Source organism: Ammodytes marinus, assembly GCF_949987685.1.
Source record: "Ammodytes marinus genome assembly, chromosome: 17".
NCBI classification, from domain to species: domain Eukaryota; kingdom Metazoa; phylum Chordata; class Actinopteri; order Uranoscopiformes; family Ammodytidae; genus Ammodytes; species Ammodytes marinus.
This window is the reverse complement of record NC_137221.1, coordinates 12,705,231-12,827,126: the sequence shown is the minus strand read 5'-3', so window position 1 is coordinate 12,827,126 and position 121,896 is coordinate 12,705,231. Positions and strand designations below refer to the sequence as shown.

Below are 121,896 nucleotides of genomic sequence, written 5' to 3'. Positions count from 1 at the left end.
TAATAATTATTTATTATTATCTATTAATAAGGTTGATTGGTTTGCCAACATGTCCATCACAAGTCCAAGGTGATGTCTTCAAATTACTTATTTTAGACTAAAATCTAAAACCATCAAATATTAGCAAATATTAAATTGAATTTTAAAACAACTTTTTAAAATTACTTTATATGAATCAATTGTTAGAATATTTTTTTGATGCCGCTAGAGGTAAGAAATTATTAAACTGTGAAAATCTATTTTCATTTTACACAATGAGACTCGAGTCGGGTGGAAGAAAAAATGACAGTGAATCGTCGGTAAGTTTTTATTAAACCTTAGGTACAAACTGCAAAAGTAAAAAACTGTCAATATAACCAACATGAGACTCTCTTTCCGAGTGGAGGGAAAGGCCGAGATGCGGCACTAATAAATTAAGTCACCAGAGACCCCACTGTGAGCAAGTAGTTTATACTGTAGAAAAATGGAAGAAACAAAAACTGAAACTGAAAAACAGACAAAAAAAATCCCATCAGAATAAAATATATTGTAAGGCCATAAAAACTTGACAACCACTTTTTTTTTTTAATGTTGAAAACACCCGACTTGGCATTTCATTAAATAGTCCTAAAACAGTTCAGTCTTCTGCGAGGGACGACAACCAACAAACTGGATTATAGGATTTTTTCCTTGACAGTCACCACTGGCAAGCTCAGTGCAACATGAGTAGCTACTACATTTGTTGAATTTTCAGTAATGAAAATGTAAAAACCCATTTTTTTTTGTGAACATATCTTTTTTTTCCCTTTTCTTTAAAAAAGTAAAGCTAGACAAACAAAACTAGGTTGGGGGGGGCAGTCATTGGCTACTCAATATCTTCTTTCTTAGTGATATAAGCAGCACTTAAAATTTTTATACACGTTTACCAGAGCAACCCTGTAAGCGTCAAACTCACATGGATGAAGAAAGGGAAAATGTAAGGCTTTTTCTTCATCAAGCACTTTCCTCTGGAACTTGTTTCTCTCTTCTCTAGGCTACTCCTTCCTTGCGTTTCTTTCTTCCTTAACCCCCAGAAAAAGGCTCAAGTATTTAAGAAATTTACAGGATTATGTACAAAAAAAAGGTGATGTTTTGTTTGTGTTGGACTTTTTTCCTCTCGAAAAATCACTCATAATATATCAGGAAAAGGGGAAAAAATGCAAAAAGCCAAAAAACATGAGAGGACAACTAAGAAAAACAAAAAAACAAAACTTGGATTTGATATTTCACATTTTACACTCTTTGACTAGTGGCTCTACTTGAGACAACACATCAGATCAACAAAAGTTTAAAAAAAAAAAGAAAAGAACACAAAATAATAATAATATAATATAATAATTAATGTTTACTGGTACAGATGAAACAAGAGGACTGGAAGAATGGAATGTTAACACGATTGCACATCTAGAACCAGAAAAGCCTGAAGACCTTTCTGCCCTGTGGGGGTGGGGGTGCGGGAGCTAACCGTTAGCTGTTAGCAAGCGCTAACCCCCGGGATTTAAATCTTTTTTGTGTTGTTATACAGTAATTATAACCAACAGCACCAATAAAATCGGTCTCCTCGCCTCAGGCACGGTTTTCACTCTAGCTAGCGAAGGAGGAATCCCTCCATACTACCAGGAAGTGAGGTGAGCAGTGAGCCAAGCAGCTGTAGCTCTGACTGCTCTGCCTCCTCTCACATCCACCAACGGACAGAAACGTCCACAATGACAACAAAATAAAAATAAAATACACAAAAGACTTCTTGCAACAACAAAACACTAGCAAAAAACAAAGCTAAAATTCAAAATAGAACTTGAAAAAAAAACATAGCGAACCAACAATAAACCAACATCGTCAGTCTTTCAAGTTTTTACCTTGCGTCGCCCGCGTCGCCACCCAACCCCCCCATATTTTAACAATGCAAGAGTTGCATCAAGGAAGAATAAAATCAATTTTAAAAAGGGCTACTCTTCCTCAAACCAAGGACAGAGAGAAACTTTGGGTAACTACTTGATGTCATTTTCATTTCAGAAAAATACGGGGGGGAGAAAAACAAAAGGCCGCCTTTTTTCAATTGTCCCATGTTCACAGTGGAGTGACGAGTGATGAAAACGACTGGGGGCCCTATAGTCTCAGTGGGCATGAGGCGGGCAGGAGAGAGTGACGCAAGAAGGAGGTAACATATGTAACCCATTTCAGTGGCGGGACGACGGGCGGTGGAGGTAAAGGGTAGTTTGTTACACTTAATGCTCGTAATGTTGTAAAGGACGACTTTAAGGAGGGACGCTGGGGGAGGGGGGATTTCTAAAATCATCCAGAATAAAAACTAATTCTTCTTTCACACTAGTGCAAAAAAGACATCTTGCTTTTTCTTTTTTTTCTTTTTATCATAAAAACAAGCCTGTCATTCTAAGGGGGGAAGGTGAATATTCATTTTTGGAAGGTGAGGGTATTTTTCAAAGCTCAAAAACAAATCAATATTTATTATTGGGTGATGGACGAGGGGATTGATAGTGATCCTGCTCGATGTTAATAAAAAAAGAGGGATGGATTTTATGGGTGGGACATGGGCACAGCACGCTAGGCTGTGATTGGGCAGCGGTCCCCCTCAGGACACAGCAGCAGCCTTGGGTATGTGGCTGGAGGACAGACGGGCCAGGGACACCTCCACAGTGGCACGCTTTCTGGGGCCTCGCTTAGCCGGCGATGCTTTGACAGGGCTCAAGCCGTTACACAGGTCCTCTCCTCCTCCACTGACCACAGTGACAACTGCTCCACCAACACCACCGCCGCCTCCGTTCTTTAGCATGGCCCGGCCGCATACCTGGTTCACCAAAGTGTTGATTTGCTCCTGAGGGGATAGACAGAAAAGAAAACGGAATTAGAAGTTGATCCATGGGATAGACAGAAAAGAAAACGGAATTAGAAGTTGCTAGCTACAGTGGGCCCCCTTTGTTTACGTACCAGTTTACAGAGCCTAGGCTCAGTTTTTTTCATTGCACACATACTACAGAAAAGGTAGCAGATTGTGAGGAGATATTCATCGATTTTGACAACAAGCGTTCTCCATAGAAGCTGAATACACCTTTAAATCTTTCTGTTCTCATCTATTAATTATCCGGACACAGAGGGGAATTGACAGAAGAAAATACAGTAAAGAAACAGCATGACGCTGAATAATATGCTTCCTGGAGCAGTGTTAAAAGCCTCGCTGATGTCGCCCCCATCTGGACAGAGGGAGAACTGAACTACAGCACATCACACACAGCTCACCTCGTCGTATCGGTACATCATCTTAAGGCCTCTGGGGGAGTGCTTCTCCACATAGCGCAGGGCACACTCCAGACAGAACACCACGTTGTCATTCTCCTGAACCACCTGCACAACACGCACACACAAGACGGACGTTACCGTAGGAACTAGACACTCAATTCTGAATAAACTAATTAAGAGAGAAACATGATGAATCAGCTTCAGTTCCTACTTTATTATGCCACTGGCAAGGCTAGTAGGATTGCATTATATTATTGCATTTATTTCGGTAACATTGTTAAAAGACTGCATCAAATTTCATCATCATGGCTTACAGATGCTCTTAACATATTGACCCATAGAAAGCACAGTCGCTGCCAGTGTCCAAATGAATAACTTGCAATTATGTATAGCACATAGTAACTAATTAGTGCATGGTATACAAGTATAGGTTTTGCAGGTCATTCGGACGTCTTGAAGGACGTCCGTGGTGGGCAAAATTGGACCAAAATGTCCAAATTGAATGTGAAATTAAGATGCCAAAATGGTTCATTGTAAGCAGTCCTAAACCACTGTCTGTGCTGCTCACCATGGACAGGTAGCAGAGATGCTGACAGATCTGGCAGCGTCTCTCAGAGGACTCCAGTGCCGTCCATTTCCCGCGGGGTTTCTTGCGTCCCTCGCCGGGCGTCAGGCTGCTGTCGTGCGTGCCGTAGCGGGCAGAGAGGCGCAAACCCGCCTTGAAAAGTTCCTGCCGTTGGTGAATCTCTATGTTCCTACATTGGAGGAGAAATGTAATATAAGTCGGCAGTTTTTGTGTTGCATGAGGTTTATACAGAAGGTGCGATATCTGATAATAAAACGCAACAATACTTGCTGATGATAGCAGTAACTAAGGTCAAATAACACACAAGGGATAGAAAAGACAGTATTAAATACAGCCTAGACGGAACATTTGATTGACAAGTTTTCACTTGCAAATAAACTTCTACATTTTCAGAATAGGCATGGGCCGGTATCCAGTTTATTTATTTTTTTTTAAATTTTAAGATATTTTTTGGGCATTTTTATGCTTTATTTGATAGTGCAGAGAGACAGAGGTGAAATGGGGCAGAGAGGGGAGCGACATGCAGAGAACGACCGCGGGTGGGAATCGAACCCGGGTCCGCTGCTGGGCCCGGCCCGGGAGGGGGACGCCTTACCAACTGAGCTAAAGGCGCGCCCCGGTATCCAGTTTCAAGGAAAACCAATATGATGTTTAAATAAAAATAAAAATATTGTGTTCAGCCAGGAAAAAAAGGTGTTTACCCGGAAACGTCAAAACAACACTTTTGAGAGTTGTAATCACAATGCGTAAACTGTGGTATTTTTTGCTTAAGGTTAGTCATACCATCAGAATATCATACCGGCCCATGGATATTTAAGATTAGTAATAGAATTATGCTTCGCTGGCGTTATCATCTACAGTACCTGAGGTCTTCGAGTAGGGCGGAGATTGTGGTGAGGAGAAGGCCATTGTCCCTCTTGGATTCAGCGGTGGCGATCTGGTACAGTAGCCTCTCCATGGAGAAGGGTTTGGCTATACGACGACACTTCAGGTCCTGCACACAAATCACAACAGAATACAATTTAATGCATTACATTGAGACAGTAAAGGAATGATAGTTTTGTGTCATTTGTATGTCGTAAGACAGCACTGTTTCCCCTCCATCATCAGTCATTTATTCAACCTTGTTTCCATTTTTCAGTTATTTTCACACATCCACATACAGGTATTTTAACTATGTGATTTAAGAGTTGACTGATAGTGTCCACCAGTGTTTATATGACATTTGTTTGCAGTGTAATCACACACTGTTTCTTTTCCTCATTCCTAAAAAAAATCCCGGCCACTGCACCACAATACAGCGCGCTGCTGTATGAATGTCACATTACCCTTGAGAGCAATCATGGCCGTGGCTATGAATACAACGGCGCTGCTGAAGGTATATGCCCTTCCATCACCATAATGCCCTCAAATGACAGTAACTAGCATTTTTCTCTTCCATTACTGCTATAACGACGGCCAATGGTCCAAAAGGCTCGCTCGTGATCACAAATAAAATATCTTAATACGCCCCCCGGGGAGACGTACAGCTACAATTACTCCTTAAAGTTCAGCACGCAAAGCTGATTAGAGAATCAAGCTCTAGGTTCTGAGTTCATTTATCCATTTCAGTTTTAATCAACTCTACATCAATCAGAGCTTTAATGGCCACTGTCCACAGGGGGCCAGTGTTGTTAGGAATAACAAAGCAGGAGTGGAGTAACACAAAACGCATGTCACATTACATCTGTAACACACAGGCAAAATACTCAGAAAACAGAGAGGCATTCTGATTTGACATTACATATTTATAGAAATCATTTTCATCCCTCATTGCACACTTTGTTTTCCTCACACTCTTATGAGCACTGTATTTATCTAACATACTGACCTTTGCGGCCTGGTAGCCCAGGTTCATCCAGTGCGGCGTGGCAAAGTGCACGGTCTCTGACACGCTGTAGCCACAGCACACTTTAGAGACGAAGGCTCCGGGGTAGCAGACCACAAACTGACCGCTCCGCTGCACCGTACGGTGAACCTTCACGCCTTCTCGGCACAGCAACTCCGGAGAGATCTGGAAGATGAGAAAAAGAATATCATATTATCACAGATGAAAAACTCAATGTTAAAATGTGATCAGAAGGATGGTTCTTGGATAGATTTGGAGAAGAAAAACAAAATCACAGAAAACACTTACCATGATGTTCTTCTCCAACATTTCGAGTCCTGGGGTGCCATTGGCCTGGAGCAGTGTATGGACCACCTTGTCCAGCTTAGCCTTCTCCTCAGCAGGGACAGAATACCTGTTTTAAAGGAACACACACATAGACTTCAACTCACAGGAACTGACTCATTCTGAGCAAGCTTCATGTAACGCGTCAGTGGACTTCACCCTACTGGCAAATCACTAATTTTACATGTTTAAAAATGTACATTTACAGTTTACAGTGGGATCATTTACACATGATAGCAGTGATGATGCACATACTTACCAAATGCAATCAGCACCAGTGTGTAAGTAATCAATAAATGGAAGGCGATTTTGGTCTCGAGACCAGCATGAGGTAGAAAAGACCATGCCAATGTTAAGCCAGGGAATGGTCACCCCTGGGAAGACACAGAGAGTTACAGAGAGAGAAACAAGAGCATGGGTTATTACGGACTGAAAAATTACAAAGCTTAAAAGAATATATGTGCACTTTATTTCTGGAGCGATTTTCAGATAAATGTGTATTTCTTTTGACTTTGGTAACAAGCAGCTACAGGCTTTATGCTGCCTTTACAATGTCCTTACCAGGCACAGCACCCAGATGTCTTAGAATGGATCCAGAGTTATTAGGGAGGACAGTGAGGTTCCATCCATGTCTGAGGAAAAGATAGGTCAGATAATGGTCAACTCCATGTTCACTCTTGGTTTGGACATATCAGAGTCATACCAGTAGCCGTACGGTTAACACGGCAAGACTACAGTCCTTAAACACACAGGCTTGTCCAGACTTGTGAATGAATGAGTGATGGTATTACTCACTTTGAAAATGGCTCTGACTTTCCTGTGGGGAAACCACTGCCATGCGTACTGGTGTCCACCTTCCCACAATGCACCGCCACGTGGCTGTCTCTCTGCTCCACAATCCTCCAGTACTCTTGCTGTAAGAACAACAAAAAAAATAGCAAAAGGCAAGGGAGGAATGCATGAAACAGGATGCAGGTTTCAGGTGGGCCTGATACCGAATGATGTCAGCGCTCTGAACTAACGCTGTCGGTATTTGTTATCGTTTTGTTTTGATCCCACATTCATGCAAATATGTTATACGGCCTTGAATTTTATCTTTTGTTTTAATTGTTGTTTGTTGCTTGTGCATCTAGCTTTGATGCTGTTGATAGCACTTTGGTCAATTCTGGTTGTTTTAAAAATGTGCTATTTAAATAATTGATTTTAGAAATTAATTGTTTTTCTATACGAGACGCTGCTGTAGACAATGCATGTTTACATTCAGTACAAGTCGTTTAAATCAAGACGTAAGCGTGCTAACCTCAACCTCAGCAGCCCCTGGTTCCTTGGTAAAGCACATGGTCATGGTGTTCCGGGCTATCCTGAAGAAGTTAGTCAAAGACACCGATTTCCCCTGCAACATAAGAGGCATTAAACGTTATGAGTTACAGCAAGAAAAAAAACACACTCCACATATTTATGGACCAAACGATGGGTAATGTTTTTATCATGGCCAAAACATGAGCAAAAAGAAAATACTGCTGAATGGTCAATGTAGTACATGGTTATCCTCTTTCCCCACCACACGACTTTGCATGAGTTCAAAGATCAGAGGGGGAAAAGGTTTATGTTGAAAAAGAATGCTAGTGCTGTATGTGCAATGTATTAGTACAGTACATGTGGATGCATTTGTCTCTATAAGGCTTCACCTCTGTGTGCCTCCCAGATACATTTCCCCTGGACTTGACCCCATTCTCTCTCTCTCTCTCTCTCTCTCTCTCTCTCTCCACGGACACACTGCTGCTACAGAGAAGCTTTGAAGGTTACCATAAATCTGCCAAACTCCCAGACCCTGGAGACATACGCACCCTGCTGAAAGATGACCTTGCGGATTCCTTATCCTTTACGGTGACTATTTGTCTTTCTTTTTTTTCTTCTTTCTTAGGATGTCCAGATGTTGACCTTAATTCAGTTACTGTTTTTACATTATAGCTACAGGGCTGTGTGAAATAACGCAGTATGATGGCGCGGTGGACCTAGCAAGCGCTGACAAGACGTTCTTTTGGGGCGGTGTCAGAAGCAGCACTTATCCGAGCCTTTTCCTGGTGTAATTAGGGTAAATTATACCCCTTGACATGCACTTTGTTCTGTGTTCTGTTGAAAAAAAGTGAAACTTAACCTCCTCTCGGGGGCACTCGCGATGAAAAGTGCATACAAATCGGAGCTACAGAGAATTAAGTGACGGCTCATATTTAGACAGGCGGCGTCAGGATGGTGACACAGCCATTCACATGTCACCGCGTTGAACCATACTTAGAATGTAGAAGGCTATGGACTGCACTGGAGTCAGGTCTGTCAAGGGAAACTGAGTTTTTAAGAAGGGGAGGGGTGGGGGGTCCTATAGAGGGATTTAGTTACCAAAGGGGAGGCTGAAAGAAAATTAAATGAGATCCACATTTGAGATGGGTGGAGTACTGACTGTGCAGTGTGAGAGTAAGTCAGAGAGAGAGAGAGAGAGAGAGAGCGAGCGAGAAAGAGAGACAGCGTCAACCGTGACCAAAGTTATCTTAATTACAGAAATAATTACTGCCTCACCCCCTTCAATGACAAGAAATGTGCACCTAAACCCTTTGTAAATAAATATTGCAGATCAACAATAAGTGCACAGGTTTTTTATTTATTTTTTATTAGTTTGGCATGTGTGTTGTTTTTGCACATGTGGATTTCTAAACATAAAAACTGCAAGCCTTTGCATTGTACGTGTTGGGGGTAGTGCTTAGCTTGGCAGAGATATTGGCAGGAGAACCGGGCATGATAGAGAGGGGTTGGCGAGGGGACCGGAGATATGAGGAAATAGCTAACAGTAAGGGCATGGGGGCTGAACTAGAAGCCATGGTGGGGAAAGGGCTGGATTAAAAGGAGCTGGAGGGTTGGAGAAGGTGGGGTTTTAAAAGGAGGGGGAGGGGCGAGGGGAAGGGGGCTGACTTCTCTCTGACCTACATTTAAAGCCAGCCAGAATCAACACAGCTGCCAGCAGGCTGGGGAGGTGGGAATACAGCTAATGTGTGAGTGCACACACACACACACACACCCACACACACACGGCTACTGACCAACCTTACCACACACAGCTGCACAGAAATATTTCACAAAACCACCAGAGGATGTGCGAGGTACAAACACCAACGCTGGTCCTTTCGCTCTCACACGGTAAAAACCAGGCCTTCACAATGCGGCGACATGACACATTTACACACGTACTGCCGCATGTAAACAGGTGTGCAAAACATCTTTCACAACCCATACACTATGAGAGCTTGATAAAGTTACCAAGGAGACTGATTAATAGTTACGCTAGGCATTTACACCTTTGCTGTTCACACCACACAGTAACATTCCCACAGTCTTTGTGTATTGTGACGATTTTTAGAACAACTTTGCTAAAAAAAGGTGCATATTTTGTCACTTAGGATGGATAGTGGCAGTGGGATGGCAAACATCTGGCTCAGAACTAATGAGGACTTTGAAGACACTGTCAACATTCTACAAAATATGCTGGCATCTTCCTTATGATCAACATAACATGTCATTTTATGATTTTAGTTAAGGCTTGTCATTAGCAGCTCGTTTGACTGAAGCACTATAGCAAAGCTGATAATGGATGCCAACATGCTAATGGATTAAAATATGGCGCTGACCTTTTATATTGTACATAATGTGACTTAAAATGTTCCGTCTTATATTTTGCATGAAGTAAGATGAAGGAAATTTGTAGGTGACTTTGTGATGAGAAGTCTTTTGCAGGGACAAAAATGAAAGTGCCAAGAGATGTATCTATGCCTTAGTGCTACTGCTGATGCAAAGATGGCTAACTGTGTGAACCTCAGAGCAAACCATGTAATGAAAAAACAGTAGTCAATACAAAGTAAAGGTGGAGTCAGCGATTCTGGAGAATACTTGTTGACAGCGTGCCGAACACACACACACACACACAGAGGACAGGTAGCGGATTGTGAAGAGACATACACTGATTTTGACAACAAGCATTCTCCGGAAATTGCTGACTCCACCTTTTCACAGTTGTTAACAGCAACTTTTTCAGCCAGACAGGAAAACAAACAGAAACAAAAACATTAAAAGATACACATCAAATGTCTCTTAATCAATTCTCACCTTGCTAATACATTTGTGCTGGTCACTGAGAACTCCCCTGCCCTCCTCCTCCTCCTCCTCCTCCTCCTCTTCCTCCATCTCCTCCTCCTCCTCCTCATGCTCCTCCTCTCCCTCCACCACACGCTGTCTGTCCTCTTTGCCTTGTTGTTGTTTTTCCTGAGCGAAGAGCCGGCGCCGGCCCGCTTTGACCTGAGCCTCCAGCTCCTTCAGACGGTGATACACTCCATTGGTGCGTGGCTGCCCCGCCCCTCCCCCTCCCCCCACTGTCCCTCCCCCCACTAGCCCGTTCTTGGGCTCGTATCGCGGCAGCACCATAGAGCCGGGTGCGGTGGAGTCTGCCAGGCCCTCCAGAGGCCCCCGGCGCGTCTCCAGGCTCCTCTTCTCCTGCAGTACCAGGGCCTGCAGGCGGAGGCGCTCCGTGGAGCCCAGCGAGTCGTAGGAGAGGATGTACTGCAGGTAGGCCTCCTGCAGCTTGGCCAGACGGTCCTGCGCAGACTTGGGGATGCGCAGCAGGTCGGCCAGCTTGGTCCACTTCTTCAGGTCCATCACCTGCTGCATGCCGCCCATGTCGTTGATGAGCTGGAAAAAACGTGACAGGTCCACTTCACAGCCGCCTTCACAGCATGCACCAGGAGGGGGACAAAGAGTAAAAAAGGTTAGGAGTGAGCTTAAAAGGTTCACTTTGTCACTGTGTGAGGGGAGGGGCATTTTTTAAAAGGTATATTCTTATGTCTGATAAACAAACTATGAAATTTGAAGTTAGAAAAAAACCTGAAAAGTTCCCTGTTTACAGAAGCAGGGCCCACTTCTTTGTTTAGAAAACATATTCTAGTCTTACTTTTGGTTCCAGGTGCCTTAAAAAATGTTTTGTTTTGAATTATGATAATATAATTATTCAATACTAAGAATTGCATGTAGAGTAAATCTGTTTTAAACTGCAGGCTCTGCGAATGTAAACACACCCCCTCCCCTGAAACTGTATACTGTACCTCTAATGTATTTAAATTGTTCCAACGTGTCTCGTAAATCTAGAAATTAAAACCAATCAAAGCTGAAATTGCATCTTCCACAACAGACATTTTGTAGGCATAGAGGATTTACCCCGATTTCACTTGTCCAAACTCGGGTTTAAAAAAAAAAAAATCAAATCAAGATGTCTGCCATCTTGGAGCATCTGCTCCTTTGGCTAAAGATGCCATTTCCTCCAGCCCAGTTCATTTAATTTGAAATGGCCAATTGAGCTATCACTTCTCAAAATGATCTGGACCATTATTGTGCCAAATAGAGATACAAATTCAGTTAATGTAGAACCGATCTGCTGGGCACAGTAAATGCAGTCATTTGGATGTATGCTATGCTGGCTGGCACAGGCCACTCCACTGCAGCTCACTGGCTGCCAGGCCTCGATGGCTAACAGCCTCAAACTGGAATCAAAATGGGCTAATCTGATTACAGCTGTATGCAGTTCAACAACCACATATATGCATAGGGGTGTATACACACTTTCTTTCTAAACTGGGGCTCTTTTAAAGGGTCATAAAATTCTGACGTCATGGTGAAAAATGTCGGATGACAGGACAATCTGGGGGAAATATTGTTTTTCTGGCCCGTCAGACCCCTAAAGTTGTTCAACAAGGTTATCGTCATCTATAAAAGGGGAAGATAAATCGTGCAGAATGCCTATGAAGCTTTCAGAGCATCACTGATACAAATGGAAAAGGCTGTATTTGTAATGCTTCCCTTAATGGCGGTGTTTGTCATGTTCATAGAGCAGCCGAGCACAAGTGGCAAAACAATTCCAAAAGCACTTTTTTTGTGCATATCATACATTATCTTCCTTTGATGCACTGTATATCTAGTTCATCACTTTCTCATCTTTGAATCCGAAAAACAGCTGTGACGAAAAAACAAGTGTAGACAGACAGGGCTAAGAGGAGGCATCAGTTTGCAATGAGCTGCTGATTGTATTCAGTTCCGTTTAAATGGATAGTTCTGGACCTCTATGACAGTCTGCAGGAAGAAACCTGTGGCTTATTGTTTACTTTAATTCAATCCATTCAGGAAGGAGTTTTTTGTAAATGTATGACTTAATTGCATTGTGTACATTCACATTGCACATACTGTATGTCAGTCTAGCTCTCTTACCAATGACCGGCGGCTCGTCCATGGTAATGCCCTGAGATTTGAGGTGCTTGCGGATGCAGGCCAGCCGCTGCACGTTGGGGCCCCAGCGCCGGCCCAGCATGTGGGTTCTCTGCACCTGTGTGACGAAGCGCATCTCCTCGCTCAGCTTGCACTCGGGCCTCCAGTCCTGTGGCGGCACCACGCGACACATACCGGCCTCCTCCGCCCGCTCCCTGACCGCGTCCAGGTACACCAGAGGGTCCAGGAACTCACGGGGCGCCGGGCGGAAGGCGGGGGCTTCTCCCAGCGCCGTCCAGCCCTCCGGTCTGCTGCGCTGCCTGTCACACTCCTTCTCCTGCTCGCGCTCCTTCTGTCGGGCCAGCTCTTTCTCCTGCTCCCACTCCCTGTCTCGGTCGGCAGCGCGCAACACTGCTGCTGCTGGTCTGAGCTGTCCCGGTCCAGGGTGGTTGGAGGAAGGGAGCGGAGAGCAGGAGATGGAGGAGGGCATGGAGATCTGTTGGGGGTCTGAGGTAGTGCTGGCACCACTGGGGTTCTGTGGCTGACTGTGTCCCGATGACGAGGGTGAGGAAGAGGAGGAGGAGGAAGAGGAGGAGGAGGAGGAGCTCCGGCCGTGGGAGCGGCTCTGCTGCTGTGCTTGTCGAATCAGCATCAGCTTCCCGGCCGACGCCCTCTTGGGCCGCTGGTTCAGCGGCTCCAGGTTGGCTGCTGCTGGTGTAGAGGGAGGCGGGGTCTGTTGGGGAGTCAGTGGTGGAAGAAGTGGGGTAACAGGCTGAGTTTGTTTGGGAGAGGGGGCGCTTTCTGAATGGTGTCCGTTAGAAATTGGAGTGGTTGGGGTGGTGGTTTGCGTTGTGGCAGCTTTCTCTTGATTGGCCACCTTCTTGCTACGTGTCTCCAGAGGCGGGGCGGGTTGAGGCGTGGATGTGATCTTGGCCTTCTTGGCCTCGTAGCCAGTGGTTTTGGCTTTCTGCTCAACAAGCAGCCCCGTCCCCATGGGGCTGAGCACCACCTCCAGGCGGCGCTTGGAGTTGCGCAGGCCCTCTCTCCCCAGGCACTCTGCAGCCTGGCCCTGCTGCTGGCGCTGCCTGTGTGTGTCCTCTTTCACCAGGGGGTTGTGCCGCTGCCCGTTTAGCCTGCCGTTGAGGCGGGCGCCGGCATTGTGCAGCCCGTTGGATAGTAGCACCTGTTTGCGGGTTTTTGCATTGCTGTGGTGGGCTGCTGCTTTTCCTGAGTGGGCCAGCCCGTTGCTGGCTGAGGGCTGGCTGTGCTGATTGTGATTGTTCGCTGACGACGGTGCCGAGGCGGCGCTATTGTGTTTGTTGCTGCTGAGTTTGGTTTTCTTGCCCAGTTCTTTCTGTTTGGCTTTGGTGTAGGTGACGTGGCCCTTGGACACGGTGGCTGTGTACTTCTTCACAGTTTTGGACGGCAGTCGGAAGTCGCGGCTCTTTTTGGCACCACTGACAGCGTGTGCCGAGCCCGCCCGCGTCAGCCCGTTCACTTTAGAGACCTGAGATCAACAGAGGGAAGAGATGGTAAACATTAGCTTCATATGAAAAGTAATTCTACCAGAATGCTGTGTAACAATCATGTATATATAAATATATATTGTCTTCTGTATCCTGTTTGATAGGATCTCTGAATGTTGTATGCATTAATGAACACATGTGAAAGTAAAAAAAAAAAATTGCAAATGTAGACCCACACAGATACAATCCTATAAATCAGAGAAGTAGAGCAAGACCCATGCAGGGCCATGTGTGCACCCACACTCCACAATGAGGACACCAGACCTTCAGATGCTCGCACTGCAGTAAAACATTTGGCCTGCGAGACCAGAGCTATTTGTGGAAACCTTTGCTATTCATTAGACAACCGATCGACTGCCCTGATTACTATTCTTTGGAATGGAGTACATTTTTTGCAAACTGCAAACTGAAAATGTTTTTGACTCAAAGACAAAGACAAAGAGATTTAGACGAGGATATGCGCAAACCAAAACCGCAACAACCAGAGATGAACAACAGTGGAGAACAGGTCGAGAAAAAAAGCAGAGATGGCTCCATGGTTTCTGCTAGCAGATGGCTGGACAGTATGAGGTAGGAGGTTGGGTCATTGGAAAGGCTTTAAAATTCCATCCAAACCCATAAAAACAGGCTTTTATTTGCAACTGGCTTCTTTAAATGCTATACTTCATTTTTTGTGCTATGAATAAAGGTCCTGTGTCTGTGTGTGTGTGTGTGTGTGTGTGTGTGTGAGAGAGAGAGAAAGAGAGTCTTTGAGGCCCCCAGCTGTAGATCATAGGTTTTGGTTCCATGACTGGCTACAGCTGTAGAAAGAGACACGGCCCCATTTATTATCTGTGCAAAAGCTTTACAGCTTGGTCAGATGTTAAAAACCCCATTGTGTAAAATGCTATTGTGTATAGGACTCTTGTCTAGTTGTTTCTGCCTTTTAATCTATCACTTCATTCAATGCATCTCCACTCTCTTCTCTCCTATGTGTGCATTTCTAAGAATATCCCATTTTCTCTGTACCTCTCTCCCTTCTCATCTCCATGTTATTTTCATGCCTGAATTGAAGTGCTGGAAAACTTCTTATTCCCTTCACTCCCTGTGTCTGCGTGTGCGTGCATGTGTGCAAAAAAGGGCCCCACAGTGTTAAGAGATCTTGAAAAAGTTTAAGATCGATATTTGTTTGCAGAGATTTGCTGGATGTCATCTTTCTGGCATTGTATTAACATGACTTTGGGTCACCTTTTATTTTCCAAAACAAACAAATGTGTTTTTCTATATTCCAATATATCTATACAAAAAGTAGGTTTACACCCACTTGTCCATGAGCCATCGCGGAGCCTCCATTGTCATTACAAAACACATACAGTAAATCTGACATCATGTTCCACTGCCATCTATCGACAGACAGTATCTGTTTCTCTGTCTGTCCCGACCAGCTGGAAGTCAACCACAGTAGAGAGAGAGGAGGAGGGATGGGGAGAGATAGAGTTATCAATCACAGTCGGGGCGCCACAGGAGGGAGGTGACAGCCGGCCCATTGACAGGTTTGCCTTTGAAGGGCTCTCGTGTCACACCAGTGTGTGTGTGTGTGTGTGTGTGTGTGTGTGTGTGTATTGTGTTTGTCTCAGGTGGCGGGGGGGCCGACACAAAGACCAGGCCATTAAAAGATAAGGGGGGGACTGAAACCTAACCCTGCCACCGTCAATCATTCCCCCAACACACACACACACACACACACACTGCACCTCACAATGGAAAAACACATGGTGACAAGGAGAAAGGGTGTTCAGAAGGAGTGGAGGAGAGGAAAGGAGGAGAAAATGAAGCAACATTGAGTGGATAGAGAAAATCTAAAGCACATTACTGTGTTTCACAACGTGATACATATTTTGTGTCACTGTGCGTACTCCTTGTCCATGCTATATCCCGGAAATAATGTCACCAAGTTTGAAATAGAGTCTGAAATAGTAACTATAGCGCGAGAGCAGCAGTTGTCCACATAGGAGCTATATTTGTCTAGCCACAGTTTGCTGACAAAGCTTTGAATAGGAGAGACACAGTGTCATGACCGCTTCCTGCCACAGGAGGGCTCAGAGGACCAGCTTCTCTGCATGGGGGGCTTGGCAAGGCTCCCCCTCACTTCTCTGTCTTAAATTATTTGGTCTAGTGGGAAAGGAGGACGGCTAAGAGAGCGGTGATGATGAGGAGAGAATGTAAGGCAAGGGGTAAAGAGCCAGGAGCTACACACAGACTTTGATGAAGAAAGGAAGGAGGGAGGAGAGAAAGAAAGAAAGAAAGAAAGAAAGAAAGAAAGAAAGAAAGAAAGAAAGAAAGAAAGAAAGAAAGAAAGAAAGAAAGAAAGAAAGAAAGAAAGAAAGAAAGAAAGAAAGAAAAAAGAAAGAAAGAAAGAAAGAAAGAAAGAAAGAAAGAAAGAAAGAAAGAAAGAATGTGAACAAAAATGAGAAGGACGATAAACATAACAAGAGGGACACTGAAGCCAAAAGGAAAAAATAGACACACAGACACTCGCACACACACACGCCGAGTCTGTTCTGAAGTGGATTTCAGTCGCATGTGAGTGGGGAAGGGGCGGGAGGATAGGAGGGAAAGGGAGGTGGGACTAGATGACATCATGTGTTGCTATAGCCCAGCTGAGGCCTGGCAGGAAGATTTTTAACAGGCAACATCTGCAGGAGACGGCCCCGAGAAGAAGAAGAAGAAGAAGAAGAAGAGGAGAGGAGGGGGGAGAGAGAGAGAGAGAAGGCCAGAGACAGAGAGAGAGAAAGTTTAACCCTTGCAAAGCCTAACAGACAAAAGAAGGGAGATGCAGCATCCAGCATTATCCGTTTTCTCTGACATGTTTTAGACGCCGGTGGAGATGGTTGAAGTGAAGACAAATATGGTGCTATTGGAAGAAATGTTCAGTAATGTTTTTTTTCTTTTGTGATGCTTCACCATAATTGTCTGTGTCTGTAACATAATGAAATAAAGTGAACAGTTATTTTTGGGTGTAGGATTAATGTATGACGCAGCTCGATAGCGCACGATGACAATCAACGGGTTAAATCCTATGCTGAACCATAAATCAATATGCCGAAGTCATTTACGTTGAGGCTTAAGCCTTCTTTCACCTCCGCTGTCCTATTAAGGTTCGTTGGGTGATGCGGCCCTGGGCAGGTTGACTTTTAAGCAGCTAGAGAAAGGTCACCAAAGCATGGCACTAATAACACACACACACACAGTATAACCCCTTTTTTTAAATTATAAAGTAACAGGGAGTGATCTACATATAGAAGTTGTGCATTCCCTGGCCAAATAGGCGTGTTCCAAAAATAAAGAGAAACCTATTAGTAGTAATCTAAAAGTTACCTATTAATTCCTATGGCTTCTTTTGTCATGTAGCTTTTTACATTATCTAGGTGTATGAAGGAGGTTAATGGCTGAGGACAAACAACAGCTAAAATAGGAAAGACATTTTTCAAATGATGCCGAGTCGGCTAAACGGTTCGGGCCCTGCACGCCCCACCACCTGCGCTCGCTGCCGTGTGCCACCGCTTTGCTGACATCCCCGCTTTCTCTTATTTAATTAAAACGGATGCAATCATATTGTTTTATAAAAAGGTCCTGTTACGGAGCGTGTGTTTTATTGATACAAGTCACTATTAAATTTAGGAGAGACTGAATCACGGCAAATTGAATTATGAAAATGCCTTTACCCTCAGGTCTCACACACAGACATGCACACACGCGCGCGCACACACACACACACACACGTTTTACGGCTACATAATCACTTAACCTTTTATGTGGCTTAGCCTGTATTTTCACAGTTGGTCGTGTGTATTAAATTGTGTGTGTGTCTTGAACACACATAGTTAACACACATACTGTTCATGCTAATTGAAGGGAGAGCGAGGAAGCGAAAGGAAAAAAAGGCACTAATCCTTCCAAATGACTGGAGCCATGTTGTCAAGGGCAAGATCCATCTGTTTGACACAGGAGCAAGGAAACAGAGACAGACAGGGAGAGAGGGGGATGAAGAGAGAGAGAGAGAGCGAGAGGGAGAGAGAGCGTGAGGGAAAATTTGTGAAAGAGACGGAGAGGCCGAGTTATAACCAGAGAAAGGTGGTAGAATTCAAGCGCAGTCGAAAGAATCGTACCTGGTGCCAACAGCAGTGCATTGAAAAAGAGAGTGTTTTTAAAGGACAGTCATAGAGCAAAGACTGGTGAGTAAGTGAGGCTGAAGCTGGTCTTGGCACACAGTCGCTCTCATTGAGATGTTGCACCTTAATGGACAATTCGAGCCACTTTAAAAAACCCAAGCATAAGCCTGAGTATGCATCAAGCAGCTGCAGATTACTACAACAACAACACTGGATAGATGTTTGTGTTCGACAGGAAGGAGAGGGCAAGGGAGGAAATGGAAAAGGAGACAGAGAGGAAGCACACATGGATTATGACAGAAAAGACAGAGGAAAATGTAGCGCCTCGGCAGACAATCCCATCTGACTAGCTGATGTGATCATTCAGTTTCCCCTGACGAAAGCCTATCCCCCCTTCTTTTCCTTCTCCCACTCTTCTTTCACTTTCCTTGAAATCTGCTTAGGAGAGAAGGGCAGGCTTTCACGGCCCCCCTAGCCAGCACTAACTAAATCTAGCTAGAGATAGGAGCTGCAAAAAAGGGACCACGGAGTAGGCAGGAAATCAGCAATAAAAACCAAAGTATAGGAGGGAGCCAACAAAGGGCACAGGAGTGGTTAGGAGAAATCATTGAGGAGGAGGAGATAAAAAGAAAGAGGTAGTGGCAGATGGGTAAATGAAAAGGAAAGAGTCAAAAAGCAAGGGGAGGATTTCCAACAGGGCACAATAGGCAAACAAAGCACTCTGCACCTCGATGCCTGTTCACACAGAATAGTCCATTGTATCCCTGGTTATAACGCAGCTAATGCAAAACCATTCACCTGCCACGTTGCCCTATAATGGGAGAATACTTTCTCTGCCGTCACATTTTTCAACCTCTCCAGGGGAAGCTACAGCAATCCTTTTCTCCTTTTCCCTCTCTATGTAATATTAAAAGGTGCTATAAGGAACTTTTAAATACTTCTGAAACAGTCTAATTTTTTCCTCTGATGATCATAAATCACATGTAACAGCAAACAACTGCCATCAGTGCAAAGAACGATATTTTTATTTAGTTTTTGTTGATGCCTTTGTCATGGGTACCCTCACTCAGGAACAATAACTGGCTTGGTAAAAACACTAGCGCTTTTGTCCAAAAGGGGGTGCAAGAATTAACATAAAAACTGAAAGTTCCTCAGAGCACCTTTAAAGTCACGTTATGGCTTTAGTAACGCCACACACACACACATACACACACACACACACACACACTGACATATACCTGTTTGCGTAGCTCTTCAGCAGCTCTCCTTGATGATATCCCATTGGCCAGTGCTTGCTGCTTCCTGACGTGCTCTCGGGCCTCGGCGCGCTCCCTGCGTTCCCTCAGGAGGGGCGGGGGTGGAGGTGGAGGAGGGGGCAGCGACGGGGCGGGCGCATCCCTGCCGTGAGATCCCCATTTGGGCCTGGGACTCTCCCTGGTCCCTGCTTTGCCGTGACTGTTGAACACTGGAGAGGGGGAAGAGAGACATAGGGGGATTAGGTTGTGCTGTTTGTTTGTGATTCTTAATTGATATGGGAGAACAGGGACATTTTAAAGGAACAGTTAAAAGTGGAGTCAGCGATTCAGGAAAACGCTTGTCGTCAAAATGAATGAAAAAAGAAATCTGTGAATATCTCCTCACGATCCGCTACCTGTACGTGCTGTGTGTGCGCTGGATTAAGAAAATCAGGTGTTAATTCACAGTCTATGCTCTGTGAATTGGTATGTAGACAAAGAGGGCCTACTTTAGCTAGCAACAGGGCTGGTTCACAGATTCTATAGGCTATGATTTTTTTTTTTAAACACACACACACACACACACACGCACACACGCACACACACACACAGCGGAATGTGAGGAAATATTCAATGATTTTGACAAAAGGTTTGTTTGACAACAAGCATTCTCCAGAATAGCTGACTCCACCTTTAAGGGAATATCTCCTAAAGCTTGAATTGGGTGTTCACATATAAATGTATTCGTACAAAGTCTATACTATTTGTTGACCAGTGATCATTAATGAAGCAAACTGGGGTAAGTTAAACAAGCTTTTATATGAAAGCCCATCGAGCTTCCTTTAAGTACCAAGGCTCTGCAGCAACAGGACCAACTCACACAGTAAAGCTTTGCATGATCCACTGTTGAGATTTAGGAATATATATAGAATAATAAATATGTACATGTTCTATACATTTATAGAAGTTCTGCAACCGATCATAAATTCCTTTATGTGTAAAAGTCAGACGTAAAAAAAACTAATTAAGCCACTGCAAAGACAACAAGGCAGTGGGGAAAGTTACCATTAGGTAGCGAGGCAAAAAATAGCTAGCATTAATTGGACGTACACCATGTTTTTTCAGGCTACCGTCTACCTATGCCAACTCCAATGTGTGTGGACATAAGTCTCAACATCCCCCCCCCCCCCCCGTAGTGCAGAATGGCTTATAAAACACCCTGGCACCAAACCACATAGAACGAGTGGAAAGTCCGGCAAACACATTTGAGTGGCAACATTTAGCCCTCAATCAGTAAAATATGCATGATTCAAAGTGTGCATGAACACGTCTTTATGCTAGACGTCAATGAACCTGTTCAAAATGGACGTGGGCTACTTTAAGCTACCTCTGGGGGACGACACTAAGCGAGTCTTACAGGAGCGAGGCAATTAACATACACATTTTAAAGCTCTCTCTTTCTCTCTCTCTCTCTCTGTAGCCTTCATGAGGCTCAATTTAAACTTTCATGGCATCTTTACGTCAACAGGAAACAGGCTGTGTGGACAGAATGACCGAGAGGCCACAGCACAAACACACAAGACAAGCATTTACAGGGCACATGCAAAGCACACAATATATAGTATATACCCTGAAAACCAAGGCATGTGTTACTAGAAGACGTGTGTGAGTATCAGCGCAAGTTTCTGTCTGTCAAAGGTTGTGTGTGTGCATCGCCTTATAACCAACAGTGAGTTTCTCTGGCCCCTGACTCAGTGAAAGGAGGAGAGAAATCCTGACATTTTGAGGAGTGAGCTAAGCAAGAAAACCGAGCCCAATAAAAGCTGTTTAATTTAGCTATGTCAACATGGCACATGGCCGAGTGAGACAGGGAGACGGAGCGCTGATGAATGGCCTACAATGTCTGTCCTTCGCTGCCTCTACATTACCCCCCAGTATAAAATGTGTCTCTCTCCCTTTCACTAATTCTATTTTCCTTTTTTTTTTACTCCATAAGAGCCTGTATAACCCTGCCCCTGCTGGAGAGTGGCCCATGCTACGTATTAAAATGTCATGTTTGACACCAGTGTGAATACCACAAAATGTATTGCGTGTGTGTGCCTGATAGCCAACACAGCATAAAACTCTACACTGGAGCAATGACCCAGTCTCGACCACAGTCTGTGCACACCTACATGTATGTGAGCATCCGTCTTCTGTGTCCTTAACCCCCATCATCTCTGCTGTCCCCCTACACACAGTATATCTGCCTATTTCCCTCTTATCTATTTATGTAGTATATCACAGCCAAAGGCGCCAAGCTGCTTTGCAAACAGCGTTGGTATACGAGATAAGGAAGGGAGACTAAAGCTTTCCACATGCACACAAACAAGCCTGGATTTGTTCAAACAACTTTGCACTATCCGACCTTATTCAGATACGCGCATTGCGTTTCAAGCCGCAGCTACGGAGACGATAGTATGAATCGATGTGAGCACACTGTCAGTGAACTATATAAAAAAAACATTTTAAAAGAGGAAGTGCACAGTTCTCCCAGAGTTCAGTGCAGTCAAATGTGTGGACCTAGCTCGCCCCGTTCTCTCTTAATCCCACCAGTCTCTCTCCTCCTCCACATTCCACTCCAGAGGATGACAGCGGAAAGAGCTGAGCAAAGCGTTCACCTTTTGAACCTTTCTGGCGGCAAATCTAACTGACTAAAGGAAAGAGGGCGAGAGGCCAGCCCCTTGTTTCATGGGAAAACGCCTGACCGGGAGCATTGTAAGTCTAAATACTTTATTTATGGGTTTATTTTAGAGACAACATACACGTCTAACCAAGTCTGCCAAGGAGTTTGGAAATGCTTTCACTATTGCTCTGTTAAAAAAACACTAGGTTAAAAAGTAGGAAGATGGATATAACTGACTCAAGATGTTACACTGTATATACATTTTTAAAAAGGGTCACCGGGGAAGTTTTTTGGATACTGTGAGATGAGCACATATTTTACAAACAAATGTTCCCATTTCCTCAATTTGTATTCTATGATTGAGCCCAATCATTGAGCCTGTGCAGTGAGATTATTTGTTTCAAGCATGTTCTGGATAATAAGAAAAAAAATCACTTGATACAAATGTATATTTTTTATACGGTACATGTTTTTAACGTCAACAGTGTCGGTATTGTGAGGTAGGCTGTTCTCATGGGCTCAGTCTCTGCATGCATGCAATTCCCTAAATGTTGTGCATAAGTGTATGTATGTGCATTCAACCAAATTTCTATTTGCCTCAAGGGGGTGTACGTATGCTGTAACTGCTGTGTGTGTGTGTGTGTGTGTCGAGGGCCCCGGCCAGCTGTTGCACTGTGTGCATAAACACCTTGTTAGGGCTTAGCAAGCTAAGTGTTAATTGGGTCGGAAAGAGTTGATGTGCTGCTCTGCCATCCCATGTGACTTACCCGACCTCCACGGTGGTAAACAGGAGTGAAATCTCAGAAAATTGCTCACACACACACACACACACACACACACACACACAAGAGGAGCAATACCCTGTCTACTGTCTCATTATGCGCTACTCCTGTTTGGCCCAAGGTTTTCTCCTCTGCTGTTGAATTTCTCAATCCTTCACTCTCTCCCAATCTTTGTCCCAAATAGATATTGCCATTAGTCTCTAGTTATGTAGAAGAGATTGTGTCTCTCTAGTTATGTAGAAGAGATTGTGTCTCTCTAGTTATGTAGAAGAGATTGTGTCTCTCTTTGCAAAACTGCTCCTATTCATGAATGGCTGATTTTCCGACCAAGCTCTGGTGATATGTAATAAAGTAGTTAAAAGCCTTCACTTGACTTAAACTGTGAGTCCAGTTTGTGAAGGGACAAAAGAAGTGTATTATTTATTTAAATTATTATTATTTTTGTTGTCCAGGTCCTTACCATGGCCGTTGAGGGGCTGCCTGCCAGGGAGCTTGCCCTTGCGGGGAGTGGAGTGGCAGGAGGAGGAGGCTGAGGCCAGGCTGTGAGTGTGGATCCCTCCATTCCTGAGCTCCTCCTCTTCCTCCTCTTCATCCTCCTCTTCCAGGTCCTCCTCCTCCTGGGAGCTGCCAAAGTAGGCCATGTTGCTGGGCAGGGCCGATGAACCTGAGTGGAAACAAAAGACAGGGCACTGTTTACTGCATTGCTCTAAGGCAAATCTCTGTCAAAGATATTATCCTATTTAAAGCACTTTACACCCTTCCCCAGCTGCCCATGATGTATGGATGAAATGTCTAATTCTTTATTCTAAATCACTGAAATTGCAGGATAAGTCACCATCAATATGTGGTGAAATATTAATGTAAAAACAGAAGTTACTGAAGCATTTTGTGGATAATAGTGATTGTGCACCGCTGTGTGTTTTTTTTTCATCCCCTATTATCCCAGTTGGTGGCCTATTGATGCTTGCTTTGTAAACTGCTCGGCACATAGCAGCTCCATTGTTACTTTCACAAAAACACACACACACACACACACACACACACACACACACACACACACACACACACACACACACACACACACACACACACACACACACACACACACACACACACACACACACACACACACACACACACACACACACACACACACACACACACACACACACACACACACACACACACAATGTTCAAATGATTTTTTCAAAGTGATGACAGTTTTGCTTTAAGAGCATTTATTTGTGTCTGAGTGAGGCTGAATAAAGCGCTTTTTAAAAACTGACATTTTGCATCCGTGAATTTACCTCACTTATACACCGTCCCTGACCTTTATTTCTGGTGTTTGTCCTGTTAATGTTCCCGTTACATTTTGCAGATGCAACTTCAAGGCTTTAGCAGTAGTTGTGGTGGTGGTGGTTTTAGCTACATTAGTCATACCACTATATACAGAGGGGAAGGGAAAGGGAGGGGAGGCAACATATTCTATAACTAAAGCCAGAGCGCCTGTAGGCCCTATATGTAACAGGATGCCTTTCCACATAGAGTGCCCGATGCTGACAGTTTTATTGAGACGTATATACACCGTACATGTGCTCAAATATCCAACTCCGTAAAACACTTCAGAATCCATAGAGTTTGCTGCTGAGCTCATCCCAAATGGACTGCTTTCACTCCCTGAGCGTCCAAACAGGATTACTGTCAATCTCCCTCTCCTATTGTGGAGGAAAACTAACTGACGTTCTCTCTCTCTCCTTCCCTTTTCTGTCACACTCGATCACTTTCATTGTCATCTTGGAGAAATCTAGCTCAATACGTATACTGGGAGGAGGAAAATGGTGTTTGGCAGTGGATATAGGCAATAATGTTACCTCAGCTCAAGCTGAACCTAGACACACACACACACACACACACATTCATACACATAAGGTCATAAAGCCCAAAGCTATGTTATTAAATCTCATAATGTTGCACTCGTAAATCAGTGTGCAAACAGCTGGTTCAGTCTTACAGATAGGCAGAGAAAAATAAGCTTAAGCAGGTTTGAGGAATCTAGGAGTAGTGACTGGCGATATATGTATGGACAGAAATAAAATAAAATATGTATACACAGGCATTTAAAAAAATATTTTTCCCCCCTACTTTGCTGCATCATGCCTCAGTGTGCGCCCAGAAACATGCGACAAATCTATTGTGCAACATGCTAAACATTGCCACAAATGAAACAATAGGCCTGTATGTATTCTCTTTTACTCATGAGGACTGACGTTGAGTATGATGAGCCGTTGGTAAGTGAATACACATTTGTTTGCAAGTTGTGCAAAGTTAAGGCTTCAAGTTCAGTTATATTGAAAAAATCAGGGATGGAGGATGTGTACTACAGCTTGAATTGATTACTGAAACCAGAAACCTTCCATATATACATCAAGTTTGTAATTGTTAGCCTTGTGCTGCTGAGAGATAAATGAAGGAAACGGACCAATCCCTCAGCTCAGGCCATATAAAGATGACTAGAAGTCAGCAAAATCCTCAATAAAATCATTTTCAATTGGTACGATTAGGCTTAGTGATGATATAACTGTTTGTAATCATTGATTTATAGCTAACTGAAATGGTGTGGTTATGCGACCCCCTCGTAGATTTGATTAAAAGGCTGTTTATGAGCACGAAACACAAGGTTTTTTTTATGATTTTTTATGAAGAGTCCTCTTTAAATCGATTGCATAGCATGAGAAGCTACTGTGGGTTTTATTACCCTGTTAAGGGGGTGACAGTGTTTTAAAAGGGCCATAATGGGAGGAAATGCACGATTATGTGTCAATTAAAATAATGTTAAGCTTCTAGAAAAAAAATAGGCTGGATTTCATTAGGCAGCATTAAGCCGTACAGGCTACTTAATATGACACAGAGTGAATTAAGAATTAGCCAGGGCCAATTATTGAATTACCACACTTGTTTTGGGCAGTGGCGAATACTTATCTTAGATTTGACACATTCGATATATTTTATTAAGTGGCTTAATACTAGTATAGAGATAACACAAGTATGAGGACTGAAAAAATTATATTTCTTATTGACCTACCAAATATGACACACAGAAACACATTTACATTATAAGGGGACCAATGGATGGCTTGACAACAATAATCCTTTGTGTGTATCTGTGTGTTACACTTGGGGGACTGAAGCCTGGGCTTCCCTAATGACAAAAGGAGAAGGCAAGGCTTAGATGGTGCACATTAGTACCATGCAGACCAGAGCACTATTGAATGCTGAAGGACTCCCTTTGAAAACAGCCTACACCACAGAATAAAATAAGATAATAAGAATAGAAATGAAGAGGCCTTGAGGGAACACTGGAGCGCTTTAACTAGCAACAAATTGCCATAAATCAACTTCTTAAATTACTGTTCATTTGATTGATTTCCCCGTGCTTCTGTGATGACAACATAATATAAGCGGCATATTGAAGTCGTTATTTCCCACATTCTTTCCTGAAGCATAAACCTTGGTCTTTGAAACGCAGATTCATTTTCATTTAGAAAGTGTACTAACAACTATCATTGGCCAGCCGGGGGACTGTGGTTACCACATGTCACATCCTATTTATTAACAACACTTTACTTTGAATTTTACAATCCAATCAAAGCTTTTACACACACACACACACACACACACACACACACACACACACACACACACACACACACAGAGAGCCTGGTAATAATAAATCTTGTTGTGCCTTGGATCCCACTTTTCACACAGCATCTCTGCCAGTTTCTAATTCTGTCCTCAGAGAGTTTGAGAGAAACAACAATCTGTAGTGGAAGCAGATTCCAAGAGCAGATAATACTGGAGTTTTTACCTGCTCTCTTTAACTTCCAAAGAAGGTATGTAGGGCCCAAAAAATAGCTGAAACAAAAACAGGGAAATACTGCTTTTTTGTAATCCATAATGACCCACGTTGTAAAACCCGTTTGCTTTGCATTGCAGGGTTAGAATATCAAAGTTAACATGTTCTGGCTTTGAACCAGTGGACCAGGTACCTCGAAAGTTAGGGCAGCCCTCCCCACCCCACACACACTGACAGATACAAAATAGCCACATGCATGCACCTAAAGACACACACACACACACACGCACACACATGCACACCGCAGAGACATCTTGTTTATCCAGGTGACATAGAAAACGCTCCGCTCTTAAGACCAAACAAACACACATAAGCGACACGCATACACACACCGGCCCAATCAACTTCTAATGACTTGCTTCATTAGCTAAATGGCTGTAATTTACTGCCCTGGACAGGGGTCACAGGGCCAATGGAAAACAGACCACAGGGGCACCCGGGAATAGAAAACAAAGGGAGGGAGGATGGAGTGTGTGTGTGTGTGTGTGTTTGTTTGGTGGAGCAGGGAAGAGGAGTAAAACATGGGGTAACATTTGACGTTGAAAAAAAACAAAAAAAAGGCAAGAAATGTTTCTAAAAGCTAAGGGAAGAAGCACAATGGTGGAAAACAAGGACCTGATATCAGACAAGCCTTTACAACAGCACGGTAACCGTATCCTCAAGTGTATTCAATATTCCCAAAATAACACCATATAGGATTCTCATTCTACTCTCCCTTCTCTCCACACACACACACACACACACTGCCAGCCAGCAGAACAGATCCAGCAGGTAACATACTGACCACTGGCATCCTGACTACAAGTGGAGTGGCAACAATATACAGAGACCGCCAATCCATCAGCAACATACACGGTGAAATAACACAACTCAGTTTTTTTCTTCCAAGAGACGGACGACAAGGGGTTTGAGCCCAAATCCCCAATCACATCAGCTTTTCCTCCACCTCATTCCAAACCCGCAGACAAATCATAATTAGGTCTGAAAGAGTCTTATTAGGATTGTCATTTTTAAACTGGGCTGCCCCCAGCATTATAATTACAACCCCTCCCTTCTATTGCTAGTACCGTTCTTTTGTCCCCTTAACTGGAACTGAAACAATGAGGACAATTTGAAATAGTCAATCAGGAGGGTTTAGCTGCCTGTAGGGACATGTGAAAACCATGCTGCTGACTTGGGACAGTGTGGAAGTATATGACATACCAAGGTTCTTTTGCACCGAGATGAAAAGTTATCTCTCACAGCTGAACTGAACTCTGCCAAAAGTCTTTCTCAGTCACTGGGGAAGAAACCGAGAGAGAGACAGAGATGGGATTACATCTCCAATTGACATTCCTTGATGTCAGCAGAACCATTAACCCCCACAAACAGTGGCTCTGCTCTTGGAGGAGAGAATGCAGCATCTGTCTGTGTCGTGCTACCGACTTCCTGCACAGCACCGGCGCAAGTGACGAGAAAAAGTCACCACTCCACCGAAACACTTTAATCAAATATATGAGAGAGAGAGAGAGAGAGAGAGAGAACCCAAGAGGGAAATTCAGTTATTTCAGAGGAGCAAAGGCACTTGAAGAAACAAGATGAGTATAGCTGTGTCGGGCTTGAAATCATTTTCCCACAGGAAAGAAAAAGTGTGGGATTCTCAGACAATAAAAATGCACTCAAACAAAATCCAATCCAGCAAAGATAAGAGGTCCAACGCACAATTCCTCACATTGGCTATCTATCTATTCTTAAAAAGACACATGTGATAAGTCCACATTTGTCTCACATGTGTAAAAGCGTATTACTGGGAATCTGAAGGTTTTTGGTTCACTAAGTCATGGCCAGGAGGTTATGTAAGCAGAGCAAAGAGAAACTGGCCTCGCTGAACCCGAGAGAGAGAGAGAGAGAGAGAGAGAGAGAGAGAGAGAGAGAGAGAGAGAGAGAGAGAGAGAGAAGAGAGAGAGAGGAGAGAGAGAGAGAGAGAGAGAGAGAGAGAGAGAGAGAGAGAGAGAGAGAGAGAGAGAGAGAGAGAGAGAGAGAGAGAGAGAGAGAGAGAGAGAGAGAGAGAGAGAGAGAGAGAGAGAGAGAGAGAGAGAGAGAGAGAGAGAGAGAGAGAGAGAGAGAGAGAGAGAGAGAGAGAGAGAGAGAGAGAGAGAGAGTGAGAGAGAGAGAGAGAGAGAGAGAGAGAGAGAGAGAGAAGCCAGCCTTGCTTGGGGCTGGCAGGCATGGAAGAGGAGGGCCCAGGGGTAAAAGAGGTAAACAAAGCCGTGGTGTGAATAAACACTGGCCACATAAGCACATCATCACACTCACTGGAAATAAAAGTCTTACGTAAGAGACTGACTTCCAGGAGTGTGAGTGTGTGTGTGTGTGTGTGTGTGTGTGTGTGTGTGTGTGTGTGTGTGTGTGTGTGTGTGTGTGTGTGTGTGTGTGTGTGTGTGTGTGTGTACAGACAAGTTATTCATTTGCTCTATTCTTATCTCATCTATGTCAATGTGTGTACTCTGCGTGCGTGGCGTGGGAGTGTCTGCGTGTATTTTCATTTTGCCTCAATGAGAACAAAATTCGGGGAACTAACCTTTCCTTCCAAAATGCTCACAATTTTGTACAGCGGTGGGTACCTCGTTATGAAGCGAAACCCTTCAGATGATTTGGAAAACTTGGAGCAGGCCTGTTAGAGCACGAAATGTAACAACGACGCGAAATGTAACAAATGTAATAAAAAAGAATCTAATAAAACCTAAAATGTATTAACTGGTCGATAATGTATCAAAATTCTGAGCCCAAAACAAAATAACTTTTTGCTCATAATCTAACAACTTATTACATTTTGGATGTATAACAACATTATATATAAATGATATTTTCTCCTAATAGTGTAATATATTTTATTACATAATAGAGTCAGTCATTTTTTTTACCCATTATACCACCTCATACGCTCCACTCAGTGCTGCCCCCACCCTGCCAAGCGAAACACTACACCCACTAGGTTTTACCAGAGGCAGACAGAGCCAGAGGCAGACTGTCTGGCTGCCACCCAAAAGGCTTTCTCCATGGATATAAACAGCCCAACTACAGGGTCGGGACCACACATAAACACCATTCTGAGAACACAGGCAAGGACTGAACACTTTATGTGTGTGCGTGTGTGTGCGTGTGTGTGTGTGTCTGTGTGTGTGTGCGTGCGTGCATGTGTGTGTGTGTGTGTGCGTGCATGTGTGTGTGTGCGTGCATGTGTGTGTGTGTGCGTGTGCATGTGTGTTAGCAGGAGAAAGATGAACAGTGAGATAAATACAGAATATAGGTCCTAGACAGTGTGGGTGGTGTGAGCTTCTCTCTATATACAGTAGACAGAAATCTTGTTTTTCAATTGTCTTTCAGGTTACTCTCACGTTGCATCAGAATCACCACCACTGGAGGAGTTTAAAAAAATAACCTATCCCTGGGTACAATAACATCACCACCATCAGCAGTAGCCAATAGCCATCCCATTAATTATAATTGAGGGAAAAACAATCCACTTAGGATAAGATGTGGACAACTACAAACTGTAGACTGGATGCAAAAGAACAGGAGTAAGTTGATGTAAAACTTAGCTGTGCTTTCACAATATGGTGTGACAAGAGTCCTCTCTCCACAACAAGAGTTTATTTTGCTTTTATTTGTTGAGTACTTTACCGCTTTAAATCTGCCATGTTTTAACTGCTTTTATGTAGCTGTCAACATGAGTGATGGATAGAAGCCTTTGTGGTGCATGTGTAATGTTTGCCAGATAAGAAAAGCAAACACTGCACTGGGTGTGTGGGGGGCTAAAGGGCTGTGAACGTTTGACCTGGGACGAATCCCAGAAATTAAGAGCGGATAGGGTTTGAAAAAGATAAAAATTTGGCAAAATGCCCCCTTTTAACTTTAAAAAAAAATCAAATCAAAAGAAAATAAATTGGGTGCAATCATGGATTGGAGATTTCAAAAAATATATATAGGTTCTGTCAGAGGCCTTTAGTTAGCAGACATGAAGCAGCCTAACGTGTGTGTGTGTGTGTGTGTGTGTGTGTGTGTGTGTGTGTGTGTGTGTGTGTGTGTGTGTGTGGTGGTCTGGTCAGTAGAGAGACATGTATCACAATCTGAAAGGGGATTGACGAAATCAAAGACATCAGTCCCTTTGAAAAGATTAACCAGCAGGCTAACACTTCTGTCCGCTTGGGCTGTGTCTCGTCATATACCCTGGATGCTGCATCACACACACACACACACACACACACACACACACACACACACACAGGAGATAAGCAGAGCAGGCAACATCAGGGGTGAGCATGGATTTGCACTCGCGCACACGCTTGAACACACACAAACGGACCCAACAACCTCAAGGGATGTGCGCTGACATTCTCCCATGTCCCTGTCTTGGTAAGGTTCCCTGCAAATGGGTCATATGGGAAGCCAAGGGGAAAACAGCACAAGAAGCCCTGCACAGGAAAATGTCATCCTCTCAGCATAGTAGACACAAACACACACACACACCTAAACTGAGTCTATAAATACAGCGGTAAAGTAGGGAGCGGCATAGTGGAAAAATCCCAGTGGAAAACCATTGAATCGTTAGCTTAGCGGCCTAACTCTAAAATTAGCCTTAGTAACGTAGTAGAGTAAAGTGGACTGTGCACACACACACACACACACACACACACACACACACACACACACACACACACACACACACACACACACACACACACACACACACACACACACACACACACACACACACACACACACACACACACACACACACACACAGTTTGCATAGCATCATCCCTAACCTTAATTATAAAGAGAGAAAGCAGCAAAACCGAGTCAGGACCATCATTAGTCTTCCACTCTACAAGTAAGGGTTGGGGTAAGCTAAGCACCTAGCGCTCAGAATAGTCTCAACTTCTCAACAAAGTATATTGGACATTATATCATCACCCTAAATGTAACATTCATATATGCAAATCAAAGCCCCTCTCATAGAAAAAAAAGACTTCAGATCTGATTTTCAGCAACCCTCCAATTAAATGCTTCTTGAATGAGCCCTGTGAGGTTAATATGACATTCCATAATGGGAATATATTCCCGTCAGCAACGTCAACGTATAGCCATCACGTCCCGGCAGACTCCAATCTAAATGTGCCTTCCCCCGATGTCTTTAGCCTACTTTGCGAGATGGGCAGAGGTTAATAATGATAGCAGTAAATTAATCTGCAGCGAGCGGGGGCTTTAGTCATGTTGAAGAAGAAAAGGTGAGTGGGGTAATTCAACAGAGGGATGAAATTAAGACATAGCAAAGAGGAGTCACGGCACAAGGTTGTTTGAGAAAAAAATGCTCCTTAGCTCTTTCATTATTCAGGCGTCAAACGTGTCAATCCCTCTCCCTTTAATATTTCTGAAGAGAATGGGATTCTTCAAGGCAGGATTGAATGGAAGGTAAAGCTCAAGATGTATTCAAGTGTAGGCCTATCAAATAAAATAACTAAAAAATGTAAAAGCAGAACTCTAAAGTGGTAGCAGAACAGAAACTTTTTGCGGTGTCGTGGCAGTGCAGGAAAATCCTCCTCTGTTTGCTTGCCAGCTGAGTATAGATCATAGGCAACACAAATCCTTCTTTAACTCCGGACGAAAATAGAGAGCAGGGCTTGCTTTGTTAATGAGTAAGTGTCGAGAGGTGTCTTACTTAATTTGACTTAATGTATTCCAACAGTTTATAAATGTATTAGTGCCTGCATTTATCTCAAATAGTTTCCCCTGCTTAGACAGTCCTAATATAAAGACGCTGTTGTGTGTGGCACAGACGCACACACACACGCGAGTACACACATTTTAACTATGCCTCTAATTACTCCGCCGTGGCTTTTTACAGTTCATTTAACATTGGAGGTGATACATCGTGTCGACGAACCTGTGTTTGTAGTGTCAGCTGTGTGACTGTGTGAGAACTGTACACACAAACAGCTGCCATTGGTGGAGGGTGATGGGCAGGGTGTTAAGGAGACACATAGTTGTTGAAAAGTAGGAGGGGGAGATGTGTAAGCTGATGAAACGCAGGATAATCTTACCCGGGGGCAAGTACACACAGTCATTTGTAGTGTGTGTGTGTGTGTGTGTGTGTGTGTGTGTGTGTGTGTGTGTGTGTGTGTGTGTGTGTGTGTGTGTGTGTGTGTGTGTGTGTGCGCGGCTTTGCGCTTGTATATACAGTATGGGTGGAGAGTGATCAAAGCCCTGACATAACAAAACGTACTATATGTGCCCTTGAAATGCTTATGAGTCAGTATATTTTAAGTGCACGTCGTGTTGTGTCTAAAATAAAGAGCCGAGCATAGTGTTTAACCACAGTTCGGGTTTCCCTGTAGACCTTTCTATAAAGACGATCCATCTCGGTCTGACAATACAAGCACTGAGCAGCAGCAAATACTGTATAATATGTCTTGGCAAAGCTTGATCCTGATATTTGGCAGTTATTGGATTGTGTTCATAAGCTTTGCTATTAGGAGCTTACATAGTGCAGGCCTATCGCAAAGACAGCCAAACGGTAGCAAAATGCTGTGCGGCCTCAGGGGTAACATGGTCTCTGTCTCTGTGAGTCTGTGTGTGTGTGTATTTGCGCGTGTACTTGCATGTGTTTGTGTGTGTGTTTGTGTGTGCGTTTGCGCGTATTTGCATATATGTTTGAATGTGTGTTTGCATGTGTGCATGGGAATGTGATTGCATGTGTGTTTGTGCTTGTGCGTGTGCTTGTGCGTGTGCCCTGCACCCCTGAATAAAAATGTCTAATATAAGAACTTGTTCAACATTATCCCTCCACATCATCTACCACTGGGCAGAGGGTGAGTAAATAAATTATGTTCGCCATCTGCTGCTTGACTCCGGCTGTGTGTGTGTGTGTGTGTGTGTGTGCGCGTCTGCGTGTGTGTCTTACCGCGGAGGCAGAGGAAGGTGAGGAAGTCCTCTGTCTTGGGCTTGCGTCTGGACAGGTCCTGTATGGACGAGGACAGGGAGGAGGAGGATGAGACCAGAGATGACAGGGAGGCGGTGGGCACGTTGGGCAGGCTGCTGTTCAGGCTGCTAGTAGTGCTGCTGCTGCTGCTGCTGCTGCCGCCGCTGTCGTTTCCCTGCTGCTCCGCCACTTTGACCGGTGTAGTGCTGGGAGAGTTGGGCTGCGACTGGGCAAACTTCCTCTGGGCCTGGAGCCGAGGTCTACAAAAATACAGAGAGAGGACAAAGGAGGAAAAGGTTTAAGTTAAAGGTGCATTATGTAACTTTGGGTGTGTCAGAGAAGGGAACATTTTCAAAAGGTACACTCATTAGTGAATAAACAAAACTTTCTTCCGAGGAAAACTGGATCCCCCGGACTACTGTTTGAAGTTAGAAAGCTTCATGAAAAGTTACTGTAGTAGTCACTGTATTATTTTACAGCAGCAGGGCCCACAATTTGTGATTCCCACAATTTTTGTTGGTTCCGGGTTCCTCAAAATAATTTAGTTTTGATTTATGATGATAGAATTATTCAATACAAAGAATGATATAATACAAAGTATAGTGGGCAGCTGATTAAAATTCAACTGTTGCAGTTTACACACACACACATAGGGCCCTATGATTTCCGCGATAACGAAAACACGGACGGAATCACGGAATTGGGCAATAAAAACGGAATCTACTATTTAACACGGAATGTCACGGAATTCACCATTATTTTGGTGAAATTCAATTTCCAAGGCAAAGGGAAACAACACGGTTGAAATTAAAGCAGTACTAGGGAGGAATTTTGGTTTGGCGACATCTAAAGACCAAACTACTGCCGTGAAAAGTAGAGCCTGGCTGCAGGATCGCTAATGTAACGCACAGCGCCAAACCCCCTTCACAAATCTGTCTATTCAATGTTTACTTATGAATGTATCCATGTACGTAACTCTGACATGTACATAACTTAATTTATTGTTAATAATATGGTCTGTTTATAAATTCGGCATATGATTAAAGCATCTAGCAGCACGTAATCATGTTAAACGTTTACTGTTTTTAAGTTATTAATGCCACTCGCTCCCGCAGATACACAGCACAGGGAGGTCTTATATTCAGCCATTGCTAAAGGGAGTGTTGTATTATGGAACGGCCGCTGTGGTACGAAATTCCAGTCTCAACAATGTTTCCTACACGCAATTATAACTCTAGCGTCTAGAGCCCGTTGTTTTCATGTAGTGTGACTTGTGTAATGTGTTACATTATTCAGCTGTTGCCGTGATGTCGGCTAACGCTGATGCTAATGATAACTAGCTCTCCGTCACACAATAGACTGTAGGTTGGTGTTGCAGCCAGCTGTTAGGTGAAGCGCTGTCCCACAGGTAAAAGCCATGGACCTATAAAGCCTGTCCAATATTCACTCTAGTCCAGCTTCTTGAAAAGTTTATAAGGACTTTATTATTTATGTAAAAATAATATTTATTGTTTCACTTGAAGCACAGAATGTATGGCTTTATTTTCTGTTATAGCCTATACCCAACAAATTTGTTTTTTAGTTTTTTTTAAGCACAAAAAACAGTGCAATGTTGTGATTTTTAGCCTTATATCTGATTAAATTGTTAGAATATTATTTGTTCGCAATAATTAGACACTCGTTCTGATGACGAAATGAGTGTTAATTGTAAAAAAACGGAAGTCATGAGATTAAAACGGAAAAAACGGAATTTGTGAAAAAATAAAACGGAATTTGGAAAAAAATAAAACGGATTTCATAGGGCCCTACACACACTTTCTTTACATTGGCCCTTTCACTATTGTATTACTGCAGACTAGATTACAGAATGTATCACCTTTCTCTGTGTGTGTGTGTGTGTGTGTGTGTGTGTGTGTGTGTGTGTGTGTGTGTGTGTGTGTGTGTGTGTGTGTGTGTGTGTGTGTGTGTGTGTGTGTGTGTGTGTGTGTGTGTGTGTGAACATGCACGTTTTCTCAATGAATTGGTTTGAGCCGATCATGATCACATGAATGTGTCAGCTGCTCCCCAACACTCGCTGGCTGACATGATCACTAAGTGAGTGTTTGGAATGCATTTGCAAGTAAATGTGTGAATTGTGTAAATACAATATAGAGACAGTCTACACATGTGCATTACCACAGATACACACCTATTAGTTCCTATTGAGCAACTAGTCTTATCTAGTTTAGCTAATCCATCTTTAAAGGCAGAACCAATGTTGTTGGAGGTGATGGTGTTTTCTACATTCTCTACCTTTCTATTTGACGACGTGCAAGACCTTTGAGAAATGTCTCTCATTTTTCTCTCTGCTGACTCTTTTCTCTCTTTATTTCACAGTGTGTGTCACTGGTGGCGAGGGAAGGAGGAGAATATTAAAGAGGTCGATGTCTGAGAGAAAGCAATGGTGTGCACAGTCACTCTCAAACACAATTAATTCACACACAAACAAGAAAAAGTCCTAGATTGTCAGGGTCCACAAGCAGCAGCAAGTGGCCTCAATCGATTAGTACTGCTGTGTTTGTGGGCGCACGTGTGTCATAGCTACACTAGAAATGTTGAGGAATAGTGATAGAAGCAATGTGATATCCTGGCATTATTTGTCAATTCGCCCCGGCCATGGATTGAAGGAAGGGTGAGATAGGATCATGTCTGGAGAACACCCACAATGCATTTGGCGCACCGAGAGCCACACGGTTCCGATTACACTTCAATCAGGTAACAGCGTGGTGTCAAGACGTGTCAATTTCCCGCCGCGACATGGTTGTAAAGCTTGATATGTGAGAAATTGAGAGATGATTGCACGCACATTGCTGTGAACGCAAGGTGTGAGAAAACCGCACAGGCGACTGGTTGCACACGCCCAGTTTATTTACAGTCTCACCACTGTCGACTTGACATTTTACAAGCTGGAATTCTCTTTAGTCCCCAGGGGTGCATTCTGCATTCACAATGCCTTTTGTCGTTTCCCCACTGGAGGGACTTGGAGATGTGTGCTCAGACCCAAACAAATGCATACACACTTTCTTATACACTTACAAATTGCCCCTCGACTTCCAAGTTTGTCTCGTCATGAAACATTTACTTTTATCAGTCTGCTGCACACACACACCACCATAAAAAAAAGTTTGGGTTGTGACCACTGGGGATAGAATGGAGAAGGCTAACCGACACACACAGAGAGAGAGACAGAGAGAGAGAGAGAGAGAGAGAGAGATAGAGACAGAGACAGACAGAGAGAGAGAGAGAGAAGAATGGGAACGGATGAGGCCTGAGCCATAAAGAGAGATGAAGGGATAGAGAAAAGGCCCCTAGGGTGGGGAGGGGTGCAGAGTGAGGTTTGCACGACTGCAAGACTGGGTAAGATAGTGTATGTGAGATGAAGATAAGTTCAAAGAGAGGGGAAGGAAATGCAAACAGGGGGAGAGAGAGACACACATTTAATCATAGGCAGGTTACATATGCTATCTTTCACACAATCAGACACTTAACAATGTTGTGTTGACCTAATATCTTAAAAATAAGAAAAATCCAAGTGCAGGAAATTCATACAGTTGTTACCAAACGAGTTTCACTGGGATTAGAGTTGACCAAGGTCAAATCAAGCTTGTTTTAATTAACTCTGTAGTCAAGGTATGTACAGAACAGTTTTTCTTTTTCAGACACCGCAGAGGCCAAAAGTGTTTCCGTCTATTTATTCTAGGTATTCATCTAGGTATTTTACACCAATCCAAAATCCTTTACGGAGATGGTTCTAAAAGCATGTATCCCTTTCACTCGCTCCCTCGCCATCCAGCCAGACTCTCTTTTGATTTTTCAAGTGCATTCCTCGCTGTGCATGCATTTCTTTTCCAATACCCGTCTTATTAACCTATCATCCTTCATTCTTTCACCCTGCTATTTTTGCTTCCGTCACCCGACCTTCTCCTCTAATAAAAAAAAAGATTTGACTGAAGATTGGCTAGCTGGCAGTGTCAAGTGTTCCAGTGCTGTGTGTGTGTGTGTGTGTGTGTGTGTGTGTGTGTGTGTGTGTGTGTGTGTGTGTGTGTGTGTGTGTGTGTGTGTGTGTGTGTGTGTGTGTGTGTGTGTGTGTGTGTGTGTGTGTGTGTGTGTGTGTGTGTGTGTGTGTGTGTGTGTGGACTTTTGTGGACCGTGAAGGGACAACCTTTTACGATTCACACAAAACCCCCACACCACGCTCTCTTTTATCCCTACTACTCCTTTGTATCAATAGTGATCGTGCACGGCAATGCTTTCATTTAGACACGACCGTGGCCTTGTGTGAACACCTGTATGTTTGAATGACTGTGTGTGGCGCTTGTTGCTACGCTAATGCACGGTTCAAATGTGCAGCCACCCAAAACTGTCCCGACCGTCTTACAAATTCAATCAACTGCAATCTAATATGGCAGGAGGAGGGGAGCGACACGCACACACACACACAACACAATCTGTGCAATGAACACTTTGTAAACAGTAAGCCGAGGAGAGACGGTGCTCTCCATAAAAAAAAGCCTCTTTGCTAAGCTAAACAGTGGGTGGTTTTTATTGCTCCAGCCCTTAAGATGAATAGGATCCAATTTAAGGGAGGAGTGGAACTGACACACACACACACACACACAAAGAAAAAAGAAAAACAGGCAGTATGACAACAGAACTAAAGCATTAGCAACTGTGTTAGGACAGAGACAGATGAGCTAATAAAGCTATGTGCTTACTACATCCTGTCTAGACGGACGACAAGAGCCTCTTTTAGACGAGCCGGAGGTTTTTCCACTGTTATCTGTTACCCATTAACTAACATGGGGGAGATATGCTGCAAATGTGAAGACACATTTGTGGTCACAGGTATCTAGATCTCTAGTAATTGGACTAAAATTCTCTTGATGTACACTTGTGTCTACGGCATTATCAGTTGTAATCTTTTCTCTTTTGGTATGCTGAACGAAAAAAAGGCCCAGCTAATAAAATAAGGTAATAAAAACAGATCCGCTACACTGATGATGTGATAGTGCATGGTCTGGCAGCACATTTTACAGGCAGTGGCATGAATCAATAAAACCATATTACCTTACATTGCATAGAAAAAAATAATAATTATTATTTCAAAAGATAATTTTTTGGAAATAGTGCTTATGTAGCCAAACATAATTACTGTTATTATAACTATTAACTACTAAGGGTAATTAGAGCATTAAATTACTAACATTGTATGCCAAAGTTTTGCCAATATTTGAATGCTGAGCCACATCTCTTTAGTTATACCATATGAGAAAACAAATAAGTAAGCAGAAGAAAACACACACACACACACGATGAAGACAATATTGAGAAAGAAGCATGGGAACAATTTGCAATGACATGACTGTTTTTGTAAGCGCTGCCACTGCACTAAGGCCTGAGTGCTAATATGAGCCTCAGATTTAGCCCTATGTATGGCTGCGTGTGTACGTGCGTGTGTGTGTGAATGTACGTGTGTGTCTCAGGGTACACTATGTTCCAGTGTGTTGGGACACTATAGAATACTCCTTGGTACACTGCCACCGCTCAAGGTAAGTGGGGCTTGCGTGAGTTAAAATTAGACTGATTGCGCTGATTGGAGGAGAATGGAGAGGAGAGCCGCAGAGACGAAGGAAGGGGGAAAAAAGAAGAGGAAACACAGATCCAATAGCAGTCGAAAAAAGCAAAAGAGATTACAGCAGGATGTCCCCATTCATCCCTTTCTAATCCACCTTTCATCCATCCCTTCCTCCCTCCCTCCATCCATCCATCCCTTCTTCCTGCCAGCCCCTGCCTCCCCCTAGCCATCTACCCTTCAAAGGGCCGCTCTAATGTGTAACATTACACATGCCACCGAAGCTGCTAGAGCATCCACTATCTCCCAGAGAGACGGAGTGAGACAAATTTGACGGGGGAAGGAGACCAAACGGATGAAGAAGAAAGGACAAAAGATAAAGGGCCATTTCCGACACATTACAGGGATGAAAAGCAGGAAGTGGGAGGTGACGATGAATGAAGACCCAGGATACAGCGTTAAATGTGTTTCCTTATTAAGCCAGTAGCCGTGGTGGACAACTTGACATGGACCCTCCCACACACGTGCACACTAACCCCTTGTCAATCAAAAGCCTTGTGTGACTTCTTCTAGCTCTGTCTTCTTCCAGAGACAGTGGTTTCCATGGGAACTGCAGTGTGATGGCAAGACTTCTCAATGTAATGTGGTCACCTCGACTTACTACTACGAGGATGTTGGCTAGTAACACACCCACCCGCCCAGCAGCCCACCTGCCCACCCTGCTGAAGTGTCAGTGAGGGAGACACTGGGCGACACTAACCAGCTCCAGTGTTCCAGACCCTGAGTTTCCTCTCTGATCTCTGCCAGTGGAGGGAGGGAAGGAAGCAACAACAAAAAAAACTGGCTCCTTCTGCTGGTTAGTTTACTGTCAGCCACAGCACATCGGCAGGGTGCAGACTAGTGCAAGAGAGGAGATGACTAAGCAAATATCAAACCGTATTTTAACATGAAACAGATGCAAAGGAAAGTACTTTAAATGTCAAATAGACAGGAATGATTGTCGAAAAAAGAAGCATCCTCCAATGCATGTTTAATATAGTGATGGCTCAGCGTATCGACATGTTTCAATTTGTTAATTGTATCGATGATTGGAGTCTAACATGTACATAGTATACACATTTTAGACAAAAGCAGAGGGGATGAAAAGGTTTAATGGGTAGCTGTTTAATTGATTATATGGACATTAATAGTGAGAATCTTATAAATCAAGCAGGGGAGTTTTTAGATTTTTCACCAAGAATATGCTTTGAATTATTTATTTTAAATTTTTTTGTAAGATTATTTTTTGGGCATTTTCAAGCTTTATTTGACAGTACAGAGTTGAAATGGTTGAGACAGAGAGACAGTAAAGGTCCACGGGTCAGATTCGAACCCGCGACCACTGCAACGAGGCCCGCGCCAACACAGCATGCGCTCCATACACCACCGGAGTGCCCAATATTCTTTGAATAATTGCATGATTATTTCAATAAGTTTCAGTAATCAGAATTGTTTCAGTAGAAACATCCTTAGCAATTGTCAAGCAATGTCAGACTCAGACACTCGAAATCTGGCTACAATTTCTCAAGCCCTTGCACATACTGTACGGCACCTCAGAATCAAGCAACGTCTTACGCTTGTGTCCGAGCTTTGATAGATGTTGGCGTGAGGCTGGCCTCGAGTCAGGCTTTGTGTCGCCTCCCATGGTAAAGGTTATTGTGTGAGGAGAAGAGCACTGATCCAGAGTCTGTACCTTAGGGGCTGTATTAATTGGCTCCAGATGGCCCACATGGTCCTGATAAAAGACTACCTCGCTGCAGCTGGCTCTAGGAGAGAGTGCGCCTGGGAGAGAGTGTGCCTCTGTGTGTGTGTGTGTGTGTGTGTGTGTGTGTGTGTGTGTGTGTGTGTGTGTGTGTGTGTGTGTGTGTGTGTGTGTGTGTGTGTGTGTGTGTGTGTGTGTGTGTGTGTGTGTGTGTGTGTGTGTGTCTCTGTGTGTGTGCCTGTGTGTGTGTACGCAAGCAAACATGTGTTCATATGCTTGAGTCCATTTTGTCCTGATCAGAGCAACATAACATGATTATGCACATAAGAGTGAAACGTGTACGGATTGTTTATATGCGGGGATTAAGCTGCACAAAATGTCGAGGTGTTTAATCAGCGTCTTTGCCTAATCTATCCGTCTATATTTACTTATCTGTGTGCGTTATCTGGCAGTCTGCTCAGATCTAATCCATCCATAAATGAGTGAAGAGAAATTGTGTGTATGCACAGTGATCACACCGTAATTGACACCATGCTGTATGTGTGACTGTGAGCAGTGAGTATGAAAGAGACCATGCACCACGGCTACTATACGTTAGCCTTATATGGTTTTTTTTGATGGCATTAAACATGCACCTCAACAGTTATTTTGCTGCAAACCTTTTAAGCTTACAAGAGCTCTAAGCCTTGTGTATCAAAGTAGGGAACTGAATCAGCCTCTACAGATGTTCCTCCTCAGCCTGTAGGGCGGCAACTGCAGGGGTTGAAAGTTCAAAATAATAACTTGAGTTTGCAGGACCCCTATTCCCCAACACAAACCTGAAATGGATGATGTGTGGTCAGCATAAACAACCCCTAACCAAAGCACTAAGCCCCACTCAGTGCGTTTATCGCCTTTCTGTCTCCACGCATTTAGGGAAGGGGAAGGGATGGCGCTGCGGCCCGACCCACCCACTGACCTGGTGACCTTCACATATGCAAACAGCCTCCAGTCGCATTAACACTGACTGAGCATGTGCACACCAAACGCAAATAAATACCATCATTAGTCAACCAGCCAAGGCTGCTGAGCAGACAAATATGCAGAGGAAGTCAACCTATTACTCACTTTATTGGAACGAAAAAGGTACACACTGACACCGTACTGGGAAGGGATTTCAGAGCCATGATGGTGAAGTATATATGCAACAGTATTTCTTTATATCTTGGTAGTGTATGGTTTGTCAGAGATAAATGTGAGTGTGTGATCCAGTGGTGTGATAAAGCATGTGTGTGTGTGTGTGTGTGTGTGTGTGTGTGTGTGTGTGTGTGTGTGTGTGTGTGTGTGTGTGTGTGTGTGTGTGTGTGTGTGTGTGTGTGTGTGTGTGTGTGTGTGTGTGTGTGTGAGTGAGCGTGTGTGTGTGTGTCCCAGTTCAGCTGTGACAGCTATATGCTTCAAGCAGTCACAATGAGGCCTTGTATACATTTGAGATGAAAGATATAGCGGGAAGCCTATGTGAATATTTAAATATAACCTTGGCTTATCCCTCAGCAAACCCTTCTTATTTTGCCTTTTTTTTGTTGTTGAATGAAACAATGTAGAGGGGAGATGTCCTGATAGGCAGATGTGTAGAGAAAAGACATCTTGACAATAGGTCAAGCTTAGCTGTATCTCTGTGAATATATAAATGCTATAGTAGGTCAGATGGAAGTCAGCCATTGTCCCCCTTTGTCACCTCAAAAATGCTAACATAACTAAAGTGCTACCACACCGAAGATACCTAGAGTAACTTGGACCACCGATAGGGCTTTACCCAGGTGCCGCCTAAAAATAAATAAATAAATAGGTGAAACCTTTTTTTTCTTTTCTTTTTTAATGACTGCACTTAAATGTAGGCTTTGTTAGCTGTCAAGGTCCCCTACTCAGTGACATTCGACCCCCCCCAGTCACAACACAGGGTGAACTCAAACCCTGTGCCCTCTGACCTCGCAGGCCTTCTTAAATCACCCCCCTTCATAGTGGCTGACCACCAGGTTAGGTCAATAAACATCAGAGACGGTTCTGTGCATGCTTAGCAATCAGTCTAATTAAGCACCGAGTCGCGTATGTAGACCTTCACAGACCTTGAGTGGACTGGTGGCCTCGGGGCAGGAGACACAGGAGGAGGCTGGGGCTCAAACAAAGAGATCAATACCAATATAAACAAGAGTAGTAGAACTAGAACATTCATTTTCTTTTCTTTTCCCCCTACTATTTGAAATGCAGACGTTATTGTTGCTTTCAAGACTTTACGTTTTAAGTACCTCAGTGTCCGATGGTGCAGCTATTAGAACTATTCAGCAGACAGATGTGAAAGAAATGGAGGTACACATACAGACGAGAAGAGCAAAAACAACTGATCTATCTCTCACCAGTGCGTTTCCAATTTACAGAAGACTCCCAGGTTGAGATGGTTCACTGCACCACTTGCTACACTTTGCTACATTTTCTCATCTACACACACACACACACACACACACACACACACACACACACACACACACACACACACACACACACACACACACACACACACACACACACACACACACACACACACACACACACACACACACACACACACACACACACACACACACACACACACACACACACACACACACACACACACACACACACACACACACACACACACACCTCTGGCTTTAGAAGCAGCAAGGTGTAATGTTGCTTGCCTTCGGCTATTTCAGCTAGATTTAAAGAAGGAGTACTTTTGCATTTTACTAGGAAACGACTTGAAATAAAGAAAGGATATGCTTCTCGTTGAAAAGTGTCATCTCAAAATGGGACAATCTTATCAAATCCTACATTTATTTCAGTCAGCTTTGCTTACAGGGTATTTTTGCAGCAAAATAAAAAAGACACAAACTAATAAAATGCTTTTCTGACTTTAGGATGGCAGGCCCAATTGAACCATTTAGATTCTGTTGCATTATGTCATAAGAAGAGCCACGCAAAACCAGACGTATAACATGGCTAATCTGCGCTACAATCACAGCGCTAACGCTTGTGTCTGACAGTGATTATGGGAGTGAGAGTGCACTGAGTGACATTATGCACTGTGCTGGATGGATAATACTCTTTCACTCTGCCATTTCAGCGGAGCACAAGGCTTTTTCATAAAGCTGCAGCGAGCCAGAGACAACGAGGGGAGAGTTTTAGAGGAGATTCTTGCAGAGCGACATGATGACATGCCGGGGCTGAGCCACTGACGGAGCTGGAACCAACACAAACACTGAGCTTAGTGGTGTTCCAAATATTCTGGGCTTTTTTCTTTTCAAAAAGGCAAACAAAACCACCATTTGACCGCAAAACCAAAAGATGCCGTTCTGTTTGACTGGCTAAAAGCTACAGTGGCTTCTCTGTGCAGCTCTCTAATGAAATCAATGGAAGCCTATTTGTTAGTGCACTTGAATACTCCACTATGTAGGAATATAACATTAGGCATTAGCAGCACAAATGGGTGCATATAGGTTCCCCTCACAATATCATCTTAAGTAAATCACTAGCTACATTAGGACCCTCTATTAACACACATTTGCGTGTGTGCATGCAGGCCAGCATGCACGTGCATGTAATCCCTCATAAATGAAAATGATGATTATACATTACTGACAAGAGTCATTGGTTACGCTACACAAGACAAGTGTGTGTGCGCGGGTGTGTGTGTGTGTGTGTGTGTGTGTGTGCACGCGCCCCCTCCGTGTGTGTACACACTTGGCATTCATTAAGTAGAAACAAAACAAGCGGCAGCAGCTGAGTGTGTGAGTGTGTGTCTTGGCCGAGACAACAGAGAGAACAGATTCAAAGAGAGCCAAAAGTGGGGTTCAGTGAATAGAGGGAGGGAGAAAAAAAAGAAGAAAGAAGGAAAGAAAAAAAGAGTAAGAGAACGCAGAAATTAAGTTAAGAAGCCTGCTAAAGAGGACCACTCAACTTTCTGATCCACACACACACACACACACACACACACACACACACACTCTACCCACACTTTTGCAGTGCTTTGTGAGCTTGTCTTTAGCTTTTTGAAACTCGCACTAGATTGAACTACGATCTGCGTCGCCGGGGGCAATGCCATGAAAGCCTCTTGTGGGCATTAATCAGTGGACAACACCAGGGTCTGTGCTCAGGATTTTTTCTCTTTCCTAAAAAAAGTACCCCCGATTATGAATGTTTGACACAAATCAAAGCACAATAACTCCGTACCTAAACTCTCTAAAGTGCAATTTATACAATCAAGCCACAGAAATGGCCTCTGTTATGACAAAGAAAACCACACTGGAGCCATATGTAGATTTGACCCCGTGAAAGCACTAGAATAATATTAAAATACCAGTGAATGGTTTTACTCATTTCAGTTATGACTTGACAGGATGCTGACTAAATGCCCGATTATTAGAACTATAACAGCGAATCGAAGGAGAGAATGAAGCCTCTGTAGCAGTCGGCAGCATGTGTCTCGACTGAATAGGGTTCCAAAGGTTTTCCATATTGCAAAACAACTTTTTTTAAATCACACATGCAAAGGATGAGGCAACCTGCAGTACTCCAATGTGGGAGAGAAACTGAGACGCAGGAGCATAACTGGGTCAGTAAACCAAGGCAGCGAAGGTGAGACTGTGCTGGGGCTGTGGATGGAAGTTTGTCTAAGTACGTGTATGTGTGTGTGTGCGCGCACACACACACACACACAGGCCCACTTTTGGCAGGGGAACCCCCGTTTGGAGAATATGGTCATGCTGGTATAGGTCCACAATGAGCTGGCATGTACTGCCAGTCTATCCGCCAATCTCAGGAGCATGGGAAGGCAAACACAGAGTTGATCTCAAAGACTTCTAAAGGGGAGGCCGCTTCCTGCCAAAAATCACTCGCACCTGTCCTTCTGTCTCTGCCTGCCTCCCTTCCTTCCGCTCTCTCTCTCTCTCTCTCTCTCTCTCTGCTGCTCCTCCCAGTCTTCCCCCTTTCCTTCTACCCTCTTATCCCTTCATCCTCTCGCCGCGGTGTCAAACTTTTTCTTTGCTGAAAATTGGAACCGGCTCTGTTGCCTATTTTTTATTTATTTATTGGCCAGTGCCAGGTGTAAAAGCTCCATCACAGATAGGCCTGTTTAGGAACAGTGCGGGGGAGCCATGCCAGGGCACTGGAGTCATCCTTTGCACATAAGGCGTACACACACACACACACACACACAGCTTTTTAAGAGGACATCAGGCATTGCCAAGTACTGGCTAGGCTTGTGTTTCATTAGCATCAGATAGAGCCTTTCTTTATTCAGTCCTGGTGTATGTGCGTGTGCGTGTGCGTGTGCGTGTGTGTGTGTGTGTGTGTGTGTACTAATGAAAACCACAGAGAAGGCTGGCCTCTAAACTCCACTCAACACAGCACTACAAAGCAAGAGAAAAATAAAAGTGAATTATTCCTTCAGTGCTCGTCTTCCTCGGATGGTGAAGCATTGAGTGTTGATGCTTTGCTATAATGCAAGCCAAAGGGTCACTTCAAATCAACAATTGCCTGTTACTAGGATATTTATTTTTGTACAACATCCATTAAAAAAAAATAGTTTTATTTATTTTACCTTTTAAAATACAGAAGAAAAACAAACAAAAATGTCATATATCTGGAAAGGGCTCCTGACAAAAACCTTCTTCTGTTTCAAAGCTAGGTAGATGAAAGCTTGTAATGTCCGAGCTCAGATTTGGAGGTTACAGTATCGAATGACAGCCAGGAGGACTTAGGCAGGTGCTTGACACGCAGTGAATGGAGCCTGTATGGGCCGCTCATTACACAAGGACATCTGCTGCTGTCCGGCCCCCCCCCCCCCCCCAGAACCCGCCCCTCGCTTTACACTGATGCTTTGATGCCCTGTGTGCGTGTGCGTGTGTGTGTGTGTGTGTCTTTGACCAGCGGCAGGACAAAACAACACACACACACACTCGTGCACCCACGCTCACACACACACCCGTCACCTACAGTAGCTCCTAATAAAATGTAGTGAGAATTAAAAATGTGAGCTGATTGTGTACCGTGTTGTGTGTGGTTTTGTGGCCGATAAAAAAACATCACACCAGCCATTTTAAATCTGCAAAACACTCTATAGAGCTAGTTTATTAGTAAACCATATTTCTCAGCTTGTGATTTCTAGACCGGTTTTGTTCTAAAATGCATCACATTTTTACAAAAGGATCCTTAATAAGCCGTTCTCCAAAAACACTGGTCTAAGACAGGGCATTGTTTTTATAAATTAATATTTTTTTCACAGGCTAAAACCCATTTCAATAACTCGCCATCTCACATGAATGCCTTCTTAAAAAAGATTAAAAAAAATTATAATAATGCCGGCAAGAAATTAGCAGCAACTTCAACTTTTTACATGATTCATTTGGAAGTGCACACAGCGGCATTCCTTTAAGTGGCTAATTATAAGTGACTGAAATGGCATTTGTGCTTAAAGACGAGGGGGTGTGCTCATTAAAAAGACATCAGCGGCCTTTTAAAAAGGGTGGTCCTATTTACACTTCTCTGTTGACTGTCATCCAATATTACAGAACTAATGGGAAAACTGCTCCTCTACAGAAATGAAATACACAGAGTAAGTTTATAAATGAATGCAACTAACAAAGTTGAAACAATGATGTGAATATAAATGAGAAACAGAGTAAAAGCTGCTGCGTGTGTGGCACCTTCAATAACCAGAAACTCAGTAATTTACACAAATAGGCTGTGCCACATACAGTGAGTACCGTGTTCAAAGTTGTCTCTTCACAATCTCGAAACCTCACCCATTCACAGCATCATCAACAGCCACAGCCTTTTGGTATTGCACAGACACATAATTCTACACCAAGATTGAGGGCTCTATACAAAGCTCTTTGATGACCCCAGTGAGTCACAAACAGGATATGGGAACACACACACACACACACACACACACACACACACACACACACACACACACACACACACACACACACACACACACACACACACACACACACACACACACACACACACACACACACACACACACACACACACACACACACACACACACACACAAGCCTCACCTCTTCTTTGCAGGCCCGTCTTCACCGTATTTGCCGCTCCCATCCTGAGAGTGCAAGGATCCATCTTGTTTGTGGCTGCCCTTTGACCCCGAGCCATTCAGCTGCCCATTGGCTAGGGAACCTGAGGGGAGAGAAGCACCAAAAAAATATATTTACCACTAAAGTGTGAAACTTTCTACCACCACAAATCTAGTATGTATGTCTCTTGTGGATGGTTTATGAGTCAGTGTTGGTTTATTATTGTAGAGCAAAAACAGTCTTTCCGGAACAAACAGTGTGCTTTAGTATCTGACAGCGTTAATAAAGCCTTCTGTTTTTGATGCATCGCAGTAGAGACGGAGAGAGTGGATACATTTGCTCTTGATTTGATTACGGTAGTTCTGCTTTATCTGAATGTGACACAGAACATGGAAAAACGGAAGAAAGACAGAAAGAGGGGAGTCGATAAACACAATGGATTCAAGCATCTAGTCTGTACTACGGATGCACCGAGGCCCCTCAGCCGGAAAGATCTGAAGCCAAATGCAATCTATTGCAGCGTCATGGGGGCTAGTTTTTGAGGGTGAGGAAAGCCATTAATTAATATTTTTTTTCTTCCACATTCTTCCCCTGCCAAGTGTTAACTGATGGGTTCTGCTGATGTATACCTGATGTGTAAACCTATGACAAGCCCAAGGCAGTGGTAGGAAGAAATGAACGGATATTGCCGGACTTGACATTCTCAAGTGAGCCCAATTGACAAGGGCTCCTAATTAAATATTTAGCGAGCAACTCCCGACAAACAAAATAAGCCCCCCAGACAGATTCTGCAAAATCAAAAAAGCCACAACAGGCACAGAAGAATTCTAATTAGGTTCGAACAGTGGAGTGGAAGTCAATGGTAATTAGGGGAGACAACCAAATTAAATAGATATCACATAGGCTTAACATTTTCTCTTGGGCAGTTCTTTCCCCATTGTCTTCCGAATGACGGGTCTCACAGGCCCCGTCCCATTCAGCAGCAATAGCAATGCAATAGAGCAATCTTATCCAGGGAAAACAAATGGGGGAAGTTGAAAAGCTTTTCGGAGCTATAATTTTAAATTAAAAGACTGCAACCGAATGGAGACAACAGGAGACGCACGGCCTCTTTTTCCCGGCTGAAACAGCGCTGAAAAGCTCAAGATTTATTATCAGCGAGTGAGCAAACATTTTGACACCGAACAATTATTAATCACATTTGACCTGCTGTGACAAGCCTTCATGCCTGACTGGACTTTGGTTATGGTATGGTATGGCATGTTCAATTATTCATGTTCGTTTTGAGAAAACAAGAAGTGATGACTCACTAAACGTTGAAGCAGTTCCCAGTGGTATGTTTAACCAAGAGTGCTGCTGTCATAAACCCTTTCTTTCACCCCTTGTTTACACTGGTCTGTCACTCCTTCATTGGCTGAGGGGCTTCTTAGTTCATTGCCCTTCCCTGCACGACTACTAGTGAAATTCCATTTGACTGATGCTTTCGCCCCGGCAATGCAAACTCCTCATAGTGGGTGTCAAAAGGCAAATAAATAAATTAGGATAATAACGACAGTGGAGCAGGTGTTCGGATGGAAGTGGCAACTTGAATTATAACATGTTGCCTAAGGAAACTACTGTCGAAACAAGCCCTCACCTTGTGACATCTGACAAAGATGGGGAGGGGGAAGGAAGTAGTCAGATCTAATGACTGTCTGAGTTTTCAAACATATGATTTAAAGGTGATTTCTCAATGTGCTTTGGGCTGAATGAGTGTCAGTCAGCCACACTCTCTCATTATTGCATACACGCTGCTGGTGTTTCATACACACACACAGGGCAGGCCAGTACCTGAAAAAGCCGAGGTACAATCATCAGACACACATCATCGCGGTCAGAGAGTTAACAAGCGCCGGCGTGATGAGTAAGGCCATTGAACTGTTGGCAATGCTTTATGTTGGTGTTGGGAGAGCCACAGAGTCTATAGGCCAGGGCGTGAATCACCGCTTTGCAATGTCATGGTTAGCACGAAGGGCTTGCTCACGTCCTCCGCACCTTTAAATCAATCAAGGATTTCACTTTAAAGGAATACTTCACCCATACGGAACCAGCGTTCTATCATTATAAAAGAACTATTATAATATAATGAATTAGGTTTTTCTTCCCTCAGTCTTCCCTTGGCCCAGCTGTCCTGTTAATCTTAACCCTTACTGTGATGTCACAAGAAGGAAACTGTAGGGTTAGACAGTGAGACCATAAAACACTCGTTCTGCCTTTTCTCAGGCTAAGATGATCCGATTAAATTTTTTTTTGCACAATTATACTAAATAGGATCTCTGAGTTCAATACACCTTCATATTCCAACCGGTGAAGTAGGCCTTTAAGATGTTTGAAGTTTACCCCTTTCAGGAAAAAGGACAAATTTTTAATTTATCTGCATTTTGTGGAAGATATTTTTAATTTAAATGGGGATAAAATCAAAGGATTGGGACAAATGAATACGTCGGCATTTAAATTTTGACTATGAATAAAAAAGGAAATTTGGGGAAACTGAGAGGAAATGGCACAAACAAGTTTTATCATGACTTTCTGGAGAAAAGGTTTTGCAACCATAGCAACAACAAAAAAAACAACGACAAAAAACCTCATTAACTTTGAATTGTGCTCACAAAATGACTGACGTACGACGTCCCAACAGAACACAAAAACAAACACACACACACACTTCTCTCTATTCCTCCCAAGAGTTGTTTGACATATGCCCGGTCGCACATGAGTGCCCATCTGAGGGGCAGAGCTGAGAATTCTGGGAAAGCAGAGGACTGGGGATGGGCGAGTGATGCGGGAATCAACGGCCTGTGTCTAAAAAGAGGCCAGAGTGGTTATCCAAGTTAGGGATGGAGTGAGATAAGGGGTAGTGGAGAAAATGCTAGTGTGCCCCAATAGCTGCTCCTATAATCAGATTGATATGTGCTTAACTAAGCATCGCCTGGCTATGTTTCACCTCAAAGTCACAAGAGAGAAAGAGAGTGAGAAGGAGTGAACAGAGGTACATGGCGTAACATGGCGCATCACAGGGCTATTAGTGTGAGCCGCAGTAATAAGGGGAACTATAGCGGCGTCATGAGGGAAACTCCATGGGGGCAGAGTGTGCCCTGAGAAATAGTCTCTAGATTAGATTTACAAACACGGATGTAAACTGAAAACGAGTGCAACACCATATCTAACTTTAAAAAAAATGTACGAAATAGGGGCCTTGAATATAGCGATAAAAATGTTTCACTTTTACCTAGATATACGAGTAGAAATCTGCCTTTTGACTCACATTCTGTACAATTTGGATGTTAAAATTGTGATGTTATGCAAGACTAATCTCCCATTCTGCCTCTTGTAAACAAGAGCTCATAAATTTCAGTTTGGTGCCCTTTGTTCGCGTAATCCTCTGTGCCTGTATACAATTAAAACATTTGCGGGGCACTATAAAAAGAAAACAAAGGGTCGTTTTATATTTTAGGGGAAACTCCCCATAGCATTCATTCCCAGACGCTTCTCAGAGAAGCAGCAGATAATAAAAAAAAAAAAAAATAAATGACTGCCTGGAAAGATGATTATAAATAGCCCCCCGCAAATATAATGCTCTTCCTTTCAAAAGTAGACCAAACAGCAACAGCAGACATTGCATGACGCTTCCCGCAAGCCAGAACAAACGCATACGATACAATGTGCGGCTCAGAAACCCGGCGTCTGCTTTGTGCGGTTCAAGGCTGTAAATCTAAAAGCATCAAAAAGGTAACCATGGGATTTTTTGATGGTTTTGAACTGTTGTGTAAAAAGAAAAAGGGAAGCACACAGGGGCAGAATAGAGGCAATCTCTTCCACCACTCGCTTGATTCGATACCTAAACTCTCCCTCTTTCCGCCACTGTGAGTCTCTTATTCCTCTCCTTGTATCCCGCCTCCTCTATTCCTTCTCTGTGCTAGTATTCCAGAGAGAGAGAGAGAGAGAGAGAGAAACGGCTGCCACTGCGGCCATGCAAAGGGGCTGGCGGCATGGGAAATGCAGACGGACAGCAGAGTGACAGCGGGGCGAGCGCTGACGGAAAAGGGGGGGGGACAGAAGAACACACAGCTAGACGGGCGGACGGACAGGAAGAGAAAGAGAGGGGGCAGTCGGGGAGGAAATGGGGATCCCTCTCTCTTCAGCCCCTCCTGGGTTTTTTTTTCGGCAGCCAGCCAGCTCCCTCCATCAATAGCACTCAGGGAAATGGAAGAGGAAGGAAAGGATGACAGGGGTAGAGGAGAGGCATAGATGGAGAGGTGGCAGAGAGAGGGAGGTGGAGAGGTAAGGAGGCGCAGGAAGAAGACGCAGCTTCCACGGGAGAGGAAGGGAGGGTGACGATTGAGGAAGAATGAAAAGAGAGGGGTGGGAGGGAGGGTTTGGGTGATAGACACTGTATATAGTTAAAGCTATAGTGTGTAACTTATGTCACCCCCTTGAGGAATTCTGAGCAATAACAACAACACTGTCATGGCTTACATCTACATGACACAAGCCTTTTGGTGATCGGGCACGCCGCACGTTGTCCTTTCTCATAAGTGACATAAAACGCATCACTTCCTGACGACACTTTTGTAAACGTTGCCATACTGAGAGTTACAGAGAGGGTTTTGGTGGAGCCGATATAGGCTTAATCAACTTTGTGTCAACTTATGTTTGCGATGGCTTAAATGAAATGCACATTAATTTTTATGAAAAAGTTATGCACTGTAGCTTTAAGACAGAATGGGGGCAGAGGAGAGGAAGGCCAAAGTAGTGGAGGGAAAAAAAGAGGAAGGTGGTGAGAAATTGGGGAGATGGATGGAGGGAACAGGAGGAGAGAAAGAGGCTGTGGGGATGGAGGGATGAGGGGAGGAGGAGATGCATAACGGAGGAGATTGAGCATCGGGAGTGAGAGAGGAGACAGGAGCTTGCGGAGAGAAGGCAGTAACCAGAGTCCTATTGAAGTGTAATGGAACCCTGTATCCGGAAGAACGGACAGATTGACTCGCAGAGAGGGAGAAGAAAGGGGGGATGAGGAAAATGGAGACGAAGAGGAGAAAAGGGGTGGGTGGGGGGGAAACAAGCGGAAGCCTGGACGCAGAAGGGCATAATGTCATTTGTTAATAATGCAGGAGAGGGAGAGAGAGAGAGAGAGAGAGAGAGAGAGAGAGAGAGAGAGAGAGAGAGAGAGAGAGAGAGAGAGAGAGAGAGAGAGAGAGAGAGAGAGAGAGAGAACAGGAAGTGTGATGGACACGGAGATGGACCGCTGCCAACCGCGAGAGGTAAAGTGGCTAGGGAGATGGCATAATTGCCAGCTATATGGGCAGGGGGAAGGCTGCCTGGGTGGGTGGGGACTGAACCACACACACATACAGCTGACTTATGGACCTGCCACACACCATTTTAAGCAGATAGCCACCACTGCCGCACAGTGACGGTGAATGACATTAATTTTCCAGAACGGTGGACATTGTCTCAACATATGCTCCCTTTATTTTGGACACATCCCTTGTGCCGACCAGGAATATACCCGACAAATCCAACCGTTTAGAAAATCAAAGTGATAATCAGATGTGAATATGTTCATGTTTTTCTTATTCTGCTGTGATAGTCGAGTACATATATTTGGGTATATGGAATCTGGACACTTTTCCGTATTTTGTGACATTTGGTAGAAAAAATGTATTTACTGATACATTGAGAAATAATCCGGGGAATAATCGAGCCTGGAAATTATTGATAGTTTGCAGTCCTACTTTCAATAATTTTTCTTTAAAATAGTAACACGTGGCTTAAGTTGATACCAAGAAGATTCCCACCAGGGCTCAAGCTTTTACATTACAATTGTCTATTGTGTCCAACCAATACAAAAAAATATATATATATCAAATGTATTAATATAATCAAAAATAGATTTGAATGAATCTTCCCATTTAGGAAGCTGAACGCAGCAAATGTTCTATGAACCTATCTATTCATTCCATTTACCACTAACGATTAAGATATGATGGTCGTCCTCTTCTGACACATTCGTGCACATGCACGGTCTGGCTCTCCAAAATGGCTGAAAGCTTCACAACAATGCCCGTGTGTTAGACAGAAGACTGTGGCACATGTCTGGCTCCAACATAAGCCCAGACTCTCTAGCCCACACTCCTCTAAAAACAGCAGGGGCTGCCCATTCAGGATGTTGCGCACGCTGAGTGTGATCCTCCAAAATGGCTGACAGTTTCACCACAACCCCTGTGCAAGACGGGAAACTGTGCCGCTCGTACAACCTCCAAAGCCCCGCTAACCCGCCATGCTCTAAAACAGCAGGCCCCGTCTATTCAGCTCCGGCTGCCTTTTGTGTCAGCGCGGGCTGCTGTCGTTACCCCCGGCACGGCGGGCCGCCGATGCTTTCTAATGAGTCATTTTTATTCAGGCGATAAGGTCAGCTACCCGCGGCGGCTTAAAAGGCCCTGAGGAGCTCTGGAGTGGCAGCTATAAGATGCCAGACAAGACACACAGAGATACACTAGCTAACAGCGAGGGGAGGGGGGCACCCGGCACAGACACACACACACACACGCACACAGAAGAAATAAAAAGGTGTGGAGAAATATATATAATGAAAGAAAAACAGGAGAAAAATAGGGAGTAGGAAAATATATAGAAAAGGTATGAAAGATAGGCTACATTTCAAAAGACGAGTTCCCTCCTGTCTGTCTTCCTTTCTGCCTAGATGGATGGCTTTCCTTTCTTTCGGTGTCTGGGCTGTGTTAATGTCAGCTGAGAATAGCTTCTGAGGCACGTGTGAAGTTCAAACCTCCGCTGTTGGCTGGCTGAGGGCTTTTTTTTTGTATGAGAGCACCGGTGTCAAACAATGACAAGGTGGCAGCAGGTTTAAAACAAGCTGTTCATCCCCCTCCGGTGCTCTCAATCTCTCCCTGCGTGGCTTCAGGTTCACATGGCAACAACGGCAAAGTCCCTCAACTGTTCCTGTCGCCGCCGTCCACCTGGGATTGGATTTCTGTCTAACAAAGCTACTTCCTAGTATTAACTCATGTCGGGGATTCTATAAGTCCATGTCGTAAAAGGTGGAGTCAGCGATTCTGGATAATGCTAGGTGTCAAAATCACTTTTTTTGTCCAAATCAGTGATTATCTCTAGATCTATTAGCCACCTGTCCATACTGTGTGTTTGCGCTGGAAAAAGATCCAATGTTAATACACAGCCAAGGTTCTGTAAACAACACGCATGTTGCTAGCTACGGTGGGACCCCTTTGATAACATACTCTTTGTTTACATACAGGTGTACAGTGCCTAGGCTGTGCATAACCAGGCGGTGTGCACACACAGTAAAATGAGGTGGCAGATTGTAAGGAGATATTCACCGATTTTGACAAAAAGTGATTTGGACAACAAGCATTCTCAAGAATTACTGACTCCACCTTTAATGAGTCTGGACACAAGAGTGGGAGTATATGATTAAAAACACTCGTACATCTATTTTTGTTTGATGTGTAAACAACATTTGGAGAAAACAAATAGGACATATTTTCAGTTCAAAAGGTTCCTTTGAGGATGTGACACTGAAGCAGCAAAGTGAAAAACTGCAGCGCCATGCCCACTGACCCACAACAAAAGGCGAATAAAAGTCCCTTGATCATCTGTTCTCGTTGGAATCTCTCCATGTTAAGTAAAATCAGGCTCCACCGTCAAAGAAAACATGCCTAGTCTTCACTTAGAAACAGACTCATAAAACTGCCGCCTGCAATTAAAAGCAACCCAGAGCTTGACTAGTAAACACTAATGTCAGCCGAGCCAGACAGAAACTGCAAACTCTGACATTTACTCCACAAAGTGCGAGGGCAGCAGTTCCCTTTCGTCCAAAGCAAAGTGAACGTTTTTTTTTTTTTTTTTTTCGACACGTCAGATCGCTACATTTCAAGATATCCTTTAAAATCGTAGAACTTGCTGTTTACAGTACACTTGTCAGAGATGTTAATTCATTTCATTCCATTTCAATGCACCTCTCTTGAAAAGTCATCCTTTCAGCTAAATGAAGGTTTCCGAGCTCTGGATGAGTGACAAATGGATATTTATCATACATTCAGTTTGAAGTGGTTTCTACTTTTAAGAAAATAATGGCTAATCAACCTGCCAATCATGTATAGTATATAACACTTTAATATAGAACACTATACCCTTTTGTTACAAGTCAATTTGAACTAAATGTACTTCTCAACTTGCTTCATTTCCTGTTATTCCCCATGTGGCATAGAATACTACACTAGACTAAATCACCAAAAAAAGCAAAGTGGACAGCTACAAGTGTACTCAGCTGATAACTATATTGGTATCATTCCCAGTAAAAGAAACTAAAATAAAAACACTGATTTAGGGCTGCAACTAACGATTATTTTGATAATCAATTAATCTGTCAATTATTTTCTCGATTAATCGATTATTAATCGATTAGTGTTTTGGTCCGTAAAATGTCAAAATTGTGAAAAATGTTGATCAATTTTCCAAAGCCCATGTGGTCGTCCTCAAATGTATTGTTATGTCCAAAACACACAGATATTTCAGTTTACTGTCATAATAGGATTAAAGAAACCAGAAAATATTCACATTTGAGAAGCTGAAATCAGAGAATTTGGACAATTTTTATTACAAACTTACTCTAAACGATTAATCGATTATCAAAATAGTTGGCAATTATTTTAGTAATCGATTAATAATCGATTATTCGATTAATCGTTGCAGCTCTACACTGATTGACAGTTGTGCAGGTCCCTGGCATTGATGACGTGTATAAACTCACCATTGGAGTTTGTGGTTCCGTCGCCATCCAACTGCCGTTTCTGTGCACTCCTAAACTCCTTCAGGGAGAGGTAAAGCACCTTCCGCATAACCCGCTCCTCCGACCACGGGATCCCATCACTGTCATCCTGTTGAAAACATGGGGAGGAAGAAAATGGGTCAGTACAAACTACTGACAAACACAATAACTATGATGCCGGGTTTGAGTGCAAGAAAGAACATTTCTGATACATTGCCAGCTTGGATTTTTTCCAAAAACATAACGCGGTAATTCAGACGGTTGTCTATTCCCAAAATAAAAGCATGACATAAAGGCCAGTTGAGTTGAGGTGTCCAAGACAATAACCTAACAAGCTAATGTCAGCACAGACTGTCCATTTTACACCTTCACCCGCCAAGTAAGTGCCACAAAACAGCCTAGAAAGATATTTGTAAAAATCAAGATAAAGTGATAGTAAGCTGCAACCAGTGAGCATTTAAGTAGTCTCAGGAATATGGAATGATTTGTCTAATCAAAATAACAATCCATTAAACACATTGTTGTATTCAGGGCGGAAATGCGTGAAAAGTTACGACGGCTTTAGTAAAGAAAAACTGACAACAATGGTGGGGGGGGGGGCTCCTTACATATTGTTCCAGTTGCCATTTCTCGCTATATCGAGGCGACATTAGCATAACATAGCATTAGCTTGCAGCTAGACACAGGGCAATGGCATTAGCATAACAATGCCGGGGAGGGGAGGACTGCATATCGCCACAATGCCATGATAGGAGAATGTTATGGTGATGAATAGGTAAGGAAGCGAATGAAAAAGGCATCATGGTGACCGCAAGTTCATGTGTTGCTAATCTCTCCCGGGGAGACTGAGACGGGGAAAATGTTATTGTCGAAGAGGTCACCAGAAGTCACTCACACATACACACACAAACAAACACAACACATCCTTTGTGTGAGACATGGATGGCTAGTTTTCCAGAGTGAAAAAGTTTGAGCAGCAACAGAAAACAACACATGAGCACAATGTATATAGTGCATCAAGGCCGTAATTTATTCAACACACTATGTTGCTCATATTGATTTTTTTTTCAACAGCTAAATAGAGAAGTAATCTGCGATGAGCGTTGTTAAAAGGCTCTTTAGTGAGTGTCCAACCAGCAATAACCACATTCTCTCTCCCCTGTCTCATTGCTGTGTGGCAGCAGCTGTGTTTGATGTCGAACAACGCTAATGACTAAAGGAAATGAGATTAGGACATGAGCAACAACAAAGAGGTATTAATAAATAATGGAAACTGGAAATAACTTTTTTTTCTCTCTAGTCAAGCCACGGGGCGAGTGGATTTTCGGCTGTTGAGGTTTTGCAAAAGCACTTTTGGTTCTGTGTGTGTGCGTAGAAGGCTAATGCATGCTAATTATTTGAACGAAAAAACATGTTGTTGACTCAGATCATTGGAGTTAGCGATTTGTGGCCGACTGACTGTGGCCGGGATGACACATATATTGAGTCTGCGAGGCAGTGTGTGTGAATGTTGTCCTAATATTATGCTGCTTCCTCCCACAGCCAGTGAATAAAATGCTACTGAAATGACTACTGCTCATAAAAAAAGGTACTTCCTTTCATTTCTGCAATCCCAGGTCTAGTTATTATACTCTCTTATTCACACTCAAACCCACAAGATACCAGAGGAGTTATGATTTTGATTAAATATGGCTTCCGATTCGTGCGGAAAAATCTAAACATACAAAAAAGAGCCGTCACATTACACCATGTTTTGGGAAAAACTCTGATCTACTTTGTGCAATAGCTCCCTGCTTTAAAACTTACTACTACTACTACTACTACTACTACTATATCATACATTCAACAGTCACACCAGTATAATCACAGTGCTTCTTGGTGGATTTCTTAAAGAGCCACAGGTGGGTTGTGAAAAACAAGAATGGAAACGAAGAACACATTCTCAGAAATGAGCAAGTGTGGGTTCTTCCTATCTTGGTGTCATTGAAACCTTCCTGTTATTAGAACAACAACAAAAAGGTGACATGGCCTCATTCACTCACTCCATTCTTTTCAAAAATCTGTAATATATTCTGACAATATTGACAAGGTTGAAGACTTTGCCGGAGAGACGTGAAAAAGAAAAAGAAAACTCACAAAAGCAAAATAAACAAGCAGACTACAATACGCTTTTTTTTTTGCAGAGTATTGTTTTGATTCTCCAGGTTTACTCAGGGGCTGCCTAGGGACAAGGCCTCAGCACAGCTAAAGAGGGTAGGAGAGGGGACACAAGATTAAAAGAAGAGAGTGTCTGCACATGATGGAGCTGATGGGTGACAGCGACATCTCCCTGCATACAGCATGCACACACACACACTATAACGCGAGCAGTACAGCGTTACACCGATGGTTTGCAGGCCCTGACAGAGGTTGATCGGGTGTGTTTCGTGTGGAGTATGCGGTCCTCATTACACTGTCACACACACACACACACACACACACACACACACACACACACACACACACACACACACACACAGGTAATAGAGACGGTATTCAATTTTACCATTTTCTCCTGTAGTTAATGTCAGCTAATCCATTCTGTGCTCGTGTATGTGGGCAAAAGCTCTGCCAGGTAAGCCACCAATTACCTAGATAGCTCCCTGGCATCCGATTCCTCCGGGTGTGTCATCATGAGGCCAAAATGAACACTGGGACACTGGTATATCTCAGGGTATAACATACACTCACACACACATACAGCTTGTATGCTATCACTTCCTTCCCCTCCCCCAAAAAAAATTGACCTTAAAGTTCATCTACATTTTTCTTTTTCTCTCTCATTCTCTCTGGTTTCTGCAGTTGTTGGCGCGACAAAGAGATTTCCTGCACAGTGGACACAAAAGCAACCAGGGTCTATGAATGAAGATGTGGGGTGGTGGTGGGAGGTGAGGGGTAATGTTTTTTAATCAGGGAAAGGATTGAGTGTTAAAGCTCTGGCTCTATCACATCTGCTGCTATACCCTGGACTGAAACCTGGCACTGATAGTTCTCTGTAGCTCCAGATCATCGCTGTAATGGCTTTTTCACAACCTCAGCTCGACCACAGGTTAACCGTTCGCCTGACCTGAGAAAAGTAGTTTGCCATCTGTTTTCTGGCCAAGGTGTTCTCCCCCTTCCATGCTTTCACTCTCCTCCCGAAAAAAAAAGCCAGCTCCTGCCTGAGTGTTTTCTGGGTGTAAAATAAAGAAGTGATGGACAGCAATAGCATGCAGAAAATCCCTCTCACCGAAGGCTTCAACACTGAGCTGCCAGAGGGCGAGCTTAGCATGACAGAGGAGGGGACACATCTACTCAAATAAGCAATAAAACCAAATTGTGCTGCATCTCCGCTTTTCTCAGTCAAGACATTGCAGTGTGTGTGTGTGCACTGTGCACACATTGCCATGCCTCTTTAGAGACAGGTCTTACACGGAGCAGTGCCACACACACACCACTACACTCCAACCAGCTCCCATCAGGCTAGCGGAAATCCACTAATGAGCGCAGGGACCTTTTCTTTGCAGAGAGAGGTGTGTGTGTGTGTGTGTGTGTGTGTGTGTGTGTATGTGTGTGTGTGTGTATGTGTGTGTGTGTGTGTGTGTGTGTGTGTGTGTGTGTGTGTGTGTGTGTCTGTGATGCCTCAGAAAGGGTGTGTGCCTGCTGTCACCCAACAACCCCCCCCCCCTTCCCAAAGAATACAGATAATCCAACCTGCAAAAAACACACAGACACCTTTTAAAAGGCATCCATAGGGATACTTTCCTTAGAAAGTATGCCTCTTTCTCTCATTTTGTCCCCCCCCCCCCTTTCCCCTCCCCTGTCTGTCTCTCTCACACACACACACACACACACACACACACACACATCAGACAGTCCTTGGATGTATACTAATGTCATCTCTCTCCCACTGGGCTTCTTTAAACATTTTCCCACATCAAACCTCTCCAAGAAGATCGAATCCAAGGGAATAAAAAAATATCACTTGAACAGACATCTGAGGAGCAGCATAACGCAGATCTGATATGCTTCTAAGATACAATGTATTATCCAGCTCACCGTTTGTGTTTATTAACCAGCAATGTATTGTTTAGATTGTATGGAGAGAGAAAAAAGCATGGTTAAATACCTCTCAGCGAGAAAAGATCTGGCCAAATAATCTCGACCAACACAAAGTGAATATGTATAACATGTGAAAACGGTCCCGGGAATTGAGCGTTAACCGTTAAAATAAAAAGCTTGCATGGGCCGTGTCGATACTGCAGGCATTCAAGAGTTCTGAGTGCGATTAGTCTTTCACTGCGTCCCCTATCTAGCGTCATCTAACTGGAGGAGAAGTGGAGCCGGTTCCACTTCATAACCCCCACCCCCCCCAGCCTTAAGAGACAGGCAAATCCAATCACTCTGGTTGGCTGGCTGATGGGGAAACAAGTGGATTGCATTGACGTGCTAAAAAGAACAATGCCCAGCACAGGTTGTGGGATTACATACATGGAAAATGGAGGAAGAGAGGGATAGAGCGGGGGAAAAAGAAAGATGAATAAAGAGTGCGGGGTTGGGCAGTGTGTGTACATGTTAAATGTGTGAAATTACTGCCGAAAACTGCACACTTGAAAAACCCACGCTACGCCTTTAAGAAAACCACAGGGCCTCTGTGTTCTGGGTCAGTGTCTAAAAAGTGTGACAGCAAGCTACGCCAGCGCTTACTGTACAGGAGGAGATGGGAAGAAATGATTTAAAAAAAAGATGATAAAAGATGTTTTTTTAAATATTTGATTCTAAGTGTTTCAGCTTTGATTCATCGACGGGGACGTGTCCAATTAATCAATTTATTCCACATAACTAGTAAAAAACATTGCTGTGCGTCCCACACTCAACGGTTTATTAACAAACTCACACATTCATACTTTCTTTATGAGAGACGCACTAACATGCACTTGGCAATCAGCACATATGTACATTTCTCATTGTGTGTGCATGTGCATGAGTCTGCCTTCGCTAGCTTTTTTTTCTAAAAATAGCTCAGCTGCCGACCGGGTGCATGTCATGGCAGAGGAATGTGGGCCACGCGCCAGCTGCGATCTGCTCTACAAAAACCTAGCGCCCAAATCTTGTTATTCTAACACACACATTTTCGAGGTGGAAGGATAGATGGATGGATGGAGAAATGTTATCTTAACAAAGCTGGGGGTTATTGTATCCAGTAGTCAGAGACAGTCTTTTTTACCCCACTGCTTCCCCTCTTTCTTCCTCTCTTTCATATCCCTCCTTCCACATCTTGATTTTTGCATTCTCCAAACACATGGGCCCCAGATGACTTGTGCTGCTGAGGATATGAGCGCTCAGGGTTCACAAATGCTGCAAGATGCCAGCGATAACAATCATTTAATTCCCAGATACAGTCACTGTGACCTTCCTTTGGGTCATGAGCAAACCATTTGTGGATTAAGAAACATCCGAGGCATGTTGATTACGACCCCGCGGAGAAACAAAAACAACTGCAACAGCATTACAAGAAAGCCGAGACAGTGCAGCAAGAGGTCCTAGTAACTAGACTGTTGAAAGGTGAAATGGCTCCCTTAGAAAGCTGTTCTTTTTTGGAAGCAGGTCTAACGCATGATTTGCAAACGACTGAGGGCCAAAAACTGAAAAAAGACTTGACTGACTTCCTCAACATCTAAGCACGTCCAAAAAAAAAGGAGGGAAAAAAAATGAAAACGTGCATTCCTATCCTAACTAGATCCTGGTCCCCACGTCCCTCATGGCTTCAAGTAGACCGGATGCTTAGCTCAGCTCGGAGCTCAGAGAATAGGCCAATGGAACAAGGTTGCGGGGTTGACGGGGACGAGAGGCCCTATATAAAATCGCCTCATTACACCACAAGCTCACTGCATTGGAATGTGTGTGTGTGCGCACTATGCAGCCACAGGGCTTTAAACTAGCCGTGCTGGGATAGCCCCAACGTTTAGAGCAGATAGGGGATGCAGATGAACATTTCCATGTGCAGGAGGAGCGGAGATGTGAGGAAGCCTTTCAACAGCTGCAGATACCTCCTGCAATCATGCAAATGACTTCTACCACCATTTTTAAATAAGCAGAAATGCCAACTTCCTTGTGCAACAACAGATATGTCAGAACAATGTAACAGAATTATATATATTTTTTTAAACATTCAGATGCTTTCTGGTTACAAGCACACACCACTCTACCTTTCCACCCTGTATCTACAGCAGATGAGGCTTTCTCCCTAGGAACAATGCCTTCTTTGAACACACACACACACACACACACACCTCCCTGTCAATCATATCAGCGGTCTGCATTTGCACACTCATGCACGCACACCACACACGGCCTGAATCTATCAGAGCACACATAAGTGACATACTGCCAGCGCAATTCAGCCCTGTCGAGCATAAAACGCTATCAGGCTGGTAAAAAGAAGAGCAGATAGAGAGAGTGCTTTAAATACAGACTGGGAGTGTTTATTTTGACTGAAATAAAAAAATGTCACAGTGCTTTATAGATTGTGTGAGTGAGTGAGTGAGTGAGTGAGTGAGTGAGTGAGTGAGTGAGTGAGTGAGTGAGTGAGTGAGTGAGTGAGTGAGTGAGTGAGTGAGTGAGTGAGTGAGTGAGTGAGTGAGTGAGTGAGTGAGTGAGTGAGTGAGTGAGTGAGTGAGTGAGTGAGTGAGTGAGTGAGTGAATAATAATAACGGGTTTAAATTGACTGGCTGGCCCACCCATACTTGCTATGTGACCAACTGACCCCCATTTTAACCCTTCACCCTAAGCACACCCGCAGACACACACACACACACACACACACACAGCACCTGATACAAGCCCTAAACAACAATGATCAATTCTCCAGTTTCAATTCTCACAATTTGTTTTGTGTTATTTGTCTTCCAAAAGGTTTGATTCTTAAGACGTATGCACGAGAAGCGGGCTAGCTGTCGGAATAAAGTTGGAAGAACTCAGCTGGTTGACATTTCTGGCTCCCACCACATGACTGCAGCATACCACTAAAAAGTTAATTGTTTAACGGAAAACATCCCTGATCAGTCCGCCACCACACCATAATCAAAATGGAATCAATTTATCACGAGCTCCATCATCTGTTTGCCAAATTTGAACCAAAGCTTTTTAATAACTTTCAGCGATTTCGCTACAAAACAAACAAAGACAGCATTCAATTGAAGTGTTCAAAACAAAGTGAAAGGAGGAAATTAAACCACAAATGGGTGTTTAAATAAAGCAACCGTGTGTGTGTGTGTGTGTGTGTGTGTGTGTGTGTGTGTGTGTGTGTGTGTGTGTGTGTGTGTGTGTGTGTGTGTGTGTGTGTGTGTGTGTGTGTGTGTGTGTGTGTGTGTGTGTGTGTTTCGACAGGTTGCATAACAAATGGCTCCCATTCAATGATAATCTGGTCCAACATGCTCAGCCTCCAACTGTGTCACAATATCATTTTCACTTTGGCTGCTTGTCGCTGACCAAACATTTTACACACACACACACACAGAGAGAGGCCGGCTGCGCTCACGTGGATGGCCGGCGAGTTGTGTTCAATGGCGCTCCCGTAACATGCTGTCATTCATCATGGTTACACTGGCAACAGCTCCTGCGCCTCTCTGCTATTCCCCTGGGAGTCTTGGACGACCCCGCTGCTGATCCCTCTTAACAGAGCCGCATTTTTCTAACCTCCTCTCTCTCTCTCTCTCGCTCTCTCTCTTTTCCACACAGCAGCTGTGCATGGTCCACACATCCAAAACATGAAGTATGACTTCTAACATGAATAGCAATCTTTTATTTCTACTGCCAAAGAGAATGCTTTGGCCCGGGCTAATCACACCAGGCGCCGAGTGTCTCTATGAAGAAAAAAAACTTTCCACATAATTTCAGTCACTGGACACTGGCTTAGTTAAATTTGAATACAGATGTATTAAGGTGGAACTGAAGGCAAATATGTTGTTTAATCAAGCACTGGTCAATTTGGAGATTTTTTTCTTTTTTGCCTCCATAACATTTCTCCTTTCATAGTAGTATTTAAAGGTCTAAAATGTGGATTTTTTGGGAGGGTTTTTCATTTTTTGGAACAACAAAAACACATATACAGGGAACAGGTGTCTCCGGGTTTAAATAAAATCAAAATACATCATACAAAACATAATAAGCTTTCATACAAACATATCTACACGTGAAAAATACACACCGAGTGCTATTACAGAAGGATTTGTTTAAATTTTTTAAATTGTCAAATTTACGATACATCTTCTTTTTATATCATATTCACCTGCAGTGTCTCGCCTTGGGAGCTATGTAACAGTTCATAACATGGAAGTTATATCTGTGCCGCTAAGTTTGTACATATATTTATGAATGATGAAGTTAAATCTTTTCCAGACAATAGCCTATTTGTGCTGAATATTGAAGTGGGTGTAGCGTGTATTTATATATGTGAAGCATATATATTCAACTTGTGTTACAGTGTGTGTGTGTGTGTGTGTTACAGTGTGTGTGTGTTACAGTGTGTGTGTGTGTGTGTGTGTGTGTAAACATATCGTGCCACAGAGCCGAAGCCCTCTCACTCCCACAAACACAAGGAGGAGACAGGAAGGCAGTAACAGGAAACAGGGTAACCTCATTAGCCTCATGCGCTTGTCTGACAGGAACAGCCTGCAGGCTAGCAGGGCTTGTATATGAATATACAGAGAAAGAACCACAGGCCTATGGTCAGTTTATGCAGCATCTGTCTGCTACTAGTGGGGAGATTGCCATTTGTATGGAAGCAAGCGGTGTGTGTGTGTGATGCCTGAGGGGGGGACAACTAGAAAGTCTTCCCTGTAAGCCTTGGACGGTCGGACTCATCTGAAAGACTGTAGGATTACATGTGGAATCCGGTTAGGTTTAAGCCTGCAAACAATCAGACAGGAAGAAGCTCACAAGGACCATCACATACACAGGCACACTTAAGATAAAAACAACAACAATTCATGTAGGCCCCGGCTTTAAACTCAGTTACCCCTGCAGGACTGTTTGCACCATCTCAAGACAAGCTGCTTTGCTAGAAAGGACTCATTCATTCCTCTTTTCCACCACCAGGACATAAATTAGATATTGTGGAATAAGGCCCACACACACACATACACACGCCGAGCAAACGTGACTGTGTATCGCAAAACACAAGTTACACGAACAGAGCAATAAAAATAAGCCACTTCAGAAGCATCTCCCGCTCCTCCATTTGGGGTCGAGAACTGCAGAGGAGCAAAATAAAAAGCCTCTGCAGCTCCCTTTCTCATCCCTCCTCACATTGCTTCAGTTCCTACCAAAATAAGTTTGACCTCAGCACAATCATTTTTAGATACACTGAACGGTGGCGTCTGTTGCTGTGGGAGTGATTTAGTCTTTAGAAAATCGATAAGCCCCAGTGTGTGTGTGTGTGTGTGTGTGTGTGTGTGTGTGTGTGTGTGTGTGTGTGTGTGTGTGTGTGTGTGTGTGTGTGTGTGTGTGTGTGTGTGTGTGTGTGTGTGTGTGTGTTCTAGTCCCTGGTGCTCTAGCCTTAGACAGGCCTGTGAATTAAGTGACTTACTTCTTTGAAGATGCAAAATATCCTCTTTCTTTATATACACCCAACTTTCAAAAATAAACAAAAATACTTCCCTACACAGACAATTGTCACCGATATCATCTACCAGAGGATTGCGCCTGCACTGTAACAATCTGGGTAATGGTAATGTAAAGCATTGCTTCAAGGGACCAGGTGGAAAAATGCCTTACAATAAAAAAAAAACAGGTGAACTCACAACTGTGCTTTTATAACTTGTTCAGACAATTAATGTCTTACATTCTAGACAAGTTTAATCAGTGCCAAAGCTTTTGTGTGTATTTTTTTACAGCAGTTTCAAGGGCCCTAGGCTCATTAATCAACCACACTGTGTGTTCCAAACTGGGGGAAATAATTAAATACAAAAGAGTGAATGCTTATGCAACCAAAAATGTGTCTAATAAAATGCAATCAAATGGGGGAATAAATAATGCTATCTGTGCTTTGCTGTGTTGTTTGGTGGTGGGCCTGACCTCATCGTTACATCCTAATCTGCCTATTGTGACACACAGTTGATGAAAAATGGTGTGTGTGTGTGTGTGTGTGTGTGTGTGTGTGTGTGTGTGTGTGTGTGTGTGTGTGTGTGTGTGTGTGTGTGTGTGTGTGTGTGTGTGTGTGTGTGTGTGTGTGTGTGTGTGTGTGTGTGTACACTCCGAGTAATGTTTACCTTGAAGCCATCAGAATCCCTATGCAAAGACAATGACCTATATTTTTACAAAGTGCACTGATCACAGTGACCCTCCGAAGGCTTTACCTTCCAGCTTATCTTGATAAACCTGGCAGCTGCTGGAGACAGTCTTTTGGCTCATATTCAGACATTACAGCAGCAGCAGCTTTGATTGCAGCAGCTGAGTAGCAGCACCACCGTCACACGTCTCCATTACAACAGATACAATAATACGGATTTCAAGACAAATTTACACATGCAAACAATTACACAGTAGAAAAAAACACAACAGCCTTGGAGACAGACAGGGAAGCCTATAATTGCACCACACCATTTATGTGTCCCTAAACTATTTATTTTTCTGACACATACGTGCTGAGCCTATGTATGCACTATATACGGTGCTGTTCATCAAGATGGATGACCACCGTTGAATGGCCTCGATCCATTGCATTTACAATGTTCCGTATATGTATGCAAGTGTGCAGTAGAGAAGAGTAGAGTACTAAGAGAATAAGAGTCCTGTGTGTCTGAGCTCTGGGCCCGCTGCCTGGTTGGCACTGGTCTGCCATGGGTTGGCATCACCCCCCCTGCAGCTGGTGGCAATATTAACCCGCCTGTTGGCAAGTCGGCTGGTGGGCGCACGTGGGCAACAGCTAGTGCAGGGCTGGAGGTGGAGCAAGCGTCCGTCCGTCCGTGTCCCGAGATGCCCTCTTTTGGTCTTGAGGCTAAGTCGGACTTTGTTAAGCAAAAGTGTGCACATGTCACATACCTCCTTGGGTATACACGTGTCTCTCTCTCTTTAAATTTAGAGGTAGATGATGTGGGGATCCACACCATAAACAAACCAAACAGAGTGAGTGCTCTTAAAAGCAAAATCCAGGCCTGTCTGTGGATATATAACCTCGGGCTGCAACATTTCAAATCCTACAAGTTCAGGCTCTTGGGCTCAGCCTCCACTCCCTGGAATAGTACATGTTTTTCAACTAAACTGAATAGAAAGCTTTGTCCGACATGTGCCACTCTTTGTCATTGCAGATACAAATTCAACACAATGGTATGCTTCAATAAACCGTCATTAAGATTCCTCCTGGCTATCGCAACAAAAGTATACGCCACCGTCTCTTTGACAGCTCTAGCATTTGTAGAAGACAAAAAATAAATTACATTTTAAGTGTCAATATGGCTTTTCTCGGAGTAGTGTTTTGAAACTGCTAATGTCTTTAAGCCCGACATCTCACACCGGATAATACGATTAATTGAATTCACACAAAAAAACACACCATGCTAGAGACCCATTTTCCACCAGTGTGAGTGGTGGCTGATGACAGCAACAACAGAGAGGCTTGTACAGACCATGTAAGGTCAGGTGTCTCTCTCTCTCTGGCTGACAATCTCACTAACAAGCATGTCACAGCGCAGCGCTCTTTCTGCACTGTACACTCACACACACACACACACACACACACCCACACATATAGATACACACACACGACCGTCTCCGAAGGACTTAAAAGCATGCGCCATTTAAGTTCTTGTCTGGATCATTACTGGCAGACTGTGTGCCGTTGTGTACACATATACACACAAGAGTCAGGGCCATGAAGTTCACATCCATCCCCTCTCCTATAGCAGCTGCTTCAGTCGCTGCTAACTGTTTGTGTGTGTGTAGTTTTTGTGCATGTCTAGCAAGAATGTGTATGCACACACACAAATCGCGGTTTGCTAATTATCTGCCCTGAAATGTAGTTTACATATGAATCAAGAGAAGCAGTCCGAGTCTAAAACCATAAGTCAAGAAACGGTACCCTCCCACATGTCATCCTTTTCAAGTGCAACAAACAGGAATATGTCTACAGACCCGCAAAGATTTACCTTATCTACCGAACAAGATGAATGCCTGTGCGACCCGGAAAAACACCACACACCAAGCTAATTCTGAGTGAATGTTGAGTATTTATTGAACAGAATGGGAACGTGGCAGTTGGTGGGGGGAGGGGATAACAATTGTGATGACATGATGCAATTAACAATACCCTGTGTGCACATTTTTTTTTAAATGTAACTTGCCAGTCCAGTGAGACCGTTCCAACAAAGCAACAATTAGGCAACATGACTGATTTCAATAGACAACACAATTATTTCCACAGTCTCCCATTGCTGAACAGGGGTGGTGAATATGAATCAAACTGTTGCGAACAAGCCACAAATACCACTTGGGTGACAAGTTAATTACCCTATTTAACAAAGCAAATAATTACCCTCTGGCTCCCAGTCTGGTGAACTACTTTTCCTTATGGAAATGAGACTCCGCGGTGCGCACACACAGAGACTGGCGTTCGGTGGTGCTGGGGGGCTGACGTCAACAGAGCCCAGGGTTCGACATAACCAATGGCCCGCTGGACCGGGGCCAGTAAAATCATATGCAGGGCAAGTTGATTGGCCAGTCACTGTCCCTTCCGGGCCAGTAATGGCCAATCACAGTTCAGTATCTTTTTGTAGACTACATCATGGTTCATTGAAATGCGCATTGAGAGTCGTAATGAAAGCAGTGTTTATTTAAGACTCAATATAATAAACCTAATATAAAATATATTTTTTAATGAAAGGCCAGTGGACAAACAATTCTATTCGAATATCCTGCATATTTTGCACTGCATTGTTTTGTATCAATAGTTTGAAAAAATGGTCCCACACCGGACTCTTATGTGAAGCTGACACTTCATGCTGAAGTAACGCTTCTGCAGCGCGCTCACAACCAGACATGAACTTGCATACACGGTGAAATCTCCAATTAAAAAAACAGCATAACCCCCTGATTTTCGGATTTCTATTCTATCTTTAAAGTCGACTTGAGCGCAAGTGGAAAACCGGTCATTCGGTCGACACATTCACATCCCTAATGCATATAGAAAAAGTAATAAAAACAGCCTACCACACCACAAAGACTGATCAGACCTTCATCTCTTATTTTTCCCTATGTTTGATCATGACTTCTGCAGGTGAACTATTCATTAAACCCAATAAACTGCCCAAATTCAAGAATAAAAACAATCATCAAACTACTGGACTTTAAAATACTGGCCCACCCATTCCACATACTTTCAGTCGTAGGCTTCAAATTCAATATGTTTGCCTGGTTTTATATTATGTGTATGAGAAATCTCAACATTTCATATAATTAACTAAAAGAAAAATAACCAAATCTAAAGGGAATATCTATACTGTTACAGTATAGATATTCCCTTTAGATTTGGTTATTTTTCTTTATTTTTCTAATACAGGTATTATAATTATTGACACTAAATTATGAAGAAAAAATAAGTGTGTGCAGGGCCAGTGAAAATATACAAGGGGCCAGTAAAACTCGGATCCACTGGCCCAACGGGCCAGTAGGAAAAAAATGTTGTGTTGAACCCTGGAGCCGCTCACAAAAGAGCTATGTGGAAGCTCTGGGGTGGGTCAATAGTTCAGGCCTGTTATTAGTTTGTTGCCTCTCCTGGTCATTGAGGTAATTCAATATCAAAGAGAGGAGAGGGGATGTTAGAGTGTTGTAAACTCTTTTGTTTCATCTGGCTCACACTTTGAGGATGGTGAGGTACAGACGATGTCCCCCGCCCTGTCGCAAACCTCCCAGTGTGTGCACGCACATGCCAATTTACTTGAGTGGGCACATACGTTCAAGTCCATTAGTGTACGCGTGCAGGAAAAAGATCCATTGTTATAATCCCAAACTTCCATGTGCTTGCATTTATTGAAAACAACAGGGGTCAGGGTAAACATATATCAGACACGACACACTTCTGCAGAGCTGAGGGTGTGGGGGAGGGGGGGGGGGAGTCCTTCTGTGTGTACACTTCACCTTGTAACAATATATACACATACACATGACCAAGTGGCCAGTGTGCAAAAATCTCATAATAATTGGTAATATTCAGCAAGTGGGCCTCAAGTGGACCTGAGCCAAAGAGCCAATGAACTGAACTGAAATAATGTTATGTTTGAACAGTGAAAGGTATTCACTTCTACACACACACACACCAAAATCTTTTATTTACTGCACCGTTTAAAGGACTAAGCTACTCCATGAGCAAAGTGCTAGACAAGCACACAGTAATAAATCTATAACTGTTCATGGAGGAATGGAAAAAGCAAAGCAACCTTTACAGCACAACCTCTCATTCACGCACCGTACTCGCCGTCTCACTCGCTTTTCGTTTATTTACCCCTGACGCCTCAGCACAATTTAGCCCGAATGGGAGGGGAAATTAAATCAGACCTTGTGAAATCACTACACTTCCAGCGGCCCTGGTTTCGTCCATTACCTTGTCACTGTTGGCCGGCCGCTTACGAGACGCCACGAAACAAATGGAACCGCTCAAGGAGCAGTGCAGACAAGCCAGGGGACGTGACGAAAATTGCTGCAAGCTACGGTACACAGGGGCTGAATAAGAAATCATTTGCTGAAACATTTAGTAAGATGGATAAGAGTTTGAAGTGTTTCGATGGGGTTACTCAGGGATTGAGAGCGCAAGCAAGAGAAGTCTTAGAGCTTTAAAGTGGACGCAGAGGAGACAGAAGAAAACTTAACAAGACTGATTTAAAAACATGTGGAGTCAGTGATTCTGGAGGAAGCTTTGTCAAAATCAGTGAATATTTCCTCATAATTCGCTACATGTCCGTCCGTACTGTGTGCACGCTGAAAACAACAGCCTAGGCTCTATGTTAACAAAGGGGGCCCACTGTAGCTAGCAACATGTCCGTTTACAGACTGTGTGATTAGCACCAGATTCTTTTTCGGGGCACACACAGTACGGACAGGTAGGAGATATTCACTGATTTAGATAAAAAAAAGTGATTTTGACAAAGATTCTCCAGAATGTCACCTTTAATGATGTAAATTAAACTATATAATAGTGAATGTTTAGATGGGAAAATACAGATATATACAAACAAAAGCTTCCTTAAAAAAAAAACACCAAATAAAAAGGACCACATGCGATTAAAACTCCTTGCTGAATAGATATCCCGGGGCCCTTTCCACGCAGAAGTCCAGCTAAAGGTTAAGGGTCAGGGGCAAGCAGGTGGCCGGCAGGGGTCAAAGTTGACCTCCCGGCTGACACATCAGTGGGCGGGTCTCTAGTCACCCTGCTCAAAAGGACCCGTCAATCAAAGTCACTTATTTACCATGCGTCAATCTCTGTTGGCCCCGGGGATCCAGGGCTTTCCAATTTCTCTCCAGCCTCTTTACACCCCCCCCAACCACACAGCCCGATAAGGGGCCTCTTTACATGACAAAGTGCTGTGGAAGACCCAGGCACCCAATGAGAAAGAGGTTCCTTTCAGTCGCCGGGCGGGGGAAGCAAATCCTCTGCCCACAAGAGGTTATGGTCACATGGTTCGAAATTTAAAACTCAATAGGTGAAAAGGGAACTTTGGATTCCCTGCCCCGACGTCAATAATGCACCATCTCCATCGCAAATTGGAGTTAAGCTGCCCATGATGCCTATGATTGTCCTAGATCACAGATTCAAATCTTAAAAATGTCCAAAATGCAACTCTTAATTATTTAGTTTCAAGCCAGTCACAATAAACATTCTCTTCAAGTCAGACTTGGTCATAATAACAAAAAAAACATTCTGCACACAACGCTAAAAAAAAATATAAGCTACTCCGGAACATGTGTTACAACTCTAGCTCACAGCTGTTAAGCTTGCTCACCTCACTCTGAACCTCACTCGTAACCTCGCTAATGATGTGCAATATGCTAAAGTTATCACTGCTTACAATGAAGAAAAAGAAAAGAGAAGACAGAAGCCAATCGTCTCCCCCTTTGTCTTCAAACGAGCTGGTATTCAGAGAGCGATGTTTTGGCAAGTGAAAGTGAACGTTTTTGAGAAAGAGACAGCGAAAACAAGATGTGAAAAGGGGAAAGCCTGGTTTCCATGGTTAACACACACACACACACACACACAAAATAAACTGGCAGACAAACAAGGCGTCTGTTATGAGTTAAAAAAAAAAAATTTAATATATTAGTACAGGGAAGATAGGAGGATTTGGAGGATTTGGGGTTTGATTTCAGTTTTTTTTTGTCTGGGCTGGAGAATCTCCCGGTCGAGCCATCTGCCCGTGTGAAAAGGAATCAGAGGAGTCAGACTGTTTCTGCCAGCAAAAAAAAGAAGAAGGGGTGTCACGGGGGAGTTGGTAGGAGGAAGAGAGAGAGAGAGAGGGAGGGAGGACAGGTAGGCATTGTGTCTCCAGTTCCCCTTTTCTATTCATTTAGCCAGGTTCCTTTTTTGGCCCCTTGGGGAGGGGGGGTGTGGTAACTAAAGAGGGTGTTAGAAACGTCTTGCTGCTCGAAGGCCGTCATCCGTGGATGGGGGAAGGGGTTATGTATGCGCTACTCTGTAAGGGATGAAGGAATTCAATCGACTGGCACCTGTAGAAGACAACAGAGCACGGCCGGCGCTGAATATCAATAGCTTTAGGAGTTTGGGAAAGAGACGTGGCACAACATTTGCAGCTGAATGTGTGTTGCCCCAAGACAATAGGCTAGACTTCTGCTGTGTGAATGAGAAGCTAATGGTGTGAAATAAGGCAAGATCATTGTTTATCTCAGAGTGAAAGCTGAACACACACACACGTTTCCTCCGACAAAAAAACAATTCACGATACAGGGTAAAATAACTGTTTACAATCCCACAGAGTTATTAAAACGCCGGTTGCTGAGTTACTACCGCACCACGGGGGGACATTTCATTTGAGACGAGGTGAAGGTGCGATGACAGGTCGTCCCATAAGGCCCGCTGGTATTTCTCCTAAGGGGGGAAGTTGATTTAAACAACCCGCACCCAGGCCAACCCCCGCCTCTCCTCCATATTTCACCCAGACTTTTCAAATACCAGCAAATCTTCATCCATCACTGACAGCAAGGCAAAATAAACAATCATACCGTAGATCAATCACTGTCTGTTTAATGCCGCGCGGCGCCCAGTTCTGCGAGGCGGGGAGGTTTAACGCGGTAGCGCATGCATGTGGCGCTGTGTGTGCAGTGTGCAATATTCTTCTCTTTTTTTGTGTTATTGTTCGAGCAAGTGGAAGGTGAACAACACAGAGCGGAAGCCATTTCTCTCTTATGTCTTTGAATGTGAGCCTTGTAGACACGGAGTCTAACTGCACAAACCACACTGGATGCCTACTGAAGGCAAATGGCAAATATGAGCAACATGAGGCCAAACTAAAACAAGGCAAAAAAAAATCACAGGACACACACATGTGATATGACACATTCATTTCCCTTTCATACCAACACGATTGTGTTTTTAAACTATAGTCCAGTCTCCACCACCTCTGGGAGTGAGCAAACAAAAGTTACGTCATCTTAGATTCTGCCGCAACAAAGAAATCTTTGACGTCCGTTGATATAGCCAGAGGTCAAACATTAAACACTACTGTAAATATGGCCGCCACATCAGATCCTGTGCTGTGATATATCAGAGCTGACAGGAACTGATCCCGTCTTTAATCGGAACCTCAGATCTGGGCTCCCTCCATCCCCGCGTCTACTTTAGAACCAAAGTCTACTGGCCCGTCATCACCTGGCCTACCCCTCCTCTCATCTAACACTTCATAAAGACCATTCATCCCACCATCCTTTCATCCGTCTATACCGGGGGCCTCGTTAATCCGCCTCTCCAACCTGACCCTGTACCCACTCTACTGGACTGGGACAAACTTCAAAGAGGGAGGGAGAGAGAGAGGGAGAGAGAAAGAGACATTGTGGGTGTGTGCATGTGTGTGTGTGTGTGTGTGTGTGTGTGCGTGCGTTTGCGTGAGCGATAGAGAGAGAGACAGATTGGGTGGGTGGTTGGGTGGGCAGCTGTGTTGTGCTTGGCCTACACCACAAAGCCTGTAGAGGACAAGGGCCCGCCCACACACACACACACACACACACACACACACACACACACACACACACACACACACACACACACACACACACACACACACACACACACACACACACACACACACACACACACACACACACACACACACACACACACACACACACACACACACACACACACACACACACACACACACACACACACACACACACACACACACACACACACACGTCTCTACTCTTTAACATCCCCTCTAGTCTTGCAGTAGTTAATCCCTGAAGAAAGTGAGTAACTAGGCATAGTAAAAACTCTAAACCAAGCCAGCATAGTGCAGGGACTAAAAGTGCACAATAACACACAGCATTTATAGACACACACATAAAGCATAATATTACTGCCCCATACAGACTTTGATGAGCCTATAGGAAGCAGAGAGGGAATGTGAAAGAGAGGTTTGACAGACAAGCCCAAGCTTAAAGTGACAGGTCTGTGTTTAAAATAGACTCACAGACACACATGCATCAAATAACCCCCCACACACACCCTCCCAAACACACACACACACACACACACACACACACGGCTGATGACAGCTAAGGGAGTCTGACATGCCTGCCATCACCACTGGTGGATGTATGTTTATTTTATTAACCTGCCACAGACTTGCTGGGGGGGATGGTAGGAGGAGGAGAAAAATGCTAAATGTCTGTATGCACGGAGTGAACTGTAAACGTATGTATACACTGGAAAATGTATCTGAAACATTTTCAGGCTGTGCTGTTCTGTGTTTAAGTGAAAGGTTTCCTCTCTTCAGAGCCCGCGGCGCTATATCAAGTATGTGTTTTTTCCCCCCCAGTAGAAAAGTGTTTGAGACTGACATTTTACTTTGTGTCTAACTCTGACCTATTGTTACCAGATACAAACACCAATCAATGTTACAACTGAGGCCTGAATTTACTGCTTTGTAACAAATGGACAAACAGTGGGATTCATTTTGCCAACACGCCTTTTACTGGAGTAACATCTGTAGTGTGTTCTTTGAAACTCTTTAATGCCAACGCTGATTTAAAAAAATAGAAAGCTTTTTCCGGCAGTTTGAATGTAAGCCACTGACCATGACTTCTCACAAGATAACAGCCTCATGCAAAGATGAGCCCCCCTCCCCCCTCACCCCTCCCCCCTCCATTACCTGTTCATCTTGCCAAACCTCATTTATGGCCCAGACTTGTATCGACCGCAACTGCGCCCTCACTTATCACCGGGCAGGCTGGTAACTGACACCCAGCCATGCGTGGCACACCCTATCTTGATACCAGCCAGTCCTTCTTATTGACGTTGGCTCCATTTACCGGCGAGATTCTACACAAGGGGTAAAGGCATGTGCTTGTGCCCCAAAGCACTGGGGCTCTTCATTGATTCATGAGCTTTTAAATAAAAATTGCTCAAAACACTTCCCCAGCCCCGGAGGAATGCACCTGTCACATGAAATTGTGAGAAGAAAAGTGAGACTTAAAAAGAAAGAGGGCCACATTCCACGGCTAGCAAGACTTTCAGAGCTAAAAGCCTGATGGTAGGAGGACAGACCGCTGTGGCGTGTGTGCGAGTCTCTTTGTGAGCAGTGTGCAGGTCAGCTGTTACTTTTGGCCCGGTTCACCCGCACAGCCTGGTGGCTTCACATCACAGTGACACCCTGTCCCCACGTCCCCGTTTTCTTCTTCTCTTATGATATAATGGTCCATTCACCGGGACGAGGGCAGAAAACACACTTGCATTATGGAAGGGACAAAGCTCCTTTTAACAACGTGCCGAGTCTAAAAAAATTATTCTTCTGGCCGACTAGCTGGGACCATTAAGGTGGCTTTTCCAATCTACCACTAGAACCTTTCAAACAAATAAGGTGCCACCAGCGTAAGTCGCTTTAATTGTACCCAATGCGAGCGTTTAAACTCCAAGCTTGTGTTTTTACATGTCTTGAGCTGTGTGATTTACAGAGCTCTCGTAAACTGTGCCGTTTAATTTAAGCTGGTGTTCAGTTCAGAAAAGGCCTACAAACGTTTTGCTGTACTAGCTCAGCGCCGAGCCATTGACGCTTTTATTTATTCTCCGTCGTTTATAACTGGGGATTGTAAAAAAAAAAAAAAAAAAAAAAAGGGGGGAGGGAGGAGGGGGAAATGAGTGAGAAAGAGTGGAGCGCAGAGAAGTAGAGGAAATACGAGGGCATAATTGCACGCCACTTGCAATCATCTTCAATTCTGCTTTTGTGCTGCTTTAGAAAAAAACTGTGGCTAAAAAAGAAACGTACTTAAGACATCAGTACTATGGAATCAATTTGACGTGCTGCATTCAATTTCCTACAGCAGCACTAGCATTTTCAGTTTTTTTTGTAGTAATGCCAACTTACATTAAGGCAACATCTAAAACAAGAAGAATGGAGTGGTTTAAAAAAAATAACATTTGTTTATTTAAGGAGTAGGATTCAAAATGTTCCACGTTTTAGTTGTAGAGTTTTATTATGGGTGAGTAAAAGCACTATTCTGCACCCATTATCAGTATCTCAAATGACAAGGACACTGAAACATTAGCAGAAAATGATTCAGGGGTACGTAGTCGTTGGAATCATGGGTATGAGGCTTTAAGTGGTGTTTATTTGTAGATTTACTTGAGATCTTAGTCTATGACCAATCAAATAATAAAGAATCCAAATATGAAAAATGGCAGATTTAAGGGCTATACGAGTCACATTTTCATCAGCAATTAAACGCTACTGCTGATCGTTTTCAAAACACATTACAACCGCTGTTTGAACGTGGTCCAATTAGCAGAGTGTTAAAAACTACAACATGAGGGGCGTTCACGGAGCCCGGGCACGCCAGCCAGAGGCTTGTTTGCCAAATAACAAATGCTTGTTCAATTACTCTCACCTGCCAAAAAATGGTCGTAAATATTGCTGTAGGCAGGAAGGCAAGGCTGGCTGGGGAACGGGCTAAAGCTCTCTCAGGCCAAGCAGGCTGCCGGCCCTTCACAGAGTCTGCTTGTTTCTCCACACACACTTTTCAAATCCCCCAAAACACCTGACTGCACTCACTCGCAGGCAGGGGGACTTCGGTTGCCCCACAACTATTCGTCCAAATGCTCCTAAGTAAGCGTATAGTTTCATATGTACACACACAGACACACACATCTGCTAAAGCCTGCCAGCCTGGCGCCTGCAGCCAGAAGTAGGGGGTGAAGACGCAGAGGAAATAAGGGAGAAGGGGATATGGACAAACGGAACCTGCAGCAGACGCCGCCACACAAAGGGCTACTAAGTGAGGTCATCTTTCCCCCCTGGTTGTCATTTCTAACCATATCTCAGTCAGCCCCACCTTTCCTTTAATGCCCTCTGTCTACTCCCACTCAGCACATCAAGATAATAGCAGCTAAAAATAGGCTAAAAAGACAGTTCCTGATAAGGCTTATGAAGCCTACTTCTCTCTCTCTCTCTCTCGCTCAAAGCTGGAACTATTACTACTTCTTTCTACTATCCCATTGGGGGCTTCTGCTGCTTAATGAGATTGGTGAATGCTTTAGGGAATGAATGAAATGTGAAGCCAAAGCGACCGACCATTTTCGTTTCAATAGAACTTTATTCGCTTTTGAAAATGTTAGCCTTGGGTTCTTGATAAATGAAGGTGTCGAGCGTGGTGGTATTTCCTGTGTGGCAGGGGGTGACATGCATTTGCTTGTGTGTTTTCTTAAAAAGGTCACGCAACCACATGGACAAAAAAATAAGCTCACTGTAGATATTTTGAGCCATTTTCGCAATGCCCCCTAACCCCTACTGATTTTGGTCATTGTCCAATACCCATCTTTCATCTCGCAATTTTTTTATTCAGTCCAATATGCTTCGTATTGGCAGACTTGTATAAAAAAAGGGTAGGGGAGCTTGGGAATCCACAGCACGCCCATGCAAACACTCGAATATACACATAACGCTGAGATAAAGAGCTTGGGGGGCCTCTAGCAGGTAAAGTGGCCGCTATGCTTCATTAAGCCGCGATTCCCTTGGCCCCGCTACGTTTACCCAATTTAGACAGGAAATGACATTGTGTTAGCGTAAGCCGAGCAGAGGGAGGGAGGAGTGTTGAGTAGAAAAAGAAAAAAAGGGAGAGACCACAGAGGGAGGGAGAGAGGAGAACAGACTCCAAGTAATAAGGATTAGATTAAGAACGTAGGGAATGGTCTACCATGAAGAGAAGGGATTGGTAAAGTGAATTAGTGCACAGCAGAGGTGCAGAGGAAAAAAAAGAAATCCCAGCATCGGCATTACTTCAGCTATGGTAGCAAAGAAAGACATGGAAGATGGTGTAGGAGTGAAGGAGTGAAGGAGAGAGAGAAAGACAAAGAAAACAGCACACAGGGAAAGCAGGCACACACAGTCTAATTACATTAACACTGACTGGAGGGAGGACGAGAGGAGAGGAGAGCAGAGTGCTGTAAGACAAACCCATATTGGAAATCAAGTCTCGTTCGGCGAGCTTCAAAGGTCAACGTGGTCACAGCGTGTGTGTGTGTGTGTGTGTCTGTGTACTTAACAGGTTGAGGCCACTGGAGAGCCCAAGGTCTGCAAAGTAGGAAAGAGGTCGATAGTGCATTACTGAGACAGAGAGAGAGAAAGAAAGAGAGAGAGAGGTTGAAGCTGTATGTGTGTGAGTGCATGCATGTGCATGTACAAGATCCTGTCTGTCCATTTGTACACTCCACAGCAGTAGCACAGACAGTATCTCCACTGGGAGTCAACACACCCGCCTGTATATCTGAATGAATAGGCACGCTAAGCAGCACTCATAAAGTGGCTTCTCAGTCATATTAAAATCCACACGCACTTCCCCAAAATACCAGCTCCAGTTGTAATGAGAAACACATACACACGGGAACAAATCTTTGGGGTTCAAACAAACTGTCTCACAGCTTTTTAGTGGTGCTGGTCATTGCTCTGGCAGACATTACATCATGAGACATGGCCTGAGAAGGATCTGGGAACAATTCTCACATTCGTGTCCAAATCCCTAAATTCCCATCCCTCCACTTCTGTACAAGCAACAACAACAACCACCGGCATGGAGTGAGTTGCGACATCATGGAGAATGTAGCAATGATCAAACCCTCATTTGCCTGTATGGAACTCATACTTCATAGATTTGATTTGGATATTTTAAAAAAAAATTAAGTTTAAAATGGCAAAAGGGCAAGTGGAAAAGACCAAAGCGAGGGAGGAGGAATGGTGAGAACGCAGGAGACACGGAGATGTGTGGGAGACGTGTAGTCACAAACTGACTGGCGGTCCTGCTGAGGGGCTAAGCAGGAGGTGCACACACACACACACGGCAAAGGCATCTGTGCCGGAGACTTGTGTGAGTCAGGCCGACGAGATGACAAGCAGGCAGACAGAGAGAGATGGAGACTGAAAGGAATCGGGCCCGGGCGAAAGAGAGAGAGAGACGTGATCTTGATGTGCAGCCAGGAAATGTGGCTTCATCACAACAAGAGCTGAGCAAGTACATAACTTGTTAGACAGATACGCTCCCTGAAACAGACACTACACAAACACGCACACAGAGTGTACTAGCCAAAGGTCAAGACTCAAGCTGAATCATCTTCATGTCTGATTAAGTATTATGCACTTGTACGCCTCAGTGCGGCACACCTGGGAGCATCTCTCACCACCACACAAACACACACTCAAAGCGTGTGTGACTGTACTTTATTGGTACATTTTATGTGCTTTGTTGGCAACACTATAAACAGCTTTACATCATGTGGTTCATACTGTGTTACAGCTGTACATTTGTGGAGCAGCTGCATGTTTGCCATTCTATACACACACCCACGTCTCCCTTTCTTTTTTTTTTTACATGGTCGCTACGACATTTTCTGCTACGTGATGTCTTACTCGTATTAAACTGAGCCACCATATCAATCATTTTCACTGACGACCTGAATAACTGACTTTCAAGAGAGACACCGCAAACTCTGCATTCTAGTTTGGTTTTACATTCCACAGCCAACAAAAAAGCTTTGAAATAATCCTACTTCACTGCACCCGAAGCTCCCCCTGCCTGCCTTTAAATCCATATAAGACCATCAGCGTTACCGCGTTGTAGCGTAAACTGCATTCCAGCGCTCCTCTGCGAGTGTCCCCACTTTAGAGAAAGACGGCCAAGACACTCTTCTTCCATTTGTGGCCATCCACTTTCATTTACATTACCTCCCCACTTTAAAATCAGATTTTTTTTTCTTCATTCTTTTAATGAAGGTCTATTGGGAAGGGGCACATGCATTCATTGGGTAATCCTGCAAATCTCCCTTCACTACCCAGCTGGCCTGCCTAAATAGATTTCCAAAGGCTATCATCCCCTTCAAACCCAACAGACACAAATGCGTGCTCACACACACACACACACACACAGGCGGACAACTTCCTCGACCAAACTCCGTGACCCTTTGTCTAATCATCAGCCATGAGCAAGGAGGAGAGGGGGGGTGGGGGGGGGGGTTAGCAGGCAAGGATCAAAGACAGACCTAAATAACCAGAGGAGCAGGGTCGGGTGAGGGATGTGTGTGTGTGTGTGTATGTGTGTGTGTGTGTGTGTGTGTGTGTAGGGGGGCAAGTGAGCAAGGAAGACAAGGAGAGCGTGCTAGCCGCGGAGAGAGGCCAGCTCAGTAGTTTAAAATCGAGGCCGTCTGCGTATCGTCATAAAAGCACTTCATATGGCGTCCCAACCACATTAAAAAAAAACACAGATTTATAGGCACTTTATTGGGTTTCCAAAATGACTCCAGCCAAATGGGCTCTTAATGAAAAATGGATGCCCAGTAAGGGAGACCTCTGCCATGTATGTAGGGATGCTGGTGGTGAGTAAGATGAGGCTGCACTTTGACACGTCGAGGGAAACGGCAGACGAAAGTAAGAGGGGAGAGGGGTTAGAACATTTGTCAAGTAACCAGTGTGAAATCTTTTCCTAAAGCGATTCATTGTCGGTGCCACCTCTGTCTTTAAAGTCTGCCACAAAGCGCTGCAGTGCCTCAAGACAAGTCATGAGAGACAGAAGCACTGGGAACCACAAATGAGACTTTGATACATTTACCACTGACCAAGCCATAACAATCTGTTTAATATCACCCAAAAATCCTTGGCTGTGTATCGTCCCTTTCAGCGCAACTAAATCCCTGCTCTGTCTGTTTGTGGTTCGCCAACCCAATCACATAGGCCTATTTCTGACCACCAATATTTCGGTCATTCGCTGGGAAATTGTACATTAAAGAGGATTGGTTTGAACCACAATGACAAACCACAAAGCTAATAATAATAATAATAACAATAATAACTAAAACACATTATAACCAAAGCCAGCGTTTCGTGTTTATTATCCCACAAATAACTTTCTGTTCGGTTGGGCCACGTCACAGCAAAGTTTAACCATTACGTCATCGGCCCTCGCTTGCATCGTGTCTGGGAAACACCTCCAGGGGTTTCCTCATCTGTTTGTCTCAGGAAAATGACGCCGCTGCAAAAAAAGCCACAACAAAGGCCTTGAGGTCTCCAACTACAGCGGATAAGCCCGCACAGGAGTCACATGCAGGAAATCACTTAGCTGAGTCAAATGTGTGTCAGTGACATGGTGCAGTGACCCGCTCCGCTTATAAAAAAATAAAATAATGATCACCCACAGAAAATGACTTATGGTGATGCAATGCTGGGGGAGGGGAGGGGAGGGAGGGGAGGGGAGGGAGGGGAGGGAGGGGGAGAGGGAACCCTGAATCACTCTTTTCATGTCGGCGTCATTATTTAATGAAAGCCAGAAGAGGTTTCTCATGAGGAAATGCATCTGTGTGTTCAGTGCTGGAATGCAAGCTACGCTGCTGGACTCAGCAAAGAGAGACGAGAAGGGGAGCTGCTTCAAGTGTGCTGGGAGGGGAGGGGGGGGAGTTGCGCTACCGATTGCTGCATGAGGTAAGAGGTTTCTTTTGCCGAAAGAAAGATGTTCCATTGGTCGTGCATGTTGCTGCCAGAGTCTCAAAACAAGCCATCATTGCTTCTACAGTAAGATGAAGCAAAACCCCCGGTGTAGTCACAATGTGCTGATGAATGCCTCACATTACATTGTTAGGAGCATCTAAAGACCAAGTAATATAGCGGGTGCATTCGAGTATATCCCTTCTAAATGTATCTTGACATCCAATTCCCAACATTAAGGGGAAAAGTAGACTTGAGGCCTTGATCTCATCCGGCAATCACCCCCCCCCCCCTCCCCACCTCATGGATGTTGTCTTCCTTATTAAAAAAGTAGAAAAAACCCTTGCCTCTCAGTTCTTTCTTTTTTTTTTATAAATAAAACTTTTTTCTCTTTTCTTTCAGTCCATCTCACACAAACACACACACACAAAGTTTGGCAAGTGCGGAGAAGCACATTTCAGCAGGCTTGAGGGCACTTTTAAGGCTTCAGAAGATGACTTAAAAACAGATCCTCTAATCAAATACTGGCCTCGACTTGATTGTTGTTCGTAGACCCCCCCTCCCCCCATCCCCCTACCAAAGGAGCCAAGAGAATGCAAAGACAATGAAAAGTGTGCGTTAATGTTTGAGCACGGGTAACCCTTATCTTGTCTGAGCAGGAGGAATGAGTTCAGGATGCTTTGCCATGTGTTTCTAAAAAGAGTACCACCCATATGCCGCCCCCACCCCCCCTTGAGTACACACTCGCGTCTCCTTTCTGCCCTAGACAAAGGGTCGCTGAAAGCAATCAATCACGGTGTGGCACTGAAGAGAAATGTTTCACATTGGCCCGTGCAAAACTAATCAATCTTAATCTATCGTGTCCCTTTCATTTCACATTGACAGAGGGAGTGAGAGGAATGGTAAATCAATAAGGAGAGAAATGTGTTGCGGCGACAATGACGTGGCATGAGGTGTGTACGTGTGTGTTTACGTAGACATGTTCAGGTCTACACTGACATTCCAGGGATTCCTGAGGCTATGCGACCTGAGAAACCCGACAGTGGAGGAAGGAAGGGAGTGAAAGAAGACGGCAAAAAAAATAAAAAAAGGAACACAAAAAAATTATCATGCATTGACGTCAGTATTCGCAATACTTGGGTCTGTGTGATGTTGCTACACTGCATGAACTGTACACGCCCTCTGAGTTGAGGGGGGTGAAGGGAGGAGGATGAGGAGGGTTGGTGCGGCCATGTGACCCTGGGCCCTCTAAAACCACAACTCCCATGAGGCCCTGGGAGGAATTAGTATTGACCACAGGGGCAGTCTGGGAGTCTGAAGCTAACACTGGTCTCTAACCAGACCAACCGGGAAAAAGAAGCAAGAATTAGTGCAGGAAAGGCCATTGGGGAGTGTCTTGTGTGAGTGCGTTTAAGTGTGTGTGCGTTTAAGTGTGTGTCAGCTCGCACAAAGAAGTGTTCTCCTCCTTGTTCACTGGAGACAGGTTAACTGCTGGTGTCTGCACACAGCGGAAGACGGACCAGAGAGCTACCGCCCCAAACATCCGTTATTCAGTGAACAGCCATTGATCTCTCGCTCTCTCTCCTTCTCCTCTACTGGTACTCCCCGTTTCTCTCTACATCTGTTCTTTCTCTCTCTCTCTCTACCCAGTCCCTAACACCTGCTCCCTCTCTTTCACCTCCTCCCCACTCTAGCTGCCTTGACTCACCACTTACTCTGCCTCCTGTCCCTCTCTCTCTCTGTCTCTCCTGGCCAAGCCATGTCAGTGGGCAGCCCTAACACCAGGCAAAATCACTCTACACAGCATTTTAAAAAAAGGTGCCGTGTCTTCCCCTTGCCGGTCTCTGTAAGCCATGGGTCTGTGTAGCGAGGAAAGCGATTGGGCTCAGGCTGGCCTGGTAGCCATGCAGACGACCGAATGCTCCACATGAAAAGGGCCCTTGGATCTCTTTTTTTTCCACTCTCCCTCTTCCACTTCCCAAGATTGTTTTCCCACACAATCAATCCCCCATGAGTTTCTGCAGAATGATGTGAATCGCAGGAGACCAGTATTTTTTTTTTCTTCAAGATTACAACCACCAAGTGGGAAACTGAGGAATTTTGACGATTGGTCAGGGTCCCCCCACTCACACACACATGCACAAGTTTGCGATGGCTCACTATTTGGGTTTTCTTTTCCCACTAAAGCTTAAGCGTGTGGGGGAGGGGACGGTATCCTGTCAGAGAGATCCAGGAATTCTCTGTGTGAGCACAGAGTACAGTTAGGACTCAGTGAGGAGAGAGAGGGCCGGTACACTGAAGCCATTGTGAGCCCAGCCAGCCACCCACACGTGGTGCTAGGCTATAGCAGATACAGATACACTCCCATGGCTGGAAGGGACAAGAGCTGTGTCCCAAACCCCTCATTGCACTATAACACGCTGATCTGTACGAGCGTGCCGTCTTTGGCTTGGTCAGTATCCAAAAGAAATGAATGCACCTTGCTAACAATTACATGTCAATCAGCTGCAAATTACAGCAATGAGATTTTTTCCAAAGATATCAATCGCTTTATTTTTTTGGTTTGCCAAGATGTTTTAAGTTTTGATGTTTTCCAGCTGTGGGCTGACTTTCTTCATTTCCTTTGCACATTACATTTCGAGACGTCTGTGTCCAACAACAGCACACTCAAAAATAAATCAGGCAATTCAGCATGCACAGTCTTTGGGTATACTGAATCAAGTCATTTTTACCCGCGGTGAATGCACTAAATATTCTACCCCCTGCTCAGAGAACCACTATGTTTGGATAACAGCTAACACTTGTAGGTGACACACACACACACACACACACACACACACACGCGCACACGCACACGCACACGCACACGCACACGCACACGCAACCTAGGAGTTTGTGCGAGTGTGTGGCTCTGCATCATCCAGGCTTTGCTCATCACAATGGAGGAGTATGTGTCGATTCATTTACACACGCACAGTCACTGCCCTCCCGTCTTGTTCCCACACCTCGGTCATATCCGCCACTTTTCCCGGTAAGGTGAATCGCTCCTTAAGTCGATGGAAAGTCTATACAGTTAAAAGAAAGAAAAGTATGGGCCTACCATTTCAAACTAAACGCGACTACCCTGCTCTTGCACACACCTACGCACACCGTCACTCACTTTGTCTCGTATTCACAAAACACTAGTTCTCTAAAATTACCATCTAGGAGACGTAATGATGTGGCTTTCTGTATAGACACAGCACGGTGCCTTTTCTCTTTTGTTATTCACGAGCAAGTGGGATCAAAGACAGTAGCAGCACACTGGGGCAAATGTCAGGTTCTGTTACTAACTACTACTATAGCACAATGTGACCATCTTACAGCACTCTTATGGGGTTAAGTCACATTGTGTGAGGCTTATTTACTGGATAAAACAAATGTGTGTCTGTGTAAATGTGCCAAAGTAGCTCATATCCACAGTTATATGGTGGGATCTATTTCTTGGCAATTACGTGTGGCACCGGATAGCTTGAGTGGACCAGGTATAGAGGGTTGTGGATGTGACTACTTTTAGGAATGCCAGCGGTGAGGCTTTTCTGGCTATTCGTGTCATAATGAAAGTCATCTGAAATCAGGTAGTCTTCCTGTCAGTGAAGCTGAAGAGGAGGTGGCTGCGGGGGGAAAGTGTAACAGTGATTACTAAGATTTTAAAAAATTCTCTGAAATTTTGATGCCAAGTTTGGTGCAAGAGCATTTAAATGAAAGTAAATGTACAGTAGACTTTCCATTTATCTTGTATACATTTAGGAGGCCTCATTGAAAAGGTCTTCCAGATTAAGAAGGGACCTTGTACAACATTAGCATTGATGTTTAAAGTAACTATTTTTTACCACAGTTCCCGTCACTACCATTCAAAAGTACTTTGCATGGGCCAGACCACAGGAGGCCGAGGAGGAAGCCCCTGCCTTTTCCCTGGGGAAACCCTTTTTTCCACGTTTGGGTGCCAGCCAGGCATCTCTTCCCCTGGTTGAGAAAAATGTACTTGGGGCCTATTGTTTCCTCAGGGCTTATTCAGAGTTGCTGGGCCGTTGACTCTGTCCCCCTTTTTTTTTATAATTCAGGTTTTGCCTTAACAATGGTGGAAGTAGGTGCTGTCTCTTTATTACAAGACACTTAAACGCTGCACACACACACACACTTTCTCCTCTTGAGGCTGTGAAAGCTTGTGGTTTGTGGCGGCCGAGTCATTTCAGAAAGAAAACAAAGACAAGATGATGCAGAGCGTCTCTGATCTGTTCCCAGTTACCCAAAACACGGGGATTTTTGACACTTATGTACGTTCTGTCTGACTGAAGGGAGTAGGCACACACAGTATAATACAGATATGATGAGAAATGAATGGCAGTTGTTACCGTAAAGGAAAATCTCAGTTATGACAACTTAAAAGGAATTCACTGTGTTAAGAAAAAAAATGTTTTTCTTTGAGATGTGTTAAAAATCTGACTAATGTCAACTACATTTCTGACAGACAGCCTGCACACTGAAGGTTTCAGGGTTAGTAGACAGTCTGGGTTAAAAGTGAAAGACACTGCCTTGTCACTTTTTTGGTAACCGAATACAAACGAGCAGTTGTCAATTTAACTTTAATGCATACAAATAAGCCAAACTAAACGGATAACGTATATATTCAAAGCTTTCCTGAGCTCTAGTCGCTAATAAGAAGGGGGGAGGCGACAAAACGGCAGCGTCTCCAAATCAATGGTTTATTGACGTGACTGGTAGCGAGCAGCAGTTTTTTTATTGCATTTGGCAGGACATTGATTTGAACACGTGCTGATCTCTCCGCTCATCTATATTCATTTGGACACTTAAGGCATCTTAAAGAGACCGGGGGAGAAAGGGTGCTGGTAGGCTCTAAACACAGACACAAGCCAAAGAAAACAAACATTTAAAAAGAAATACCATTCTTAATGTTCACCATTGCTCAAATCCATAAGCATGTTAACAATTAACGACATGTTGTTAACATGTTGTAAACACCGATAAGACAAGCACATTTAGAACTTGCATTCAAGGTATTCGTTTGCCTGCATGTATATACGTTTTATAATTTCTTCATGCTTTTTGCAAACGGCGCTGAATATGCAAACATAGTTCAAGTACATGCAGCTCTTGTATAGTGTACAACATACCCAAGGACATAGCTCAGCAGCCATTACAGAGCAATATCCAGCTCTGGTTTCACTTCCCATTAGACATTCAGAGCCATGACAATACCCAGGGGGGTGGGGGCGGGGGGGGGACTGTTCAACCCTGGCTTTCTCCCCTCTGCCAAGGCCCTCACATTAGTCAATTCTCTTTATTTATATAAATATAGCCCTGCTATAGACCAACACCAGTCCATTGTTTTGAAAGATTATCTTTTCCACAGAATGTCGGACTAAACTTAAATGTACTTTATCTTCCCATAATAAAAAAGGAAAGAGGGTGTGTGAGGAGTAAAATGTAAACCTGCTACAAAAAGCTGTCCAATTGTGGTGTCTGGACTGTGCTTTTAAAAAATGAAAAGAAATCCTTGATAAAAAAAAACACGGCAGTCTCACCTTACCCCTTCTTCCCCCACCTCCGGCCACAGATTACCCATCAATCCCATTTTATTCCACTGGCTCAGACAGCCCACCAATCAGATGGCAGGATGGGCGGCAATATGATAGTGGATTGGTTGGTAGGGGTGGAGCAGCTCAGTCATCCCCTAACAACAGCAGCGTGCTGTGAAAAGGAGCGAGTGAGCATGAGAAACAGAGAATTCACTTTTACCCTTTTTCCCTAGAATTGAGTTTTCCCTCTTGGTCACTTCCCTTCCCCTCTCGCCTGTCAATCTGCTTATGACTGCTGACTCTCTTGCTCACGGAGACATTGAACAGAGCTGTGTCGGGGCTTGGGCCGTCATATACACACACACACACACAATGAGAAAAGACACACTTGCCTGATGCAGTGGAAGTCAGGGGAGGTCAGGCTGGTTCCTGGGCGGAAGGAAACGAATTACACACCGTGCTACACATGCCCGCACACTTGCACGCACAAATATAGGCACTTGCACGCACACACACACACACACACTCACACACACACACACACACACACACACAAGCAGCTCAGCTCGGGGTGAACGGGGTCTCTTCGCTGACCTACTTCCTTACTGTCACTCAGAGGCACTCACCGGGCACACAACATAAACTCTGCAATAAAGCTGTTTGTATGATGTGAATGTTTAGGATCAAGAGCGGGGCTCTAACCACACAAAGCAGCCTACCCCCCCCCCCCTCCAATATTTCCTGTGGATCGGAGACGGCAACAAAAAGAGGCCCCCTTCTGTAGAATAGGTGTTAACAGCCAGCGACAGCCTCAAGCAGCCATCTTGTCTGCGTGTGCGTATAAGAATTATACAATGTGGGAAAAAAATGAGATGCATTGAGATGTGTGGAGTGTTTGTGTGTTATTAAAACTTTCTGAAATCCAGTATGAATGTCAGAATTTTTGGCATTGTGTAATGTCTAATCTTTAATTCTACCCATTATTCTTTTATGACAGTGTGAGATTCCCTTTTCATCGCTGTTGTGGACAACTCACCACATTCTCATTCAGTCCGTTTCTTTGACATTGACATGCTTCTCTGTGCTGCCTCACTTAAAACATTTCATCTTAGAAAGTGAAAAATGATCGAGAGGGTTGTAGCTCTGCCAATGCTGCTTTCTCTTTCTCTGGAATGATATCAAGTACAAAAGTGCTTCAAGCATTAACAACCTTGTCGTGGCCTCTGTCAGGGCCACTTGTTGTTGGTTCCTGAGTTATTACTTACACCCTGAAAACCCAACTCTAATTCTTCTTTTGTATCAGTCTTTCAACACACAGTTCAGCCTCAAGTCAACTGCCATTCAGTGTAGATAAGCAACTCTCGGATTGCAAGTCTTAGTCACCAGTGTACTTTGGCGTACTCCAGCTCAAAAGCTGTGCTATTCACATATCACATCAGCAAAGGAACTCAAAAGAACAGTATTTGCAGTCTATTTTTGGTCATGGAAGTCCTGGATGTTCACAAGTTTCTAAGATTTCTCTCAAATTACAACTTCAGAAATGCAACCATACACTCATAGCCCTATGCATCAGAAGCTAGTTAAACATAGAGAGTTTCAGGTGGTTTCCAGAAAGAACTTGATACACTTTATAAGAAGTCTTTGGCTTAACGAATGCAGTGTAATGTTACCATGCAGCTGTTCTGTATTCGTCTCCATGGCGTTGCAGTTAGTCAAAGTAATGGATTCATTGATGGGTTGAGCTCAACTGCTTGTGCCATAATACCTGCAGCTGAAACAGGTGAATGTGAGAGGGAAAGTGAGGTGCTTCCCAGACACACAAATGCCTTATCACAGACCTGTGACCATCACACACACACACAGCCCACAGAGGGGGAAGCATGTGCCCATTGTGAGGGGGGGTCTCGTGAGCCCCCCCTGCTCTTTCTTCCCCGACAATAGCTGCATTGATAACACCTAGCAGCTAGGGAGACATAAAGGGGAGAGGGAGAAGGCACATGAAAGAGACAAAGAGAAAGAGAAGGAAATAGGCATCACAGCCTGTCAATTGATATCCATATACTTCCTCTTGCAGAGCAGTTTCCCTTACAACTAAAGTAAAGTCATGCTTAAGGGGGCACATTTCTTTTCTCTCGTCGCTAGACAAAAACTGTCCGTTCCAGAGAAAAGCCAAAGCTACAGTCGATTGAGATGAACGTGAGAAAATGAAAAGCAGTGGAGGCCAAAACTGCTGGATTCTGGATCCTTGCATTGGTTACAGTAACCAATTAGTAGTACTTATCATTGGGCCAGCCAGCTGTTGACAGCTGAGGTTGGGCACGCTCAGAATAAACTCAACCAGTGAGTGACAGCCGCCTTCACAAATCAATCCATTTGACATGTTATTCACACATCAACGTTTATGGAAAGTGTATGCAAACTCGCTGTCGAGCACCAGACACATTTGCAAGGAACTTATCCAATACACACACACACACACACACACACACACACGTCGCTCGCAGTTTGGAAGATTAAAAAAAAAAGCTTTTTATGGCAAGCTTTTTACTAACAAGCGGAGAGGATGATCAAGTGTGTGAGACGCATGCAGACTCTTTTTAATAGAGATGTAGGAAGGCTGCATAAAAAAAGACTGATATTCAAATGTGTGCATGAAGATATACTAAAAGCTGACTTTTTACAGCAGCAAAGGATAGAGAAATATATTTTTCAACCCCAGGAATTAGCTCTGGGCCACGAAACAATAAATATCTTATCCCTGTCATGTTCCAGGGCCCCTGTGCAGCTGTGGCCCCCCTGAATTGATCAGCCCCCTCAATGCCCCCGTGCCTGTGACACAAGTGAAGGGGAGTAATCAATGGGATTTCGCGCGGGCTACAGATGCAATAACAAGACTAGTGAATAAAAGATTAAGAGCTGTGCCAGCGTTTGTTTATTTGGAAGGATGATCGACACAAGTTCAGCGTTGTGCTATATATCTCACTATACGTCATGTGGCGAGTGCGCAGTCACAGACTCACAGGAACAAGACAAAAGACAAGTTCCGGAGAACGCTTGTTGTCAAAATCTCATTTAGTCAAAATCAGTGAATATCTGCTCATGATATTCACGTCTATACGCGTGTGTGTGTGCACTGAAAAAATGATCTGGTGTAAATACACAGCCTGTGCAGGTATTTAAACAAAAAAGGTATAAAGAGGGCCCACAGTAGCTAGCAACATGCCCGTTTACAGAGCCTAGGCTGTGTAATAACACTGGATCTCGTAAGCGTGCGCACACACACACACAGTATGGACAGGTAGCGTATCGTGAGGAAATATTCACTGATTTTGACAAAGTGAATTTGACAACAAGCATTCTCCAGAATTGCATTCTCCACATTTAGCTGCTCTGTTGAATCCCATAGACACTCATTTAGAGTTCAACAAGTCTGACCTTCGTAAAAGAAAAAAACCCATGTGAACAACTCAACATTATCTTGTACTTTCCAGTAATAAAACCACAACAAGGGTTCTGCTAAGCGTATAATGAAGCACCAAACAATTCTCTTGCCACAGCTCCGACAACGCTGATCAGGAGAAATGGAATGCCATACCAGCCGAAGTTGACACGGAGATTAAAAATTCAATATGGCCCAAGTCACTCGATATAACAACAATCATATTTCAGCCGAGCTAATCAAATTCACAAGCATGACCTCTGGGGTACATTAAATGTGTATATAACATGTCATCTCTCACATGTTTTTTGCAGGGGGGAGATATCCATCTACACTTAAACGCCCATCTACACTTAGGCGTAGAAGGTCACAGCAGCTAAAAACAATGTGCATCCCTATTTAAATAGGCAGTGGATAGATTTCAGCATGCAGCTTGCCACAACCAGAGGAGGGCGACTAAATGATTGTTATAACACCACCGCTCCAGTTCTCCTGAATCAACAATATGGGTCTAGGTGGGATACTGACTGAAGCCGAGAAGAATTAGGAGAGGAGTGAGGCAAACTGGAAGGACAGAGAGCGCAAGACGGACTGTATTTGGAGTTTGCGCGGGGCTGTGCAACTCAAGCAACCAGCAAATAGCCTGCTCCGAAATGCATACATCCCTCTTGAGTTGACATAGGGGGCAAAGAAACTACGCCTGTACTGTGGCCTGTGAAGGGTTAACCGGCAACAGGCGGAGCCCTAATGCAGATTGCCAGAGAGATAAGAATACCAGTAAGTGCTCTGGTTTAATAGAAGCCACCACAGGCCAATGTGCTGACAGTTTGGGGCAGGAAAGGCAGGGCCAGGGCCCGAACAACGGTCAAAGAAGTGGAGTACAGTGGTTCCCCAAATGGTGTGCCCCGAGACAAATCCAGGTATGCCATGGGATTTTGAAACCAAAAACTTGTGTGCCTTGACCACAAGAAGTTTGAAAACCACTGATCTATACTCTATGGAAATGGTAAAGTAACAACACAAGAGCTATGGACAAAAGTAAAAGGTGGCATTTCAGGTTCAATTTCCAAAAGAGCTTTCGGTAGAGAGATATCTACGTTAGAATCTAGAAATCACCCACCCACCACATCCAAAGTTAAACAGATTTGAAACCAGATATAAAAACGTACATCATAACATTACATCAGGGAAGCCATAAATTAGAAGACCATTTATATATTATGAAGTGAGCCGCCAGTGGATCCTGGTGTTAGGCCAGCTGCAAGAGGTTGTGGTACGAGCTTAGCTGCTGCTGTACAAAAACATGCACAACATTTCTGCAAAAAATGTGCGAGATTAAATCTACAAAAACAAAAGCAGCAATAGCTCCGACTACTCACAAAGCTTTTGTCCGAATCTAATGTAATGTAAATCCCAGACAACAATTCAATAACTCATAAGAATAAATATCTAACACGTACTGTGCCTCACAATGAAGTAGACTTCATTTACAAAAAGCAGCACAACTACTCATTTACACCTCACCTAGACCTAGACCTCTACAGCCAAAGCCCATTGTCTTCTTATTCCGCTGTGCCCAACATCTTAAGCCTTTTTAAAGCCTCTGTTTTTGTATGTGTGTGTGTGTGTGTGTGTGTGTGTGTGTGTGTGCGTATGTCGTTGTTGTACGACTGCAGATTACACTGTAGCCAGAGAAGGTTATGAAACAAAGCCAGAGCGCTTAGGCAAGGGAGTTCCTTTGCTTAGGGAGTTGTAGTGCAAGCCCAGGAAAGCATTCCCTGGCACACAAATAAAGAAGACAAGAGGCAATTTAGAAATGATTTTCACCTAGTACCTCACCTTAACACCCCCCCCCCCACACACACACACACAAGCTCACTCCATTGTTGCACACAAAAGGCAAAGTGTATGGGGGCCCAGCTAAAGAGGGGGATTGACAGAAAACAATGGGATAGAGAAAGACAGTAGGTGAGATGGCAAGAAAAGAGTAAGAATAAGAATAGCAAAGACAAGGTAAAAGGAAAGACTGTGTGCAAAAGGCAGCGGAACAGGCATGGTAGACAGAGGTGGAGTGAAGAGCAGAAGAGGAAAGAGGTGAATAATGGCGTTGGTACAGTGGGGATAAAGGATGAAGGTGATGCATGGGGGGAGATTAGATGGCGTCCATACAGCAAGCAAAGGCAGAGAGAGAGAGAGAGAGAGAGAGAGAGAGAGAGAGAGAGAGAGAGACACCCACACGTGTATCGCAGACTCCATCACTGGTAATTGACCTCAGAGGGAGGAAGTGTAAATATGTCAACCTCATACCCGCTCGAGCTCATGCTGCATGGGCCAAACAGGTATACTTAAGTGGTTGTTGCGGGTTAAGTCGTTGAGTCACTTGACTTTGCTGCTAGTCACGAAGAATTTAGATGTCTCCACAACCACTGCATGTATTCAGTCTGACTCAGCCTTTTCGAATGAATCCATTAACGATCAGTAGAACTAACCAAACAGGCCGATTGTTTTATCACACCGCTGTTGTGTCAAAGTTGTTCCAAAGCAGCCATCAGTGATTTGTTCAGCAATACGATAAACCTCAAAAGCAAATCATCAGAAATGCAGCCCACCCTGGTTGCGGTCAATGCTTAGTGTTACTGGTTGTGCTTCTTTTTTTTTGGCTTGCCACTTCGTTTGTGACCAAAATGTTCCAACCTGTGTGAGCATTATGGGCTGTTCTGAAGTCTACAGATAATCCTTTATTGCCTTAACAAAAAAAGGTACATGGTTAATCTCTTCAATACAGGTATTTACGCTGTGGGCTTGGTCGTCTATCTTAGGTATTCAAACGCTTAAATCACCCAAAACATTATCATTACACCCAGAGTAGTACAATTTCTTCGGTGGAAGGCCACAGTTCCAGCAAAGCCTTTGTTGATAAAAGTTAAAACTGCACAACTAAGGTAGCACCAAGTGTCAGTTTTTGTCATATAAAAAAAAGGTAAATTGTCATACAGTTTCACATTGTTTAGTGCCAACTGAAATGCACAGCTGGTCATTCTCGGCATTACAGACAATTGCTAGGATCAGCCGTTATAATGAAACACCCTAATTTGGTGTAAGTAGAACTATGCCTGCTCCAGTTCACTACTTTTGTCCCATTTGTTATTGCGTTCCGTTTTGTTGTTCTGTGTATGAATAATTATGTATCGCTTCTCGACCTCAGGAACGCGGCAGGAATTAAAAACAAGAATTACAATTACCAAACGGCTCGTCACACACACGACCGAACAGTATGAGTAATATGAAATTCCACTCTTGATTTCAGTGACTCAGTGGTGGGAGTGTTTTCATCAAAAAAATAAAAAGTGACTAGTGTCGATAATGGTGAAATAACCGGTCTACTGTCAGGAAATAGGCCAGCGCTAGAAAATTGTGAAAGCTTTCCAGTTTAGTATGACGAAAAGACAGAAATAGCAAGGAACAGCTCGGTAATACAAGAAAAAACAGATGACTAAATAAGAAACACTATGAGCAAAAGTGCACACTTTATATTCTCTGAAATGATATATCAAAATTAAAAAGGATGTATACTTGTCTCTCTTTATGTCATCTTCACTTAGAACCTTGGTCTTAGAAATAAATTAAAGTGTGTACATTTATAAGTCACACACATAACTTATGAATATAGAATTTCCCTCCTCAGTTGAATATTCTCAGTTTCACGGTCACACACTTGATTTCTCTGACTCACATGATTGCCAGACAGATAGTTACTTCCCCAGAATGCAGCCAGGCACCAGATGCTCCAACAACAACCCAACCAACTCATCATCTAGTCCCACTCCCTCATGAGAGGAGGAAGACGTGTTTGACTTGCTCAGAAACCTTCTCAGCATGACAGTTTCTATAGAAACCTAGCATTGGGAGAGAAAAGAAGAAGAAGAAAAATCCCCCTCCCAATCATACATGCCAACCCAACACACAACAGAAGCACAGAGAAGAGAGTAAAGCTGTTCAGGCGTAAATACACTCACCATGGTAACTTCCTGCTAATTGGCTTACAAAATCATGTTTTAGCCAGTCTTTTGTTTTATACCTGCATTACTCACTTTAATAGTGTCAAAGTGAACGTGCTTCTATGACGTTATGGCTCGGATTCAACTTGTGCTTCCCTCATTTCCTATCCCCATTCTCAAACCATTCAAATCTAAAAACAGCAGAGGCTTGCGTCAGCCTTTGTGATGTGCATACGCTTTTTCAGGGAGCTGCGCTTTGTATAGAGAGTTATTTTGGCTGATACCAGTATAGCCTATACAGGCCTCGTCTTTACTGCAGTCACTGGATATTTCACTTGAGATGGTGCCTAATTTGATTATTACTATCCTCTTGGATTTCTTCTCCTTGACGATCACAGGTTGTGATTTGCAGGTCTGGCCTGCCCTCTCTCTCTCTCTCTCCCTCCCTCCCCTCAGGCCTTGTGATGTTTGATCCAGGGCCAGGGGAGGCCAGCCAGACATTCAGCCCCAGACTCTGGCGCCCTTTCCTCGGTCGACCATGCACTCTAGCTCCCTGCTGTGAGGCCTGGAGGAAATCACGCAGTCAGGAGAATTAGAAAAGCCCTCGTCTATTGAGCTGAGGTTAAGAACAGGGGGGAACCATACCTTTGACTCACACTCTGCTTCTCCTCTCTGTGGAAAACAAACTTAAAACAGCACCTATTGCTAAGAAAAGGAGAGAAATCAATGAGCAAAAAAGGAAAGGAGGAATCAATATGTCTGTGCTGACTCTTTCTGCTTCAGTTATGGGAATTAGAATAAAAACAACCCTGAGGACACCCCCGAAGTGCTTCACCTGGTAATAATGAAGTAACATGTAACATTAAAGCAAATATAAATCAATCTGCTGTCATCTAAATTGTTTGGTAAATGCAAAAAAGCTGTTGGAGACATTAATAACGTTTAATGTCTAATGTGTTGCTACCGCATTACAAAGACAAGATTTACCAAGTGCAAAATGACAGCCCCAGAGGGCCCGAGTATGCGTGTGCATGCATGTCAGCATGTTGGGGTGTGTGTGTGTGTGTCTCTGGCAGGGTGATGTTGGAAGGGGGTTAATTCACACAGCTGTGTAAGATCAAAACTGGAGAGGATTCCAAAGTTTCCTTTGGCAGACACAATCAAAACAGAGCGGGGTGAAAGAATGCGAGATGCCGACTGAGTGTGTGAGACCGAGAGGAGAGCTGCAAAAACCGCCAACAGCCCTAATCATGTCGCTAAGCAGGCTGATCTTTCAAGCAAATGATTATCATACGCAAACACTCGCACTCCATCGCACTGAAACAAGGGAACACAGATCCTGCACTGATCGTGCATTTGGCTCCTCCTCTGCAACCGCAAGGGCAATTTTGCAGCTAAAAAGGCAAGGAGAAAATATCCCCGCTTCTTCTGTATTCTCTCTCTCCCTCCGGCGCTATCACAATATAAAGCTCCTAACGCCACTTTCCTCTGTGTAACTGCGCTGAGTAATAGAAGGAAGAGGTGAGAGAGAGAAAGAGACAAGAGGGGAAAAATCCACTCAGTATTCTATTACAAGACACGATGGGGAAGGGGGGGGCGTTCATTTCTCAAGACGGTTGGAGCATGAGGGTGCAGGATAGACGAAAACAGAATGTATATATATTGGCCTGTGAATACAAACCGTTTATTCTGCCCCTCACAGCCCTCAACCACCATCCAACACTATACCTTCTTATTTCCTCTCGTCTTCTCCAAAAGCCAACATGGGAACCAGCACATCCAACAACTGGGAAGCAAGCAACCCTGACACCCTTCTACCAACCATGCATTCAGCTTTAAAACGTGATTCATCAGGGACCAGGTGCAGTTAAGGTGGAGTCAGTCATTCTGCACAATCCTTGCGACCCGCTAACTGTCCAAATTATGTGCACGCTGAAATAAAATTGTGTGTTAATACACAGCATAGGCTCTGAAAACTGGTATGTAAACTGCCATACTGAATTAAGGCCTCCCTCGCTAGGGGCCAAGCGCTTGCTGAAAAGGGTTTGCATTTGAGAGCGCTTTAACAAGGAGGGGAGGTCACCTTTTGCCCTTAACTAGCCATGCACGCTGGAGAGCCACAAACGAGGGATAATGAAAGTCAAATATATATGTTAAAAAAAAAGTTAGCACATGGAAAATGCCCCCTCATGAGAGATTAAATGAGAGAGCAATTAGCCGGCCAATGCAGCGCTGTGCCAAAGAGGAGCGGAATAGAGCGGCCAGTGGCTCGTTGGCAGGAAGAAACAAACTGCTCCATCGTAATAAAATAAAATAAATGATTTCATAGATCGCTGAACTTGGGCGGAATAAAAATACACTTGAGACCGTAACGCACAACAAGAAACAGTTATGAATGAACTCTGAAGGGTAAACCTGAATAGTATTACCAGACTGAAAACTGATGACAGTGTGCAACCAGATATTGTCTCAGAAAAGAAGCTACGTAAAAGAGCATGTAGCATTCCTCTAAGAAGATCAGACAGCTTCAGGATTTCCCTTATTTTAGCCTTTGCGAGTCGAGACGTTTTATGATGTTGCCTAAAGAGTCTTACTGCCGTATGTTTGACAGAGGAAGAGCGTGGTATTCCGGGGCAGAAAGAGAGGAGAGTAATGGAGGATCGATACAGACTGAGCCTGTGCTCTGTTGCTTCATCCCCCGAGGCTTAATTCACTGGATGTGTAAAGACGACGGTGTCACAATAGGGGATCAGATGGGATTGACCGCGGGATGAAAATGTAAGGAGTGTTTATTAAACTGATGTAGCCCAGATGAAAAGTGGGGGAGAGGGCAAGGAGGTTGTCCGAGGGATGTACATAATGGTCATTAAAAGCTAATGCCGGCCTAAGCTCCAATAGCTTGGTGCTACAAAAAAAAATGAATGAAAAAAAAAAAAACACACACACTACCTAATGCCTCCTATTTCAGCTCACAGAGCTTAGAGGGGAGGCCCCAGGGCTAAGCTCAAATTTGAACTTCAAACAAAAGGCTCCTGAAGATTGGTAAGATTCATTTTTACATGATAAATAAAAACATTTGACAATTCTGAGAGATATGTCAATAAAAATGTAAAAAAAAACAGTTGTTAATTGTTTTTCTGTACTATTTCTGAATGTCGTCTGTGGGCCCCCATTAAGTATGCAAGGCCAAACCAAAGACAAAGCTAAAGTGTTGATTCAGCTTCATAGGGATCCTGAACGGATAAGCTGTGGCAACCACACACACACACACACACACACACACACACACACAGTCTCTCAGGGCCTGACCAGCTGTCCCGCTCCCCCCATCTCCATCCAAACCCGCAGGAAGATATAAATCACTCGGCAGAATGAAGACGCGCACGTGGTGTACGTGACACACACACACACACACACACTGGCCGTGCACAACTGCACTGTGTCCAACCGTGCCTTGCTTCCAACTATCAGAGCATATGCTGTAAAAACACACCTACGCAAAAGGCCTACGTGCACACTTCTCATGAACACACATGCTGCATGACAAAGATTGTCACGCCCAGATTTTTTTTGTCATAACTCCTGTAAATGGCCCTTGCTGCCGATACCTCCGGGGTTGGCCTTAAAAACCGGTTACTCTCACCTAATGGCTCGCAGGTGTACACCTAAAGACCTTTGCCTGTGCGCCTGAGCTACGGTGCCAGCAAGAGAGCCAGAGAGTGTGCTCAATGTCAGCAGCTGATAAGAGAAAAGGTCATATTGCATAACAGGAGTTAGTGTGGTTTGTGTGTGTGTGCGTCATAATGCTGTAGAAAACAGACGCAAGAGATGTGGGAGATGGAGACAGCAAAGGGTAAACAGAAGGGAGAGAGTCTGTATTCATGTCCGAGAAAAGAGCCGCTTTTTGCATCCATATGCGTTCCAAATTTAAGCCGGCAGCTCACAGAGCGCCTGTAAAGATGCAGTAAACTAAAGTTGGCAATAAGTTACTAATCTTCTTTAAAAAAAAAATAATAATTATCAGTAGCTGTGTATCTGAATCTAATGGCAGTGGGGGCGGGACCTGATAAGCCTTTGGCTTCTCCTGCCACCCTTCGGACGATAACAAAAGTAATATGTATGAATATGCAAAGAGAAAATTGTGTATTGTGTGTAATTGTCCGGAATAATTAATTAATTAATTAATAAATAAATAAATAAATAAATAAATAAATAAATAAATAAATAAATAAATAAATAAATAAATAAATAAATAAATAAATAAATAAATAAATAAATAAATAAATGGAAGGGAGAAAAAAAGATGGCCTTCTCCTCATTTCAGCACAAGCTTAATAAATAAGGCTGAATTATTATTATTTCTTTTTTAAAAAGGAGGATCAACTGGCCAACTTCACTCCCAGAATTTGGTTTGGCAGTGCTGGAGTGGGGGAGAGGGGGAGAGATGGGGCGATGAGAACGCGAGGCCGAGCCTGCAACGTGGGAAGGACTGCTTCCTCCCTCTTTTAACACTAAACTGTCAACACGCGAGTTGTTGAATCAATGTTTAATTACCTGAAAACAAAATTTCAGCGCAAAGAAATTTGATTGTCACTCTAGGATACAAAGTGAGAATAAGAATCCGAAAAACACATCTTCTCCCCAGTTCCTAGAAATGGTTCTGAAGTATTGTTTTATTCTTTCTCTGCACAGTGTGTGTGAGAGACATGCAAGCCCAGGGTTTGTTTCACTTGTTTTCCCATTGTGTGAAAATTGCTGGCAGTCTTCACAAGGACTTATTTTCTTGGCAGTTACTTTTGCGCCACGCTGATACAGTTTGGCAACCTTATCAAAGTGGCCCTGCTTTGATTATTCCCCAACCGGTGAATTAAAAAACAATGAAGCAAGGCGATGTTTCCCTCAAATTAAAAGGCATTATCGTCTGCTGCCTTTTGTTTAAAGAGCTATTGCTGCCACATCCTGCTGGTTTCAAACTCACCACTTTCCACTCTGCATGGGTATACATTCCTAGAAAAACTGTTGTCTAATAGCCATCGCAGACAACATACCAGGACATATGGAAAGCACTTTTATCTTCTAGCCTATGGTGCCTTTTACAGGTTCCACATGGAAAGTAACCATAGTGAACGTGGTCAAATAAACAGCCAGTGTAACGTTGCCTGTTGCCACAGTACACTTTGGTTTACCCTGGTAGCCATGGTGACGGGGAGGTGGCAAAGTGAACCCTGCCATGTTGCACACGTGAGGAGAAGGGAGCTTATGAAAGAATCATTTGCATTGAAACATAAGGTTAAATGAAGCGCATTGAGGCTGAGGCACGGTGAAAAAACAACCCTGTGACCCTCTCTTCGTGCTCCTACATGAGGCCCACATTTCATTTGGACAGGCCAAGAACGAGAGAGCGAGACAGAGAGATAAAGAGAGGAAAGGGAGGAGAGGAGGGGGAGAGTCTGGGCCTTTGCACTCCCCATTCTGCCCCCGCTCTCTATTTTTGTTTCCTCTTTTTGTGCGCGACTAACGCACACACTCACAGTGCAATGGATTTTCAACTTGGCCCTCATCAGTTGTGCGCCTGATGAAACAAACACTGACAGCCTCTTTACATTTGTAAAGGCCCCTGCAGCAGCTGTGCTTGTCCCACACACAGACACACACACTCACACACAACCCTTGAATCAGAGGCCTAGCCCCAGCTGGGGCCTACAGGAAGAGCCGACTCTGCACAAAATGGCCCTGGCTGCACGGAGCTGCACTCTGTCGCGTTCTCCTGCTATTCTTGCTCTCTCACATACACACACACACACAGTGTCATGTTTCGTTAGACAGAACAACACTGCAGCACATTAGCGCCTGCTACCTTAGTCATTACACAGCACCTTCCTTCAACCACTACCTTGAAAAGGCACCAACAAAAAAAGAGCACAAAGAGACAGTCTGCTTACGTTGTCCTGCAGTGTCCTTCAAGCCACCATAGGTGATGAAGCATCTTTGCAGAATTAAAACTGACAAATGTTTTTCTTTTTGGTCAGTTCACTCATTCATTTCTAGTACAAAACAGTAATTGCCTTGTTTGCTTTTATTAAAAGGGCTCATCAACCATTCTTCAATAATTTTAAGATGATGAATTTTAACATAATTCGCAGGATAGTGGGTGTTTGTTAGGTTGCAGAGGGTGGGGGTGGAGGGCATACAACCCACACTTGTGTTTCAGGGGAAATGGTTAAGCCAAGCATGTATAATTGTTTTACGCTAATTAAGGGGGGGGGGGGGTTAAGGGAGGGAGGGATCAGTAGGGTCCAAGAGTCCTCTCTTTACGCCAAGAGGGGGGCTCTGGGATCTGGACTGCTCCAGGTTGTTGTAGAAATGCACATTTGTGAGCCCTATTTGGTCAGGGCCAGACTTTAAGCATCTATTGCAGCTGCTGAAAGCAGATGTGACACACACGCATACATGCACTCGTGAACAGAAAAATGCATCCTGCAGTCGGGTACAGATACAGATAAACTATTTCCCCGGCACTAGAATTCTAATGAATACATCAAATAAAAGGATCCCACTTCATTTTAGACAGTGTTTGCAACCACAGTCTGGCTCAATTGTTGGTGCAGTTAGTCAGTAACTCTGTCATGTCATGTTTCCTCAATTCAGAGGGAGGCTTCAAAAACATCTCCACAAAACAGGAAAAATACTTTGCCACATATACTATAACTAACTTTTTCCAACACATGCAATAAAAGTATGGTTCAGTTATGTAAATGTTGCTGAAATTGGTAATTGGAAGGGAAGGTTGAATATTCAAAAAGTCAGCTCTAACTGACAAAGGAAACTATGGGATGTTAAATTGCTACTGATGTAATTTACTTTTTCCAAGTAATTTCTTTAAACATCTGTATTCTTTGGGATGACACACATTTGTGTTGCTTTCCAAGAAATACATGTTGCTGCCCACACATTTCAGCGCCCTGCGTTACTGACAATGGTGTGCTGAAAAGTTACAGATATAATGGTTTCCCATAAGAAGACACAAAGATGTGTTAGAATGATGTCATTTGTATGGGGGGGAGGGGGCTTCATCACTTCAATGAGACAACTCCGTTTCAAAAGAGGTCAAATGAGAGCTTGATGGCTATGCTCTTCTGGAACTTATTTATCTTGACGCTGTATAAATATGTGATCAGGGTAGAAACTTTGCAGACACTTAAGGAGCTGCAGGAAAGTTCTTAAAGTAGACATGCCATTCATACATTACTTGGGGCCTACTCAAATAACCCACTAAAATAAAATTACTATAATTTACATGATCACACAATATGTGTTTAATTCACCACACATGAGTGCAATATGAGTCAGAGTTGACAGGCTATAAAATGTATGCTTTGTGTTTAGTTCAATCGTTTGCTTTGCTCATATAAACCTGTTGCTCAGATTGGCCCTTTGCAATATTTTCTTTTAGCAAATTTGTAATGATCGGTTCCGTTTTCGGTGAGAAAACTGTCTGCAGGAGCGAAGACACTTTTGGGAGACAGTCCACGTGTTGTTTAGAAGGGGAAGTGGTGTGTGTGTGTGTGTGTGTGGGGGGGGGGGGGGGGGGGACTGACTTCAACCACAGAGCGTTAACAGACATGATGTGCCGCGTGCAATTAAACGCAACAAAGTGACCATTAGTAGCCTATGCGTGACGGCGATTCACATCTATATAAAGCACATGAAAGCTGCAGCAACAAACTTGAAAGCCCCAGACACAGAGACCCAGCCGGAGGGTAGCCTACGTGAAAAAAAAACGATACATTGTAACTTACATTGTAATGAGATTAAAAGTAGTTAATTCGAGGCCGTTAACAAGACTCAAGCCTAAAACCAAAGACTACAACTCCAAGCCAAAACCGGGCCGAACTAGTTCGATAAACAGCCCAGTGTTACTTGCAGAAAGAAAATGGTCGCTTCTTCCTATCGCTTCATACATGAGCCTCTGCAATGCGACTGCACACAGCCTACGAAAAAAGAGATTGGGTCGTTCAGAAACATTGTGCTGAACCATGCCAACAACGTTATGTGCAGTTTTAGCAGAGGGGGGTCAATTCGGTAGCCTGGGGTACGAGACCCAAACGCATGTAAGCTAGACCCCCCTCTCCCCTTTGCCTCCCCTCCCCCGGTAGTAGCCTATTGATAAAAATGGAGTTATCCCTCAGCGGGCTGCTGCTGCAATATATGTTCGCTCACAGAGGTCACACGGAGACCTGCAAAACGACAGAGACCCCGGTGGACTTCTCGTGCTAGCGAACACAGCCGCATTATCAAACACGCACGAGAGTCTTCGCGCGTGTCAAGTGCTGGCAATTGAATGAATATGCTGAAATTGCGTGACCCCCTTTTTTCCTCCCTCCTGCTTTCCCTCACTCTTCGTGGAGAAAATTAAAGAGCCACAACAGTCCGCGAAACATGTCGGTTCGCCGGCTTCACAGCTAAACAGAGAGACAGGCAGAATAGAGACGGACACAACGCTATATTGGACGTGAACTTCCCACGTCAGCGCGAGGATGGTTGTTACATGCACGAGGCACTAGCTCAGGGTTTTTTTTCAAAGCAGGGATAAAATGCACAGCATGGGACGAAATGGAAGCCGAAATAGCTGAGCCATGGCCGACAGACTCGTCTTCATGGCTTCGAATGGGAGGAAGAAGAAGAAGCCGGGGGAGCGAACAAAAGCCCTTTTCTGGAAACACTTTGCCAACTCCCTTTTTAATTTGAAATACCTTTTTATAGCTTTACCACGTAGTCGAGGCACACCGTGCATCTCCCCCGCCCCCCAATCACACGTTCAACGAGTCAAAATGAGTGAAGCGAACCCCCTCCCCAAAGCACCCAATGTTCAAATAACCTAAACATGTCTGATGTCGAAGAAACGCTGCAACGCAGACACTGAATAAACACTGCTGTCCCTTTAAATTAAAAACGTGTAATCGTTAACACATTGAGGTAGGCCTAACTCATAGCGGTTGCCCTTAAAGCACATTTGACCTAAATAGTGCACAGGCTGATGGTAACCTTCACAGTCCGCGATGAAAGTTTATGCATTTTCATCGAGCAAACTTGAATAGAGCAATAGCGTTCGCGAGCAATTCAGGCAACAACAAAATATGTTTTTACTTACGTATTTCTTTTGAATGATATTCCTCTTGGGTCTTTCCTTGCTCATTATGCAATCCCCCCAAAAAATGTTTGGCTATAAAGAGAATGGCCACATGAATTTCTTTTCTTTGACTCTCGCCTCTCCCGGAGCACCAGCAAATGACGATTTAAATCCCCTGCTCTGTAGGAAACAGCGCTCGCTGGATTTGCAGAATCCGTCCTCTGCGTTTTCCCCTCGAAACTAGGCTACTTGGATATAAATCCCAAAAATTCAAGGGTCGACGACGGATAAAGATGGACCGAGGCCGAACTCGCTCGGGGATAACATAGTCAAAACAAATGCACAACAATAAGTTCCATTCGCCAAAACAGCTCGGCTTCTTCTCGTCTCGACGCACTCGCTCCCGGCTCTTCTCAAATGCATGAATATACTTGACGTGAGGTTGACGAGTTACATCTTGTTCGATGCGGCGATGAGTAGAATAAATAAAAAACAAAAAATAAAACGTTCGTTGTCACGTCTGTTTTAGCTGGAGCCTGTGCGGTCGACGGGTTGATCTCTCCAGCGGCACTGCTCTACTGACTGTGAGCAGCTCCTTTCTTCCCCAGCCTCCGCCCCCCAGCCTATCACGTCCCCCACCGTTCAGCGGCAACTTCAAAAATCCAAATGAGACAACCCCGAACACATAACACTGGCAAATATTTCCCATGCCATAATATTTTACCAATTGTACAGCGTGTTTGTGTTTGATTGAAATATCCAGTTTATAAACACGGTGCGTTTAAAGTCCTAAATATTAGTTTGTGCATCTGTGGCATTCCAAAGAGACATGGTCAGAAGTCAGTTTACTTCCCCTATCTTATATCTATCTTATAATAATATTCCTTTGGAGATCATGTGTTTATGAGAAGTGCATGTAACCGTTTGTCTTTTTATTTCCTATCGTGATCTTATGAGGAACAATATATGGTGTCTGTGGTGTGACACAACTAGTCACATTACAGGCAAAAAGCAAAAGAAGAAGGAATAAGGGATGGGACAAAGTAATGGTTCCCAAATTTGTATGTAAATGATAGCCCCCATCCCCCACTCTCCACACCGCCCCCACAGAGTTAAACATTAGCACAGGCTTCCTTGTACTTTCAGGAACCTTTTATGTGGGAAAGCTTGATTGACTTGGTAATGGGAAAGCCTTGCCTTGAAAGTTCACCCTTTTTCCTGGACCTAACTTTGTGAATTTCTGCTCTAAAACAAACACGCTCTTACCTGTAAATCTGAATTCTCCACGTTTTAGCAGCTCTGACCAAATTGACCAGATTGGTTTATGGTAAACTGTAGGCCTACTATACTGTCAGTCAGTTCACCACTTCCTGACTGAAATATCTCAACAACTATTGGACGGATTGCCATGTTATTTGGTAAAGACATTCAGGGTCCCTTATTGGATACGTCCTTGTTGATCCACAATATATTCCAATGGCACCCAGAGGCTGACATATTTTCTTTGTCAAATGTCTCTACAACTGTTGGATAGATTGCATTGACATACCGATATCCATGGATGAACCCTTGATTTTTCTTGTAGTGCCACCAACAGGTCCAAGTTCTAACTCATTCTGTGAAACATCTCAATATACTTGGATGGATTGGCACAAAAGTGTGTACAGAACATCACTGTCCCCAGGAAATGAATCCTAGTGACTTTATTGAACAACAAAGTCTGCTGCATACTCCAGTTCTGACACACACACACACACACACACACATTCAAAATCACATTCACAGCTATAGGTAAGTTCAAGATTCATAGTCATTTCACCTGCATGTCTAAGTAATATCAAAAGTAGATTCAGGGGGCGCCCTTAGCTCAGTTGGTAGGGCGTCCCCCCCATGGGCCTCGGCCAGCAGCGGACCTGGGTTCGATTCCAGCCCGCGGTCGTTCTCTGCATGTCACTCCCCTCTCTGCCCCATTTTCAACTCTGTCTCTACACTATCAATAAAGCATAAAAATGCCAAAAAAATATCTTTAAAAAAAAAGTATACAGATTCAGCATCATACAAAGCTGGACCTGAATCACTCCCTATCATCCGTGCCATCATGCCGATTTCATTATCATTCATGTAACAAGGAAGAGCTATCGATTCCACTTCTGTGTTTGATGTAGATTTAGCATAACGCACCAACTGATCAAAGCACTGAATTTCCCCATGAATGCACGAACAAAGACACCAAATCAATAGCTGACGGGTCAATAATTCTAAGCAAGGCTTGCCGATGACATGATATTTATGTAGCCCCCCCAGCCCCACCTTTAAGTCACGATGTATGAAATATATAAACAGAATATGGAAGAAATATTAACGGATCAGTAGCAAGCCAAAAATTGCAGTGTGGATAGAGGCATGAGTGTGAAGATTTAGAGAGGGATCATGGTGTGTGTGACCTAAATAAACACTGACCATGAGCGTGTTAACCAAACAGTGAAATGAATCCTAAACCTTCACTTTCAGGTAAATCCTAAGAAAGTATACACATGAAGAAAATACTGTAAAGCTTTTATCTGTGTGGATGTAATATTCTTTTTCGCCCCTCAATCAATGATGTCTTGTCCTCCGACGGCGTTGGAGTCAAGCAGGCTATTTGAGATGGCGGGGGTTATGGAGCACACTGCTTTTAGCCCCCATGGCCCTGCACTCTAAGGGAGGGGAGGGGGGGGGGGTTACCGAGGTCCTCTGCCCCTTCTGTTACTGACATTTAGGCACACATGAATCAAGGAGACAAGCTGTGGAGGGATGTCTGAATTTCTCAGCGGTGCTCCTCGTAGCAGAGCTCACATTCAGCCCACGCCATATAGAGGAGGAAGGGGTTGAAGGGTCTTTTTGGAGACCTTTTTAAGGCTGCATTTTCTCCAAGTGGAGGTCTGTAAGTGCAAGGCTTTGCAACATTAAGATGAGATCTCTTTTTTTTCTCTTATTCTGTTCAGATGAAATCCTTATCATCGTGCTGACAGAGGTCTTTAAAATTGTCACTATTTTCAAATGTTAAATATTTAGGAGTAACTTCTGTGTTGCCAACTCCAGTGTGTTCATGACATTTGCACGCAAGAGACTTGTGGTTACTGTGCAGAACCTTTCTTAGTACATGATGGCCTATTATTGAAGCTAAATGTAGCTGTGTGTTTTGAATCATAACTCATGCAAGTTAAAGCACAAGAAACCGAGAGTGTGTGTCCTTGAAGGTTTTCCAAAGTATTTGGACTGCTCTACTCCTGTATAAATGGGCAGAGACATTTACACCAATGGATTTAAGAGAGAAAAGCCCCTTTTACACAGAGATTGCGGCATATTGACGAAACAACATCACTCCAATATGCCGGCTTTGCTTGCTTCTGTGTTATTTACACAGAAGCAAGCAACGCCGGCCTGCTGGCGCATCAGTAGCCCCTTTTACACAGCGTTCCGGAATGAAAGAGGTGCTTGTAAACAGCGTCAGGTGTGACGTAAACATTTAGCGCCGCGCCGGTCAGCTGCTTTACAACAACAACACTGGCCGGTGAATTGAGAGCAGAAGTGCTGGAGCTTGCAGTAAGAGGGCCGTATTTTACTGTCCCCACGATGTGCCGGTTGATCTCGCGACGCGCTGAGTCCAACATCTCTGGGACAGTTAACCAAACTGTCAAAAATCACTCCGCTGCTCACTGCTTCACCTCTGTGTCTGTGTCTGTGTGTGTGTGTGTTTGTGTGACAGGTTGGCTGTGAGCGAGTCTCTTTGTAAGGGCAGCGATCTGCCAATCAGACACACACATACACATACACATACACACAGTGTGTGAAGTCACGTTACTGTAGACAGAAATAAAGTGTGGATATATACGCTCAGACTCAGACTTAGGATAATAATAGCGGTGGCGATCCGGACGCAGCCAAGTTTAGCCTAGCCTAGCTTAGCCTAGCTTTCCCATTGTACAACTTCCCCTGGGCAGAAATAGACTCATATACTCTGCAAAATGAAGCGTGGGGGTTTGGATTGAGCAGCGGACCTTATGACCAGCTAGATTATACGCCGTTCCTTTTATTTGGTGATTTTTACGGGACATCAGGCCGCCGTGGTTAATGTTAAACACACGTCCTTCAACTGCTAACATGGTCGCATGTTTAGAACGTAGGCTATGGAACGTCAAACGCCCCCCTGTTCCGCAACAACAAGCCGGCCACATTTAAACAGAGAGGCAGAACTGGTTGTGTCGGGAATCTTACTACCCCCCGAGGTAGTAAAATTCTCAGAACAATCTCTCGCACCTTTCTTCCCTCGTTCCGCAACGGTCGCATTTATACAGCAGGGCGGAGGGCCGAAATTCCGGCATATTCCCGGCTTTCACTCTGGCTGTGTAAAAGGGGCTTAAGAGAGAAGGAGAGAAAGAGAGAGTGTGTGTGTGTGTGTGTGTGTGTGTGTGTGTGTGTGTGTGTGTGTGTGTGTGTGTGTGTGTGTGTGTGTGTGTGTGTGTGTCTTTATGTGTGTGATGGAGAAGGCCAGGGATTGATTAGAGCTTTCACTCTCAATGTGGTTAATTGCCCAGTGAGGCTTAGCAGACGGTGCTGGCTAGATTGATGTCCGATAGCCAAGAAGAGGGGGAGTCTTGGTGTGTTAGTGTGTGTGTGTGTGTGTGTGTGTGTGTGTGTGTGTGTGTGTGTGTGATGGACGAAGGGGGGGGGGGGGGGGACTTGATTTACTGGGCAGCTGAGGGGGCGCACAACGAACCCCAAATTAATGTTGAAAGATTGAATGGTTAAATATTGCACACTGTGGAAATAAGCCCAAAGGAGTTTCTTTCCAAAGAAAAAAGAAAAATCAAGCCATTATAATCTCAGCTGCTGAAAATAAAATCACTCAGCCACCTTTTGTTTTGTTTTGTATAGGGTTTAGTTTTGTTTTCATTGCAAACTACTGCTAGTTGAAAAAGAAATGTCCTTTGGGTTCAGTTTGCCCTGGACTTACTCAATCTTTAAAAGCCTAATTGTTTTAATTCTGGCACTGAATCAAGTTAAAATCCTTACTAATCTATCTGTGTCTGTTTAAGTAGATATTAGTGTGTGCTTGTGTGCTAGCCTAGCATTAATACAGCGTCAGCTCGAACAGAAAAAGCTTTTAATCCCGTGGTTGAAAGTTCCCTGAAGTTCAAACGCTTCCATAAATGTTAGCACTTGCGGGGGGAAAGAACAGACTTTCAAATGAAGAAGAATAGCATTTTCTCCATGGCATTTGGCAAGAGGACCAATCCACGCCACTCCTGATCTTTTATTCTTCTGCACTTATCATCTAGAGGCTCATAAAATGATGTTTATTGTTCAATAAGAGGGCTGGAGAGATATGCGCGGGGAGGGCTGGATTCAACTTGCTGAGTGCACTATGGGACAGGGCAACAAGCGAGCCACAGTGTTGGCAGGGGGTTGGGCGGTAAGGAAGCAGTAAAATCATGGCTTATACAATTCTCTCCCCCCCCCCCTTTCACACTGGCTGTTAAAAGTGTAAGTAATGCGAGCACCGGGGGATATTGAATACTTTTACCTCGCAGTAAAAGAGAGAGAGAAAACACAATTTTACACTGCAACAAAACCATATATCTAGTGAGCCAGGTCACTTTATATTTAGGTTTCAAATGGAGCCGAATTTTGTGAACCATAATCTTCAGCAATATTTTATCTTTGCTTGGGTTATGTTAAACAATTATACATATCTTTAAATGAAACAAAACCAAGGTTATAACTGCTGAAAGTTGTCATTATGTCTTCAACTGACTGTTACAACCCTCATGAGTCGGTAACATCTTAATAACTTGACACATTTTCTTTCAATGTGGCCATTTAAAAATGTGTCCCATTAAGATTAAGCACATGAATCCCTGCATGCTCTTGTAGGGACTGTTTGGTGAAGCTCCTTGGTGCCAGAGGAATTCTCGTCTTATTTATTTCAAGTTATTTAAATATTTGAATCGATTAAATCCTAAATGTAGAAAACTTTTTTCCGACTATAGGTGATCTGGTTTTATCATAATTTCAAGAGATCACATGAAGTCATTTTTCTTAAGGAGGGATTTAAAAAAATATGCAGTATCATATGTTGCCCAGTGCCGGTGATGGTAGACAGACTGGAGGCCATGGTGGCTTCGAATTACTCGGCTGAAATTTGAATCTCATAAGAACTCTCGTAAAAGTGAGGTTAACCGTCTCCATAGTCACCCTCACTTCTCAGGTTTTTTTTCGCCGTTCAGGGACCTGTTGAAATCACAAACACAATTTATTTTCGACACACACCTCCCTCCCCTCTTGCATTTGCTTGAGAGTCCCCACTCCACTTTTCCACAGTGGATAATTGGACACCTTCAGTAGATAAATCCCCCTGCCGAAACAAAACAGGCACCTTGAGCCGTGTAGATTTCAAATTTAGGTTTGTCAAAATACAAGCACAACTGTGAGGATGAGACAGAGACAGAGGCTTGGTCCAACCTTAACTACAAGATAGATTTTCAGGAGACCTCTTTGGCAGTGGTTCTTACTGTGTTGTGATATCGTGAGGGATCGGCAGGATCAACAAGAGGAATATCCACACCCTAAGGCTCCAGGGTTATAAAGTTGTCCTCGGGGCCCGTCACCACCATCACCATGGTTTTCTACTGCACGCTAAATTGACCCATCTGGAAGCTGAATGCAAAACCTGTGAGAAGATCAGAGCCAAGGGGATGACTTGCCCTTATTTCTGTCCCCCCAAGGGCTGTTGTTGTGTTTCACTAATGAAGCAGATCTCCCCAAGCTCACCTGGCAACCACAATCAACCTGGTAAACTGCAGACTTTGAAAACAAATACATGTTAAACTGGTCTGGGTGTAACTATGTTTTTAACAGTGGATGCATCACTAAGAACATAAAAGTTTTCATGGATTTGCCAGCGCGTCTGTTTCACGCCTTGGTGTGATAACGGGTTGCAAGTTGCCACAGTGAGGCCAAGTAGCCAGAAAGTTGTCCCATTATGAAACACGCAGTTCTTGAAAAGACAAGCCAAGTTCTTGTTTAAAAAAATCATTTGACATTTGTATTCTTCCCTCTGTTACAAATATCCAATGTTTTCAATTGTATCGACGTCACCGCGTGGCCCTCGTTAACAAACCACGTCTTTGCCGACTGTATTTAGCTACTCATCCGTTCCACTGTAACTCCAGTATTCCCCCATTCCGTTTTTAACATCACTCAACACTCTTGTTCCCCATTCTAACCCTTTAAAAAAACAGTCTGGACTGGAAGTTCAGCGTGGATGAGTAGCTAAGCATGAATCACTCATGAGGAACAAGGCAGTGTAGCGGCATTGCCAGGTCCCTTGTGTGTATCTAGCCACACGGAGAGGGAGAGCAATAGCATTCAGCCACTAAAGTTCTATAGTCCAGGAGTGACTGGGCTGACTCATGTGGGTCAAGACCTGCCACAGGTGGGGGGATCTTCGGATGAATAACCTCCTCTCCTCTCCCCTCCAGTCCTGACAGTAGGCAGCCACAGCCTCCGCGCCCCTTTTCACCCAACCCGGGACACCTGCACTGGACACAAAAGCCATCCCCTCTCCCAATTCTTTGAGGGCAGGAGCATAGAGAGGGAGAGAGAGAGAGAGAGAGAGAGAGAGAGAGAGAGAGAGAGAGAGAGAAAGCGAGAGAGAAAGCGAGAGAGAGAGAGAGAGAGAGGTAAAAGGGACACGGGGGAAGAACAGAGTAAGGGGAGAAAGAAATGGGGTTGCATGGGTCTCAGTGTGGGGGGGTGCCTCAATCGTAGCGATGCGGAAACAAAGTAACAGAAACTGGAGCCACAGCAGGGGAACAGCTGGAGCGCACAGGGAAGGCTGTCTGGGTGGTCTGTGAGCGAGCGAGGGAGAAGGAGAGGGTGTGAGCTTGCCTTTGCCTGTGAGGAGAAAAATGAGCAAGAATGAAAGACACGGAGAAGAGAGGGTTTGGGTTAGGAGGGGGATGTTGAAATATAGGAGCAGTTAAAGTAGGATGCAGCACACAGAAAGAAAATTAGAAAGGCAAAGAACAGCTGGAGGGAAATCAGCTACTTTATCCCTACAATTATGGCAAATCGATACACGTCAATATGTAATTACTCGAAAAAGGCCTGACAACCATGTAGAGCCCCACCATTAGAAGTATAGATATAATTCAAAGTGTAGAGGAAGACATTTTTGTGCAGCAAAACAAATAACTGTATATGTGCAATCAGTTCAAACTAACAGCTCGAGATGAGATGATAATGATTTGGTTGGCTGTGTAGCAACAGGGCAATTAGTATTCCTGCATGCCACATGCTGCACTAAACTAACACAGCAAGTGTGATAATCAAAACAATTTCCAAAACCTCGCTCCACCTTGCACAGCGACCATCCTAAAGGTGATTTAATTCCAGCTGCCGTTTTCAGAACAATCTAATTCATCCTTTGTCATCACCAAAGTTAGAGTGTTGGGTATTAAGCAAAGCATTTGATAACCCCTCCTAACAAAGCAGAAGCATTCACTTGCACACAGCGAGCCAATATCCCTGTGCTTTTTAATACAAGGCTTATCACACCAACATGGTTTGCATGATAAAAAAAGAAGGTAAGTCATGCGGGAGGTCCTGCACATTTGCATATCCCCTGGGTGCACGGTGTAATTTAGCTACATATGTCCCTTCCCTAATAGGCTGGGGCTGGCTTAACGCGAGGCTTGTGTTTTTGGAAGCGACCTTGCTTGATTGTCTATTCGGATTCACAGCTCGGCTCTGATTTGCAATTGAAAGGCATGTAATTGTACTTGAACTAACTGAATAACTATAGGGTTTTTTTTTAAAGAGGATGCATGAGGGAGAAAGGTGTCCTTTGTATATGCCAGATTCAAGCTTGTCATCGCTGAGTGCAATCTTCTCCATGGGATATCATTCACATAGCAGTGTGGTCTCTCCTTGTGTCCAGTTGGCTGTTGTTGAACATGGTGAAAAATACAGTGATAGACTGTGAAGTTGGCCCCGATTTCTACTACATGTCCTAACTTACCAATTCAACCCCCATATCCGATTCCACTGAATTCATGATGTTACTCATCAGGCGCCATGTTTCCAATGGTAAAACATAATATATCTGACTTCAACTAATGGAAATATATATTCATGTTATGCATTTAGCTTATTCTGGACTAAGTTTGACATTCTCCTATTTGTATCCGCAGAGATTCCAACAGCATTATCAGGGCTGATACATCACCAACCAGAAGCCGCCATAAATTGAGGACCTACTTTGTTCCTGGTCATAGCCCGCTGCTTATCTCCCACATTTGAATACCATAATTTTCTTCTGAAATGCTCCGCTTGTATGATGTCGAGGAGGCTGCCTATATCTGAAAAACTGCATATTCCTCTAATGCAGAGGAGTCGTCGTGCGTTTGCGTTAATCCAAACTTGTTATCCATGAAATCAAAACCCAATTTATCCAGATTAAATACATCAATGTTCAGTCCAACAGAGGAAAAGCGGCGGAATATGAATTTGTGTAATTTATTTTTCTCTAACCATTCTAAAAAATAACCCAGCGACTCCCGCAAAAACACTTACCACCTCTCTCTCTCTCCCCGATATTTAACAAGATTAGGATAGCTAAAAGGTTAATGAGATTCCCCCTTCTTTAGAACAAACTGTGCCTTATTTCTCCCTTTCGGTGGAAAGCCGTAAACAACCTCCCTGTAATAACGCATGGTGATTATGCCGATGATATTAATTATCATTACTTTCAATTACTACACCCAGCCCAGGCCCTGTCGGTTATGAGGGCAGCTCCCTGTGGAGTCTCCGCCACCCACCCCGGCGTACATTCATTAAGCTGAGAGACGAGTGATTGTGTGACTCTCCGTCGCTCTCCTTCCCAGTCTCCCAGTCTTTCTTCTTCTTCTCTTTCTTCCTTAATTGCTTGGCCTTTGTTCTATCCATTTTCCCCTATAATATGCCCCTTCTCTTCTCTTCCTCCAGCCGGTGTCAATGTGTCCAAGAAGCTCCACATACGGTCAAGGGTAGGCCAACGAATGAATGTGGTGAGGTGGAAGTCAATTGTGGAGAGATCTGAGATGAGCTTTGAGGGAATCCATGGCACAGATTGTAGAGATTCCTCAATTCCCTCTCTCTCTTTTTCTATCTGGGCCTCTCAAACACACACACACACACACACACACACACACACACACACACACACACACACACACACACAATCACACTCCTTTTCTTCTTCTCTCCCATCTGGTTTCTTCTCCACTCAATCTTGTTGCTTTGTTTTACCCCTTTTCCACTCTCCCTTCGCTCCCAACATGAAACATCCATTTCCGTCCCATGAAATATGGAGAGGGCCCTCATGAATTGTTTACAGGTTAGCAGAGCGCATGCCGAGGGACAGGCTCAAGTTTTCAGGCAGGCTCCAGCGGGCGAGGGGTGGCTATGGCAGGGAGGACTGGCCCCTCACCAAATATGCCCATAAACTTGTAGGGGTCTGATTATCCTGGCCTGGCTGCAGCCTATTAGGGGGCAGTTTTGGAAAGGTCCACATATTTATACATGTTTTATGTATTTTAAAGCTACATGTTCTTATTGCGAGATTTGTTGAGTTATGTTACGTACAGTAGGTGATCATTGAAGTCATCATTGAACTTTGGTTCAACCGAACTCGTATCTTTCTACCTGAGTGAGATAAATCATTGACATCGTGCAAGCTGCATTTTTCACATGCCTGAGCACTGTTGCATGACACTGAAAAATTCAGCAGCACTCCAAACGGATTAACTAAATGTAAGATGATGTTGTGCAACGGTCTATAAGTCTGTACATTAGCTTTAGGGACTCAGAAATGGATTTTCTAATTATTGTAAATGACTGACGTTATAATTGCTATACACGCATCTCCATGGGGCAGTGTTAAGTGGAGTACTTCATACACTACATATCCTACAAAAGTTGATGCAAAACGCTTTTTTCTCTAACAAGCCGGAAAAGCCGTTGGTTACCTTATCTACCGTTTGCAAATGAAGCTGTCTCCCCTTGCTAATGTTAGCGTTGATTCCCACTAGACGATATGTTCCATCAGTCACTGGATTCCTTTTGCACACTCAGTGCTGTCTTGGTCCTATACATTATTCAAAGGACAGGGTCTAGCATTAGCTGTCTCTGTTTCATGGGTCCAGTTGTGGTTGAAGGCGTGAAGGCAAATGAGTCAAGAAGACTCATAGCAAATAGTCATGTAACCCAAGCACTCAGCACCGTACTCCGTGATGACATGAGGTAACTAATGTTTGGATCCACAGAGTGAGTACTGGAATCACAGATGGCAATGCGTTTAGTGCCCATGCACAAACTGAAATGACCAGTAGAAATAAATATGACATACTGTATAGCAAGTCTTATACGTATTCTGATTACAATATTAAACAAATAAGTACAAACTTCAAAGCAAACATCATGAACATATACAGTGTACTGATTTCCTAACCACACTGAATTTAAGTTGAGTTTGACATTGCGACACATGATACTATAACGTGGAACATTGACCTTCACTGTAATGGCTGCCAGTATAGGCCTATAAACTGGCTATGGTATGAAGGTATATTGTTGAGGGTGTACACTAGCAAACCCTGCAGCACTAAAATGTTCATCTTATAAATGTCCCAGAGGGATCAAGGAGATAGTAAAAAAAGGGGAGAGACTCGAGAGTGGTCTGGGGTGTTGTAATGTGATCGGTCAGATGGTTGGGGAAATTTATTTAGGTCGGTTTCTCGCTGGACGTAACATGGGCCCGTTGAGTTGGTTAATTTCCATCCGATGAGCTTGTATAGATCACGTCAGCGCTGAGCCACGGGGATATGACGGATTGTTACGGGAGCATCAATTAAGATTCACTTCGGCATAGGGGTTTTATCGGTTGTGTCTTTTTTTCTTTCTTTCTCGGGCCCTAATAGCTTGTGATTGATAGTGATGAACTTGAGCACGAGGGGTGTGCATTTCAGATGGACGGATAGAGCCTTTTTGAGGGGCTTTCGGAACTAAAGTGCCTTACTAGCAAGCCTGTGCACTCGTGGTTGTAATAGAGTGCTCGGGTAGCCACACAGACACCACTTGAGAGATTGTGTGGATATATTATTAATCTATTTCCTGTGTGCCATAGCTGCATACATAGCGCTGATCTGTGGGCCCTGGCAGAGGGAGAACGCCACTGTGGCGCCATCGTGCCCTTATCAGTCGCCTTTTTCTCTTGTCTCCTTCGCTCTCATTCATTCATCCTACTACATCCCCTCCCCTGTCTTTGTCACTGAACTAAAAGGAGCTACACTTAGAAAAGGAGGGGGAGATGATCGGATCAATAATTCCTCTCAGGAAATAGGCTTCCTCCCTTTGACTCTGTGTATCTCTCCTCCTTCTGCCCTTCTTTTGTAACAACCAGCTTGTCTGACCACATCATTGGAGCATCACATGCAATTTCACAAGCAAAGCCAGATAAGCAGTCATACTCAACATGTCGCAGAGGACACTGTGACAAGCTCAACCCACGGTTCCCACATAATGGTTAGGGGTGTGATAAGACATAGAGAAAGTAGGAGTTGCAAAGAGGAAGACAGCGGATGTCTGTTTCACCAATGTCATGACTCATTTTTGAAGTTACAAGTTACATGTTGATTACTGACAAAACTTCATGTCTCCCCATATTTGACTCAAACTTTCTTTTGTATTTATTCCAAATCTGGAAAAAACACGGACGAACAGGATCAGACACGACAGCTGAGCTACCGTACTCTGTAGATGTTGGGTCCTCAGCTTAGACTGTATGCACAAACTTTTTATTCACAAATATGTGCTTTGTCCCCAAAGAAAGAAAAAAAAAGGCAATTTTCGGCTGTATTAGGAAGTGTAAACGTGCACAATATAAAGTGACCCCGAGGAACTTATAAATGCTTATGACACGGTCTCATTTTCCCTCTAATGATCACACATTACTTTTAACAGCAAACGAGGCCATCAGCAAAAACGTAATTTTTTTATATAGTTATTTTTAATGCCTTTGTGCAGGTCTGAATCATCGCCAACTCGGACGAAAAGACGAAACAGCCCGAATGGCATGAAATCAAAGTTTATCTTCTTCACCCATCCTCATATTACCATTATTAACCTCACATCACATATAAATACATTACCCCATCGCCATGCATCCTGTGGTCTCTCTTTCACTCGCCTCCAAAACAAATGCACACACAGCTGGCATTTGATGGCCTCCGTGGGACACTATTGTTTCAACTTCTTCAGAATTCCTTTTGTTTTGTTGTTTGAAGGTTGGTGTTTTTTTTGTTGCTTTTTGCCTCTTGCTTCAGGGGCCATGTTTCTCTTCTACAACAACTTCACTCTTTTCTACATTTCTACACACATATTAGTCAATGAGGCCCATTGTGTTAATCTCCTACCAGAGTGGTACATCACCTTAACTGGCTTCAACCATTGTTTGGTCACAATCCCTTTTTCCTCATCTGCCAAGAGGGTCTGATGTCACAGAGTGCTATGAATTCTCCCTCTGTTCTGAATCTCTCACTTCTCACTAGCAGCAGAGCAGTTTCCACACTCCACAAGGTAAGTAATAATTTACTGTCAAGAACTGTTCTATACTTTTACTGTCGAGACGATGAAGCTGTAACCACAAGTTGTGTCAGCTGGACCACAACGCGGATGTCAGGGCTGGAATTGGCTCGTAAACTGCATTAGTATTATACTGTATCATGGAAGCACGCCGTTCGTCAGAAGTTTGGGATGAAAGGTCACCGGGAAATTACCAAAATGATCACAGAAATCCTTGTGACTGACTTTTTCCCACGCAGGGGGTTGTTACAGCAGCACTCTGTGGGCATATCGTATGCATGTGTATGTAAATGGAGTAGCGAGAGAAGAGGAAGAGATTGTGTGTGTAACAACAGGAAAGGTGGGTGGTGTAGAAGATACTGTATTTTTGTTGCGTCTCTGTGCGTGCGCAGATAGGGAAGTTTCCATTGCAACCATGAACTGGCATTGTTGTGAGTGAAAATCATCATCTCTCTCTCTCTCTATCTCACACACACACACACACACACACACACGCACACACACACACACACACACACACACACACACACACACACACACACACACACAGTCTTCTATCTTGTGGACCTGCTACATAGAGATTAGCTTCCCCACGGAGGGGTGTGGCTGTGTCGTTGACCACTGTCCAATCAGGTGTGACCTAGCAATGACAACCGGCCAACCATCACGCCCAGATTCCCAGTAGTCTGCCAAGGGGAGCATCACATGATGGGACCAACTGTCACCACACATGGTCTCTCTCTCTCTCAAATCTGTCCACTCGTGTCTCAGAAACAATCCATCCATTTATCCTTGTTATCCAAGGGGATACCATCTTCTCCTCTATTTTTGGATTCAATTCAAACCTGCCCTCTGCAGTTAGGAAGTAGACTTCAAATCATCGTCTTCCTTTTGTATCCTACATTTTTCTGTGTTCACAATGCTAAGGACACACATTGTGCCCCCATAGTTAAGTGCTTCAATGCGCTGGTTCTGGAGCGGCACAAACTCCCCTGATGGCAATGAATCTCTTGCCAGAACTCTCCTGTGCCTTCCTCTCTGCTTTCCACAGTCTGTTTTTTTTAACAGAAAGATAAAAGTAACATGGCTCCCCTCTCTCTTTTCTGCCTGAACATTGAACATACACCATGTTCCAAATCCTCACAAACGTTGTTCAACAGGTGCACAAACATTATCACTGTCTTTGTGGCGACCCACACACTGACCCTACTGATGACTTGTTTTTTCTATCGACAGCACCTGGCCAGTTTCAGCTTCATTTGATTTCTAAATACAGAGTCTCTACACTGGATATTCACACTACATTAACTCTGCTTGGAACAACAAACACATGTGTTTGTTTTGGACATAAAGCAAAGGACATCTCGGCTTCAGATCACTTCAGATTAAATATCGCTATTCAAGGCAAAACCCGCTTCGACACTTTGTTCCAAATCAAACAGCCAGCTGTTGGCGACAAAAGGTCCATTGCGGTTTTGTTGAGCATAACCTCTCCTGATCTTTGTTTGCATGACTTACCTTGCTTACAAAGTGGGTTAAATTGTAGTCACTGAGGATTATGTTTATGCCTTGTATCCTGTGTACCTTGAATGTACACACAAAACATGCTGAGGGAGTAGTAGTATGATGTTAGAACACAATGCTTTCATTGTAAGATGCACTGGATGTGAAAGTGCATATTCCCTCAATGAAAGTTCAGCTCTTTATTTAATTTTTTCATAGTGTCCTTCACGTCTATACTATAGCTGGCTGGAATTTTTCCTACAACTGCTTTAATGTCTGATTTGCTCAAGGTACACTTGCAACCGAGGATTTCGCACGAAAAAAAAAGTGTCTCTCTGTGTTTCTCGCTCTGTCTCCCTCTGGAAATGATTAGGGGCAGCCTGGAACCATTACTGATGTACACTGATGAAGTCCCATTTGTTTGAAGTGCAAGCACTCTGTCTAAGCTCTTGTGTGTGTGTGTGTGTGTGTGTGTGTGTGTGCGTGCGTGCGTGCGTGTGCGTGCGTGCGTGCGCGTGTGTGCGTGAGCAAGCCTTCATACATCTGTCCGTCCCTGTGTGTGAAATCTCCCTCTCCTTCCCTTTCTCCCTCAGCCAAGCCCACACCACTAAAAGCTCATTGCACGGAGGAACTGGAAATAAACTTGTGAGGAAACCTGATCCCTTTGAAGTGTCAGGCTCATAGTTCAAACTGTTGCCTGTCATCTAATATATGTCATCAACCCCCAATTTACTTATAAAAACGCTTCCCTTGGCAGCGGACACGTTTTTGGCCATTGTTGCATGGCCCCCGTGCTTTGACAAGATAAAACAACAGCTTTTTCCTGTCCCTGACATTATTTTAACCACAGAACGTCAGTCTAGATGAGGCAGATTACTGGTGCACTAAAGAATGAGTTTAATGTCCGAACATGTTACAGGCTTGTGGACAAATGATAAGAATCTGGAGTAGATTGTCCCAAGCGTTGATGTGTTTGGATACACTTGTTCTATCAAAAGAAGGGCTATATATCAAACATCTGTTTTAGGTTTTTTGGCCTATGGGAAAAACGGAAACTTTTTTCTTTTGGCGTTAAATACATTTTCCCTTGAACTGCAGATATGCTGGATGTTTGGAAAAGAAAAGTAATACCCCTAATATTATATAACTAAAGCTTAAGGGATCTAATTCCAAAAGAAAATGACACAAATCTGTCAAATCACTGTATGGGTCATTTTTGCATAGTAATCCTGGATTTTCTTTAATGAAACCAAACCCTGTTTTGATGCTGTAGCTGGTTGGTATTTTTATTTGTTGTTTGTATTCTGGGTTTGATTCTCTAACATTATCACGCATAAAAGGATTTTTTTCAGCTTTTCTTTAATTTAAAGGGAGAAATTAGTAGGTTGTTTGCTGTGATGATTTAACTCATTCTCAATCAATTCAAGGTTTATGTAGGTACTAATTGTATTGGATTTTTTTTTATGGA

General features: G+C 43.8%; 1 protein-coding gene across 1 annotated transcript; it reads right to left on the bottom strand.

Moving 5' to 3' along the window:
* Positions 1 to 271: 271 nt before the first annotated feature.
* jarid2b (jumonji and AT-rich interaction domain containing 2b) lies at positions 272 to 105,806 on the bottom strand. The gene is made up of 18 exons (XM_080045947.1): positions 105,282 to 105,806; positions 56,899 to 57,025; positions 48,054 to 48,174; positions 33,581 to 33,858; positions 23,185 to 23,388; positions 19,281 to 19,507; positions 12,369 to 13,872; positions 10,224 to 10,837; positions 7,372 to 7,464; positions 6,867 to 6,985; positions 6,633 to 6,703; positions 6,331 to 6,445; positions 6,036 to 6,141; positions 5,730 to 5,912; positions 4,723 to 4,853; positions 3,842 to 4,028; positions 3,274 to 3,378; positions 272 to 2,851 (listed from the first exon to the last, which is right to left on the bottom strand). Exons 1-18 carry the CDS (start codon positions 105,324 to 105,326, stop codon positions 2,609 to 2,611), a joined length of 4,473 nt encoding a protein of 1,490 aa, XP_079902073.1. The 5' UTR covers positions 105,327 to 105,806; the 3' UTR covers positions 272 to 2,608.
* Positions 105,807 to 121,896: the final 16,090 nt, after the last annotated feature.

Coding starts and splice junctions, on each gene's coding strand:
- jarid2b (XM_080045947.1), bottom strand. CDS start 105,326: ATGAGCAAGGAAAGACCCAAGAGGAATATCATTCAAAAGAAATAC. Junction 19,508..23,184: donor GCAGCCCCTCAACGGCCATG/GTAAGGACCTGG, acceptor CCCCCTCTCCAG/TGTTCAACAGTCACGGCAAA. Junction 10,838..12,368: donor GGACGAGCCGCCGGTCATTG/GTAAGAGAGCTA, acceptor CATGCTGTGAAG/GCGGCTGTGAAGTGGACCTG.